Below are 103913 nucleotides of genomic sequence, written 5' to 3' on the forward strand. Positions count from 1 at the left end.
AGAAATTAAAACAAGTGAGCTTAAATTGGCATAATTCTTCTTTCGCGTTGGTTCATTAAGAAACTCCGTTAATTGACTCTCGTATTATAGGGAAGACACGGTTGAAGAATATGATTTTTGAAGATATCTTGGGATTCATCGTACGAAACGAGTTGAAGAATAACGATGATTGACATTTCTAAAACCTATTTTTGCAGACTCGTCACTACGGAGTGATTGTTCTTACTTCGATCTTATCAGCCTCGTCAAGATGAGACACATACGTAACCAACCCATACGCTAACACAAACGTTTGGATATAGCGGACGAGTAACGAATACAGCAGCAGAATTTATACATATTGCCATGCGAAGTTGATCTCTATGTCGAGGGGAAGGTGACGAAACAAGTTTGGCAGTCGATGATGCAACTGTCAAGTTGGGATATAATTGCGTTGCATTCATGTTTGATGAATTCGTTACTTGAACTGGATGGTGTAGAGATAGATCCGTAATCGAAACGTGGGAATACACATTCAACAAAACTCAAAACCCCAACCCCACCACCAACACAAACCCCACCACACAACACAACCTACCCACCCAACCACTAGACACCTACACAGCTAATCCCCCCGCCGACTATCCTCTCTCCGCCGCCCGCACACCACACCACTCCGCACTCACCCGCACTCACCCATCCCCCCCGTCCGATTTATTTCCGCTTCTTTGGGGGTAGAGGGGTTCGTCATTGGTTAGTAAAACACACACACTACGGAGTTTTGGGAAAAGGGCTTATCCTCACACATATACACTCATCGGTTAACCTGTCGAAGCACAGCCGGTCGCATCTCTAACCGTTTAGGAGATATCGAAGGTTAAAGTTTTCTAACCTTTCTCCGTCGATATCCAGCCTTCATCCGTCGATATCTCCGCTTCTATTGGGAGTAGAGGGTCGTCATGTAGTCCAAAATGTAGGGTTTTGAAAGGGCTTTAATTTGGTACTGTCCGAAGCCTGTATCTCTAACCGTTTAGGAGATATCGAAGGTTAAAGTTTTCTAACCTTTCTCCGTCGATATCCAGCCTTCATCGTCGATATCTCCGCTTCTATTGGGAGTAGAGGGTCGTCCATGTAGTCCAAAATGTAGGGTTTTGAAAGGGCTTTAATTTGGTACCTGTCCGAAGCCTGTATCTCTAACCGTTTAGGAGATATCGAAGGTTAAAGTTTTCTAACCTTTCTCCGTCGATATCCAGCCTTCATCCGTCGATATCTCCGCTTCTTATGGGAGTAGAGGGTCGTCATTGTAGTCCAAAATGTAGGGTTTTGAAAGGGCTTTAATTTGGTACCTGTCCGAAGCCTGTATCTCTAACCGTTTAGGAGATATCGAAGGTTAAAGTTTTCTAACCTTTCTCCGTCGATATCCAGCCTTCATCCGTCGATATCTCCGCTTCTATTGGGAGTAGAGGTCGTCCATGTAGTCCAAAATGTAGGGTTTTGAAAGGGCTTTAATTTGGTACCTGTCCGAAGCCTGTATCTCTAACCGTTTAGGAGATATCGAAGGTTAAAGTTTTCTAACCTTTCTCCGTCGATATCCAGCCTTCATCCGTCGATATCTCCGCTTCTATTGGGAGTAGAGGTCGTCATGTAGTCCAAAATGTAGGGTTTTGAAAGGGCTTTAATTTGGTACCTGTCCGAAGCCTGTATCTCTAACCGTTTAGGAGATATCGAAGGTTAAAGTTTTCTAACCTTTCTCCGTCGATATCCAGCCTTCATCCGTCGATATCTCCGCTTCTATTGGGAGTAGAGGGTCGTCATTGTAGTCCAAAATGTAGGGTTTTGAAAGGGCTTTAATTTGGTACCTGTCCGAAGCCTGTATCTCTAACCGTTTAGGAGATATCGAAGGTTAAAGTTTTCTAACCTTTCTCCGTCGATATCCAGCCTTCATCCGTCGATATCTCCGCTTCTATTGGGAGTAGAGGGTCGTCATTGTAGTCCAAAATGTAGGGTTTTGAAAGGGCTTTAATTTGGTACCTGTCCGAAGCCTGTATCTCTAACCGTTTAGGAGATATCGATGGTTAAAGTTTTCCAACCTTTCTCCGTCGATATCCAGCCTTCATCCGTCGATATCTCCGCTTCTATTGGGAGTAGAGGGTCGTCCATGTAGTCCAAAATGTAGGGTTTTGAAAGGGCTTTTAATTTGGTACCCTGTCCGAAGCCTGTATTCTTCTAAACCGTTAGGAGATATCGAAGGTTAAAGTTTCTAACCTTTCTCCGTCGATATCCAGCCTTCATTCGTCGATATCTCCGCTTCTATTGGGAGTAGAGGGTCGTCCATTGTAGTCCAAAATGTAGGGTTTTGAAAGGGCTTTAATTTGGTACCTGTCCGAAGCCTGTATCTCTAACCGTTTAGGAGATATCGAAGGTTAAAGTTTTTAACCTTTCTCCGTCGATATCCAGCCTTCATCCGTCGATATCTCCGCTTCTATTGGGAGTAGAGGGTCGTCATTGTAGTCCAAAATGTAGGGTTTTGAAAGGGCTTTAATTTGGTACCTGTCCGAAGCCTGTATCTCTAACCGTTTAGGAGATATCGAAGGTTAAAGTTTTCTAACCTTTCTCCGTCGATATCCAGCCTTCATCCGTCGATATCTCCGCTTCTATGGGAGTAGAGGTCGTCATTGTAGTCCAAAATGTAGGGTTTTGAAAGGGCTTTAATTTGGTACCTGTCCGAAGCCTGTATCTCTAACCGTTTAGGAGATATCGAAGGTTAAAGTTTTCTAACCTTTCTCCGTCGATATCCAGCCTTCATCCGTCGATATCTCCGCTTCTATTGGGAGTAGAGGGTCGTCATGTAGTCCAAAATGTAGGGTTTTGAAAAGGGCTTAAATTTGGTACCTGTCCGAAGCCTGTATCTCTAACCGTTTAGGAGATATCGAAGGTTAAATTTTCTTAACCTTTCTCCGTCGATATCCAGCCTTCATTCGTCGTATCTCCGCTTCTATTGGGAGTAGAGGGTCGTCCATGTAGTCCAAAATGTAGGGTTTTGAAAGGGCTTTAATTTGGTACCTGTCCGAAGCCTGTATCTCTAACCGTTTAGGAGATATCGAAGGTTAAAGTTTTCTAACCTTTCTCCGTCGATATCCAGCCTTCATCCGTCGATATCTCCGCTTCTATTGGGAGTAGAGGGTCGTCATTGTAGTCCAAAATGTAGGGTTTTGAAAGGGCTTTAATTTGGTACCTGTCCGAAGCCTGTATCTCTACCGTTTAGGAGATATCGAAGGTTAAAGTTTTCTAACCTTTCTCCGTCGATATCCAGCCTTCATTCCGTCGATATCTCCGCTTCTATTGGGAGTAGAGGGTCGTCCCTTGAGTCCAAAATGTAGGGTTTTTGAAAGGGCTTTAATTTGGTACCTGTCCGAAGCCTGATCTCTAACCGTTTAGGAGATATCGAAGGTTAAAGTTTTTCTAACCTTTCTCCGTCGATATCCAGCCTTCATTCGTCGATATCTCCGCTTCTATTGGGAGTAGAGGGTCGTCCATGTAGTCCAAAATGTAGGGTTTTGAAAGGGCTTTAATTTGGTACCTGTCCGAAGCCTGTATCTCTAACCGTTTAGGAGATATCGAAGGTTAAAGTTTTCTAATCTTTCTCCGTCGATATCCAGCCTTCATCCGTCGATATCTCCGCTTCTATTGGGAGTAGAGGGTCGTCCATTGTAGTCCAAAATGTAGGGTTTTGAAAGGGCTTTAATTTGGTACCTGTCCGAAGCCTGTATCTCTAACCGTTTAGGAGATATCGAAGGTTAAAGTTTTCTAACCTTTCTCCGTCGATATCCAGCCTTCATTCGTCGATATCTCCGCTTCTATTGGGAGTAGAGGGTCGTCCATGTAGTCCAAAATGTAGGGTTTTGAAAGGGCTTTAATTTGGTACCTGTCCGAAGCCTGTATCTCTAACCGTTTAGGAGATATCGAAGGTTAAAGTTTTCTAACCTTTCTCCGTCGATATCCAGCCTCATCCGTCGATATCTCCGCTTCTATTGGGAGTAGAGGGTCGTCCATGTAGTCCAAAATGTAGGTTTTGAAAGGGCTTTAATTTGGTACCTGTCCGAAGCCTGTATCTCTAACCGTTTAGGAGATATCGAAGGTTAAAGTTTTCTAACCTTTCTCCGTCGATATCCAGCCTTCATTCGTCGATATCTCCGCTTCTATTGGGAGTAGAGGGTCGTCCATGTAGTCCAAAATGTAGGGTTTTGAAAGGGCTTTAATTTGGTACCTGTCCGAAGCCTGATCTCTAACCGTTTAGGAGATATCGAAGGTTAAAGTTTTCTAACCTTTCTCCGTCGATATCCAGCCTTCATCCGTCGATATCTCCGCTTCTATTGGGAGTAGAGAGTCGTCCATGTAGTCCAAAATGTAGGGTTTTGAAAGGGCTTTAATTTGGTACCTGTCCGAAGCCTGTATCTCTAACCGTTTAGGAGATATCGAAGGTTAAAGTTTTCCAACCTTTCTCCGTAGATATCCAGCATTCATCCGTCGATATCTCCGCTTCTACTGGGAGTAGAGAGTCGTCCATGTAGTCCAAAATGTAGGGTTTTGAAAGGGCTTTAATTTGGTACCAGTCCGAAGCCTGTATCTCTAACCGTTTAGGAGATATCGAAGGTTAAAGTTTTCCAACCTTTCTCCGTCGATATCCAGCATTCATCCGTCGATATCTCCGCTTCTACTGGGAGTAGAGTCGTCCATGTAGTCCAAAATGTAGGGTTTTGAAAGGGCTTTAATTTGGTACCTGTCCGAAGCCTGTATCTCTAACCGTTTAGGAGATATCGAAGGTTAAATTTTCAACCTTTCTCCGTCGATATCCGATCGATATCTCCGCTTCACTGGGAGTAGAGAGTCGTCCATGTAGTCCAAATTGTAGGGTTTTGAAAGGGCTTTAATTTGGTACCTGTCCGAAGCCTGTATCTCTAACCGTTTAGGAGATATCGAAGGTTAAAGTTTTCCAACCTTTCTCCGTCGATATCCAGCCTTCATCCGTCGATATCTCCGCTTCTACTGGAGTAGAGAGTCGTCCATGTAGTCCAAAATGTAGGGTTTTGAAAGGGCTTTAATTTGGTACCTGTCCGAAGCCTGTATCTCTAACCGTTTAGGAGATATCGAAGGTTAAAGTTTTCCTACCTTTCTCCGTCGATATCCAGCCTTCATCCGTCGATATCTCCGCTTCTACTGGGAGTAGAGAGTCGTCCATGTAGTCCAAAATGTAGGGTTTTGAAAGGGCTTTAATTTGGTACCTGTCCGAAGCCTGTATCTCTAACCGTTTAGGAGATATCGAAGGTTAAAGTTTTCCAACCTTTCTCCGTCGATATCCAGCATTCATTCCGTCGATATCTCCGCTTCTAATAGGAGTAGAGAGTCGTCCATGTAGTCCAAAATGTAGGGTTTTGAAAGGGCTTTAATTTGGTACCTGTCCGAAGCCTGTATCTCCAACCGTTTAGGAGATATCGAAGGTTAAAGTTTTCCAACCTTTCTCCGTCGATATCCAGCCTTCATCCGTCGATATCTCCGCTTCTACTGTGAGTAGAGAGTCGTCCATGTAGTCCAAAATGTAGGGTTTTGAAAGGGCTTTAATTTGGTACCTGTCCGAAGCCTGTATCTCTAACCGTTTAGGAGATATCGAAGGTTAAAGTTTTCCAACCTTTCTCCGTCGATATCCAGCTTCATCGTCGATATCTCCGCTTCTACTGGGAGTAGAGAGTCGTCCATGTAGTCCAAAATGTAGGGTTTTGAAAGGGCTTTAATTTGGTACCTGTCCGAAGCCTGTATCTCCAACCGTTTAGGAGATATCGAAGGTTAAAGTTTTCCTAACCTTTCTCCGTCGATATCCAGCCTTCATCCGTCGATATCTCCGCTTCTATTGGGAGTAGAGGGTCGTCCATGTAGTCCAAAATGTAGGGTTTTGAAAGGGCTTTAATTTGGTACCTGTCCGAAGCCTGTATCTCTAACCGTTTAGGAGATATCGAAGGTTAAAGTTTTCTAACCTTTCTCCGTCGATATCCAGCCTTCATCCGTCGATATCTCCGCTTCTATTGGGAGTAGAGGGTCGTCATTGTAGTCCAAAATGTAGGGTTTTGAAAGGGCTTTAATTTGGTACCTGTCCGAAGCCTGTATCCCCAACCGTTTAGGAGATATCGAAGGTTAAAGTTTTCCAACCTTTCTCCGTCGATATCTCCGCTTCCACTGGGAGTAGAGAGTCGTCCATGTAGTCCAAAATGTAGGGTTTTGAAAGGACTTTAATTTGGTACCACTCCGAAGCCTGTATCTCTAACCGTTTAGGAGATATCGAAGGTTAAAGTTTCCCAACCTTTCTCCGTCGATATCTCCGCTTCTACTGGGAGTAGAGAGTCGTCCATGTAGTGCAAAATGTAGGGTTTTGAAAGGGCTTTAATTTGGTACCTGTCCGAAGCCTGTATCTCTAACCGTTTAGGAGATATCGAAGGTTAAAGTTTTCCAACCTTTCTCCGTTGATATCTCCGCTTCTACTGGGAGTAGAGAGTCGCCACTTACGGCAAAATGTAGGGTTTTGAGAGGACTTTAATTTGGTGCCAGAACCAGGCCTGTATCTCTAATCGTTTAGGAGATATCGAAGGTTAGAGTTTTCCAGACTTTCTCCGTCGATATCCAGCCTTCCTCCGTCGATATCTCCGCTTCTTCTGGGAGTAGAGAGTCGTCTATGTAGTGGAAAATGTAGTGTTTTGAGAGGACTTTATTTTAGTGCCAGACCGAGGCCTATATCTCTAACCGTTCAGGAGATATCGAAAATTAAATTTTTCCAACCTTTCTCCGTTGATATCTCCGCTTCTACTGGGAGTAGAGAGTCGCCATTTACGGCAAAATGTAGGGTTTTGAGAGGACTTTAATTTGGTGCCAGAACCAGCTCTGTATCTCTAATCGTTTAGGAGATATCGAAGGTTAAACTTTTCCAACCTTTCTCCGTTGATATCTCCGCTTCTGTTGGGAGTAGAGAGTCGTCAATGTAGTCGAAAATGTAGGGTTTTGAGAGATATCAATGTATCTCGTCGATCCTCGAGATACTCAATCGGCATCGCGTCGGCATCGCGTTGATTAACCGCACGGTCAAGTCGCGAGTATCGGCATTAGAAGTGTGAGCGAGTGAAATCCGAAGGACTCCTGCAGCCGGGAAGCAGCGACACCGGCAGCGATACGTCACGTTTCCAGGTATGTGGAATTAATTATTATTCGGGTGGTCTCTGATAACGTGAGTGGACGTTTAACGAATTTGTCGGGAATAAGAAGTCGGAATTTCGCACTCGGCATTCACGATCCGTCATTATCCGACTAATAATCATGGTTTTATGAATCTGCAATTACTCTCGTGAATCTCTGTCTGTGTACCTATTTATTGCGTTGTTGTATACAAGATATATTGATCCAGACAGAGACGGACCATGAACGCGGATCTCTAATTCATCATGTTCTCAATCAAACATTCTGAATAATTCTCAACTGTGTGAGTATACCGGTCTTGTGTAGAATAATCAACGTCTCATATTGCTTCTTAGACTGCGACCTTTTTTGTTTTCGGTCAGCGCTTCTTTCAAGTCTGTTTACTCTCGTTACGGGATCCAAATTTAAATGTCCATTCGTAAAAGAGTATTTTCGAGAGCACACAACTATTGTCTCCGCTTCTTGTTGTAATTTTTTTTCGTTAGCTCTTTCAAGAGCTCCTTCCTATCTAGACATTCAATGTCAATGAAGAAACAAAATCGTAGTGAATATTCTTCACTCATCCCGACCAAACATTCTTTCTCTACCGCAGCTTACCAACCAAGAACGCTAAATTTTTGTTCCAGACGTTGCGGGAAGCAAGTCCGGCGGACGCGGATGCCGCACTGGAGGATCCGGTTCGGGCAGAGCAGGGTCGGCCGGAAGGTAAAGTTTACAAGTTTCCTACACATCTGTGTTCAACTCTTTACGATTTTTGCCTTTGTAACTTGTTCCTCATCAGCTCTCTTGAAAACTTCAAGTCCCATTTAAATTTTCAATGTCGGAACAAAAATATAAAGATGAAATTCCATATCAAAATATATCCGTATTTTCGATTCATCCCGAGCAAAGATATTCTCTCTCTACCGCAGGTTATCAACCGAGAAAATTATTTTTCTGTTTCAGTTGTTGCGGAAAGCAACGGCAATCCGGTGGACGCGGATGCCGCACCGGAGGATCCGGTTCGGGCCAAGCAGAGTCGGCTTGAAGGTAAGTTTACAAATTTACTTATAGTCCTCTGTTTGACCCTTGGCGATCTAGAGCTGGGATATAATTTCCGGCTCGACTTGAATTAAGATCGCAGAGGGTAGATTACTCTTTTACTCGCCCGCACTCGTCGCAAATCTGATGAGCGAATGTAAATTTTTTGTTACAGATTTGAAGCGGAACGTGGCCGGCTCTGTCTGCAAGTCATTTCGGTGAGTAAATACAAAATGAAAAGATAAACAAAATTCCGCATGACGGATGTGGGACTACGGGAGATAAAATATCGTTCGAGTCAATGCGAATTGCAAATAGATTTTGCATGTGTATGTTTGTGACGTTGAAATACATTGCTCGAAACAATCAGGGGATTACTTTATCGACAGCCTGCATTACATACGAGATTTAAAATACCGAATGATTTTCTTTTGATGTTCAGTCATCTGAATAAGAGATATTCATATCTACAAACGCGATATCGTCATCAGCTGTTTTATTTTCATCTTTCAAGCGGGCCACAGAATTATTTAACGACAATTATTTGACAATATTCAATTGTCCGTGTAAAATATATTCATACGCATAAATGCCGATATCGTTAGCTACGTTTCTTTTATTTCCAAAACAGGCTGTAGAATTATTTGGCAATATCGTCCATTCATCACGATCCCTATTGTCTCGAGTAGCGTATAATGCACGCAGAAATTGCGCCAGCACACGCCGAGCTTGAGGTATCCTCGCTTGCGTGCCTTTGAATATCGCGACCGCGGTTATCAATATACGCGTTTTTACCCGCGCTGATAACAAAGAAAGCTTAAATTCTCATTTCGCCAAAGTATCGCGAACGTAAACTTCGTCGTGACGAAACTATCATGCGTGAAAACTTTGCCCCTTTCTCTCTCTTTGCGCTCCCTCGGAATGACCGGTTTCTAATTGTCTAATCTTTCCTCGCATGCATTCGCGAATATTTTCGTAGATATCGATACTCCCGCATTTTCGCGACTTTTCAGACGCGATCGCGAAGAGCGCCGTAAAAATCCGTTGGACGAATCGATAAATTTTCACACGGTTCTTGCTCCTCGCTGATCGAGTTTATTTAGAGTCCATTTCGCAGCGTGTAAAAAGTTTCCACCGATGCCGATGTAAATTGACGCTCGTTAATTGACGCAAATATCGCCGCTCTAATACAAGTATCTACCGTGTCGCGGAAGTGTGGTGAAAGTGTAGCAATCAACGTGGGACGCGTTGCAAGATGGATGCTGCGCGACATAGAGAGCGGCAGCGGACATGGGCGAACATTGGTGGATCTGATTGGATACAACAGGATATAATCAATATCATCATCGGTGAGCGTTTGACTCAATGCTCGCAGAGAGCTTTTATTATTACATTGTGCATGCCGCAAATTTGCATTGACTTTTGTAACGGAAAATATATTCTATGAATTATTGCCATATATTATGGCCATATATTATTACCATATATTGTTGCCATATATTGTTGCCATATATTATTGCCATATATTGTTGCCGTATATTGTTGCCATATATTATTGCCACATATTGCCATGTATTATCGCCATATATTATGGCCACTTGAAATCGCGCGAGCAATCGAGAAAACTATGAATTTGCCGATAATCGCAAAGGCGCGCGGCAGACGTCACGGACGGATGCCAACAGCCTGTCTCAGGGCTGCCCGATAACAATGCTGTTGCTGCAATTTAACTTTAAACCACAACGGCCTCCGGTCGCAGGAAACTTTCTATCGCGGACTAATTCCTCGAGCGAAATGTTCCCGAGAAACGCTCTTAACATAAACGCTGGTTATAAGCGAACTTGCTTCGTTAGGGCCTCGTCGCGGTGTCGTTGTCGCGGAAAATAAGGAAGAAAGGAGTTAAATTCCACCGGACGGCTGCGAACGTCCCTAGCTAGTTTCTTCGTGGAAACTGAATCTTCACAACTCGCGCTTGATCATGCGTTGAGACTCTATCGAGGGTGGGAGATTGAAGTGGGAGTTGATGATATAAGCGTGACAAAGTAGTCGCACATGTTATGATCGCTCTTTAAAATGGGCGCTTCTTTCGTCGGTGATAAAGACGAGAAAAAATCAGAGCCTGCTGCCGGTGAAGTCGTAAAAACCGCATGAATTTTCCTTCGGCAGCTGCTCCCGCGGCTGTTTAATCCGCATTACGATCATTTTTTGATAAGTATGAGGAAAGTCATACCCGCGGATAGCCTTTGTCCTCTGAACGATACGTCTCATAAAATTTTCCAGCTCTTTTACGCAAGTTCATCGCTCGTGCTTGATAAAAAATGTCCCGAGACGTGCTTACGAAAAATGTTGCACGTGGAGAATACTCAGCGCACGTACCATCTTGAAATGAAATACCGCGAAGGAAACTATTCTCGTTCCGCAACTTGCGCTTTACAAGTTTCAGAATCCATGAAAATTTCAAGATCAGATACTGCTTGTTTGAGGGAGATTTTTAGACATTCTCTGTGAGAACCTGAAGAGCAAGTATCGATTTTTTTCGACAGATTCGAGATGCAAATCCAAATGTGTTATTTATACGCATACGAGCGTGCGATTGGCTGAGGCTTTTTTTGAGGGCGAGTTTTATCGTTTCAAATCTCGCAAGAATCGTATGAAGAAGGCTTGAGCTAATTACACGCTCACGCGCGTGAAAACAACACACTCGAATTTGCAGCGACGACATAGCGGGGATATTTAGCGAGTACTACCTTGAAATTTCCGATTAAATTATATTTCTCGTCAGCCGTCGTTCTGTCGCCTAGCCCTGTCTCTTTCGCCCGGGTGCCTCACCAGGGAAATTTCTCTGGTACGCTAAATCCCGTAGGCCACCAGTCTTTATAGTATCTCGTCGGTACATAAGGTTTATATTATCCGCACATATATATTTTGAAACATTTTGTTTGGATATTATATCAAATAGATTTTGCATGTCACGTAATATCCTTCAGACTACACGGACATCATTATTTCGATCATTTTGATTTCTTTGATATTCATTAAGAATTATCCAGAACGCAACTGCCATGTTGAGCGACTCAATTGTCGTGTGAAATGTTTCGATTTTCACAAATTCATATAAAATTTTTCATTTTTCACTAATTCACAAAAGTCTTTCACTTTTCACTAGTTCACGCTAGGGAAAAGATTCATGATCGCTGCCCTGAGCAGCTGCAACACTTCTCCAATCATCTATGTCGGCGCGCTCCTACTCCTCAGATTTCTGTCATTAATAACTCGATAATTATTGCGAATCTCGCAAAACGGTATGGGACTTTTGTGTTTGTCTCAACCCAGTCTACCCTCACACTTCGGGTTGGCAATTAATTACCGGACACTTCGTATGATCTTCATGATATTAATCATACACAATGTCAATTCTTTTTTCTTCTGCACATGTTAACATGTTAATTCATATTATAAACGCGTAATAATGTGCGAGACCGTGCTTGTCAAGTATGCTATTATGGTTGTAATACGGACATAAACCGCCTGAAAGTGGATGTAGCACGGACTGCCATCACATGCAGGTTTTACCGCCGAAACCTCGTAGTTCCCCTCTCAAAATAGATGCTAATGGCGCTCTTTCCCAGTGCGGAATGTCGGTGTCGCCGAAAATCCCGTGTTGGCCGCTTTCATGTTCCTCCCTGGTGGTCACACAAATGGCGGCGCGCGCCGAATTTGACGAGCTGTTTTATTTCTTTGCAATTTCGAACAGAAGCCTTGGCGGGAATCAGTGTCAGGAGCTGTTGGGAGCATTTATTCCCTCCGCAACCTCTTGTGCAACTACGTCACAAGTTTGAATAGGCTAGTGCTTAGATATACAATAGAGCGCTCTTGGGGCGAAACCATTATAATAATGTAAGATTATGGCTGCGTTCCGATATTCAATGTCAATATTGAAAATACGTCATTTATGTCACGTATCTCACACAGCACACTTTATCTCAGGGACGTCCGACGTTCTGGGATACTGCAATATCTTGGGGATATACAAATGTCTACTGTTTTAGATCCTACAGATATCCTACGGATATCCTTTTTAGTAACTTTAGTTCCTTTTCAGAAACTTTTAGTTTTCAAAAATTATTACTAAAAGAGATATCCGTAGGATATCTGTGGGATCTAAAACAACGGACATTTGTATATCCCCAGGATATTAATGTAGGACGTCTTTAAGATAACGTGTGTTATATAGGACGTCCTTAAGATAACGTGTGTTGTGTGGGATACTATAGATTTTTAGTATTGGCAATGAATATCGGAACGCAGCCTATATAGAAAAGAAAAATAAATGAAAAAAGATATGGTCCGGGCTCCCCAAAAACCCGCGACATTGCATTTAAGCATGAGTATGTTAAGCAGCATACATACGTGACGTAATTGACGCATGCGTAGGAGGTTGCGGAGAGAATAAATGTCCCCAACACTGGCGGGAATCATCATCGGAGCAGAACGTCACTTGTAAGATTCGCCCGTTTGTTGTAACGAAACGTCGACGAATTACTAAGAGCGAACGTATCATGAAATGGCCCTCATCAGGAGCGTTGAGCTAAGGTGCGCATCTTACATTTGCCGTTCATGTTTCCCACCCACCGAATATGAAAATTTTGCACGCAAATCGTTATCGTAGAAAGTGTCGAACGTAAATCTCACGTTGTGTTCATCGCAACAAAGGATCGAAATGACGCAGGAACGAGTGCTCCGAGGAGCGGCGTCGCAAGTACCGAGTGAATTACGCGCGCGTCGGTATTTCGAGAATCGCAACATACATCGCCATTGATGGCTGTGTTCCGAAATTCACTGTCAGTACTGAAAATCTAAAGTATACGTGACACAAACTATGTATTTTCAGTACTAGCAGTGAATTTCGGAACGTAGCCATCTGGTCTGTTCTTTTTAGCTGCATTACTGAACTGGTGCAATAAGTTGAAGTGATAAAAAATATAGTTGTCTCATTCTAACTTATTGCACCAGTTCAGTAGTGCAGTTAAAAAGAACAGACCATCAGTTATGTAGTAGGGATGCCGAATTTTTTTCAAACAGATCGATTTAAAGATCGATTCGAATCACGGAGAAAAAAGATCGATCTTTAAAAAATCAGTTTATAAAGAATCGATTTCAGAAAATCGATTTTGATCGGTATGCATATAAAGTGAACCACTCATTAAAGTATACTATCTGTCAAATTTCTACACTCTAAAGTAGACCTCGTGTAATTCATATAAAGTTTAATATGAATGAAAGAAATTAAATAGATGGTACTCTTTTGGTTGTGTTGTGTGTGTGTGTGTGTGTGTGTGTGGCCAGAACAAGATAAAAAAAGATCTTTAAATCTTTATGTTAAGGATTTAATTAGTTTGATTAAACGTCAATCAAGAGTTTTAACGTTTTAAACGTTATTAAATAAGAAATCACGTTTACTGTTATATACATATGCATATGTATATAACAGTATATGTATATAACATTGTATACTATTATATAGAGTAGCTGTAATTGGTTGGCGCATTCTGTTCCGCTGAAAATTTTCACCCATAGGACATCGGCTTAAAGGCAACGTAATGTGCATTGTGCAGCCATTGAGTGAGCTCAAATGTTACAACTAAAAGAATTAAAAAAAAACTATATTATTAGTAGAAACTGAAAAAATCGTGTTGGCGATTTTCAGAATTTACAGATCGAACTTTGAATCGATTCAGTTCCAGAAAATCGATTTGAAATCGATCTTTTAGGCTCCAATTAATCGATCTTCGATTAAATGGATTTAAAATCGGCATCCCTATTATGTAGCGACTCGCGGCCGTTGTCGGTTCGGCTTCGAAAGAGCGTCGTGCGATTCTGGCGAATTCTGTTCGCTGTACGCAAGTTTCGCGCTCTGGGGACGTCGAAAATAAGTATCGTGAGTTCATCGTGGCAAAATATCGTCCAATCATCGCCGGGAATATATCATTTGACAAAACGGACCAGGAGTGCCGAGCAAAGTGTCGTGCGTCCGTCGATTGTTATTTGACCGTCAGGAGACTATATTGTTCTCGACTTGCTGAAGAAGTCTTGTGGGCGAATCACTCATTCACTCATTGTCGAAAGTGAAATACATCGTTGAACGACCACTGGAAACTGGAATCTTGCGAAATGAATAGCCGAGAAAGTGTCGCACAAAGTTTCATGGGTTATGGCAGTTTAGAGCTGAAATCGTAAGTAAAATTTACGAGAGATATTTTCTTCTTTTTCTTATTCTACGTTCGAAGTATTCAAGATTTCTGTGAACATTAGAAAATACATCTCCGGATCTATCCGTGATCATGTCAATTCGAACTTATCGAGAATTCCGAGCGATAAAAGGTCTTTCGTTCACTTGTTCAACTACAGATGGCGCCGCAGTTCAGAATAATGTCGAAGACGAAGTAATCGATTATACAATCACGAAATTTTTCATTTCTAATCGACAATGCTTCCGTATTTCTTCTCAGATTTTATGTAATTTTCCGTTTTATATTCATTACAAAACTTCTTTTTTAAAATACATTTTTAAAAAGCAGTCAATAAGAAGACAATATATTTTTAGTATAAAGTAAACATTTACAAGAAATTTTTGTAAGATTTAGATTCGTCTCCGTAATATTCTTTCTCGTGAGGCAAATACATGTAAATGACGAGCGCGATTGTATACGCGAAACGAACAACAATATAGTTCACTTACGACGTCAGAATATCACGGTCACGAACTTAATTTCGATGGTCCTCCGAGGAACCTGCCTGATCCTTCCCAATGTTGCTTTCACGAGGACTATTGTAGCGGCTGCTCAAGTTCGAATGCGAATATTTATCCGGAGTGTGCTTAGACTTTGCCTTCGATTTACCTTTAGTACTTCGTACTACGCGCTGTGCAATCTCCTCGATGTATCTTTGATCCTTCTCACTAATGCCAAAGTTAACATCGCCGCCTGCGCTCTCCTTGATTTCTCTGAAATTGTAATGAACTTTCTGAAAAATGCCCGATAATGTCTGAACGCGCATCTACAGGAGTAACAAGATTTTTTATACAATAAGACTAATGCTCGAGATTCTTTCGCAAGATGACATCACGGGATATTATGCAAATAAGCTAAACATGAGGAAAATAACAAGCAAAAGTAACGTAATACGAATTAATAATTGTGCTCGTCTCAGACGTGACTCGATATAAAGAAAGTATACTCGCCGTTTTGACGACTTTACGATCGACATCGTAAACTGCAATGTACCGTGTTACATAACGAGCATCGATATCGTGTCTCTTGATAGAGAATTGTGATGATACGTGATTCTTGGAAACGAGATAAATATAAGAGAAAGCAGAGCTCACATCAGATGTCGGTGCAATTTCGCGATCAACTTGTTTGAGTACTGCGTCTCCTTCTGCATCGCCTTCAGTTCCAACTCCTTTTCCTAAAAGTAAAAGATTGATGCGCCACTGATGTTCTCTCTCGTTCGTCGTGCGTCGTGCGATTAAGGTTTCTTCAAGCAAGAGATGCTCCGAAGAGAACCTTTTCTCTTTGAGCTCTCGTGCGTATCATGCGCGCCTCGACTTTTGATATATGCGATGTATATTACAGCAACATATGTCGTAACTTTTTCATAAGTTTTCAAATATACTCGCTCCAAACCCGCACAGTGGAGTATAATCCCATGAATATTCGACGACCTCTCTTCGAGTACACGGAGAACATTTTCATTGAATAATGTGCCGTACTGTATCGCGTAACTCGGATGCAATCATATCGGAATCCAGATTTGTATCTTACAACAATTAGTCGACGGTTCGTTCGAATATAGTTTTAACTTTACAATATTTAAAAATTTTTACCATAGGTAAAACAATATCCCGTACTATTAAAATGTTTCTGATAATATAAATTATATCCTATCTAAATAGCATCGGTGTATGAATGTCAGTATTTTCCAGAAAAAGTCCCCTCCGTGTCTTAACGAATATTACATAAATGCCTTCTTAGACGCTACTCTCTAGAAAAATTCCCTCCACATTAATGAATATTGCATAAATGCCTTTTTAAATGATATGTAGGTAGAAAAAAACGCACATCGAGGTTTCAAGTCGCACGATTTACGATGAATATTAATTACGTAATTATCGATATGTTATATCATTGCACTTCAGTCTGTGTTTCCGCAAAAAGGATCTCAGAAGGCCACGTTACAACGCAAGACTACATCGCACCAAGGTGTGTGCTCTAAGTTTCTTATATTTACACCAAACTCGGTTGCCGGCATTACCGTCAAGGTCTTGGTGACCATACGGAGTTCATCCTGGCGAGTTTCGCAAAGATGATGCGCGGTGATAGCTTCCGCGGTCAACCTTGCTAATTGCCGCCGGCAATTCTGCTCGCGCTCCATCGCTTTATCCCAGGCTTCCTCTCGGGCGATCACGGCGTCCCTCAAAGTCCGCATGTCTCTCTCTAGTAACTCGAGCTCCGATCTAATCGCACGGGTGAAGGATGGGATAACCGGATAGAAGAAATATGAACAGCCGAGGGGGGCAATCGCGGAGGGATTTTCTCGTCCAAACCGACATCGACACGATATTGCCCGAGCATCATGTTAGTTAATTGATCCTTAATTGACTGCTGTTGCATTAACGTATTGTTTGATACGACGAGAGCTATCTGGCAGACGAATGTATCTCGTCCCACAGACCGATGTAATATAAGCCTTCGATTAATGATTTGTCAGCTGTATACAGGGTTGGGAAGTAACTCGTTACTTGTAACGAAGTTACAGTTACAGTTGTTTTCTTTTTGGTAACTATAACTTAACTTCGTTCCGTTTTTTCCATCTGTAACTTAACTGTAACTTAACTTAGTTACATTTGTTTTATAACTAGTAACTAATTTAATAGTTACTTTAATAGTTACTTTATATATTTCAAACTTAAGTTTCTGGCAGATCAGCACGATAACGCAACGTGCGATGCTTGATATCCAATAAGCATACAGTTTTTCTGGCTGCATTTGGAAAACGCGCTATTGCCTGTCATCTATCTTTATCATTCATTAGATGTAAAAAAAGAAGGATAAAATGATGCAATAGCGCTGACAGTCTCCTCTCCAATAGCACAACCTATATTTCTTTCAAAAAAATTGTACGCCTATTAGGCATTTCCGTCGCGCGCGTCGTCAGTCCTTATTTGTTAACATAACTTCACATTGCGTTCAACGTAAAGTGCGCTGCGTAGTTTCAGTTATATGAAAAATTCAAGCAATGGATAAAACATCTCAATCTTCGGAGAAAGATTGTAAAATTCCACGGCCAGCACATGCAGAAGTAATATTCGAGTTACAGCAAAAATTTGAAAATAAAAACAACTGGACATTTCTCTGCAAAATATGCGCTGGCAAAAAAATTATTCATGCAAATAGAATTTCAACTGTAAATTTAAGAAAATATATGAGTGTAAGTTTTTATTTATAAAATATTTATAAAATATATTTATAAAATATATTTTTTAGTGAAAAAATCTAATTCGTAACGTTGAGATTACTTTTAGATTATTTTTTAAATATTTATTGTCCTCATCAAATTCATTCACTGTTTTTAATTGTTATTAATAATCTTAATGAATAAATATAAGTTGCTTATTTAAACTAATGAATCTAATTTGTAAAAATGATATACAATATGAGAAATATAATAATCAACAAACTACTTTTATATAAAATTGAAGAAATCTACACAATTGCGAAATTTAAAATAATAGTGCAATTATTGTAAAAAAGTAACTGAAAAGTAACGACTCGTTACTTTCTAAATAATTTTAAATAAATAATTATAATTGTAATATGTTATTTTTGACGGTCAGTAACTTGTAACTATAATTAGTTATTTTTTCAGTGAAAAAAACTGTAACTATAACTAGATACTTTTACAAAACAAGTTTCCCAACCCTGGTTGTATACATGTATGATATATAGTTTTTTTTAATCTCGGATTCAAAGACACAATTACTTGAAGCGAATCATATGCAAGCATATTATAAAAATAATTTAACGATCTTATGTCGTTAGTAATTAACGTTGTGCTGATCGCGGGTGATACGCGGTCGAATACACATAAAAAAAATGTCGGATATTCGCGTATCCCTAGTGACAAGTCCAATTCTAGTCTCGATATCTCGGTCTAAATGTCTCGGTAGTAGCGCTTGCGCATGCCGATTATTGGAATATTAAGACAGGAGTTTGAGCCACGGGAGATCTCGTTTAATCTTGAGTCAGTTTCTCGCGCAATTGAGGCGTGTAGCCGATCTAACTAGCCGCGATTCCGTCGGGAAACTCACTTCGTGATAGTGACCGTAGGTGCTTCTCTCTGGCATCCCTCCAATTCTCTGCGGCAATCTTTGCAGGCTTCCCAAATTTGTATCCCGCGATCGGTCTTCGGCACGATACCCGTCGACGAGGTGCATTTGTCTGCCAAACAGCTCCCGTCGTTTTCCTGAAGTTTGCATAGAAGATCCTGAATTCGCATATCTCATCGCACTTTGAGCCACGTATATTCCATTGATCCGGCGAGCCGTCGGTTCTCACCGTTTGCTTTTCCGACAGTTCGCTCAACTTGTCCTTCTCATTGTTAAGATCCTGCCGCAGCAGCAACACGTTCCTTTGCAAATTCTCCATTTTGACAGCATCCTCCTCGTGCCTGCGCGAGATTATTTACGTAGAAGCAGATATTCGTCAAACGTGATTGTTAAACCGTACTCTTAGCCAGCATTGAGCTGGCGATAGTCTTACCGTCTAGCCAAGTTCCTGTTCTCCGCGACGAGATCCCGGTTCCTGAGATGCATCGTCGCGTTGTTGTCCTCCAGGAATCTCAGGCGCATTTGCATCTTCTCGGGCGAGATCAGCGTATTCCGATATTCTGTCGCCTCGTACGTGCGTACGCTCGCGATTCTCCCCGTGTTTGGAAACGCCTCGGGCGGGTCGCCTCGGCCAGCGGCTAAAATGTTCCATGCGGATAATATCGGTTCAACATCGTCGTCTTAATTTCGTAATATCGTCTTAATATCGTAATACTTAAAATAGACTTCGAAATATATATGAGTCTCGGGTCGCCGTAGACCCGAGTGCGGTTAGGTTAGGTTCCTTGAGGAGCAACGGATTACCATTGCTGCAGACTTCAAAAGAGGGATTCCCCGTGATAGATGTACGGCAGACCGCGGTATAACAAGTGTGAGGATACTTGAGATCCGAGTGCAATCGATCTCGCCGGGGGTCCATTGTTGGATAATGAGCGCACGACATAGTCCTCTCGTTCTCGTCTCGACAGACGAGACCGACGGATACAACCGTCTCTCGCGAGCCACCCAATAGCCGTCAATGCCGATATCGAGCCACTCGCTACCCTGGAAGGGAAATTCTCGCCTGTCGCCCCGTATTTTCAGCGAGCGTACGCGTCATCGCCTCTTCGGCGCGAAAGTGCGCGCCGTTTTTCATACGCGTGCGGGCCGAGAAAGGTCGGAGCTCGCTCCTCGCGATGATCCACGTCGGCGACTCTTCCGCGCTCGTGCTCCTTCAAATTTAATCCGCCCCAACCTAGACTCCGGTCACACTCTCGTCCCCGTCTCTTCCGCCGGAATGCTGACGCCTCTCTTCTCTCCTGGCCCTCGTCCTCCCTCGGACGGTAAATAACGGCTACTGCGAGCCGCTGATCATGGGATCGGCAGGTCCCTCGCCGATCAAAACGACGGAAAACCCTTTCCCTCGGGCCTTCGCGTGTCCCTCGGTCAAAGGGTGAGAGCGAAATGAATGTTCGTTTCGTGAGCCACATGCGTCGCTCACTTCGCTCACAGCGCGTGAGATTTCGTCAAATCTCTCGTCGTAGGGACACCGGCAACAGTTGCTGAATCAATTGGACCGCGCTGTGGCCCGAGCGGCTGCGATGCTCCTCTAATCATCCATCTCGATGCGCGCTCACTCCTCAGATTTCTCTCATTAATAACTCAATAATTATTGTGAATGTCGCGAAACGCTATGAGACTTTTGTTTGTCTTAACCTGCTCTATGTCTCCACGAGCTCTCACGATAATTGTCATGAAATTCCTCGTATGTATTGTATACAGGGTGTCCCATAATTGTAACACACTAACTTCATAGGGAGGCGGGCGTAGAGCTAAGCGAGAGGAACGGAAAAGTCCTCTTCCATCTAATGATATCTCGCATCGTTTTTTATTAGGTAAATCGGAAAGTTCCGTCCATCTAGCGGCAAGCAGCTATAGCTAGTACTGTCGTTAACCTCTAATGTCTAAACGAAGCTTAATGGTTCGTTTTGACATCTGCCAATAATATTCACTACATAAAGATATACGTTTGCATCAATAACATTGTGTTTTACTGCATCGTAAATGTCGAAATTTGAGTTATATAAGCGTCATTCGCGCGAAATGTTAATCTTTTGCTTCAATTGGAATTAAACTGCAGCTGAAGCTCATCGAATGCTTGTAGAAGTTTATGCTGATAATGCTCTTTCCGATAAAACATGCAGAGAATGGTTTCGACGCTTTAAAAGTGGAGATTTTGATATAGACGACAAAGAGCGTTCTGGACGGCCGAGAGTATTCGAAGACGAAGAATTGCAAGCATTGATGCACGAAGACCCGTGTCAAACGCACAAGCAACTTGCAGAAGCATTAAATTGTGCTCAATCTGTCATTTCCGATCGTTTGAAAGCCTTAGGAAAGGTTTACAAGAAAGGAAAATGGGTCCTATATGAACTGAAGCCAAGAGACATTGAAAGGCGAAAGACCACCTGCGAAATTCTGCTTGCTAGGCAACAAAGAAAAGGGTTTTTTACATTGTATCACCATTGGGGATGAAAAATGGATTTACTTCGATAACCTTAAACTCGATCGAAAAACTATTTGCGATCCCGGCCAACCCTCAACATCGACGTCAAAGCGGAATATCCACGGAAAGAAGGCAATGCTCTGTGTATTTGGTGGGATCAGAAGGGTGTGCTGTATCATGAACTGTTGAAAAGTGGTCAAACAGTCACAGGTGATCTCTACAGAGAACAAATGATCCGTTTGAGCCGAGCATTGCACGAAAAATCACTAGAATACGAAACGAGACAGCATAAAGTGATTTTGCTTCATGACGACGCTCGGCCTCACAAAATCTGTCAAGGAAAACGTTAAAAGCACTTCGCTGGGAAGTGTTACCCCATGCGGCTTATTCACCAGACTGTGCCCCTTCCGACTACCACGGTGTTTCACGGTCGATGGCACACGCACTTGCTGACGAATGCTTCAATTCTTGTGAAGACGTCGAAAAAATGGGTCTCTGACTGGATAGCCTCCAAAGATGAGTCATTCTTTCGCCGCGGAATTCGCTTGCTGACCTCAAGATGGAAAAGAGTCATCGCTAACGATGATGGACAATATTTTGATTGATATACTTTTTTATTTTGCTTCTTAAATAAAGCCGTACATTTTGCACAAAAATGGACGGAACTTTCCGATTGACCTAATAGTAATATTTGTTTCCAATTTTTTATAGTTATTTTTAATGTCGAAATATAAAAAAATCTGTTATCATTTTTAGCTTAAATTAATTTCTTCAATTTTTTCGAAATTCCTCGAGTTTTTTATTCATTATTTTTTTGTTCATTTCTTGTTCATTTTTATCAGATTTTGACGTTAAAATGAGCTTGTTTGCTGGATAGTGAGTCGAAAAATTATCCAACGTCGAATGTAGCCTAAAACTGAATACTTTTTCAACAATGGCGCCAGCTATATTAGATCCGCCATTTTGAATTTTACAAAATGGTTCTGATTCATAATCGGCGACATGTGTGTGCAAGTTTCAACAGATCAGATATATATATATATATTTTTTTAAGAAATACTGTTTTAAATATGTATAAAATAGTGTACTTGTGCAAAACTTCAGAAATTTCGAAAAAATTGAAAAAATTAATTTAAGCTAAAAATGATAACAGATTTCTTCATATTTTGACATAAAAAATAACTATAAAAAATTGGAAACAAATCGGCGTTTGACGTTCTCCGAGGTTTACTTGTGAGCGATAACGTGGCTCGCGCTGACCGTCGCGCAGCGTCAAAATGCCAAAACGCCATCGCGCGACAGTCACGGCTTCGCGAAAACGACGGAAATATTCCGTTGCGACGAGAGAGAGAGAGGAAGCGGCGAACGAAGCGACGAACGTCAAACGATTATTCCGGCCACATTTGACTTATCATGGCGCCGTTGGACTTTACAGCTATGATTACGCGAGCCGTAAAAAGAAATGAAGACATCGAGAGAAATTTTATTTCGGCACCGGTAGTACGCACCGCGCGCGTTTCTTCCGTGCGATTTCACGTTACCGTGTACTACGTATCCGTAAATTTTTTACATGTACATAAATTTGTGCGTTCACACAGACGTGCGTTACGCACAACGGATACGCGAAATTCAAACAAAAGATCCGCGATATTTTTTAACGAAAAAACTATTTTTGTTTCTCGTTTTTGCTGGAAATATGAATGTTACGCGCTCGCGCGCTCGATATGCGCACACAATATCTGGAAGCGAAATATTTTCGGGAATTTGGGAAACCCTCCAATGTAATTTCCTTTAATTTTCAGAGAATATGAAATTTAATTGATCAGTACGTGCGGCAGTCCATCGTAATAATTAATATTATCGTGACGAAGCATATATTATTAAATTATTGACAACGCGGTTCTCTCGTACCTTATTAACGAGGATGCCATATTAAAGTACTTCCATAATTAAAGTCAGGGAAGAAGATAAAGCAAAATTGGAACGTCGGTGTACGGAAGATAATTAAAAGCCGGAATTAAAGAGCTTGCATTAAATAATTTATAGGTTTATTCATTTTTATCTACAAATAGTACTCGTTAACGATGAACGTAACGTTACATCACGCAATCTCAGAATAACTTAGATCATTTCGTTTTACACGGTACGTTACGATAGCGATAGAATTATAAATACGTACTAGTCTACATTCTACATTCTGCACGCCTTGAAATTACATATACCTCGTTGTACTTATTGTACGTATCATTTGCGCGTCAATACGAAAGTCTTTGTTGTCAAGTATGACGAATGACCAAGGAAACCTATCGTTTGCAAATCAACGATAAAACAAAGCGAGATGTATGTACAACAAACGCTTGCGCGATAAGTCTTACGCGACATGTATTATCGCGCGTGTAAATAAAAAGCCTTGTAGACGCGACAAGAAGGTGCGGTGAGCGCCGTTTCGTCGAGAAGATCACAATCTCCGTGGGAAATGCAAAAGTAAATTGTTTGCTAGGCAAATGTTTACCGCATACATCTTGATAAAAAAAAGGAACCGAACGAGATAACGCTCTCGTGATTATCTAAATTATCGGATAAACATGAACGCGTATAAAATTACACTCGTCAACTTTACAGTGCGAACAAACTGCGGTCCCTTCGGTTCAGTCGCGAAATCGTCCACAGTGATTCTGACACTCGCGGACTGCGCCACATGTTCCTCGGTTTCGTCGAAATGTTTTTTTTTTTTTTTCTTAATTCACCCTGAATGCATTATTAAGACACTGACGATCGAACAGGCATATTACACTCGTACATACGCGACCCTTTACGACGGATCGACTAGCAGGAATATAATTTGAGGAGGGACGATGTTCTTACGTATCCGGACACTCGCGTAGTCCTCTTTTCCTTCTCTTCATCTCGTTCTCGCTTATTTACACGTTCATCATATCATAAATATGTTACTTATACAAATATTTTCTTATCTTGCGCTATTTACTAGACGAGATCCGATGACGTTATCGGGAGATCGATCAAATCCGCCGTGTAAATCACAACGCAGACAGGTAACACAGGGCATATAGAGCATCGCGACGTTTGACAGTCACATCACTCGCGAGAGTGCACGAGTGGAATATATTACTCATTAATATGTTACATGATCGTTAACGCACGTATTATTACGGTTGTATGTACACTCGCGGCAGAGATTTTTTATTTTGTCTCTTTGTTATTATGCACTGGTACGCATACGTATATGAATCTGTTGAGCGTATTATTTTCCACATAGGCTGTTCGATAGCTGTAGTTGGATACCTCTTGTCCCGGTTACTTAGGCAGATACACGAAAAATATTTTACGAAGAAACAAGTTGATTGTGCGACGCACATGCAAGGGATGCGTTACTATCGGAAGAAAGTCGCGTGCACAACACGCGATCCAAAATTATCATATTCGACAGCTTACTTATGCAAGAATTCAATGAACATCAAGTGAGCTAACGACGCATCCGCGCAAGCTGCTATTCCGTAATGCTGAAAGATTCTAAGATACCCTGTATATAAAAATACCCCGGCAAGTAATGTAGAGATTGAGGATGAAAATCGTGGATAAAAGGTATCTTTAACGATCGATCGAGCCCAAAATACCGACTAATAAATATCGCGCGAAACATAACAGAAGACATATATATTATCATCGTATTTCAAATTACCCTTTTAATACTGATAATATCAGTGCGCACACAATCATTTCAGATTAACTACAATCTTGTGACTGTCTTGTTTAACATACGCAGTCCTCTTACGTCTAATTTCTATATCTGAGCAGTAAAAGGGAATAACTGCTTGAAAACTCGCATTGATATATTTATATTGAGATGAAGGAAAATTTAAATTCCTCCTCAGATTTGGTTGTTTCAAGCAAGCAAATAAATGCAAAAATAATCACTAACACAATAACTTCGTAAGTTTTATTACACTTTTAATCTACTTCGAAATTATATATTTAAAATGTTTTAGATTATAACAGATTTTTTCGGAAAAAAATAATATTTTCAATTCGTACCCTTTCGCTTCTCAGATACAGACACACATATATGTCCAAGTGGAAAAGGAGTAGTAAAGAAAGATGAGTGGTGCGCGCGCTATGTACAAAAGTTTTAGGGTATTAAATGGCAATACCAACGAAACAATGACGATCAGCTTGCTTCTTGTCTCTCTCGCTGGTATATAAAATCATCAGCATTCCTCATGTCATTGTTTCGTGGTGAGAAAATATCTTTCGAGCAGTTCGTATATGGTACCGAGATCGTTGCACGAAGATGAGCTTACGACGACGACGACGAATAGGATAGTGTGCGCTGTACAGTAGCTCATTAATTAACTTATAATATAGTAAGAAAGGACCTAGCGATAACAGTACATTGTCTTGGACGGTGTGAGGAAGTCGTACGAAATCCATTGTGGATAACGTCGCGATGAAGTTAAAAAAATCATACTAATTCGTATCAATATAGGAAAGTGTTGAAACATTGACCACTGACAACGCTTCTAATTAATTAGACGACAGTGTCATATAATTATATGCCTTCAACCTGTTTTATTTATTTTCGTGGATATTCTCGCTATAAGGAACTACCGAATAAAGTTATAAGAAACTTCGCATTATGAGATCGTATCTACGTCATGGTCATTGTACTTCGAGTATAGACACGAAAGATTGCAAGTATTCGAGCGAAACAGAGAGAGAGAGAGAGAGAGAGAGAGAGAGAGAGAGAGAGAGAGAGAGAGAGGGAGAGAGAGAAACATAAACTCAAGACCATTGGATAAGAATTATCGGTCTCAACTCGATCTTCAGGATACAGATCTGCAAGAAAGTCTACGTTTATTTCCTCGCTCCATTTTCCGGAGAGCACGGCCTCTAGACTAGAGAAACCATGACGCGTTTCCGCGACGTAGTATGTAACATCGTGAAGTGGCCGCTCCTGCGGGAAGAATGAGCTGTCAGAGAAGTCGTCACGGTCGTCCTCGTGCTGTTACCCGTGGTTCCGGTACCGAAGCAGTGGTGCGGATTCGCAGAGCACCATCCCGAAATCCAGGAGATCGCCTGCATGTTCCTACCGAGCAACAGTTGTTGTTTAACGGAGAAATCCCATGACGAGGATTTATTACCGTCCCTTCTCCATCCCGAGAATATTACTGTCTTTATGATTAATCGTAGCTCGTCATTCTGAACGTGCGATAGGAAGCATGAGAAAAACATCTCCCAGATTCTACAGTTATTCGGAGAGTTTTTAAACTCTTCGTTATATGTTTTATCAATCGTTAAATGATTTATCAACATTTTATTGTTGAAATCTTAACGTTAGACTTAAATTAAGAGATTCCCCTTAAACGTTTCGTACATCTCTTGTATAAAATTAAATCGCACGCTATATCGATGTTGTAGTATTAACTTTCGGTTCATTTCCCGCGCGTACGTACAATGTTTTTGCGCTCGATTGTTTGCGAATATTTATAATGCGTTAATACGATTTTAATTGAAATACATATTCGTTTCTTTCTTGCGCGTGTCGCGATATAAAGATGCATGTTCACAAGTGAAAAATTTCAACGGAAGCATCTCATAAATACATGTAAATAATAAATCGAGCTGAAGAAAACAGCAGAGCAAATGCAGCACATGAAGCAATCAGATGGCAATTAAAGTTTAATAAGCGTACTCACCGTACGGTTTTACAGAACGACGTGCTGAAGAGGCAATAGATAATCGGATTAGCGGCCGAATTGAGCGGTGTCAAACTCTGTATGAAGGTGGCAACCGCGATATTTGTCTGCGTTTTCGGCACGTGTCCATAAACCTGAAGGAGATCGAAGACTATGTACGGACTCCAGCAAAGGATGAACACTGAAACATCGTCGTGAGTAAATCTGCAATTAATCTCTGTGATCTCGCTTACGGTGCAAAGGTAATTGTAAGACCCGTAAAAATATGCATGCGTTCTTGAATAGAAAGCTTTGTTCTATTCTAATTATATTGCCTAAAAATTCTACATATTGCTCGTTCAAGTTTGATCGAGCTCGTAAGATTGCAGAACTAAAATTTCGATTTGGGTTAGCATTAAAATATATGAAGCAATTTTTGTGACCATACTTCTCAAGCGATCACAAAATATTAAATTACGAAAAAATATGAAAATGAACACCAGAGAGCAAGTGAAAATTATCATCACTTACTTTTACAAATAAATCGAATTATTGTACTGATTTTATAATGGGATGACATTTATAATTTCTAAACGATTTTCAAAAGGTCATAATAAAACTGTAAAGTATGTCGAATATTAATAATGTCTATTGATTAATATTATATTATTGATTAATATTATATTAATAATAATATTAGTATAAATTGTGCAATTCAAAATCATACAATAGATGTTAAAAAATGATTGATCGAGAGAAAATAAGCTGCTCCGCTTTGTAAAGTGATTTATCCTGTATGTCACTTTATTTTTTATTTCTACGTATCATATAATAAAAGGTAAAATTTAATAGCAATTAAATTCGCGCAAATATGAGTAAAACGATAATCATGAGCGAAATGAATTATGTCGTTCTATGTAATAAATCGATTTGACAGGATGAAGTGATAATCGTAGCGTTATTCTCAGTAAATTCGTCGCGGATAGAACGCGATTATTCTGTTGACTTCAATTAAGAGTTATCGTTGCTATCTTAAATTGAGAACGTTTCGAAAGTCCTGACAGAGCGAGCTCCGAGTTTGCACCAGTTCCATTCCAGATAATGTAACGTAACGAATCTAAAATAGCGAAACGCTCCATTTGTCTCTTCGCATCTCGTTGATTTATGTAACAGCTTCCATTTTAGAGATAGCGCGGAGTCGTCGATTCTTTTCTTACCTTTTGCTAAGGACAATAAGATCTCGAAATGATGGGTGGACGTCAAAGATTAGAAAGAATTGTTTTTCTCGACATAAATCTGCACGGTGAAACGTAACACGTATAGTTGAGACGTGCGTAATATCAGTGTGAACAATTTTAATTCTAATTACAAGAACATTGATAAGCACATTCGTCTGACACGCTTGATAGTTCCGCAAACTTTTCCACCTCAACGTAGCGTCGAATGCATTCACGTAAAAATTCGCGTTTCTAGTTCGCTTCACTTTGTTGTTCATTTTGCTCCTGTCTCAAAGCTGTCGCGTGGATTTAACGAAAGTTATTGGCGAGAACTCGGGAAGTCGAAAACATCTCCGTCGTGTGTGTGTCTGTCAGGAACAATTTATTTACTATCGTTCTACGGACGATGCTAGCTCGCATGGTAACGCTGTAGTTTTTTTCTCTTTATATTCTTCTGCGACAGTGCAGCATTGATAGTCTGGTGTCTCGAGAATAAGGAAGTTATTACGCGACTGAAAGTTCGCGTTGCTCGATACACTTCCATGAATCCAACAATAAAAGTGCAATAGTTTTGGTTTCGAAATGGAATGCTCGTGTACTTCGTTTCAACATTCGTTACTCTGTCGCTTATTATATTCCTGAGATTATTTATTTTCAAAAACCTTTGCATTTTCTTGCAATCTCGTATTTCCGCATGTTGACATTTTTACGAAAGAAAATTAATTTAGCATTTTTCCGAAGCTTCTTTCTTGCCCGAGACGACATAAGTATATTACTTTTTTCGGAAATCCGAAGCTCGTTCGCGAGAAACATAGCTATCAAAAACCGCACGAAGACGTTTTCTAAATGCAAGAAAAAAAGGTTACCAGGTTCGTGCATCTTGCCGCTACAGCAAGCAGATCGATACAAAATGATCAGTACGGTGCTGCGCCGTCTGCAAATCCGTGACTATAAAAGTTTATTCCCGACCTTTTCTCTCTCTCTCTCTCTCTCTCTCTCTCTCTTTCTCTCTTTCTCTTTCTCGAACATCGGCTGACATTTCGAGTGACATTTCGTCGAGTCTAACGCATTTGCACGCGGAATAATCGCTCCATAATGAATCTCAAAACAAATTGTCGAGCGCAACATGTGCCGCGTTTGAATATGATTTATCCGTCTTGCTAAAGTCGCTTTCCCGAGGAAACTTCCTTCCTCGGTCGTTCATAACGCGGAAACTACCGATACTTCGATACATTCGCCGAGGAAAAATAGACTGGAAATTCATCGCGAAATCTGTCATGGAAATTTAGGTCGTATACCGGTTGCATACCGATGACTATCGTGCGAGGCGGGATGTATAGCCTTTTCCCTTCATCTTTCAACATATCCACGACAAAAAAGAAATCGAAAACTACCACCCGAACGACGGCAGCACGCCGATAATAGAAAAAGCTGCGGGCAGGGAACGGTTAAGCGCGAAAATCGCCCAGCATCTGTCGCGGCTGTGAGATAACTTTCTTTCTCTCCCTCCCCCCTTCTCCTCTTCCTTAATTAAAGCGGGATCTCTCAAACTGCTCTCGCGGCTAATCTGTTTCTCGTTTAACATTCTCAACGATCTCTCCTCCATTTCCCCAACGGCATCCCTGTAAATGCATTAGCGATCTGTAAATAGAACGACGCCGGGGAGAATCACGAAATCCATCCGGTGCGCGTAATTTCGAGAAAGTCGTCGCACCTGCGCCGATTAAATGACGAGGGATATTTTTACTGATTTGGAAAAAGTAACGATCGGGCCGATGGTGGTGCAGTGATATGAAAAGACTCGTTGAGAGAAACTTTCCATGTGCGGGATGAAAGACGCGGAAATTCGGCTCTCTCTCTTACGATAATGCTCTCGCAAGCTCGGTCGTAGGAACTCTCGCATGCGTCAGCGTGTTAGATTTCTTAAAGCGAAGGAAATTACACGATGCTGGGAAAATCGATTATTCCCAGCGCGCACGCGCGCCAATTTAAAACGTTTACAATATTCCAGTTTTAATATTTTGCATTTTCCCCGCGAGCGCGAGGCAATTTGTTGTGGAGCATTAATAACGCATTGTTAACAGCGAAATTCCCGGTGTTTCTTTTTACCGGTGTTAAATTTATCGATAAAATCGTCGCGCGCCAGTGACTTTAGTAATAATCCGATACGCGCTCATCCGTGCGATTCGCCATGGAAAATTCTTACTGCGACCACCTGTGTTATTCGACGATATCGTTACGGATTATTGAATTGGAAATTGAGTAGTGTGTCTCACGCTGCGGCCGATGAATTCATAATTGAAAAACGCGATCGATTAAACATGAACCGCCCGGTTGGTTGGTTTCGCGATGAGCTACCTGTGTTCTAACGGCCAATCGAAATGTACGAACATTTCGAACGATCGGAACCAATGACTGCATTGTCTTCTTCGTAAATGATGGATGAACCACGTGTCTCTGTTATCTCTGAGTATCTTTTGGCGAAACAAGCACAGGATATTAGTAAGTTCGTTGCACATTTCGGTATCAGCGATTTCGGTATCGCGATGAGAAATCGTTAGAAAAAAGTTCGCTTCGGTGTACGAAAATGTTATGCTCGGCGAAACTCGTAAGCTTAAAAATAAAAACAATTTAAGAGAAAAACAGTCTTCTCATGTTAAATGTGAAGTTTTAATCAGAGATGATTTTCCACTTGATCGGTTCTGTCAATAAAGGGAGAGCGACATTTTCTCGGGTTTTAACATTATTAAAGTTGAATCTTCGATTCTTTGATTTTTCTTCATAATTTTCTTCCCACGAGATTGTGTAATCTTGAAAAGTTCGTATCTACGAGGCCACATAAACGTACGCTTCTTGCTGCCAATTGACGTTTGTCTGCCAGTAACGAAAAAGTACTTTAATAACGCGCGAGTTTCACAGAACGAATAGCCGGGAGAAGATTCCTGGATGTGTAAAAATGCGTTGTCTTTTGACTTCGAAACGCGAATTCGCGACGAGCGCGATTGTAATCCGCGATACATTATGGTAATTTCGAATCACGAAACAAGAACGTGGCTGTCGTTGTAGCCACGGTACTCGCGTTACGCGCGAAATTTATGCCGCATGCGTAACTTTCCTCGTTTCAAGCTTCCCGGCTTTCGGAGATTTTACATACCCCCTAGTTTCGGAAAATGCCGGGAGGATTCGACCGGTCCCGAGTCCATCGAGTCGCCCGCGCCGGGACGGTCGCCGTCAGCTAAAAGAGAAGGAATTTCGCCACTGTTTCCAATTGTCGGGAACGAATCTGATTAGCTTTGGTGATTCCTTGCTCACGTAAGATCAGCCCCTCGTAAGACGAAGGGACGGGCACGCTGCTTACACGAAAAGGGCTCCTGGAAGTTCTACACCGTGACTATCGACGTGCGGGAAATAATGAGACCGAGTAATCGAAGCAATTGCTTGTGCTTTTCGAAATTTCGCAAAAAAAAAAAAAAAACTAAAACTGGAGACAGAAATGCACTTAAATTTTTCTTGTACCGCGGTTTACTAAAATACTACTTACCGCTATGTGAAAAGTCCGAAGAAAGAAGATTCTCTCTGGAGATATATATTTCTTTAGCACTAGTGCCCTTCTTATACGGGGAATTTCTATCATTTGATCGACTCGAACTGATTGAATCGAGAACAGTCCGATCGTTATAAAATCATCGAGTAGACCCCATTTGTTCGTCGTTCGTAATCTAGGAATTATTATATATTCGTCTCGGCGCAGCGTTCTTCTCGAACACACTGTATACACAATCCCTCTCGTCTCTTGCGCGCTTCTCGTACTCGTATGAGGATATCGAATAGCGAGTATACCAGCTTATCTTCTTGTGGCGCGTCCTCTAGGCCGCGCAAATAAAACGGTTCACCGATCTCATATGAGAGACATAAGAGTAGTTAGATAAGAGCTTATTACATTTTACTATCGCGAAGCAGACACGCTACGGACGTTTTCAAGAGCGTCGCGCGGCCGTCTCCGTTATTGTCGTCCACGATGAATTTAGCAAAGTACTCATTTGTACGTCAACAGCACGAAAAAGCATTCGATTTTTGTGGAGAGAGGGGGAGGGGTGGAACACGCCGTGCAGTTCCTCGAGAGCTGAGGGTTTTCCTTCCTATCTGCACGAATCGACGGAGAGATGAAAGCCAATGGTGAAATCACGCACCAGACGTTGAGATATAACTTCACAAAGCCAAAGCAGCTTATGTAAATCCCAGAACAGGTGGATTCTCTAAAAAACATCTGGCCCCTTTCAAAAGTGAATCGCTCGATGGAGCGATAGAATTCAACAAAAGAGAGAGAGCAAAAAGAGGGAAAAATGAAATCTACGGCGCTTTTCCGCCGCGCGCTTTGATCCGGGCGGAGCTAACGCGGACTTTCGCGGACGAGTTGGTTTACACGCGAAATAAATAAACTCCGACGAGACAGGAGGACCTACGCTCGATCGGGCTTACCGAACACTATGACGAAAGTCATCTTCACTGTTTTGATTTTCGCCCTGGGAATAAGACCCCTCGAGGACGCCCTCCGAGTGTCCCTGGTAGGTCCCTGACGTAGCGCTCCTCCTTGCGACCATATCGTCGCCACGATGACCGTGTAGCACCCTCCTATTATCAAAGTCGGTGCTATAAAAAGGCTGAAGCTCACCAAGCTCATGTAAACCCTCCATTGGGTCGGTGAGCCCAGGTCGATCCAGCACTGCGTCATGCCCTGCAAAACAAACACAGTGATTAAGCTCTTTGCTCTTTGGATCTTCTCAAGTCGATTTTTCAAGGCGCTTCAACATCTTCTTCACTTTCAAATTTCAATACCGCCGTTCGGCGCTATCACGTAACGACCGCGCGCGATATCGTCGACTCCATTCTATTAGTCCTGCGTTTTTCAGGAGTTCGTTTGATACGCTACGTTTGATATGTTCTAAGGATGGGCTTCGTCAAAAAAATGCATCGTCTTCGATTTAATCGATTAATCAAAAAAATCGTTTTTGCATGATCGATATTTTCTTAAAAATATCGATAAATAATCGATGTTTTCCTAGTTTATTTTAAATTAATGTGAAGAGTTATATGTTGCAACAACAAATTAATATATTATTAAAACCTTAAAGACCCTTTTACAATGGCTGCAAGCATAAGCTTATATAAGAATAAGGCTATGAGCGTAAGCTACAAGAAATAAACCAATTAAAGTCGGTTGTTCTTATAATAGTCGACTGTTGTTGTTAGTTTATTTTTTTTACTGTTTACTGTTACAGCTTTATTTTTGCAGCTATTGTAGATGGGCCTTAATAGTAGTAAACAAATTCCCTAGTGATAAAAATTTAGTAACAATTTAGTAATATAATCTAGTAATATAATCGACGAAAAAAATAATCGATCTAGGGAATAATCGGCCCCAAAAATATCGGTCTGATAATCGATTTTTCAAGGAAATAAGAATCGATGCTTGTTTCATCGATCGATATTTGCTCATCGCTAATATGTTCGTCATTTGCGTTTAGAACGAATTGTCAGCTTATCGATTTATCTCCGCGATTGTTTCGGGCAGAAACAAATAGTCTGTCCTTTTTAGCTGCACTGCGGAACTAGTGCAATAAGTTAGAATGAGACAACTAAATTTTTTCTCACTTTAACTTATCGCACCAGTTCAGTAGTGCAACTAAAAGGAACAGACCAAGTAATTCGTCATTTCTTTTGTCGAAAGTTACTTAATATCCAAAGCGACGCAATATATTTATACGCGATGTATTTTTTCGACGGGATCTACCGAAAATAGAGGCTTTGGAAATTCGCGTTTTCTTTAGCAATTTAAAGCAGGTCCTCTTCTTTCTCATAAAGGGAGAATGTGTCTGTACCTGTATCCGTTTCTCCTCGTATAGAAATATAATCGGCATGCTGAATAATACCGACAGACCCCAAGCAGCAGCCACCAGGGCTCGTGCTCTCCACCCTACGGTGAGAATGAAGCCATCAGTGAAGCGACGGAAAAAAATCGTGCGTAACAAACGGCGCGGAAATTCGACGCGGAACTTTCGGCCGGGTCTCGATTGTTGACTTAAACGAGAGTTCCCCGCTGATGGATAGACCTCGAACTTTGCATACCGCGGAGTATGAAGGAAGTTTGACCATTTTCGTAAACGTTGAGTTTCATACGACAGCTGGCGGCTCGGTGGGGCATGAGCGAAAAACGAATAACGATAGAAGACGCTCCGTCGCGGGGAAATTTTTTGCGCGTGGCCCGCTTGAAAATTCGTAAAGACAGGCGCGTCTACGAGCTGATATAGTAACACAAAGAGCACGTAGCAGCCGGTGGGATATAAGCCGACGTGTCCTTCGACACGACACGATTAAACCGCGTACCGGTTCACCCGTTCTTACATAAAGCAACACGAAGAATGATGTACACGCCATGACTCGATATTTCGACATGTTGTCGTTATCCTCGTGCGCATCATTTATTTTTCGGCGATGTGCAATTTAGTCGGGCCGTCGATAATATCGTGACGTCGTCGGACCGACATAGAAAGATGTTACCCCACGTGACAGTCGACGTGCTCCCATTAATTTCGCCGTCGTAATTACGACGTACGCGATTGATAATTGTGATCAGCCGGTAGCCGAAGGATAATTCGTGAGAATTCATACGACGGTTGTACGTTGCAGAGCGGTCGGCTTAATACTTTAAGAGCCTCGCGATTCAATAAAGCCCACTCGTATCTCCGAGAGAGAGAGAGAGAGAGAGAGAGAGAGAGAGAGAGAGAAAGAGAGAGAGAGAGAGAGAGAGAGAGAGAGAGAGAGAGAGAGAGAGAGAGAGAGAGCGAGCGAGCGAGACACTTTCATTTCTATTCAATAACGTCGAGTGAGAAATGGCCGTCGATAGAATTAATTAAATACCACTTGCCTCCAGACGCAATCGGAGCCGTAAATTCATTTAAAAGCTGCGCCCGGATCAGCCCGCCGTGCGTGTATTTTAAGGGCGCTTCGAGATTCAGCACGACGGTGCTTTTCCTCGACGGACGAAAACTCGGTTTTCACTCTTCTTGCGGTCGCAACGTATTTTCGGTACGAGCTTTAGTTCACTGAGATATAGTTCGAGTTACGATCGCAAACGGTTAATCCGTAACGGTCTGTGACATCGACGGTTGGTCTGAGGGCAAGAGTAATTCTCTCGTATTAATCCATCGGCGACCGAGGCATCGAGCGACGGCTCGCGCGGCTCGGAGCAGCGCATTTACCAATTTCTGCAATTCTCCGGTCGGAAAACAACGAACGAAACACGGAAGATAAATTTTATTCCGCTGCGGTGCACGCACCGCAACGATCCGGCAGCCTTCGTGAGATGCCTTCGTGTGATAAACGATACGGCTATCTCGAGCGGAAAGATAAAGGAACCCCCTGCGACACTACGACTCGATCCTTTATCTTGTCGAGTCGTAAAAGTAGAGACTGATAAAAAAAGCACCTGCCGATGAGAATGCCCGCTCATTAAAACAGCGAGAGAGAGAGAGAGAGAGAGAGAGAGAGACGCGCAATTGCTTTCTTATGCAACTCACGCGTCGCATTGCGTCACATCATGCGAATGCGAGACGCGTTACGCTATGAATGCAAAGGTACTTTTGCAGCCAAATTCCTGACGGTGCCAGAAATTCGTCCTTCACTACTTAGTTTCCTCCTTTGCGATGATAACTCATCGCGGACGAGAGATATGCGCAAACATATAAGTATATACCGGACAATTGAATAATGGAGTATTCCACCGCTCGATCTCAAACTCTGCAAGGAAACACAACATTATCTACCTTTCGCCGCCATTTCACCCGGTTCGCGTAGGCTTTTAGGACGAAGCTTACTTTTTGCGGAGAGAAATTTTCTCTACGCTTTTCGCGGAGCTCGTGCAACTCTCTGCAGCGCTTAATTCACCATTAAGCTTTCAAAGTATTCTCCTCTACTTATTATAATTAAAGAATTATGCAGAACAAGGCACGATAAAAGAAAGATGAGAGAGAGAGAGAGAGAGAGAGGGAGGGAGGGAGGAGAGAGGGAGGGAGGAGAGAAGGAGAGGAGGAAAGAGAAGGCACCCTTTGGCTTTGAGATCAGACGTCATTCACGCCTCGAAGCGCGTTATATGTATATTCCACGGAACTTCAGTTGAATTAATGAGTTTAGCTCGGCTCGGGCCGTTCCTCTTTGAGGGGATTCGCAACACTAAAGAGCGAGATCACGTGCGCTAATGTACTCACAGCTGCCGGAGAAGTTCATCGGACGCGTAATAGCGTCGTATCTGTCGATTGACAACGCCACGAGGACGTAGGTCGAGCTGTATGTCACCACGGCCTGCATGAATCTTATCAGCTTGCAGGCCACGTTGCCCGCGTGCCAGGTGACCGTCGTTCTCCAGACTATGTCCGTCAGTACGGATATCAGGCCGACCAGTAAATCTGAAACAAGATACGCGAATTGTGTGAGGCGGGCGGCGATCGCCGCCAATGAGCTCGACTAATTATCGGTGCCTGTTAATACCGCTGGACATTAGCCATTCCGGTGCCATTTTCCGGTGTCCTGGTCTAACCGAAATCACGGTTAATGCCGAGCCGCAGATCCGTAGTAATACCCCAATTATATCCGCATTAATGCCGCGCGCTCGCATTATACGGAAGAAGCGGTCGTATACCCGCTCCTCTCGTTTTGCGATCCGTTTTCAGAATCGCGCAACCGAGACCGCTCGACTCGCTCGATGAATCGAGATTTTTCGGCTTACGCCGCGATTTTTCCATCGCCGGTCGGCGAGAAATGCGAGTGTTGTACGCGCGAAATGAGGATTTTATGATATCCCGAGCGAGCGAGAGAGAGTGCGCGTAATTTCCGCGATTACAGAGACGCCGGTCGACTGCTAATTAACGCCGGGCATAAAATTAAATCTGTCTCGACTGTCGGACGAGACTCCGAGTGCGCAACGATCGGCTTCTAGCTCGGCCGCGATTACGTTATTTCGCTTCGCTCTGTGTACTCGCGTGATGTAGCCACTTAAAACTTTTCGGTAACGGTGCAAAATACTGCGAACGGGATAATGTGTCGATAATTTCGACGTTTCTGTTTGTTGGTCATGATGAATGCTGTAATAATCAAGAGCCGTTTCTAGGCCGGCGTTAATTTTCTCGCAGAGGTGCGTAATGACATGCACGTTTTACCATGATTTATAACGGGGAGAGATTACAAAAAAGTGTGCAGGAAACAGAGAGATTATATTTCTTTCGAAAAATGTAAACAAAACTGATGCAAAATGCTCATTGATTTTTGAGAGACAGAGACAGAGAGAGAGAGAGAGAGAGAGAGAGAGAGAGAGAGAGAGAGAGAGAGAGAGAGAGAGAGAGAGAGAGAGAGAGAGAGAGAGAAAGAGTAATATATTAAACAAACGCGTATATGATTTCTGTTTACATTTATTTTTATTCAAATATCAGTATTTCGTATTTGTTTTGCGGTGGATTGGTGAAATTTAGGTGGATTTATAAACGGTGTTTGTCATAAAAGCACATCTCTCACGCTTAAACGGTGTCCCTAACTTTCGTCGTAAAGGAGAAAGAAGGCGATATCGCTTCTTCTTTCTTCATCTCGTGGACATTTTATATTGTGCCGGGCGCTAACCAACGCGATATCGACTCGATCCTCAAAACGTGATCGGAAAAGAGACGGCGCGGCCTCATCCCCGCGCTGCTTCACCGAATAAAACAAGTTTGTCCCCCCACTTTTATCGCTCGTATTTTATCGACGAAATAGAAATTCGATTCCGCACCCTCTCGTGACTCGATAACACCGGTCGCAATATTAATGTCGGACGAAAGGAGCAAGGTGGAGAATAATTGCGTCGAATATAATAGGAACATGCACCGTGCGTTAATTAAACTAGTAGAGATGTGCGAACTATTCGAATTCGAATCCGAATAATTCGAAAATTTCGAATCGCGAAGATTCGAATATGAATTAAATACATTAGCGTTTGAGCGCATCAGCTGTAAAACGGGCCATCTGGGCCTGTGTGTTTGAACGCTTGACTTGTAATTAACTTAACTTATAATTGATAACTTAATTATAAATTACTTTAAATATTTAAATATATATTTTACCTTAAGATGATATTACAATATCAATATTCCCTTTCATATTAAAATCTTCCATAATTATTTGCATGTTTAATAGTCATGTTAAATTTTTTAATGATTCGATTCAATTCGAATTCGAATGAAATTTCATAGATTCGATTCGATTCGAATTCGAATTTAAAAAGTGAGATTTGATTCGATTTTATTTGACATAAAAATTCTTGATTCGCACATCTCTATAAACTAGAAATCAATTCACTGCCATTATTACAATACCGAGGTGTGCATGATAAATCTATTTGTGCATAGCGTGTCATACACATACAGTCTGTAAAGTAAGAGCGTGCACGGGTTAATGTGTAGAAAAATTCATTTTTAATGATTTTTAAGTACATGGATTTGTTGTACTCCATGAGAAGGAAAATGCTGTACCATTAATAATGAGTCCAGTCACCACCGGCATTGATAATTGCCTGGCATCTCCGAGGCATATTTTCCACTAAGTTGACTGCGTATTCGTTCGGTAAAGACCTCCAAATGAGACGAATTTGTCGTATCAGCTGCTTCAAAGTGCACACTCTTTTTCCTCGAAGCTTGTGCTTGAGATATGCCAACACATTTTCAATAGGATTTGCATCTGGCGACTGCGATGGCCAATCAAGTGTGACGATGCCAAACTGCTCTTTCCACTCGGTGCAAAGCTTACTTCGGTGTTTTGGGTCGTTGTCTTCCTATAAGATCCAGTCCTCGTTTTTTTTTTTATGAAGCATCGTTCAGCAGTCGGCAACAAACACTTGTCATAAATTTTAAGCATTAAGGTCGGGTTCCGCTTAAACAAATTCACAATTTTTCTTTCCATATTCGGCGTCACTTTGCCTATCGAGCCACGTTCTGGCAAGTCATCGACGTTTTTGATCTTCTTATATTGCTGAACCCACTTAGCGACGAACGATTTTGACTTTCCCATGTACTTAGCAGTCACTGCATATGACATTTGTGATCCTTTGGGGTGGGAACAAAGGAACACAGCCTCGTAGCGCGATGCGTATGCGGCACTCATGGCGGTTAACGTGTTTCTCAGGTTAGAGTTCGACGCCAACTGAATCTTTTGTGACAAAGCATTCACGACAAAGATTTCATCTATCGGCTCACAAAAAAACTAGGACGATATTTGAAGCCAACTGCCATTTATGTCGTGCACGCTCTTACTTTACAGACTGTACTAGATCGCTGACATTATTATTTTTAGGATGTCGGAAGTTTGGTCTCTTTACTCTACGATGCGCGAGTTTTACGAATTTACACATTTTCGTTCGTTCGAAAGCACACACTCTAAATTGAAGATTTTTATCCTGCAACCACTATTCTTTATTCCAGTGTGTTTTAAGCGCTATTTTGGATATGGTGTCTGCCGTTTAGTTTAGGATTATTACAGCATATAAACGGACTTAGTTTCCGGCAGAGACAGCTAAAGCTCGCGAATAATCTGAAGAAGAGCAGATTTTGTAGCATGTGAAACATGAGGATGAAAAAGTAAAAGCAAGGAACTGAAGTTCTCCAAGAAGAAATATCACTGAATAGAGAGAGACAGAAGGAGAAAAGAAAGAGAATAGACTTGAATTTTGCAGAAAGCACGCTGCAGAACTTAAAACAGGGATTGCAGGATTACGGAAATAGCTTTCGCATTATTAATATGAACTCCGCTTTCTACATACGTTCTATTACTCTACAATATGCATACAATGATGATGATGTACGATGAAATGTCGCATTGAGATTGTTTTCTTAACGGACGAAAATATCCAAACTTATGAAAGTCGCGTATCGTTAAATTCCAAGCGAAAGGGTTAGATTTCTCTGGCGTCCTAAAAATGCAATCTAAAGTAGGCGTATAATTCGGAGTACATTGGTAACATTGTTATTACGGTAACGGAAATAATATGCTTCTTACACACATATTACTCCCCGTGCACGTGTATATAGAACACGTGGATTTAATACAACTCACTACACCACGATGAGGAGACAGCGTTGTAAAGAGACATTTTTTGGAGTGAAGAGAAATTTTCTAAAGTGACACGGCAAACATCCACGTGCATTGTTACGTTTCAATAGAAAGAAATATCTTTTCGAAGAGCATGCGGGGGAAGAATATATCTCGGAGAGCAAATAATTTCTCTCTCACATTCTTATCGCGACGTTGCCGTTGGATGTGCAATGTCGTTATTTATAAGCTGCTTGCTTCATTCGAACGATTGTATCGCGAAGTACGACTTTGTGCGGCAACAATCACTATCGAAAACGTCTCAATAGATATTCTTACGTCCCGTCTGATTGCGAATGTTCATTTTCTACACTCGACGTCGCACAATGGGTCGAAGTATAGCAAAACCCGGACATAGGCCTCTAAATGTAATAAGTCCGCGCATTCTTTCTCAATTTGCAACTTTTCAATATTTGTATTATATTTTTATTGTTATTTTAATTGTTTTTGTATTTTTTCATTATTTTATTATATATATATATATATATACTAATTTATTGATTCCCCTTAGGGTTACAATTTTTTTACATCATTATTTTATTATCTTTTTGCAATTTTTATTTATTATTTTTTTATAATTTTTGCTAGTTTTATTGTTCTTTTTGGTATTTTTTATTTTTTTTTGTTGTTATGTTGTTGTTATTATTATTATTATTATTATTTCGTTATATAATTATTATTAATATATTATATATTTTTATAAATCAAAATTATTCTCTAAGTCACTATCAATATCGAATTCTATGGGAATATCGCCATCTCTGGAGGATATTAACAAATCAGTGACTTCAGGAAAGAAAGTTTTTTTCCTCTGAAGTCCCTGATTTGTTAGTATCCTCCAGAGATAACGATATTCCTATAAAATTCGATATTGATAGTGACTGAGGACATAATTTCGATTTATAAAAAATATATAATATATTAATAATAATTATATAACAAAATAATAATAATAAAAACGTAATAACAAAAAATAATAAAAAATACAAAATAGCAATAAAACTAGCAAAAATTAAAAATAATAAATAAAAATTACAAGAAAAATAATAAAATAATGAAAAAATACAAAAACAATTAAAATAACTATAAAAATACAGTAAAAATATTGAAAAGTTGCAAATTGAGAGAGAATGCGTGGACTTATCACGATTAGAGGCCTATGTCCTACTATTGCTATCCATTTGTCATCTCTGATTGAAGTCTAATTGAGTTTCGTTTATATAAAATTTCGTTTTTTTCGAAAAGGAGCAAAAAGGTGCAAACATAAATGAACCTATTACGTTAAGGGAAGGTTCCAGGTATATTTTCCAAAAAGAAATTTTTTGCAATCTTTTAAAACTTTTTCTATACATCTTGGAGAATTTTTAATTCTCGTGCTTCAAAGGTGCTTTTAAAGTATATCAAATTTTTTATTTGACAAAAACAAATTTTGAATTTTAATAATTGATTCTAACAGCTCTAACTAAGAACAAAAGCAGTAGAAACGCAAATAATATTAACGTTTACATATGGCATTACTTCAAATAGATAACCTTACATATGATTCAATTCTCTATAAATATTACATCTATACATATTTGATGTTCGTATCAATAACAAATACTTTTGTTTCAACCTTTTACTTCATATTCAGTTAGATAAACCTTTGAACGATAATTAGAGTCACTTTCAAAATCTTTATAGCCAAAAAAGAATTTCAGTCTATGTCCGGGTTTTCTAGTGAATCGGCTCACTGTCGGCGTCATGTACCTTCTACCTTGATTTCTGATGCCGTGCTTCCCGACGTTGTATCAACACATCGAGGTTCTTCGTCGTTATTTCTCGTATCCGTCGAACGATCGGCGGTCATTCCATAATTGATCGGACACTCGCGCTCCGAACCGTACTGAAACCGTCCGAATTCTCCGAAAGGGATGGAAATTCTCAAGGACCGTTCCTTCGATCGTCGGCCGACGAACACCTTCGTAATATTTAGAGAGTTTTAAAATGGACTTTTTTTCCACGTGCTGTTCGTTCCTCGATACTCGCGGAATATCTAACTCTGTACTGTAAAAGGCATTTTTCTTCCTCCATCTCGCGCAGACATTAACCCCGCGGTAAGTGCATCCGTGCTTTTACTGTCGCGAGTTATTACGCGAGTAACGCGAGAAAGATTTACTAGGCCAGATTAACTCTCACTTAGCGCCGGGAGTATTTCCTAATGAGAGTACCGGAGATTTTTCACTTTATCGTAAATATTAAAAATTTTCTTCAATCAGACGTCCCTGGCGCAACGTAGTCTTATTTTCTTGCTCCTCGCTTCACCAATATTTCATTGTGCCGATTAAATCTCCGCTGTATTTAAATAGTTTTCACGTGGAAGCCATATGCCGCTTGAAGAAGAAACTTTTGTACGATATGCACGGCGAACATAAACGATACGATTGAAAGCGAAAGAATAATAAGTAAAGAAACAATACCGGGTATTTTTTTATCTCAGCACGTTGCACGTATTCCAGCGCAAATACGAAAATATGGACACCTACAGTAGATTCGATATCTTTTTACGGGTGAACATATAACGGAACATTAAGCTCCGTTATTGATTCTCCAAGTCGGCTTGTGTTATATCAATTCCCCGGTGTGATATTACGAATAACAGATACCGCCGAGATTCCGTGTGCCCAATCGCTTTTCTTATGATGAAAACATAAATGCGCGGGCAAGACTTGTGCGCGACACCGTCTGAAAAGGAGGAGAGAGAAAGAAAAGAAAAAGGAAAATGTACGCGACACTTGTGTAAACGTCAGGAGGAGTCGACATGGTTGGTATTTAATCAACGATCGATAAAATGAAGTATCTCTCGCGCGCTCGTTTGTGTCTGCGATGTCTGTCGTGCATAAAGACGCGTCAGCGAAAGGAGGAAGACAAATGTTTATCCATAAAACACGTACACGAAAGAGGATGTGCCGTGGTTTTCCCCCTCAGGTCTGAATGTCACATGTATCGCGGGCGAAGATTTCGGGGGCAGATTGATACAAGGAGGAAGCGACGGTTATTCTTACGATATATCGGCGATATGCCCGAATATGAGTCTCACGATGTAACTGTCCGTCAATGTATTCGACAGGTTGCTTATCTCCGACCGCTAATACACGTCGAGAAATTGGTAAAACTCTGTCCGCCTCGATGCGAGATGGAGAGAGAGAGAGAGAGAGAGAGAGAGAGAGAGAGAGAGAGAGAGAGAGAGAGAGAAAGATCTTTAGATGCCAGCTACTTACCCGCAAACGCTAGTTGCTTGATGAAAAAATCCATCCGGGACTTTCTGCGCTTTCCCAGCAGCAGACCGGCGAGGACGGCGGTATTACCGGCGACTATCACGGCAAATAGTAACCACAGTACCGTAAACTGCTCCGTCTGTAAGGAAGAAAACGTTTCCGCTTCAATTTTACCGCGACAATGAGAGAAATGTTTTAAACAAAGGTAAAGAATACACGCCGATGAGAGCCAAAGGCTGCGCTGCGCGCGATAAATTGGATCACGATGATTCGTTCGTGAGTAAGAGAAGCGACCGAAACTCCTCGCACCTCGTTAAGAGCGATGTGCGAGAAATATTTTAAACATTTATGCAGAAAGCTGATGCGTGTATAAATGTAATTGCATCGTTTCGCGGCGTGACGGAACGTCGCTGATCGTAATGATCGATACGTAAATTGCGATATTTACATGATAATGACAAAATTTACGCGAGAATTTAGTTTATTAATCCTTTGTCACTCTCCCTCTTTCTCTCTCTCTCTCTCTCTCTCTCTCTCTCTCTCTCTCTCTCTCTGTCTCTCTCCCTTCCCCTTTTTCTCTCGCGAAAAAGCGACCGATAGTATGCAAAATGGGTGCTCCGCAAGTTTCCCAAACGGCAATACGCTTGTGAATCGTTCGGATTAGTACGCACGACTCTCCCGCCTCAAATTGCACTTCGTTTTATCCAAATTTATATTACACAAATTACTCGAGTGATTAAAATACCCTGTAACTGCAAGCCGACCGGTGACACATCGGAATCTGCCGGGACGCGCGAATCGGGATGTATATATTGCTGTACGTTTCCGGCGTAACGCGTGTTCGTTACGAATTATGTAATGATAGATTTACACGACAGTGACCGAGCGTACGTGTTATTGGATTATTTCGTAATCTCGACACGCCGCGTGACGGAATGTCAAGCAGCTATTTACTGATCATCCGCGTGACATAGGCCGAACTGTCGGATCGATTGTTAGGTTCGATAGGTGATACCTTGCGGTCTCGCGCCGTGCACGAGTCGGGTATATGTAACGAGAGAGTAACGCGTGGGCGTTAATTTCAACATCGTTTGCATGATGCAGTTCCGCACGAACAGTACGGAATAGCAACCTAATTTAACGGCTCGAGTGTACACGCGTTGCCGATAGACGCGGCAACATCAGCTCCACGTGCTCAGCTGAACAGTTAATCGATCGCACTTGCGCGATCTTAAAAAGATACATAACAACGAGGCGATCCGAGGGATTTCGATAATCCGATCCGAGTAACCGAGTATGAGACAACACGTGAGATTTTTCGGCATGGAACTCAATCAACTCCGTTCTCGTCCGATTAAGAGATCACTTTAGAGTCGTCTAAAGCTTCTCACATACAAGCTTCTCACTTCGCGCGCAATAACTGTTCTCTTCGTTTAATTAACGTTTAATTTAAATTTAATTTAATTTAATTTAAATTATCACCGCCAGCTTGCTGTTGTGTGCGACGCGAGCGAGCGGGGAATATTTATGTTGGGCGATCGTTCTTACTATACGTTCCTACTTTCCGGGTAACGCGAAAACTATTTCGCGGATAAAATTTGCGCACACGAGGCGGGCGCGCGCAAGAGAGAGAGAGAGAGAGAGAGAGAAAGAGAGAGAGAGAGAAAGGAAGATATCCTGCTGCTTCTGCTTCTAGAGTCCATCCCGTCACGAACGCGGATTATGCCTTCGGGCTCGAGAGGGCTTACCGACACTGGTATCTCTTCCCAAATGGGCGAATTACTTTCGTATCCACCCATCGGTGGGAAAATATCGCCGAATCGACGAAAACCGTGAACCACGGAACTACGGAATCCCATTCGTCTCGCTCGCGCGCTCTCTTGGTCTCTCTCTCTCTCTCTCTCTCTCTCTCTCTCTCTCTCTCTCTCTCTCTCTCTCTCTCTCTCTCTCTCTCTCTCTCTCTCTATGTCCGTCTCTACTTCTCTTTTTTCCCTGCACTCAGCAGTAAATTTATGTTTCTGTTCCGCAAATGCGAACTACGAAAGCGAGTTATATGACAGCCGATTTAGGTCATCCAGTCTCGCCGGAAATCGCATATCGAATGTGATGGTAAAGTGCGTCGCAGGCTCACGCGCATAGATTATTATCCATTTGGCCGTGACTAGTACAAAATTCTCTTGCGAGCTTCAGAATTACGAATCGCCGCAGCGTGTGTAATACTCGCAACACTGCGCGATTTGTAGTTTAGCGAGCGAGCGGGTTTTCACGCTTCGATCGGACTCTGAGCTCGAATTTCTCCGACTCGTTCTTTCCGCATGAAAGATTTATCAAGATATCGGGTAAAACTTAATTTTCATGGAACTGGTCTTAAGAGCGATTTTATTGGATGACTTTATCGGGAGAAAAAGAAGCACGGCCGAGCAAAAAGTTAATAACATTTCGCAATAAAACTGCTGCGACAAGAAACGAACGCTCGTCGGGGAGAGCGTTCGTTTCATATAAAATAGATGCCGTATCTTTTAAGTGCGCGTCAAAAAACGGCGTGACTCGACGTATGTGCGCATGCATACTAAATAACGCATATCCCTTCCGAACGCCAAAGTTGCGTAACATTAGTCGAACATTTAAATGAGCGGGAAATATACTCGCCGGTCGCGCGGAATGCAGTTATCGAAACATCAAGGACTGTCGGAGAATCTCCGAGTTCGCAGCTAAAGCGCAAAGGAGACTGTGTAATGTGCATTAAACTCGACTTCGCTTTAGTTTCTGATTTTGACACTCTGTCACACAGCGAACGCCGTGGAATCTACGGCTAATGGCGACGCGTCGGAGTATCTGAGGCGCTTTCGCGAACGTGCACCTGTGTGTACATTAAATGCCACGTACCCGATGCCGCTGAAATTTCGATAACCGCAACGACGATTCAACCGAACAATGCCGATTCGATATTCGCTACGGCCGAGAGAAAGTAGCGCGGCGTCTGGGATACCCCATACATCGCGGAACACGATCTTCCATTCGTATCCGGTCCGCACTGCTTTCCGCTTCCGCACAGAATGCAATTACTCATGTCGCCGGCAAGCTCACTCGCCCGATCGATCGTTCGATAAAGTTGATGCCGAGTTTATCGAGTGCGAGATTCGTATGTAAAGTTTCGGGACGCGACTATATGCACTGTGTCCACAACTTCGCGTCCCTGTCACTTTCTATAGACGCGCGTTACTAGACTGGAAGTGTCGAGCGAAAATGTAAAAACAGGAAAAGTAATTTCCAGCGAATCGGAGAAGAAAAGTTCGCGTCGTTAACAAAAATATCGAATTTAATCCGTCGGTTCGCGACGGTGCGGCTCGGTTGCGGTTGGATTTAGCGAAATCGCCGAAAACCGAACAGTTGCCGCAAATGGAGTAAAATCGCGCGACGCAATTCTCTCGTAAACACAAACTTTTGGACCCATCTTTCACATTCGGTTTCGACAACGGTGCTAGAAAATAATTCTATATTGTTTTATCGAGCTATTAATCTCTAATTTATTTGTGCCTCCGAACACACACCGATAGAAAAATATGAGAGTTGAATTAACTATAATCTCACTATATTTTATAGTTCAATTCGGCGTCAACCATATTTTTATAGTTTGTGGAATCTGCAAAATATAGTAAAATAAACACAAATATATAGTCAATGATTGTTTTAAATACGTAATTGTTTAGTTACTTTTACCACATATATGGTAATTTCTCATTCCCAAATATAGTGAGATTTAATATTCATATAGTTACATCTGTCATCATTTAGCAAATATTCTGATAATATTGACTTTACAAAAGAGTTACTTTACCTACCACTTTACATTTATATCCATACAATAATTTTAGTTTAACTTACTAAATTCTTAGCAATACTTAATTCTTAGCAAAAATATTATATGGTTGGTTATATCATGCCTATATATATCGTAATTATTACCGATATTACGGTAATACTTACTATAAATATGATATTTCGGATTATAATTTAGTTACTGTATCATTATAGTTCCAAATATTATATACTTTTCTCTCAGTGCACGGACCTGCTGTCACTTCGAAGCTCATCGTTCATTCTGCAGTATGGATGAGGTTGAAAGCTTCAAAAAAATGCGCTTCATTTCGACAGCCGCGTTTATGTTAATTATGTTTGGACGCGCATTGTAACGTGCGAGCTCGGAAAGGGAGGACTCGCGGCGCGCAATATACACGCGAGCGAGTAAATTTATTTGCATTTTATCCCGGGGCTACTGAAAGAGCACAATAAGCACGACGAAATATTCTCAGAGAGAGACTTACGTCGCTTTACATTCCCGTTCGCACTTATCATCGCGGGTCGCACGCGTGAGGTCGTTTAAGTCGCGCGCATTTGCATGCTCGCCGAGCTCGAGTGAAAGGTTCTGCCGCCGATTGCCGAATGATTGTTTATTGCCACGTAACCGGAGCGCGAATAGGATCGCGTGGACTGCGCGAGACGGCGCTTGTCGGAAACGTCGAGACGTCCGTTCCGAGCAAGAAGCGCGGAAGTTTGATGATCGATGGAAATTGATAGCGCGCGCGCGAGAGAGAGAGAGGTGCAAACCGCGGCCCGGGAGTCCCGTAATTCCGCCTCGACCGGCGAAATTAACGCGATAAATGTTCCGAACGTGTCTGTGAGAACATTCTTGAGGGACAGGCGACAAATTTACCGCGCGTCAAATACAAAATACCGCAAAAATCGTATTACGACGGGCAGACGATACGTTTGCCGTTCCTCCCGCGTGAGAGATGTCGTCCGATTGAACGTTCGACAGGCTTTCGTCGTCGAAGACATCGTATTGTAATGTTTTACACTTCCGTCAATTTAGATCCGCTAAATTGCCGCAGGCAATTTCGTGTGTCTCCGAGAGCTTCCTACTTGGAGCAAAGTAGTCGGATCAGTTCCGTCGACTTCTACGTCGACAATATCCGAATCTGCGTCACATTAAAAACGGTGCTAATTAACGCCTTCCGTCATCCCCCCTTCGCGCAATTCTCGCATAGCGGAAGACGTGTCGAAAGATATCTCAGATTAAGCGTGTTCCACGCCGACCGACTGAGATATTTCCCGGCTTAATCAAACGGAACAAATGGCTACGGCGCGGCATTACCATCTCACTCCGCGCGAATCAACGCGACTCGTCGTCGCGGCGGGCGAAGGGAACAAACGACGATAATCGGGACGATAAAGGGGCTCGGCGAGCGGTCGCCCAGCGAGATATAAGTGCTTTATAAAGTACTTAGCCGTATTACAGCGTAATTTTGGTGATCGTAAAAAATCGCCTTGATTTACGGTCTCGTTTGCGCCGCGATTACGTGCCAACGAGGTGCGCTCGCAGCTAAAAGAAAGCCCGTACAAGCGGCGGCGACGTTAACCCATTTAATCCACCATAAACGGACCGAGCGGTGCTCCCCGTAAAAATCTGTTGCGCGTAATTGAGCGACGACGCGACCTGTCGTCGAGTAACGGAGCGCTAAGCGGATCCGCGCCGGTTTTGATCCGCAGCTTGCTCTCGTAATTCGCTCGCGAAATGTCGGAAATATCGACGAAATACAACAGCCGACATTGTCGCGTTATTTCCTGCTGTTATTAATGACAGTCGGATGAATATTCGCGTTTTTTATCGCACACCGTCCCGAAGCAAACTTGTTCGTTTGTAATCGGGGATGAATAAAATCGTTGCTAGGGGGAATCAGGCAGTCGCACTGGCAGCATCGAGCGCGAGATATAAATATTGGCTGACGTAATGCAGCATGAAATCCAAAGCGGAAAAAAGTTAAATATCACAATGATAAGGTAACTTTTGCTTCTGCGTGCAAAAAAAAAGTATCGGATATTTAGTAATAAAAAATAATAAATTAAAAATATCGGATACCTAATAATTAATAGTTGCCTGAGCAAAAACTTGTTTGTCGATGGTAATCAAACGATGGCGGCGATTAAAACGTAGGCGATTAAAAATTAGCGTGCCGTGCTGTGCACACCTTTCGCGCATAGATTTTATGGATGGTAATAATAATAAGTCGAGCGGCTGCAATAACGAGCGAAAATTATTCTTAAAGAAGGAAGTTTAACAATGTGTGGTAAACGACGGCGCGTTACGAGCCGTCGAGACGACCGCGACATGACGTTGTACTTTTTCTCGCGGCACGTGCGCTTTTCTCTCTCTCTCCGTCTCCTCCTCCCCCTCTTGGCTACTCACTCATAATTCAGCGCGCATAATTTTTAAATAGTGCCAGGTCGCTTGTTTAAATCGAAGACGTTTGCTCGTCCGTGAGATAACGGACGGAAATTGGAAATATCGAAAATTTTCGTTTCCATCGATTCTCGAGAATTACATCCCTGTTCGTATCTTAAATAATGAAAATCTACTCTCGCAAAATTATTAACGATCCGCCGCTCTGCTGCAAAGAAGTTTCTCATGAAGCTCCTCCTGCGACGCTTATAAATTATAAAGCGTACATCGTTGCGCTCGCGACACAGGAGTATCCAATTTAGGGCTGTTTCATCAACGCTTGAATATTTCCCTAGGAAAGCTCTAGGATAGCTGTTTGTCTTTTAATATATCAAAACCCTTTCTCATCCACAAGCGACTTTAGATTTTGCCGCGTGGGCGCAAAAATAAACAGTCACGTTATCGTTGTTGCGCCCGGCTCGAGAGAAGCGCCGGTAACGAGCCGTAGTGGCGTCGTATAATCGTAACGAGCCGCGGTAAATCGTCGTTGAGCGACGGCGATACCTCTCCTCGAGAAAAATCTGTGACCGCCGCAGACGCGTGGTTACGCGAACGAGATTAACGAGTCGCTCGTAATTCGTAATTCGTAACGACCGGGCGCGATGACGAGGAGTGCGCGGCGCTTAACGACGCCGCTCTCTCTCTCTCTCTCTCTCTCTCTCTCTCACGGTAATAACGAGAGTGCACTCTTGGATATGCGCCAGTTTCCCGCATAAGTAGGCTGCTGATACCTCGAGTACAGAACGTTAACTTTACGATCGTTGCGGTCGCGTCGCGATTTTTCCCAAATGCGAGATACGTTATGTTATGTTATGTCAAGTCATGTTATGTTAATGTACTGGTGGTACGTGTCCCTCTCTCTCTCTCTCTCTCTCTCTCTCTCTCTCTCTCTCTCTCTCTCTCTCTCTCTCTCTCTTTCTCTCTTCTCTCTCTCTGGTAAATGTAGAATGAAATAGTAGTAGATGTGAGGGGAGCAACGGAGAGAAGTTGGGAATAAAATTGGACAATTCTCGATGGAACAACAGACCAAACATCATTACTTTAAGTGTCTGAGAAAATTAATTCGGGCGACGAGAGGGAAAATCCCGAGGACTCGAGATTAAATGCCCGAAATTCTTAAAAAATTCTTGAAAGAAAGTAAATATAATCGTCATTACATCGAAATCCTTCAATTGACGCATCGACTGAGAAATTTACACGTTGATTTCCTATTTGATTTTCATACTTTTTAAGAGAAGACATACTTCTTAAGAGAAAGAAGAAGAAGAAGAAGAAGAAGGAGAAGAAGAGAAGAGAAAAGAGAAGAAAAAATTAGAAAACGTGACATTGACACAGTAGATTTTAAGTATAATGAAGACGGTAGTGTGTATATTTCATATCTGAGTAAAAATATATCCGAGTCGATATTCGAATTCCTCGCCGAGTCGAGGTTCGCATTGAACCTGCAAATTGTTACTTGTCTTTATTTCTATATGTTTAATTTTTCAGAATAATTTAATATTCGATTATTTTCCTTTATATTCTGAATATTCCGTTTGTATTTAATTTCCACGTTTAATTTCAATGGGCAATATGTTATCATCAATTAATCAATCAATTATATAATTTATATAATTGCGGATAAAGCGTGTGTAATAAGCAAATGTAGAATTCGCCGAACTCTCGTGTAAATTGATCGACGATAATTATATTTATTAAGCGGCCAACAAAAATCCACTATCTCTTCAATATCAACAGTAGTAGAATTTAAGTTTGTCTTCAGTGGACGGTAAACTCTCGTGAGCTTAACTAGTTACTCCGCGTTTGCGTTTGCTTCCGCGATGAAACTTGTATGTAATTACAGTGCAAATAACAGTGAAAGAATAAGCGGATAGACCCTCGCAAATAGACGACGCTACATCGGTAAGAGCTGTTGCGTTTAAAATAACAATGATCCGATTCTTTCTGATCGCAGATTCGTACGCTTCGCTTGCGCTCTCGCGAGCGAATCAAATAATTCCGCATCACGCGCAGGTGTTTGCGCTGCGAATTACCGTTGCGACGATTTCGATTTGCAATTTACGATCTCTGTTTGCGATTACATTTCTTTCTCCTTTTAATCAAATGCAATACACGCGTGCTGAGAGCGCGGTATCGCCTCTGTTTAATTTACAACGATTTCAGATCGTTAATTCCAATGAGGTTCCCCGTGTTATTAACTTATTAACACTCCAGACGCAGTTTCGTGATCACATGATAATTATATTTCTGCAAAACACGTCTTTTGGAAATAGCTAGCGTGAACAGATTCTCAAATGGAATTCGATGCATGAGAATAAGCTCTCGATACAGAGTGCTCTGTAACCTTTTCGCGACACGTACGCCTCTTATCTCGACTCTTTCTCCTCGTTTGCGACACGATAACGTAGCAGCGTGTCTCGTGTCGAATTGCGGTTTAGAATTTCGTAAGGGTGATCGTCCTTATGTACGTAGAATTATAATAAGCCACATGGAAAAGAAAAGAAAATCGCCGACTTAGGATTTTCCGAAATTAAATAATTAATTATAATATTATGATAATTTATTTTATCTATTCTATCTACGATAATCTATCTAATGAGGGGATACTGGTCATCATTATTAAAAATTAATTATCGATTGATACATTTTCATACGTAAAATTTAATACATTAAGAGAAGAGAGAAATAATTCACTCGAAGAAAGAAAAGATCGCGATAAAAAACGAATTAGATTTGTGACGGGTATTCAGAAAGAAAACGGTACTTTGCTAAAAAAAATTTTGGTATTTCTTGTTTAAAGAGCTTTTCCTAGAAGTTGGAAGATTATTATAGCGCTATAGGAATGATTTGTGGCACAAAATTCTTCGGGTAAGATTTTTTCTCGATCCTTGATAACACAAGTGATGCCTCTCTCGGAGAGCGTAATCCTTGAATACAGCCGAGGACTCGCCGGTATCTCTCCAAGAGGCAAAAGAAAAAAAGTGGCATAATCGTGAAATACGTGTGTCCGCGTCGGAGAACTCGCCGAAACTATGCTCATTCGTATTCTTCACGGACGAGATCTTCGTAGTACTCTCGTATTTAGGAGACGCCAGATCCGAGCCACCGACGTGGATCTAATTCAATTCGCAAGAGAGAGAGAGAGAGAGAGAGAGAGAGAGAGAGAGAGAGAGAGCGAGAGCGAGAGAGACCGCGGCTGGATGAAATCCACCATCCACCGTTGTTTTGTGCTCCGGCGCCTTCGCGACTTGATATACCACATATCGATTATTCGTACGAAAACATTGTCTCCCGCATATTTATCGTATTTCTTTCACCGGTGCACTTTCATCGGTATATACCTGCTGAAAATAATCGCTTTCAATAACAAGCAGACTCGTTGTATAACACGTAAGTTTACATCTTAAGTCTTAAATTTGCTCGTTAAACTGTTCAGTCGAATTGTTCGCACGTATCATAGTTTACGTTCTATTGAATTTCTCATGTTTGTTATATCGTTGCCAGGTTTGCGGGAAGTTAACCGCGCGTTGTCGAGTCAGCTAGATTTGCAATGGATATATTCGTAAAATTTGTGCCTCTACATTAGTTACCAGAATTACTCAAATAGAATTTTACTCAATAGGAACATGAGACTCGCAAACAGAAGCAAGAACGCAAATTGCTTCGTTTGCAATCGCTTGCATTCTAACACTTGCCACTTTAGAAGAAAAGAAACTGATATAGATTTGCACCAAAATTAATAAGCACCGACCGCTTTTACTGCGTCGTAGAACGCCAAGTTTCGAAATGTCTGTCGATTTCTCGCGACAGCTTTCGAGCCAAAGTAACGAGATAAAAGAGGAAAAACCTCACGAGAAAAATTCGGCGTGCGTAGAACCTTCTTCGTAATTCGCACGACGAGATCTTTGCAATGAGTCCGCGATCGTCTTCCTACGACCATCTCGAATCCTTTGGCACTTCACGCGACGCACATCCCCTCCTGATCCTCCTATCGCTCCCGGTTAATTGTTCACCATGATAATAATTTTATAAGGAGATCAAGTTATCTCGCGTGGAACGGGCACGAAGGACCTGCGAAATGAAGAATCGGTGGAATGTTCGTGAAGCGGGTCGACGACTGACTTCTCATCTCAATCTCGACGGCAATGAGGCGGCAACCAACACCCTCGTTTCATCAGATCCTTCGGGATGATGAGCTAGCTGTAGAACGGGCCGTTTCCTCGCTAAGGTCGACGACACGCGCTCTCTCTCTCTCCCTCCCTCCCCCCTCTCTCTCCCTCCCTCCCCCTCTCCCCCCTCTCACTCTCTCTCTCTCTCTCTCTCTCTCTCTCTCTCTCTCTCTCTCTCTCTCTCTGTCTCTGTCTCTGTCTCTGTCTCTGTCTCTGTCTCTGTCTCTGTCTCTGTCTCTCTCGTCCCCTCTGCTCCGTCACCGTCACCCTCTTTCACCCTCTGCCTCTCTCTCAAAATGCCGGAATAATAATGGGCTCGCCTTCGCCCATGCAAATTTTCGCGCCCTCCGCGATGCATTCGCGTCTTTATTCCGCGTTGCATCGGACTCGCATTATTTACCGGCTGCATTTAAAAGCATGCAGCCACCCTCATGTTCGCTCATTTATCTCGCTCTCGCGTGCCGTAATCTCGTTGCACCGGTATTGTTTCCCGCCGCGACTTTGCGCAGAACGTTTCCTTTTCCTCGGACTGTTTTCAATACGCTCTCGATTATTATTCTTCCGACATCGGTCATCGGAAATTGCGTTACATTATATCGAGGCCTGTAGTCAATGAGATACGACGAGACGGCTCCATAATGTCCATTATGCGATTAACCTTTCAAGTAAACCTCGTAAATGGAAATAGTGTGAACTACTTTGTACGAAGTGTAAAAAATTTCTTTTTATCTCTTTTCTTGTCTCTCTCTCTCTCTCTCTCTCTCTCTCTCTCTCTCTTTTTTCTATCTCGTTCAGCGCACACTCTCGGCCGATGCAGCATTCTCGAGTTAGCTGGTAATCTCAATCCTTAAGCAAACAGTAGGTAACTTTTATTAGCGTTCCTCGAAGAGATACCGTTATTTTTCAATCAAGTCAGCGGGAAAATTGCGTTTGTTCTGTTTCTACGATTATGTTCGAAATGCTCGGTCGTGCATCCGCGAGAACGTCACGGTACGGATCGAGCCAATACGGCGGAGGGAGGGAGGGAGGGAGGGGGAGGAACGTGCGCGGAATAATCAAGCACACGCTCTCACATATTCCGCGGAATAAGATTTCCTCCCCCGGGAAGACTCGCTACGCGCGAATTGTCATTGTCGAAGAACACGCGAGAGTCAACGTTCGTCGAAGCGAGCCGGCACGCCGGGCTGTTCGGAAAGAAATATCGTTGGGAAAAATCGCGCGTCGAAAACGCGGAGTGTACCGCGCTTACCGTTTCGTCGAGATAGGAAATCCCGGGCGAAGAAAAGAAAGAGAGGAAAAAGGAAGAGCAGGAAGGAAAGGAAAGGAAAGGACTGCGCGATAGAAACGCGATGGAATGCAATGCGTATCGTTAAGGTAGAAATTGCGAGAGCCACGTCGAATTAGACCGAACCGGCCGGCGCGGCGGCGCGCGAGCCACCCTTAATGCCAAATTGCGCGCGCGCTCTTACGCTTCGCAAATTATTATTTCGCGTTATTACGATACTCCGCACTGATAAAAAAGTTTTTCATGCATACGTAATGCGCGGCTCGTGTCTCGCGAGAGGCGCGCGCGCGCAAACGTGAGTCGGCGGTTTTGTAACGGGATACATGCCGCGCGCTTCTCTTCGGCGAATGAAACGTTAACGCGTACGAATTCTCATGAGCGTACCTCTCTCCGTTTAGCGGGGATGCCCGATACGTGGGAATTTTAATTTATTTCGATTACGCAATTGTGCCGCGCTGTAAGTGGTGAATTACACGCCCGGGGGCAAGACCTTATGACGAAATATGAAGCACCGCAGTTCGCGGAAATTATGAGATTTATGCGTGCAACGGCGAAATTGCCTTTTTGCAGGTTTCCGACGAAGCTGGTACATGTATTTTTTTTTTCTTTCGAGCTAAATTTCACCGCGTCGTTTGTAAAGAGCTTTCATTTCAACGTCAATTCTTCTTTGTCCCGACGGCACCCGCCCCGCTTTGTCCCGAGAATTTTTGCGCCTTGCGACGGAAACAATGTGACGGAACTCCATTCGAATATCATAAGCGAGTGAATTTTCATAATTACGTTCCGTAACTCAGTAGAATGTGAATTAGCATGTTACCGGCCATACGTTTATTTTACCGTACGTTTTCCCGCGGAAACTTTAACGATTAACGCTCCTTACGGCGTATTAATGCAACTCACGCGTGCGCGAGAGTACGGATTATTCTGAGAGCAACGACTCGCTTGCAGATCTTATTTTCGGAACAAGCGTGTCGCGCGCGTACGAGTAATTCACCGCCGCGGCATATGGCATGGTGGTCCGGTGTTTCCTTCATTGCCAATGCCGCGACGCTTGAGATATATTTTCGCCTGGGAATCTCTATTTGCGGCCGAAGAAGTTAGAAGAAACCTGCGAGGAATCTCATTTAGGTACTGCGCCGGGCCGAGACTGCTCGTAAAAGTTTAAGGGTCCTTCTTGCACCGCGAATTGCTTCGCCTCTTTCTCGTAATAAACGAGGCGGCGAGACAGTTCGACATCTCGACCACTTGTCGACTATCTCGACTCGCGGCACCACATACGAGTTTTGGCAAGAGCATCGCCGACATCGGACTTGCAGACGCTTTCCCGTTGCCGGGCGACAAAATATGTCAGTCTCTTCTTTCATACAAAAAATATTCGATACAGGAGGCACTTAACTCGAGAATTTATTTCTACGTTACGTCGCGCGTTAACCGCTCATTAAAAATAATACGACTTATAAATGGGAGCTGGCTCCCATAATTTTTGCGCATTGTTTCGGTGATATTTCAAGAAACTCCGCTCTAGAGAGTAATGCAAATTGGGTAACAAATTGAAGATAGAGGCTGAAAACTCGACTTGTTATTCGTCTGCTTGACTGTTGTTATCATTTACGATCCCAAAAACAGGGCCGAATATCGAATCGACGAATAACGCGTCTCGTGTATTTATGTAATTTATGTAATTTAATACTGGGTAGCGAATAAATATCAGAGAGACGTTAAGATGCAGATCGTAAAGAAGCGGAGAACGGGCGGGAGAAATTTTTTTATGCAAAATGCGTGCTGTTGATAATTCGCATTTCTCCGTGCGGACTGTAAATGACGCGATTTCACGCTACAAATTTTACGGTCCTTCTTCAGTCCCGCCGTCGCCGCCGGAATCGTAATCAAGATATCAAGACATAAAAATCTGCGGAAGCCGCAGTCTCGGGATATCAGAAGGTATAAAAATCTGCGGTATCCGTATCGCGAATGGCGGGGCTATTTCGCTGCACGAAGCCGAGCCGGATTATGTCATTATCGCGCCGGTATACGGTTGCGTTATCGTCTCCTCGGCGGGACGTCTTTGCGGAAACAAAAAGCAGCGGTTTAAGGCCATTATGCGAGAAATATTACGCTTATACGTCGCTCTCGCGACTCGGTGCTCGGTGCTCGGCTTAATATCTCACCGGGACGTCCGGGAAGAGAATGTATACACCGCTTCGAGAGATTCCGTTCGATTATTCATACGATATTCGCTTCTTTGACGGTCTTCTCTCGCTGTCTCTCGCGCGATCCGACAAAGTTCCATCGTTCCCCGGAACTCTGCCGGGGCAGAGCTTCGGCGAAGAACTTCCCGAGCAACTTTCCTACGCGCAACTTACATATCTGCGCGCTCTTTATTTCGCCGCTACGTCAAGGCTGCTAATATTTCCATGGCCCATTATGCGGAGCACCACGATGGTGCGCGCACGTAGTTGTTACCCAGGGGCACGCACGTGCGTGGAATCTCGCGTCTGTGCGGAACGGAAGACGTTCTCCAGCGTCCAATTATAGGGGGGCAGTTACATCGTGCCGGTAGATACTTTATGCACCGCGGCGTTGCGTAAATGGGGTTGAGCGGTGAGTAAGTGAGCGGCGCCTTGTGAAAATCGAAACGTGCCGCGAATCGTTAACAAAGTCTCAATTCCGCATGCCCATGCTCCGCGGGGGGAGCACGTTCTGCCGTTTCGACGGATTGTTACTCCGGACGATTAATTCTTTCGCGCGACAACGACGACAACTCAGTTCTCGTGGATTTTTAAATAAAGGGAAGTCTCCCGGTTTCAATCGCCGCTGCGAAAGCAGATGGCTACCACCGTCAACGATGCCGCCTGATGATGATTTCTTCGTTAAATATATATATTATTTCATAAATAGCAGGCTGTTGCTTCCATAAACTCGCGTAGGAACTTTCGCGAGGCTTATACTTTTGTAGTTCGGCATAATTTTGTTCAATAACGTATCGATGGCTTTAACGAAAATTCTCCGTTACATTGAAAAGAAAACAACAAAATTATGTTATTAACTGTGTGAGGCTTGGACTTTTTCGTAAAACTCTACCAACTTGGTCGATATTATCAAATTAGGGGAGATCTAAGATTAGCAAACATTCCTGCTGGAGAATATCTGAATCGCGTCAGTAGCTGACGCTCTCACTTTTATCTTACGAGATGAAGTAGCGAATCGCGTGAGTGGAAAAATTTGGAGCGTGTCATGTCCAGTCGTCGCGACCGCTCGTTAACGTGGAGATCGCGACCCCCGCGAGAGAGAGAAAATTGCGATGAACTCCCCAAGAGGTGAGTCCGGCTTTAGTTCGGCACGAGCGTTCGATCCTTGACAGCAGCCTTTTCGCGTTACGTGAGCGTGGGGGAACGATAAAATGGTACACGGTAGTAAAATAAGGCACGGTAAAGCAAGTGGGAGTCTATAAAGACAGAACGAACTTAAATGCTCGCCTTAAAGCTGCTCTAACATAATGTACGTGAAGGAGGATGCTGGGGAACAGTGGCGTAATTGTGGAATGTCACGGCCGTCAGAATCCGTGGTATTCATCGCGGGGATGCGGTCGAGCTTCCCGTTTCTTTCTTTTTTTTTTTCTTTCTTTAAGGGAGAGTTTTTCGGAAAACAACCGATCGTCCTCGTCTTGCCTTGTTTCCTTGTTGAGTCACACCGCTTTATCATTCGAGGGACCAGGGAGCGTTGAAACTCGCACTTCGGGCAATTCGGGAAACCGCGTTACACCGAAGAGTATTCGGAGAACCGTTTCTATCGTACGACACTCTCGAGAGGCGAGGCGGTGCACTTTGGTCCAAAATCCTTTAATTATTCTGTTCTCTTCGATGGTGGGAGACGGGGCTCACTCTCGAAGAAACGTGTAAAACTGTTCCACCTCGATGACGGTAATTAAACTTATCCCATGGAAATGGCGCGGTCTTTGAGGCGATTCTAGATTCTATCGGTCCCCAGATTCTATCGGGGCTACGCTGCTGTTGAGCTGCCACCCCACGTGGAGCGCGCTCTCGGTGCTCCTAGGATTAAGGATAAGATTTTACGTTTCGGCAGTTCAGTGAAAGCTCGCGAGGCCTTTCTCCCGCTGTTTTACGAACTCCGACAAACTCGCTTATCCTCAGATTCTGCATCTCGTTGCATTCTCGCGAACGCCAAACATCTCGGAGCGGCAACGTACCGTGACATTAAATCCCGTTTGCATAACACGATCTTGCCTGGGTTACTGGATGTCGCGTCGGTAGCGCCCGTTGATGACAGGTTGTTTAAGAAATTTTTGGCCGATTTCTCCTTGCCAAAACTGAACGACAGACCGTCGCTTCCGGCGACGTTTTCGTATTCGGCACATTAAGAGCGTATCTTGATAACAAGGCCTCAAGTTGAACGCCTATCACGATTTACGCAAAAAACGGGAGAGACCAGGAAATAAAGATAATATACCGAAAGAAAAGTATACTATTTGTAAAGTGATTTTTCCCACAGTCTTATATTCTAAGCGCAGTCTTTTATAGAAAAATGATTTCTCTTTCGATAAAGCGATTACAGTGAACCATTCATCTAAAATTTATTAAATATTATTCTAATCGTTTTCCTCCTATTTCAAGAGGATCTCCTCTTATATCAATTAATTTCCCTCTTGATGTGAAGAGGAATACGTTGATTTGAATGTCGGCTTCTTTTGTTCTACCTCCAGACATGAACGAAAAAATAACCATATGCTCATGGGTCGGAATATTTGGAATGCCTTTTAAAAAAGGTATGCGTATTGCTGTAGCATATAACGAAGATAACTTACCCGTATTTGATCAAATTCAGTTTACGATCTGTTGCAAGAAGTTGAATAATATATTCTTTCTTTTAACTATGCTTCATACAATTGGTTATGACGGACATCTTTGTAGCTATGAGGTACATAACAAAACTGACTGGAAATTTATTTGTTATGATGATCTTGTTTCATTCGTGCCTACTTATTGTAGAACTGGAGCCAGAGGTGTATATATATGTTACTTTTTGCTATACATTATAATAATTTTTTCAAATTAATTAGTATAACCAGTAAGAATAAAGTATAATAAGAATAAATAATAATCCTCTTAAAAGATTTTTAAAAGAGATTAAATAAACCGTGTATAAGAGGAAATTTGTATTAAAATCAATAAGATTTTCGTTATATGTATATATATATATATGTAACATATAATCCCTCTAACTTTAAGAATAATGTGTTTATAATATTATCCTCTTAATCTTAGAGAAATCCTCTCGAGGCCATATATAAGAATAAAATCCTCTAAAATTTAAATGATTCCGCTTGTTCTGAAATTACATTTTTCTTTGGGTGTAGAGTTAAGCTCGGTCGGGTAATTAATTAACGTATTATTCAGTTTCCGATTTCGTTGTTAATTAACCATGTAATTAGCTTCCCCGTCAGTTTCTCGACGAGGGAAAATTGCCTTGAAATTCGACAAAGAGTGTCAAAGAATCTGTCTTTGCAAGCGAAAATAGCGCGATGGTATTCGCAAAATGTGAGCGTGCGCATATTTCTGCATAATTCAAAAATCGCGACGCCCCCCCACGTCGCAATTACTCCGATTACATCGCGCTCGGCTGCGCATGCATCCCATTGTACGGCGGATCGATGATTTTTCCAAGTAATAAACTTTTTAATTACGCCTGTGATAATAATCATCCGGCGAAATTAATTTACAGGAAACCGTTCAACTCCAATCAGACGTGAGCCCGTCGCGGCGGTCGCCGTCGTCGGCAGCTCGAAATTTCCGCCAACGTGGGGCCGAAACAAAAGCATACTTGCTAATTACATTTTTATAATTAATTGCTTCCCGTCCCCCCGGGGCTTTCCTCCCTGCGTGCGAATTCTGCGCGGGACTAAACGGTCACTTCTCCCGTGATATCTGCATACGAACGAGAATCTAATCACAGAAAGTGCCGGCATTCACGGCAAGAGTACCTCTCTGGACGGAGGAAGGAAGAGAGATAGAGATAAAGAGAGAGAGAGAGAGAGAGAGAGAGAGAGAGAGAGAGAGGAGGGGGGCGGAGAGAACTCTGGCGGAGACATGGTAGAAGGGGGGAAGGGAGAGCGAAAAATCTTCGATCCTCCAGGGTAAACGTCGATGGCCCCGGGGTAATAACGCGGCTTAGGGGCGGGCTCACATGTAAATTACGTTATCGCTGTGCCAACGACAACACCGGGGTCGTTCGCACGAACTGCTCGGAAAGCGTACACGCTTATTAAAGTACGGTAATAAAGTTGGCGCGATGGCCGCCAATTAAGAGGGCGGCGTGTCTATAGTGTACAACGCAGAAAATCGCTCTTTATCGCGCGATCTCGCATTCTCTCCCCCGTCCGATAAATCGCAAAGTGATTTTCCGCGTTTCCAAATTACACCCTTCCAAGCGCGCGGCGCGGCGCGGCACGGCGCAGCGAGGCGCTTCGGGGCGACTCGACGGCGACCGAAGGGAGCAAACGGGGATCAGAAGCGGGAAAGATCGGATATTCAGTTACACCGTAATATAGCTTATTGCGCCGCGAGGTAGAAACGCTTTAACCTCATAAACGGCCGGCGTGCGGCTTCGGATTTCGGCTGAGGCCAGCCGGGGAGGGGGGCAGGGAGGGGGGGGCCGCTGTGATAACCTTTCATTGAAAATCAACCCGGGCGAGAGATCGCGACGCGAGAATTATTACAAATTTATTGCCGCCGTGCACACGCGCGCGCAATCATCGCTCGCGAGAGTCAGTTGTGAAATGCACAAATTAAAATACGCAAAATTTTATAAAATATACGAGTTACGCGAAGCACGTCATAGATATAAAACTACATTATAGACATGAATGTGAGCCAGAAAGGTAAATTTAGAAGCGGCTGTGCAACAAAAAGATACGTTCGCTAAAACACACATCAGAGAGAAAAATAGGGAGAGGGAGAGAAAGAGGGAGAAAAAACTTTTCGGACGGCAATTTCGTTATATTTCGCGATATGCTACACGTGGCAATAAGCTAACGATAAAGCAGTTGGATCTTGGCTCGTAAAGCGATCTTGGCCGCTTGACATTTCAAAGTTATCATCGAGATACACCTACGGCGCGAGAATGCCTTTTCAGTTTGTAAATAAGTTCTTGTGTAAAGAACTTCAACTTCGTACGAGAGCTTCCTGCAAATGTGTCGCGGACTTCGTTACGTGTAACTCCGCGAAGTCGCGGCTCTCTTGTTAAAAACAAAGAGCACGGGAGACAGAGACACTCGGCTAACGATGGAATTTCATTAGGAGTGCGCCGGCCGCGGAGGAAAGTTCGGTTGATGTAGCGAATTTAATCGCGTCTCGCCGCAACCTGCGCAGTCTGTTTTCGCCGCAAATTGTTTTAAGGACCTCCTCCCGCCGGATCTCTCGCCGGTGAGAGATATTCTCTTTAAACGCGTGCGGCGCCGGCTCTTTGAGATTTATCCAACAAATTTCCGCGTTACGTAAGCACATCGCGCGCGCGCGCGACTTCCGTTCGTCGTGCGGAAAATAATCGATTTATTCCGCACATGGGTGGACCGTCCGTTCGTTCAATCCGCTCTCATGAGACCATAAAAATTAATTCCGCTTTAAAGCCGACGTGCCGGCTTTAGGACACTTAAGCAACGCGCCGCATCCCGGGGATTGCGCGAAATTATTTATTGATGCAAATTGCACACCGCAGATGCTTCGAACAAACGCGAGAGACCCAAGAGCGTAGTATCTCACGAACGTAATTATTTACGTGCGATGTTGAATAAAGAGAGAAAAACGAACAGTACGAAACAGAATTCTCGGCAGCAGGCTGTACGATATTTTACTAACTAAATGTTGAATTCGCGTTTTTTCCTCAGTCAAACATAAAATGGAGCATTTCCCGTTGTGTTTATCGTGATAAATTGAAGTTGAACTTTTATCACGTGTACGACCCGTTTAATTCCATAAAGTTTGGCCACGAGATTTTTCGGGCCAGGTGTGATTTATATCGCCGTGTGTGTACATGCGACTAGGACAATATAAATCATACATAGTCTGAGAAACAGCGCTGGCTAATTTTGCGGAATTAAACGGTTCGTTAGACGGTTTTACCACGCAAGCATGTTTGAATGTGAGGCCGCCTCGTGATTGATTCGAAATCGATATTTGTTTAATATCGGGGTTGATATCGGCGCCATTGCCTGGCGCAACTAACGTGTATAAGAAGGAAAATTATTCTCCCGAGCCGCACAAGACGTTTAAAGCGACGTCAAACTCCTGTGACGAAAGGAAAAAATATATATGCATATCAAGAGAGAGAATTTTTCTCTCGAACCGGCCGGCCGACCCCCGGCTCTACCGAACCGTGTATTTTTTTCTTTTTTGACCACCCCCGACGTGGTAGGGTGGGCACGAGAAAGGGGACAAGAAGCGAGCGTGACGCAATATCAGAGGAACGCGGAGATTTTTCTCGCGGAGCGACAAAAAGCGCGCCGCCGCGCCGCGAGTACGCGGTGAAATATGACGTTTCCCCCGCACTTGCCGCCTATTCTACGAGAGACATTCTTTTTTATTTACGATAGATACCGCTTGAATAGCGTATAACCGGCATATCATCGATAGCTGATCGGATGAAAGGACGGGGAATCGCTTCTCAGGGCCTGGAGCCGCGCGAGATAAGAACGTCCCTCGAAAATCGCGTCTAATCTGAGTCGCGAACCGTTCCTCTCAGAACGAGTTCAAGTGAGTCGACGATCCTTGGGGATGCCTTTAACAAGCGAAACGCCTAAGAATGCCTCGGTTGGGTCGCGCGATTTGTAAGGCTCGGCGACATCCACTGGAAAGGCGTGTGAAATCGACGACGACGACGACGACGACGAATCGCCCCGCCCGTGCAGAGTCAAACCTCTGGAAAATATCTGTGCAACAGCTTCGCTCGCCATCGAGTCTCATTAGAGCCGGTCGGACGGCGCCGTTAAACGTATGTCGTCGAAACGTAATCCGATGGGTGTCCAAGTGTCGCGAGGAATCAGACGCGCGGCGCGCGACGCGCAAAAAGCACCTGACGCGCTGCAAATCGATATCCGCGCGATTCCTCGAGGGGGCAATAAATCGCGACCGGGATTCCTCGCGATCTGTCGCTCGACCGCTTGCGATAGACGCTACGTGCCTTACTGACAGCCGGCCGGTGACCTCCGGGAAAAAGCCGGTGGAATTTTATTAGACGATGTCCGGGAGAAATCAAAGAACTCGCTCTCTCTCTCTCTCTCTCTCTTTCTCTCACGCGTCATAAATTTTCATTATTTCCCTTTGTCATACCGCCCCTCGTCGCACATTCTCGCTCGCTGGGCGTCGATCGGCGTGGCGACGAAAGTAACGCGCTTTCCTTTCTCTCCTCTTTTGTTCTTCCTTTTCCTTCTTAAGAGGCCCGTAAAAGTCGCCTCACGCTGCCTCCGCGGCGGCGTTTGCAATTCACACGGGAGCGGAGGGCGATGGAAGATGGTTTCCTCGCTGCGGCGATAACCGAGAACGGTGCCAAACGGCGGGTTAATCGAGGCCGGTGTAAAAATTCTGCGCGTTCTCTTTTTCACTTTCATATTTTGGGACGGTGGGTTTTGCAGAGGCGATTCCGCGAAATTCTGTCCGCGTTATGTCTGGTTACACGAAGTTACTAGGGCGAGGAGACGCGCAAGTTGCTGCGGGCTAGCCTGCAAGCCATAGGATCTTCGGAATAATCGCGCCGACTCAGCGAGGCTGGTTGCTTATGTAGCAGCAAATAACTTTCGAATTAGTTGGAAATAAGTGTAACTCGCGCGGCGGGAGAAGACGAGGAAGTAACGGAGTTACCGAAGTAATGGAGAATTTCCCTTTTTCTTTATTTTGCTCGTCTAGCGCGGTTCGACAATATCGTTGTTTCCTCAATGCCAAACGCATTCGTAAGATTCTCAAGTCGCTCAACAGACAAGCTCGACATTTCACAAGAGGTCTATTCGTACCCGTAAGATTCGCCGTACAGAGGGTGATTTTTCGGAAGTCCAGTGCTCCTTCACTGAGAGAGAAGGAGAATCTTCTCGATAAAAATACAATTAACCGGCCGTTACATAACTTCATAACTTAAGTCCTAACGACTCAATTATAGTATCCGCTTGCGTTAAGAATATTAAGCACTTGAAAACGCACGACTCGATAATGCACGACTACATCTAAAGAAAAGTAATTTCCGAATAAGCGGAATCATCTAAATTTTAGAAGATTTTACTCTTATAAAGGGTGTCCCAAAATTCACGCAAGAAGTAATTTTGATAGAAAACACAGGTTTATAATTAGAAATTGTAAATTTTTTATTGATTCATAAAGTATACAGTATAGGGTTATGTATGGGATAGCATATCGGGTAAATGGCCTCCACGGCTTTGCTGGCACATATGCACTCTTTTGTTGAAATTTTCCATGACCGTTTTGCACAAATGTGGCTGAATTTCGTTGATACAGCGCTCAATTTCCTTCTTCAAAGCGTGGGTGGGTGGTCGTGGGGTATAAACCCCACGTGTTGGCATAAACCTTAGACTTCAAAAAACCTCAAAGAAAAAAGTCCAACGGCGTTAAATCGCATGATCTGATCAGTAAAACGGGAAATTACACGACCAGGAAATGACTTATGCAGTAATTGAATTGTTTCTCGGGCTGTATGGCATGTGGCACCACTTCTTATTGAAACCACATGTCGTCCACATCCATATCTTGCAATTTAAATACAAAAAACTGATTTATCATGTCGCGATAGCGAGCACCATTAACTGTTATTGCCTGACCAGCCGCATTTTCTTCCGAAGAATGGTCCGATGATGCCTCCAGCCTAAAATCCACACCAAACAGTGACACGTTGTGGATGCATTTGTTTCTCAACAATCACTCGTGGATTTTCTGAACCCCAAATGCGACAATTTTATCGATTAACCAAGCCATCAAGCCATGAAAATGAGCCTCATCGCTGAAGATGATTTTGTTCGAAAAATCAGCATCCACTTGTTGTTGTTGAAATGAACAATGAAAACGCGTTGTTCTTTCGTGTAGCACTCCATTTTAAAAACCCTAAACTGTCAGCTGTCACGCTGTCTTTTTTTTTCGTTGGCAACACTTTACCGCACAAATGGCGCAAAATTCAAATCTTGCGTGAATTTTGGGACACCCTTTATATGGCCTCAAGAGGATTCCTCTAAAATTAAGAGGAAAATATTATAAACACACTATTCTTAAAGTTAGACAAATTATATGTTATATATATAATGCAAATCTTATTGATTTTAATATAAATTTCCTCTTATACACAAATTATTTAACCTTTCTTTAAAAGGATTATTATTTATTTTTATAGTACTTTATTCTTATACTGGTTATACTACGTTCCTTTATAGGGAGAGGAGAGACAATTATTATGAAACTGTCCGGAAAAAATTCTAGTTAAATTTTTTTAACTTTCTGCCGAAAAAGTAGGAGAAACATAAATTTGTAATTTTAAGTATTCTAAACGGCATTTAATGTGGAGTGCAACATGATATGCTAAATGGACATATGTATGTATTTACGCTGAAATGTGGGCCAGTATGTCTTTAAGTTAATTTTCTTTAAAAAATTCTTGAATTTCGTTTATGATGAAACAACCGGGAAAAACAATATAAACTGAATAACGATCTCTTTTCTTTTCTCCTTTGGTTTGGACGTTGTCCATAAAACAAATGCGGTGACAATTGTCATATGCACAGAGAGAATGTCTGTGTGAGTAAATAGAAGAGGAAAAACACCGAAGAGCATTCTTCTTGATATAAAACGAAAATTGATTGATATAAGAGGAAATCCTCTTATATCAATAATGGGAAAACAGAATAACATCTAATAAATTTTAGATAAATAGCTCGTTTTAATCTTTCTTTAAGCTTTATCGAAAGAGGAATCCTTTTCCTGTAAAAGGCTTCTCTTAGAATATGAGACTACAGAAAAAATCACTTTACAAATAGAATATTTTTTTGGGGTGTATTATCGCGCCTGCGGGAGAAAACTTGTCGCGCATGCGATTCCGTTTAACCGCTCATTTCTGTGTCGGTCAAATGCATCGGAAATTGCATCGGAATCTCGCGGAATATTATTTCCTTTATTCGCGCGAACGTCGCTCCTCAAGGGAGATGCGACTCGCCCCGCGTAAGTCACATTTCCGATTCGCGGCTCGACCCGAAACTCGAGCGACAAGTTGACTGAAATATGCCTGTCTCGAGCGAAGGTTTATTAACTCGGTATCACGTCGGCGGTCTGGCGAGACGCTCTTTCGTGAGATTCGCCCTCCGGGATTGCCACCGGAAATCGCCGACTCCCGGAAGTTTCGCCGAAATCGACTCGCGACGGAAAATTGGATTTTCCTCCTCTGTTTCGTTCGATCGTGTGCCTCACTTCCTGCCCGATCCTCGCTCCACACCCCACCCCCCTCCTCCATTGTTTTGAAATCCCGAATTTCACGGTCATATTTCCAGTCGCATAATCGTATGTCCATCCTTGGACGAGCGTAACGTGCACTCTGCTCATCATGCGTCGCGAAAGTGACGCGTGCTCGACGTAGCGTCGACACGCGCGAATCGTCTCGTAAATTAGTCCGCGCTAAGTAGACTAAGACATTTGCTTGGGTGTAGTTTCTCGAGGCATAATTCTTGCCCGGCGTATCTCCGGATTATCTGCCTCTTTATCTCGCACCGCCGTCGGTGGATTTATAGTGGATTTTCGCTCGACGTCAACGAGAAATATGACTGCGCTTTCGGTTAAAAAGGCTGCGCGCCCGGAGAGCGTTATACATCATAGATTACAAAATCGTCGTGCGCGCGCGCGTGCATCCACGGTTAAGAGCTCGTGAAATCGTTCGATTTTCCGATCTTTCACATACGAAGCGGACGACACTTATTTCCCTCTTCTCGCGTTTGCAACGTCCGACGCGCATGTCGCAAATATTATCCGGCGATTTCCACTCGAGCGCGAATCGCATCGTTACGTATCGTAAGGTTTTTATTGCGTACGTCGACTTGAGCGCAGTTCACGCCACACGGTGTTTTTTATGCGGCATCTATTGCAGCAAATAAAACACAAAGTTTCTTGCTTCTTCGCGTACGTATAAGACAGATTTTATATCTCGCATATATATTAGCCGACGAGACGTCGGTTGAAACTGCGTCTTACTTGGAAACGTGCAGTTTTTTTCTTTTCATGTAAACTTTACACACTGTTAACGTAAAAACTAGTGTAAGATCATATATAGTGTGAGATCGTAAATAAGATCATCAAAAAAGACGAGAGAAATATAAATATCGCGATTCAGTATTTTGTAAAGCACACTTCTTCGCCTTCACTTTTACAAAAGAGATCTGTTCATATCTGCGTGAACCTCTACGTTTAATTAAATAGTAATTCAACAAAAGAACCTCAAAGGACCTCGTACGCATCTTCGATTATGCGGATCAAAGTAGCAGCTCGTATCAGAGCTCGTCAGTTAAATGTCAAACATAATTACTTGAAGAGAAGGAGAAACGGCAAGAAGATATCTCTCTCGGGAGGGAATTTATAGCGATTTAATGCGATTCGCTCGTTTCTTTGCGATTATTTCACCGGGATAAAGTCTCGCCGAGAAAAGTCGCAACTTGCGCGAGTTTACGAGTTCGAAGCGATGCACGATAAGCCGCTTATCACGTAATATTCACGTGACCGCTCGTAAGTCTCCTCACGTGTGACCACCCACGGCGAGGAGGTGGGGGGCGCGGTGGGGAGGGGAAGGGGGAGGTGGAGGTGGAGGAATAAAACGTCACGAGACGGCGAACAGCGTTCGCCGTCGACTTTATCAGCGGACTCTACCTGAAATTGAAGAAAGATCGGGAATCGAGGGACCAGGAGGAATTACTCGAGACGCGGAGATATCATCTTCATTTCCAGCGGACTCCACACTCCACCCTCGCTACAGCCGGTCATCAATCTTGTACACGAAGGGGTTGCCTGGCCCCTCGCAAACGGTCGACCTCTCCGAAAGATTGGGGCAATGTCGTCTCGCAAGCCCGGGCGGTCTCTTTGATAGCGGCCCCGTGTTTACAACTTATTTAACCAGGTTCCAGCGCGCAGTCCAACCCGCTTTCGCGGAATTATAACCGAGGGCGAGCGATATCTCTGCGCTTACCGTCCGCACTTACGTTCAAATCCGACGCGCGTTCCGCGCTGCGCGCTGATAACACGCGTCATAAACAAAAGATTGTTCGCGCACTGTCAAAATTAATGAGGTTACGCGCTGTGCTGGGTCAGCGAGAAATGGACAAAAGGGTGAGGGCGCGTGTCCGGGTTCGCGGGTCGTCGTCGCGGGAATTGTTTGCTGAAACTGCACGTTAACGACGAAATCTATGCGCGCCATAAAGCACACGGACGAAATGTACGAGCGAATTAATAATTACCAGGCGCGATTTTAACTCCACGGTCATGATTGAGTTAATACGTAGCGAGCGGCGGCCGCGATGAATAACAGAGAATTATCGTAATCGAATGCTACTAAAGATGTAATGCCGAAACGAGATATAGAGTATGATTTAGTAAATAACGAAATCAAAATGTGCCCGTTTCCGTGCGTTAATACCTGTGGAGATAGTTCGAGCTTCTTGACTCAATAATATTCCCATTAATATAATAATATAAATGTATATATAATTAATTAATTGTAATAATAAAATTATAATAATAAAATTAAATTAATAATAATAATAACATAATAATATAATAACATAAATAATTAATAAATATATCAATCGGAATAACGATTGAGTAATTGTTAATTCGATAAGTGCACTTATCACGAATTTTAATCCCGCTAAGAGAATAAGGGTATTACTCTCCTCTGAAACTTCTTGCTTTGAAACACAGCGTTATCTCACCAATCCCGAAACACCGCGGATTTTTTTATCGGAAAGTTTTAATCAAGTTTAACCGAGTTTAACCGAGCAGATTTTACGATAAATTTAGATCACGCTACGGTCTATCATCGCGGTTTTATCATCGAGATGTGTCTTGCGAGTTGTGTTGGCTGTAGGCGTAGTGTCTTCGACTACACCTAGGGAGAAGGAGGGGAGGGGAGAAGGTGGGGGGATGAAAAGTAGCTAACAATTGGTCGTGCTCAATACAAGTCATTACATTCGCACTTATCATTATCTTCGCATTCCGCACTTGAAGTCGCGTCCGTTATGCACGCTGAGAAAGCAAAAACTATTTTTATCGTGAGTCATCGTGAATCTCCGCGCGAATCCAGCATCCCGAAGAATCCCAGAGAGTAGTCGTGGACGTAATTCTATTTCGCGAAATAAAGCAACTAGAGATCGGTGCGCGAGCCGTTTATGGGGAAACCGGCGCGGCGACGGGATTGTTATAACGCGAAATAATGGTCGGGCCATATTCGGCCGTACCGCTAAATCGCGGCTGTACGGTGTGTTCCGTAATCACCGACTGTCCCACTCGCGTTGCTCCCTTCGCCGAACTTTCCTCCACGAAAATGCCGTAATTCGTAATGCGTCGCGCGTATCCTCGCGAGGTCTAGACATCGAGATTCTAAAGCCCGCTTGAGACCAACTCGAGAACACGCAGTCTGGCTCGAAGAATTTCTATTAGAACGGCCGTCCGGCTGTTTTCGGTCACCCCGTATACAGCCTATCGTCGTAATCGCTGTCGGACTCGTCGTTGTTGCAACGTGTCAACGCTAGGCACAATATAACGCAGCCCTGAATGCTGCTCGCTCTTTCCAGGCCGCGCGATCGTGTCATACGCGACACACTTTGATTGAGATTTCATCCTAACGAGTGACTCCTGCCACGAGCTTTGACATTTTAATTACACCGGCGGCTCGCCGTGCGACACGGTTCCTGAACGGTACATAATCGGTAACAATCGCCCGCAACAATGGCCGCGTAACCGCGTAACAAGAATGTAAAGCGCGCTGAAACTAACCGACTGGAAAAGACCGACTGAAAATTTTCGATAACGGCTGCTGCAATCGGGAATTGGGAATGATTAACACATTGAGTTAATTTTCGCTGATTATTTTAATGCTCAATTTCGCAACAAGTTTGCATATCACTAAAAATATGGTAAATTAATTAATGCGACTCGCGGTGCATACATTCGTCGGTTCGTTCCATTGGCTCGCTGTCGGCTATATATTTAATTTTTCATATGTGGTAAATTTAGGTCACTGCATAAAGAAAAATAGCATTCTACTGTTACGAAAAACTATTACTACTACCGTTTATTTTTTCTTCTTTTAAGTAACAATATTTTCAACACGATGATACTTTCCTGATAATGATCTAACCCTTTAAAGCCCGACTTTTTTTGTAAGTGTTTTAAGAATAAAATTTGAGTTTCTTCGAACTGAGACTGTAAGTAGTGATAACCAAAAAAAATATCAGAATTTTATATTGGTTTTTTTTATCGTTCGTTTTTTGTTTATTGGTAAATATGAAATAGGATCCTAAAAGCAAAAGTACGAAATGAGCAACCTATACGGAGAAAAGTGAAGGGTAATCTATACGACATAACTCTGACAGTCAGCTTGACATTTTTCAGCTGAAACTTTATTATATTTGTGAGTGAAGTTTATCATTCAGAGCGTCAAGCTTACTATCTCAGAAGAATATCTTCTAGATCACCATTTAGATAGTCAATCGTCCCTTCATTTTTCGCCGCATAAAAAGCGCTGTAGGTCACCAGGTTTCACGAAAATAGGTCGATTTCTTGATTTCCGTGCCCACCATATTGGATTCGCCATTTTTAATTTCTGTATTCTTTTAATTTCACATTTTGCATCTGAGAAAGCTTCCAAATGTATAAAATTATAACAGATACTATTCTATTCATTTACAGTGCACTTCTAGATGTCAGTAACAATGCTAACTATGCCTACTTGGAATTTGACAAAACATGTTATCATTAAAACTGAGCTAAAAACAGACTACACCGAATCTACATGCCATCTATATACCATTTTTTAGAAGAAGAACTCACCTTTACAATGGTGCGAAGAAAACGAAAACATCTCCTTTTTTGACTAAGATTCTTAAATGCGTTTCTTGTAACTATAGTTACCAGAAGGCGTTAAAGAGTTAAAATGTAATCATCAGACGTTTTAAAAGAGCTCATCATTACGTGCTCGAAGAGGATGAATTGATTCCCTTCTCTCTCTGAAGAAGAGATTTCTAAGAATATACAATTTATATTCTACGCAGGAAGAAAAAGAAATCGAATTTTTGTTTTAATTTATTAGGTGTACAAATGAATAATCCAATTTTTTCAGCTACATTCAAGGTTTATTTTAAAAGAAAGTAAATTAAATTGTTCGATCAAAGTATTCGCCGTTGCTTTCTATAACTTTAAGCCATCTTTCAGACAGCTGATGAATTCCATCTCGGAAAAATGTTACGTCTTTGGACACGATAAAGTCGTCAAGCCATTTTCGGATCTCATTCACTGATTGGAAGTGCATATCGGACAAGGCGTGTGCATCGACCGGAACAAGTGATAATCGGATGGAGCAATGTCTGGTGAATACGCCGGCCGTGCTGCAAGACGTCCCAGCCAAGACTCATTATGGTGTCTTTTGCATTGGAAGCAATGTGTGGCCTGGCGTTGTCATGCAACAATTTCACTGGACGTTCTCCCAGTTTGCCAGTATACAGGCGTTTTCGTTCCAATTCTTGACTCAAGCAGATTAATTGACGTTGGTAGCAGTCCGCAGTAACTGTTTCACCCGGTTCCAACAACTCATAATAAAGCACGCCCTTGATATCCCACCAAATGCAGAGAAGTACCTTCTTCCCGAAGCGATTGGGTTTTGCAACCGATTTTGATGATTCGCCGGGACTTTCTGCGTTTCGGATTGTCATAGAGTATCCATTTCTCATCGCCCGTAACGATTTTCCACAAGAAAGACTTTCGACGCTGCTTATTGAGAAGAGAGAGACACGATGCCACTCGTTGATTTTTGTTGGTTTCAGTGAATTCATGCGGAACCCATTTTCCTTCTTTCTGGATCTTTCCCATCTCATGTAGACGTTTGGAAATCGTTTGCTGCGTTACTCCCAATTGTTCTGCAAGCTCTTGTTGTGTTTGTGCCGAATTCTCAGCGAGCAGTTGTTCCAAATCTTCATTAGAGCACTTCGGAGGGCCTCCAGGGCGTTGTTTGTCGATTAGACTGAAATTACCGCTTTTGAACCGCTTGAACCAAAATGCGCACACATCGTACGATACAACACCTTCGCCGAGAAAAGAACAAATTGATTCGCACGCTCTTGCAGCATTTTTTCCTTGTTGGAATTCGTAAAGAATGCAGTGTCGGATATGCACTTTATCTGTTGCCATTTTCGACTGTACTGAACTGAATACTTTTGAAGGTTATGTTGGGCCTTTCGCCAAACTATATGTTCTTTTTAATAGCTATATGTCAACATTGCATAATCACAAAAGAGCGGGAAAGTCTATTCAATTTAAAATTGATTTCGCAACTGCTCAAAATAATTTGGATTATTCATTTGTACACCTAATAATATTCTTGATGTCAAAGAGTGCTAAACTTTTTGAGATTCGGAATGTATTAGGTGCGCAACTATGTTTCCGGGTTTCACACATGGATGACGCTAACGACACATGTAGTCGACATACATGTCTGAAGTTGTGTTTTTTTTATAGCTTGGACATCTGTTAACAATAACCAGTCGTAATACCAACACATATCGCAACGCAAAAATATTTTCTCTAACAACGAAGATGTCGAGTTTTGTGGCAAATAAACAGCATTTGCGGGAAGCTTTGCTTTTCTGCTTTAACTTGAAAAAAAGTGCAGCTGAAGCACGTCGTTTGCTTGAGGAGGCCTACGGTGAACAAGCACCATCGAAAACTACCCGTGAAGATTAGTTTAAACGCTTCAGAAGTGGCGATTTCGACACTGAGGACAAGGAGCGCTCCGGAAGACCAAAAACAAGCCGGAGGCAAGCGTTATTGGATGAAGATGATACGCAAACACAAGATCAACAACTTGCGGAGGCATTAAACATGACTCGCCAAGATATTTCCAAACGTTTACCATTTGCCATGGGAAAAATTCAAAAGGAAGGAAAATGGGTGCCGCATGAGTTGACTGAGAGACAGATGGAAAATCGAAGAGCCACTTCCGAAATTTTGCTTTTGCGGCATGAAAGAAAGAGTTTCCTGCATCGAATTGTTACTGGCGATGAGAAGTGGATATATTTCGAGAATCCTAAACGCAAAAAATCGTGGCTTTCACCTGGCGAAGCATCAACATCGACGGCACGGCCAAATCGTTTCGTAAAGAAGACAGTGCTCTGCGTTTGGTGGGACCAGAAAGGAATCGTGTACTATGAGCTGCTGAAAAGAAGCCGGGCGAAACTGTCAATGGGCATCGCTACCGACAACAACTGATCAATTTGAATCATGCATTGCTCGAAAAACAGCCTTGCATCAAAACGCTGAAATGGAATCTGCTACCGCACCCGCCGTATTCGCCAGACCTGGCCCGTTCCGATTATCACTTGTTCCGGTCGATGGCGCATGGCTCGGCTGGGCAACACTTGGCCAATTTCGAAGAAGTGCAAAATTGGTTGGATGAATGGTTTCGGTCGGCCAAAGACGCGTCGTTTTATCGTCGCGGTATTCATGTATTGCCAGAGAGATGGCAAAAATGTGTAGCTAGCGAGGGACGATACTTTGAACAAACCATTCTTTGTATCTCTCTTGAAATTTTCCATTTTTCATTGATCACAAAAACCCGGAAACTTAGTTGCGCACCTAGTATGTAGACTTCATTTCTAGTTTAGCAAAGATACTTCGCACTTCGTGAGAACTGAACGCTGAAGATGTTCATGTTCACGTATATAGGAGCCGATCGCACGATGGGAAATAAGCGGAAAGCTAGCGGTTAAATATTGGCGCGAGGTTATGCTTGAGATCATCGAGCGAATCGATTTCTCGTCTCATTAGGCTGTTCGAAAAATGTTGAGTTGACTCGGTTGTTTGGAGTCAGGAGGATCTCTCGTCCACGGGATTTCGTATTCACCGTGCAAACGCCGATCGCATGTCGCGGGTTAACGGCTGGGAGAACTTTTAACTCTCGCTTGCAGTTCAGCCGTTTTCAGTGCCCTTATCCTCGAGATTGTCGAGACTCCCACAGGGAATATTTTCCCGCCAGGCGCTTCCGAGCTCGCCTTTGCCGGAATGTTCCTCCCCGGAGGCTCGCTCGCAGTTGCTCGTGTCGGAAGAAAAGTGGAAAGTCGTCGTCGTCGTCGTCATCGTCCGACTTGCGGGGTCCTTATTGTGCGCGTATTTTTGACCGCGCGCTGTCCGAGTAATGGCTTCCTCAAACTTCCCGGAAAAACGTCCATCATGCGCTCCAACGCATAAAGGCGTAGACGTTAAATGGCGATGACATCGACGGTACAGCCGCCTACGACTCGAACGTCACGGTTATTGCCGACCTGAACGCGATCATGCCGCGGCATGATGCCGTGTGAACGCCGCAATGGAGGTTCGTGGGTTCGACGATGCGTAGTATAAGCCACCGTTCGTGACAGGATAACGCGGAAGAGCGGCGTATTTAACGATAACGTGCGTCCGCCGAGAAGATACGATACCGTTAAAAAGTCCTCTTCCTCCTGCCCCGTCGCAAGTTTCTCGCCGTCGGGACTTTTATTTGGCTCTATATTGTCTGTGTGTGCGCGCGGCCTCGTCATCCATTAATCTTCAATTGCTGCTCAATATTCGGCCGAATGTTCCAACGGGCGGTTTCCCTCATCATATTCGCATGCGCGGGAAATATTTCACGATGAAAGTCGATCTAAGAAATGCTCGTCGTTAATTCGAGATTATTCGTGTTGCGGATTAATACGCAGCTTCCGATCGGGAGAGAGAGAGAGAGAGAGAGAGAGAGAGAGAGAGAGAGAGAGAGAGAGAGAGAGAGAGAGAGAGAGAGAGAGAGAGAGAGCCACCTATTACTCGGATAGACGCGGAATGTTTAGGGAAAATAAATATTCGCTATCTCCGGCGGGGAAGTTATTTATGACTCGACACGATATATAAATTTTATGGGACTGTTGCGAGTTTTATACGCCGGGATCGATCATGAAAGTTCGCGATTGGATACGAGCGTCTCCGGCGCGACTCCCGCCCGCTATTTCTCCCGTGCTCTCTCTCTCTCTCTCTCTCGTGCGCGCGCGCGCGCGCGCGATCGATTCGTCAGCTCGCTTGATTTACGTGGGAGTTCGCGAAAATTATCGGCGGCCAATTTCCATTTAGATGCGTAACAACGCGCGCCGGCCTCGGTAATGCACGGAATCGGTGATTAAACGGCTAAAGAGCCATGAATTATGACAGCGCGATAGAATTAGATTATTTCGAGCGGCGTTACGCGTCGCGCCGTGGTGGCCATAAATGACTTCGATTAGCCCCGACGTGGGAAATTATTGCACAAACATCACGCTAAGTTGACAAATACTATGCCGCGACTATGGCGGCATTCGTTTCAATGCCAATTAGGCGACGATAGCATCACTTATCAGCACGGGGCAATTAATAGCGCGTCAATTACCATTAAATACACTTTCTTTGTGTACTTGCGTATCGATCGACGTGATCGCGGGCTGCGCGGATCATCTCTAAACGCGATGTGGTTTAACGAGGAGGCGCGCCCTGCGCGCAGATTTAATTGTAATTTTCAGATCAGACAGTAATTGCCGCTCGAGCGCCGCGCCGATTACCGTCCCTACGTGCGTGTGCCGATCATTAAAATCAGATAATTAAATGTCGACGACTGGACCCGCCGAAGCGATGAGAGAATTGTTCGCAGTCGTATTATAACGCGGCCAGTTCAGAAGAAGATAAACACGTCTTTAATTACGCGTGTATCGCCGTAACAGGCGGGAACTGAAAACTGAAATTTCGCGCGAACGTAACGCGCGTCGCAACAAGTGGCTTTTGATCTGGATTTACGGTCGCCGGAAAATATGCGTCATGGTGTAATGGGGGTGGGGGGGGGGCGGGAGGGAAGGAGGTTTTTTTCCCCCTTCTCGGTCTGGAAACAGTTGCGCGACAGGATCAGTTAATAACTTACGGACGATAACCCCGCGCCGCGCGTGGCTCGCATTTACGCGATGAGGAGAGGAGGAACTCGATGCATCCGCTCTCTCGCTCTTTTTGTCGCGTCGCGCTGAGGATCGCGCTTGAAACTGCGCGAACCCGATGCCTTTTCGCTGACGTCAAAGGCGCGACGGCATCAACGTGCCCATTTGTATTAATGAGCGCATTAATTTCTCAACCGAATTAATCTCGGTCGAATTAACTGCTCTCGGGCTGCGACCTGATACCAATTGTTTCATTAATCCTTTAATATCAGTAATAATATTACGTGGATTAACGTGGACAATTACGAAGAGCAGGCATGTAAGGGCAATCGCGAGGATGCGATTGACGTGGACAATTGCGAAATTGCACGCGCTCTTCGCTTTGTCTCTCTCTCTCTCTCTCGCCTGACGTTTGTCGAGATTTTCCCTTACGTCGCCGCACGAAACGACGCTCGGTGACTCTTAGTGACCTCCGAAGGCACATGTATATAGACTACTGTTATAGTTGTCAAGAGAATACTTACTAGCTTACCTTGAACATTAAAATTGTTGTTGCATTTGTAGCGCTATCCGATATAAGGGTGATTCAAAACAACCTTCCATTATTAAAAGTATAAAATCCTGATAAAATTCTAAAACAACTTTTCCTCTTGCAAAATTTTGGCAAAAGCTTAGATTTTAAATCATTAACAAAAATATTGTAGACCTAGTAGACCAATAGTAGACCTAGTAGTAGTAGACTGCGGGTACTCCGCGTTAGCGCCCATGTCTGACGGTGAGTTGCGCCGCACCTGTCTACCTCCCGTACCCGACTCGCAATAGGTCTACTATTTTTGTTAATAATTTAAAATCTAAGCTTTTGCCAAAATTTTGCAAGAGGAAAAGTTGTTTTAGAATTTTATCAGGATTTTATACTTTTAATAATGGAAGGTTGTTTTGAATCACCCTGTATATGATAATTGCAGTGAAGCGGGCAGTCTTATCGCGTCAACGGAGTCAATTATGCGCGTAAGTTAAACGCCTGCGAAATAAGAAACTATACGTTTTGTAACATGCAAGTGAGTAGGCGAGCCGCACGTGGCGCGACGGCAGATCTCTCGAAAAACCGGAGGAGAAAAAGTTGATCGCGCCTCAAGTATCGCGAGCCAAACGCGTCCCGACACTTTCGCTACGCCGACGAATGCCACGGCGAAAAATCAAACTTTCCTCACGGACTGGCCCATATTCGTGTGCAAGCGTGTAAAACAAACAAGCCTCGTTTAGATGGACATAAGAAGGGAAATACGTCGCGCGTGTGTGAAACTGACCTCTCGCGAGAAGGATCGGTGCGCACACATCGGTCACACCGGGAGAAGAGATGCCATTTCCGATTGGTCCGATTATCTCCGAGCCGAGCACAGCTCGAATGGTCACAGACGGATGTTTCCGCTCGCGTTAACAGAGATACACCGTTCCCAGTTGGCGAATTTTCGCTTATTCGGTCCCGATCCACTTATTCGATTGCACAAGCAGAGATTTTCTCTCCGTGCGTATAACGTCGGTAGCGAACGCGTTAAAGTGTCCGCGACACAAAGGATCGAAGAATCGACGTGTGTGATTCAGCCAAAAGAAAAGTAATTTCACAGAACAAGCGGAATCACTTAAATTTTAGAGGATTTTATTCTTATACATGACCTCAAAAGGATTGCTCTAAGATTAAGAGGAAAATATTATAAACACATTATTTTTAAAGTTAGCAGGATTATATGTTATACATATAATCCTGCTAACTTTAAGAATAATGTGTTTCTAATATTTTCATATAATAATGTACATATAATGTTATACGTATGTATAATGCAAATCTTATTTTAATACTATAAATTTCCTCTTATACACAGATTATTTAATCCCTTTTTTTAAGAGGATTATTATTTAATTTTATTGTATTTTATTCTTACTGGTTATACTAGTTAATTTCAAAAAAATTATTATAATGTATAGCGAAAAGTAATATATATATAAATAACATAAGAGGGAATCCTCTTGAAATAAGAGGAAAACAGTTAGAATAATATCTAATAAATTTTAGATGAGTGGTTCACTTTAATCGCTTTATCGAAAGAGAAATTCTTTTTCTGTAAAACGCTTCGCTTAGGATACGAGACTATGAAAGATGGGAAAAATCACTCTACAAATAGAGTACTTTTTTTTGAGTCCACCTAAGATCAAAGGAGCCGGAGTCGACCCGCAGTTACTCTGCGTTCGTTTCATCGTGTCACCTCGCGCTCCACTTGCCGCATTTTGCTTGGGGTACCACTTTAGCTCGTTCTCTCTTTACCTCAAGTTCGCATCACTTGTACGCCAAGTATCGAGTCGTTCTGTCGAAAGGCAGCAGTATGTTGCCCTCGGGGAGGGAGGTGAAATCGCGTGTAAGCGGGTGTTTCAATAAGAGCTCCGACGACGAGCAGACAGTTCAAGAGGCAGACAGACCAACTGAAATCGTAATGACTCGCGTCGCTTCGTGACACTTAATTAAAAGGCACAGCGTCCGCGTAGTAATTAATCTCTCCCTCCCCGCTCGGTGAACCGCCTGTCGAACAGAACGGAGAACGGAGACGAGAGAGAGAGAGAGAGAGAGAGAGAGAGAGAGAGAGAGAGAGAGAGAGAGAGTCGGGCATTGTCGGAATAGAATCGTCGATGTGTAATCGCGGCTTAAATCGCTCGGCAAATCGTGTAAACTGCGGGATTCGCCGAGCAAGCGTACACGGCGCGAGGCCGTCGTTAACTCCGGACAAGAATTCCGCTGGTATTTCCCTATCGCTCATCGCGATAAACGTCTTTTGATTACCCGGCAGACCCGGCGCGGGCAAAATCTGCCGCCAGAGTCGGCCGAACTATTTTGCCGGAAACGTTTGCGTCTCTGCCCAGACTCGCCCAGGATCGAACGAAACCAAAGCGCAATTCTCAGGAGCGTGCGATGGACTCTTCAATCGACATAACGTTCTCGGCGATGAAAGGCTCCTCGAGACAGCGGCCAATAGCAGTCCACCGCGATTGAAATTGGACGCGTGCAAATTAAATCGTGGCGAGCGCGATGAACATCGTTGCATCTGCGATTCGCCAACGAGCGCCCCGACTCGCGGACATCCCTCTTCGGCATCGGAGGAGGCTGAAACTCGCCACTCGCCCGTTCCTTCGAGTGCGCCTCTACTTCCCAATGCGCGTTTGTGCGCATTGGGAAACGCGACGGAGCTGCGGCCTGCCGCTAAATCAGCAAACCACCGGCGGCGGCGTCCGCGCTAATGCTCGCCGCGCGCGCCCCTTCGCGAAATATATCTTTCTCGCGGGCGGTATTCGCGACGAACCGCAGTCGCGTCGCGGTAACGACAACGACGACGCGCGCCGCTAAAATTCGGTCGATCAGGTTTATCGAACGGCCGACGGAACACCGCGGACTCGCGGACGGGAAGGCGCGGAGGGCCGGGGGGAGCGTCACCCCGTGCTGAAATACGAGCGTGGAAATAACTTTCTTTTCGCGGGGCGAGATACCAGTGCCAAGTCGTACATCTACCGTAAAATTTATCAAGAGAACGAGCCGGCTCTAATGGGAACATGATTTTTACGAGGCTCTTTCTCACGACGGCGCGCGCGCGTAACTTGTTACGCGCCCGTTCGCCCGCAATTATGAGCCCAACCGTGGAATGTCACGCACCGGAGGGTGCTTTTTCTCCGCGCATCGATTAAGACGAAATTTCACTCTCTTTCTCTCTCTCTCTCTCTCTCTCTCTCTCTCTCTCTCACGCGCGCGCGCGCACGTCGAAAGCACGCATCATCGGATAATTGCGCTCGTTCGTGCGAATGTCCGCCGACGTCGGAGGAGCAACCTGGATTTTAAGCGCGCGCGCGCGCCGCCGACGCGACGCGGCGGAGGAGAAACTTCGGCGCTTAAGTGTGCGCTCCTCCCGGAAGCGGAGAGGGTTCGGTTTTATCTCCTACGACGATAACATCGAGTAATTGCCAAATGATTAGCATCAACCCCACCTACGTGCGCGGTCCGTACGCGGCAGCGCGGTAAAAAACGTCGCCTTCCTCGCGCCGAATATCCGCCGCTCTTCGGTACGTCCGCGTCGTTTTTGCGCCCGCTCAAGTGGTCCCGCGCGAGAGAAAGGACGAGCGAGAGCAAGCCGCGTGCGTTACGAGATTAAGACAATCCGTCTCGAATATGACGAGAGAGCCATCCCACGGTTTTCGGTGGGCGCGCGCATCGCCCCGAGAAAGAAAAGGGCATAGCGGCATTTAGAAAGCGGCATGCTTTTCTGAAAAGTCATTACACCGTGTCTCATTAGTATCTCATTAGTATTTCAGTGCAAAAAGACTGCGTTAAAAATTTTGAGTGTATTTAAACGAACAAAAATGTTGATATATACCTTCATTGTTCTCTCGGAATTTTATCAGAATTTGTTTTCCGTTTCTTTTCCAGGACAAGGCGCGTGTTCGTCACATTTTCATAACGTCGCTTCCGAGCGCACATTGAAATCAATTGATCGCGAAAGTCGCACGAATTCTTCCGCTTATCCGCGACTTCGTACTCGCGGACGTCGATTAATTCTTTGCTGCATAATGGTTCTCCCAGAGTGCCACCTATCATCCAAGCTTGTTTTTCCAATAATTAAAATTTTTCACATATTTCTTTAATATATTTGATATTGGTTGGACTACTAAAATGTTCCTCCAATTAATACATCAACTTTTAGAGTCACTTGAAATAAGTAATTTGTTATTAACAAGCATATACTGAACACACAAAACTGTCGTTTTTAGAGAATAAATTCGTTTACATGAAATTTTAAGTAATAATGTATACTTTAAAATCATTAGCTGGGGGTTTTTGGGGCCGCTGAATACAAATCCGATGTAGAAAACACAAAATTCAAAATGGCGGACCCAATATGACGGACGGAGTTTTCAATATCAGTCGAATTCGCTTGAAACTTGTTACTCGAGAGTTTTTGAAACCCCTGAATATACGAATCCGGTGTGAAAAATACAAAATTCAAAATGCCGGATCTCAACATGGCGAATATAATTATAGAAATGAAACAAGCAGACTGCGCTTGAGAATCGGACAACCTGATCGGTTGTCAACCGAATCTTGCCGTATATATCCATTCCAGCATTGGTATTTCGAATTTCCGATAACGAATTTGCAATCAGCGAGCTCGAAAACCCTCAAATTTTCGAATAACAAATTTTAAGCGAATTCAGCTGATTTTGAAAATTTCATCCACCATATTGGACTCGTTTTGAACTTCGTATTTTGAATTTCGTATTTTCCATACCGGATTTGTATAGGTGAATCAATTTGGTCCGTTTTTTTCTTCCAAAAAAAGACTTCAGTATGAAAAAACATGAAAAAGTACACTAATCAAAGTAAAGTAAGCCATCGCTTGCTATTTTTTCCCATCTGTCTGACAGTTGCATTCCGTGACGGAAAAACCGTGACTCGTCCTTCGAAGCGATCCATACATTGAGCCATTTCTCTATTTCTTCATAATTGTTGAAATGCTGGTCCGAAAGCCCGTGTGCCATCGATCGGAACAAGTGATAATCGGATGGAGCAGTGTCTGGTGAATACGACGGATGAGGTAAAACGTCCCAGCCAGGTGCTTCACAATCTTTCCAACATGTGGCCGAGCGTTATCGTGCTGGAAGATCACTTTGTCGTGTCTCTTTGCATATTCCGGCCGCTTATTCTTCAATGCGTTGTTTAAACGGATCAATTGTTGTTGATAAAGTTCGGCAGTGATGGTTTGCCTCTGTTTTAATAGTTCATGATACACTACACCCTTCTGGTCCCACCATATACAGAGCGTTACTTTCTTGCCGTGAATATTCCGCTTTGGTATCGATATGCATGATTTTTCTGGGTCCCTAATGGATTTCCGTCGTTTGGGATTATCGAAATATATCCACTTTTCGTCTCCAGTCACAATACGATGCAAAAAACCTTTTCTTTTTTGCCTGGCAAGCAAGATTTCAGACATGGCTTTTCGCCTCTCGATGTCTCTTTCGTTTCAGTTCGAATGGCACCCATCTTCCTTCTTTGTAAGCCTTTCCAAACTGCCAAACGCACAGAAATTGTTGATCGATCAACATTCAACAATTGCGCGAGCTCATGTTGCGACTGACACGGAACTTCATCGATTAGCGCCTGCAATTCCTCGTCCTTGAACTTCTTCGGCTGACCTGGACGAGGTTTGTCATCGACACTGAAATCATCACTTTTGAAACGTCGAAACCATTCTCTGCATGATTTATCGGTGGGAGCACTTTCACCATAAGCTTCTACGAGCAGCTTCGATGAGCTACAGCGGCTGTTTTCTTCAAATGAAAATAGAAAATGAGAATTTCCCGGAAATTATGCTTTTTTGGCTCGAATTTCGAATCAGATAAACATGATGTTATTGTTACAAACCCAAACGTTTCAATCAACTGAATATTATTGCCAGATATCAAAACTAAAAAATAAAGCCTTTTGCAGACATTAGAGGTTTAGAAAATTACATAGTACAGCAATTGACCGCCAGATGGACCGCATAAGTTCACACACCTAAAACTTAGCGACCCTAAAAACCCCGAGTAACAAGTTCCACAAAATTATATTCATTAGAAAAAAAAAACAAAGTGCAACAAAGGATTAACCGGCGGCGGCGATCGCGACGGCCACTTGCTGCCGCCGACGTGGAGACCGCGTCTGCCGTTACATCGCCGGCGAGAAAAGTGTCGCCGGGGACGAGACTTTCTCGCGGAATTCCTCCGCCTTTCTTCCCCGCAACCGCTCGCCGCTTTTATATCGCTCGGGAGTATTTTTCTCCGCGAGCGCGTAATCGCGCTCGCCGAGGGCTGACTCTCGTCTCATACGCGAAGCATCGCTTTCTCCCGCGTTCGCGCGGCGAAACCGGCGAGCCGAGCCTTCGCAACGCTTCGCGCCGCACGATTAAATTGTATTCGCCGTTATTACATATTTTTACGTGCTCTCCCTTCCCCCCCCCCGTCTTGCACTTTTCGTTCACCATCGCCGTCGCCGTCACGGCGAGACGGCTGGCCGTCCGCGATCGCAAGGAAGAGTCATTATGATGGCTCGTAACGTCCAATCAGACTCGCGGCGGACGGCGGCTTTTACGAGCGCGAGTTACGTGCTTCTGAACGAGAAAACTTTCGCGATGTTTTATCCTCGGACGCGAGAGCGGAAAATCGCGGCGACCGCGGCGCGCGCGCGCAGAGCGAGCTTTTCCGTTACGCCAGCGCGAAGCATCATTGCGTTGCTCTTGCGGCTTCGTCGCGTCCGATATGTCGTTGATTTGAAAGGATACCGTCATAGTCCGTTGTCCATTAATCCATTAGTCCGCCGTCGTCGGGGGGAGACGCGGGGAAAATCACGTGCAACGGAGTTACACGCGCACGAGAGACCTTACGAACCCGTTGCCCTCAAGAATATCGAAAAATTCGCGCGCGCTCCCGCGATCGGATCAAGCGCGATTAATCAATCGGACAGTCAATTTCCGCGATTGATTTTAACTTCATTCCACGTATCCGGGAGACACGAATTCAAACTAGTGCCCTCAGGATCGATACCTCGAAAACCGTGGAATAATCCTCTCGTTGTGTTCGAGAGGCGCGTCGAACCCGGTCTTGGTCCCGTAAAACGCTTGGCTTTTTGATCCTCCTTTCTCTTGTAGGGAATTATTTAAATGAAAATCTTGACCTCGACTGCCCGGTAATAGGTACACCGCGTTTCTCCCTTGCCCTCGAGCAAGTGCCGCCTTCGGCACGATGTTAATCTGCAACTCGCTCGTGCAAAAGACTCGTCGGAAAGATTGAAGATCGAGGGCCGATCGATTCCTCAAAACTGCCAAGTCTTCGCCGACTCGCGCTAATTAACATTCCGCTTCCGCGCTTGGCGCGCTCGTCGCTCAAACTCGCGGAGCGCAATCAGTAGCAGATACAATAATAACAACAACGTTCGAGACACTTTGACGAGGGCCGTGTTCGGCGAGCCTTTGAGGCTACAAAACGCTCGCTCGTGACACCGACGAGGAGCCGTGCGCGTATTGTTCCGCAACGTGGTGCAGATGCGCCGAATAAGCTTAACCGACCTGCAGCCCTGTGTATATATATACAATGCAGCTTATACCGGCGGTAATGCAGTTAAATTCGTACACGTTCGCGAGAGAAACCGGATAGGCGTAAATTGAATGACCACCGAGATGGCGTTGCGAGAACATAGCCAGGTGCTATGGAATTGTTCTGGCGGCGCTTCCGACTGATCGATTTATGTCCAACAAGAATTGGATCCTCGCGCGCGCGCATATTGGCCGCTCTTAAATATCCCGACAGGATCTTCGTTTCAGACTGCAATTTTTTCCCCGCTAAAGATAAATCGAGTCTGGAGATTCATCGCGCAGATTCCGATGCCTCTCTCTCTTTCTTTCTCTCTCTCTCTCTCTCTCTCTCTCTCTCTCTCTCTCTCTCTCTCTCTCTCTCTCTCTCTCTCTCTCTTTCTCTCTCTCTCTCTGTCGCGACGCTCAATTCGCCAAAAATCATCGTCGACTTCACAAAGCAGTCTCGTGATCTCGCGAAAGTTTCGATCGGAGATTGTGCGCGGATAAGTTTCACGCGATCGATTATGATGCGATTGTTCCTGTCATTGCATTCATTACTCCGGCAATCGGCGGAGTTGATGTCGCGGGCAGTTCCGTAGGTACGAAATAATAAAAAGAACAGGAAAGAGGAAGACAGAAGAAAAATAGAAGAGAATCGTTTGCTCTGTCCCGGCCGTTGCGTGGCAGCTTAATTTTATCGGACGCCTGTTTCCAGCATCGCGTCAATGACCCCCTCTCTCCCTCTCTCTCTCTCTCTCTCTCTCTCTCTCTCTCTCTCTCTCTCTCTCTCTCTCTCTCTTTCTCTCTCTCTCGTTCTTTTTTCTCAGCTCTTTTTCTCTCGCCGTCTCGAGACGCATTCCTAGTAAAAATAAGCGAGTTCCTCCGACGTGGTTCTGCAATCGCGAGAGGCGAACACGAGAGGAGGAAACCTGCGTCTTCGTCGTCGTCGTCTTCTTCGTCGTCGTCGTCATCGTCGTCATCTTCGTCGTCGTCGTCGTCGTGGTTTTAATGCGCGATGCAACCGTCTAGACTTCAGGGTACGCGCGGCTGCTAAGAAAACGCGAGCAACGAGATACCAAGACGCGAGAAAGATCCTCCGGGCGAGGACCACCGTGATTATAGACAGAGTGGACAATTTTCAACAAGGAGAAACCATTATTGAAGAGAGAGAGAGAGAGAGAGAACTCTGAATCTCTCTCTCTCTCTCTCTCTCTCTCTCTCTTGTCTTTTATTATTAAAATTATTCTCACGAATGATCCTATCGAATTATTTGCAAAACATATCGCCCAAAACATACGCTAACGTATTTTATTGCTTATCCGAGTAAAATGCGGCGAAATTAATTATTTCGAACGAGCGAAATTCTGAGTGTACCAATTTCACATAACAACGCGTCCCACGTGTTTCGCAAATATGACGTTTAAATTAATAGATTATTAATATTAATTAATAATTAGCAATATGCGGCAATATATTACTCGGCGAGAGACCTGTCTGAAAATATTCCCGCTTTTAACCGGTCGCGAAAATATAATATTCTTATGAAAGCCCGCAAGTGTCCACGCGCGATTCGCGAACTGTGGTCGACCCGGAGTCAAATTGATTATAATTCTAAAGTCTGTTTGCACGTTTCTCTCTCTCTCTTTCTCTCTCTCTCTCTCTCTCTCTCTCTCTCTCTCTCTCTCTTTTAGCGGACTTGGACGATCCCCGAGAGCAATAGCGCGGATATAGAATAAGTTCTCTCAAATTGCGGCTGAAAGTCGAGCAGTGACTATCGACCGGTGCGTCGCAAGAGCGCGAGTTCTATGACTTTCCCCCGCATCTAAATTTATCGCATCGACGTTAGAGAGAAGGCGATCTGCGCACGATGATGACGGCGAGGCTGCGCGTAATAAGTTATCGTAGATTGGGGTTACTTTGATCCGCGACGCGCGATCGCTCCTGATGAGATTTATCGGCAATTTTGTGTACTGCTGCTGTCGGCTGCTGTTGCTCGAGAGCGACAACGCGCGTTGCGCTGCGAGCGGTCCTTCGTTGTAAATTGACGCGAGCTCGAGGCGAATTACGAATATAATTACAGGCGTCGTAAATTGAAGGACTTTATTCCGAGCTGCGTCGAATTTCATCGATATTTCGCGAGACGAAGCGCGTGCGACAATTTGCGGATAAACACGCTCGATTTCAAATGGTCGTCGCGCCGAGAAAAATATCATTCTGCCGCTGAGAAAAGCGAATACTCAGTTTACTCTTTCTCTTTCTCTCTCTCTCTCTCTCTCTCTCTCTCTCTCTCTCTCTCTCTCTTATTCAAGTAACGGTTATTCTCAACAAACATCTTCTTGATGATAGTCTTAAAATACACTCGTCGCAAGTTTTAGAGAAGCTCGTTATCGTCGATTCGAATGAAAAATTTGTCCTCTCTTTTCGACAACATCATAACTTGTACTCTATATAGGAAACAAGCCGAATTTATGTTCTAATTCAATATTTTTGATTAAAGTATTAAATTTACTAAGCTTCAGAGTGTATTTCGAATAAATTTGCTGCTTGAGACAGCTCATGATAAATTTGCAAATGTATAAACTCATGAAACACTTGAAACAAGCAACATTCACCTTTAATACACCCGAATACAAAAATTAATAGGGCTCTGGTTAGGGCCTGATTATTTTTCCCTAATATTAATCGGGCCCTAGTAGGGATAGAGAGACAAGGACCCTACGAGATGTGTAACAAATGATTTAACGGGTTCTTATAAGATAATATTATAAGGGCTTTATAAGGCAGTATCAACAGGATCTTATAAGGCAATATTAACAGGACCTAGAAATGTGCGAATCAAGAATTTTTATGTCGAATCGAATCGAATCTCATTTTTTAAATTCGAATTCGAATCGAATCGCATCTATGAAATTTCATTCGAATTCGAATCGAATCGAATGAAATCGAATCGAATCATTAAAAAATTCATCATGATTATTAAACATGCAAATAATGATGGAAGATTTTAATATGAAAGGGAATATTGATATTGTAATATCATCTGAAAGTAAAATATATATTTAAATAACTAAAGTAATATATAATTAAGTTATTAATTATAAGTTAAATTAATTACAAGTTAAAGGTGCATATAGGCCCAGATGGGCCGTTTTGTAACTGATGCGCGTAAACGTGCGAAATGTACGAGGGTAGTGTCAAAAGTACCTGACCTGACATATAGATAGCGGTTGTGGTTTGAAAAGAATGACTATGGTAGAAAGTACCAAGCTTATAAAGCTTAAGTTTAAAGTTTGACGACGCTACGTTGTTTAGTATTTGTTTGGCAGCCGTCAATAGTGAACGCTCTCGGTGAATTCGTAAACATGGAAAAAATTGGTCATGGTTATGTGATACAATACTTTCATTTAAAGGCCTCAGTCCAACCAATATCAAAGCGGAGCTAGATTCTACTCGGGGCGAGCCTGCTCCTTCGTTTACAACAGTAAAATATTGGGTGGCAGAGTTTAAACGAGGCCGACGTACGAGCTGCCAAGACGAACATCGCAGTAGTCGACCGAATGAGGTGACCACGCCAGAAATGGTGAAGAAAATCCACAAAATGTTATTGGATGACCGTCGACTGAAAGTGCGCGAGTTAGCAGACATGGTAGGCATTTCAAAAAGTGCCGTACATCGCATATTAACTGAAAATTTGGACATGAGAAAGCTGTGCGCAAGATGGGTGCAGCGATTGGAGCAAAAACAGCGTCGTGTGGATGTTTCAATCGAGTGTTTGGCGAAGTTTCGCAGCAATAAAACCGAGTTTTTGCGTCGATTCATAACCATGGATGAAACATGGGTCCATCACTTCACACCTGAGACGAAGGAATTTTGAGGAGCCCGACGATTCCCACTATAAACAGGGTATCGAAGCTATTGAACATCGCTGGGAAAAGTGTATTGAGCTAAAAGGAGACTATGTAGAGAAATAAAGATATTTTTTCCCAAATTTTTTGTGTTTTCTTTGGTAGGTCAGGTACTTCTGGAACTATCCTCGTATTTGATTCCTATTCGAATTATTCGGATTCGGATTCGAATAGTTCGCACATCTCTAGGGCCTTATAAAGAAATATTTTTATTATTGTTTGAGTAAAAATATTCGTTCTTTTCATTCCAAGAAATTTAGAGTGCAATTTCTTTATTTCTTTATAACCTTGTTAGTATAGATGTTAGTACAGTATGCAAGAATTTTTTATTTTAAAAACAGCATACTTTACGATAAAATGTAATATTCTTTACAGATAAAAATTTTGCTATTGTTTTTATTAAAGTTTCCTGTATTTCAAAACGAAGGCGATATTAGAGAAATCCTTGGAAGAGACTAATAAATATGGCAACGAATAAAATTAATAAAATTTGTTTTTAATTGAAAGCAGTATAATTAAAAAATCTTTAAAAGAATCAGATGGAGCGTACCTACTGAAACAATACTAAACTATGACAATTTTATTACACGCTTCAGATGTTATTAATTTTCTAGAATAAAACTTGATTTTATATATCTAAAGCGTCCTCTCTTAAAAGATCCTTCTAAGGCCCTTCTCAGCTTTCCCTATCAAAGCCTTCTGTAAAATCTAAGCATCCCCTGAAAGACCCATCTCGAGGCCTGATGTGATAATAATGAGGCATCCCTTTTTAGGGCATCTTACTTTCAACCTTATCGGGGCCTTACGAGGATGGCCCTAATCATTTTTTGCTCGGGCAGCACGTATTTTTCGCGCGCTTGCGCACGACACCAATTTAATTTTATCCGTGCACTTGAATTAATTCGCAATTCGCAAAAGAATGCAGGGGGAGAACCCATGTATTTATAAAGCAATTTCTGCTAACATCGCCGAAAGAAAGAAAGGTTAAATGTTGGATTTCCCGCAGGAGGTGGGCGTGTACAGCAATTCGATATATTCATCATTGTTGTTACTGCCGCTCCCTCGGCTGCTTCTCCTCCCTCCGAGAAATACAAACGGCCGTGGATTGCGTAAGATTTGAATATCGCGGCGGTATGTCGCGTTATCGTCCGTGCACGCGCGGTTTCGCCCGATAATAAAAACGACACACTCTCCGATATTCTAAGCGCGAGCGCGGAACGTACGCTCGCGGATAGTTTTATCCAGGAAGCCTTCCAACGGAGGAAGGAAGAAGGGAAAAAGGAAACGGGACCGTTCGCGCGCGATCGCGCTGCGAGGACGCTCGAGAGAGAGAGAGAGAGAGAGAAATGAAAAGCCGCTCTAACGCGTTATCAGGATTTTCCATTACGCTTCTCTAAAAAGCGCCGTAAGTAAAGTCTTATCGCAACCCTTCCGCGCGCGCGAACGCGACCTCCCCCCGCGAGATCTTTCGCGCGGCGTGCGAGAGTCTTTAGCCGAATGCGGCTAAACAACGGGAAGTAGACGCAATGTGACGTCCGCAGAATTCAATTTGGACAGGTAGACTATCGCCCGGATTATCTCAGCATCGTTTGCTCGTTCGAGTTTTAAAGCGGGGAGACACTTTCCAGCGGAATAACGTCGCGCCATTTGGACGCGCCTGGCTCTGAGGACGATATCGTACCGCGAGATGAAAACCCAACGATCTCGCGAATACGCCCGATCGTGCTTTATTGTGTGTCGCCGTTCTTTCAAGCGCTCCTGCCTTGAACGGTTTGAACCGCTCTCGGTGCTCGGAGCTTTTATTACGTTTCGCAGTTGTTTGCGTCGGTTTTAATAACCGACGTGCATTAAGTCCGTTAAAACATGTATCGCCAGCGAGCTGTTGTCCGAGCTTTTGCCGCAGTGAAACGGCAATGTTTGCGGTTTATGCAGCTTTGTTGCCCCGGCGAATGTTGCCGCGTGGAATTTTTTCCACACAAATCGCGCGCGCAGAAACTCGAATGCCGCGGTGTATTGCGTTGAGTATAGTGCTCTCGAATTGTGTCTCAAATCAATGAAAATTGCAAAATTTACCCGTGTATCGAGTAAACGATAGCCCGGCAAGCAAATCGTCCGTTGAAGCGGAACGCAGCCAAAGCTGCTGACCTGCGGGACTCACCTCGTAGAAGTAGAACGAGTCGATCTCCTCGGTCGCGTTAGTGTCCAGCAGCGTGACGTTGATGTAATCTGGCAAGGGGTAGAGCTCGTCGGTGAGGTTCCTCGTGCCGGCATCGCGCTCCGAGTCGACGAGGAGGAACGTGCGGTTGCGATCGTCGCTCGTCCGCGACTGGTCCGCGTCGATGCCGAACATGTTCGTTCCGAGCGACATCCGCGATAGCAATTAGCCGCTCAGCTTCTCGCTCCGCGAGCTCCCCACGGGAGACTCATGACCCCCACAACGACGAGCGCCGACTTCATGTCCGTGGGGGCGCGAGAATCCTCTTCTTCCGGGACTACTTCCGGGAACGGCTTCGATTTCGGCTGGACTTGGCTCGATTCGGCTTTTCCCTCTTCTTCTTCTTCTCTCAACGTTTCATCCCGACGACGACGAAGCAACGTGTGAGAAGCCCCGGCTTCTTCGGCAACGATGAAAGCTGCTTTTCGCTCGTCCGTCACTCGCTCGGCGCACTAGGAGCAACCGGAGAACGCAGGCCGTACGTGTCCGGAAGCAGAGAGAGGAATATACGCGCGCAGCCGCGCGGGTTCCGCCATTGCGACCTCACGGGAAATTCAGGGCATTACTTCTCACTTGTTTACAGTTACGTTCACTGCACGTTCGCGCTTCACAGTGCGGAAAATGGGCGACCCTCGCGCGCACGACAGACACGTCAAGTTTCGTTTCACCGGGAGAGATTATAGTAAGGTCAACGAGAAGAGCTGGGGAACCTGGCGATTCCGCGATCCAGCGATTTCCGGCTACAGCGCGAATGACATATCCTCCCCTTCGTCCGAGGAATAATCGTTACGGGCATCTAAGCTGAAACTTGAGCACAACGTGAAGATTAACACGTTCGCGACAATCAATAAATCCATTGGTTCACTCTAAAGGACGCACAATTTATTTTTTAATATATTGCTTCTTTGCGTTTGTTTTATAACAAAAGGCTTTGCTTTTATCTTATTCAATGAATTTTTAGCCATTTTACTGATTTTTGAAGGCGCACCACCGGTGGGTCATTTTCCCTTATAGCCGCGTGACCCATCGGTGGGCAATAACACCGTACAATTACATTTTTTGCAGGTAATTGAGATTTAATGCCCTGAAAATGAATTCCAGAACACAGGAAATATTGGCATTGGTCGCATCCCAAAGAATAGCGTCACCAGAGGAACCGGTTGCATCCACTTCCACTCTGCAAGATCGATCAACATCACCTCAGGAATCACCAATTGCTCAACAATCACCACTAATTGAGACACCATCACCCATGAAGGACACACCATCTAATCAGCAACCACCATCAATTCACACTTTATCATCCTCGCAGAAATCACCATCTTTTAAGCAGTCAGCAGTCATATCAGCCCAACAGTCGCCACCATCCCGAAGAAAACAAAGGAAGATATACTTTTCTAGTTCAGAATCTGAACCATTTGAAGATTCTGAAGATTCCTATAAGCCAAGTGAATCTGAAAGTGACACATCTTCTACAGAAGATGGAGACGAACCTTCGTTGAAGGAAGATGGCACCTGCGGAACAGTAAATATTGACAAGTGGGGACCTTGCACCGATTCAATTTTCAGTTTTCTGGACAAGGTGGGCTGCAAATAACGTGAATTTATCTGAACCCGTTGATATCTACAAACAATTTTTAACTGATGATATTTTAGATGTCATAGTACTTGAAACTAACAGGTATGCATCTCAGCTCATTCAGGCAAAACCACTTCGCCCCCGCTCTTTAATGCACAACTGGGTAGGCACAAACAGAAAAGAAATAAAACAATTTCTGGCTATTCTACTGATCATGGGCATCAATAACCTACCAAAAACGCGTCTCTATTGGTCTTCTAGTGAGATGTACAGTAATGACCGTATAAAAAAAGTAATGACCCCTAACAGACTTGACATGTTATTGAGATGCTTGCATTTTTCTGATAACAACGATCCTGAAGCCAATAATGATAGACTCTCAAAAATAAAACACACCTTGGAACTATTATGTCACCAATTTCAAGAAACACTTGTTTCAGAAGTGTACAAAGAAATTGTAATTGATGAGACGATGGTACCTTGGAGGGGCAGACTAGTCTTTAGACAATATCTTCCTGCTAAGTCACATAAGTATGGTGTAAAGATTTATAAGATATGCACATCTGAAGTATATACATATGACCTGAGAGTCTATGCAGGAAGAAACGATCCTACTGGAACTGCAGGAACAAATTCAACTGGGCATACATATAATATATGCATGGAATTACTAAGAGGACTCACACACACTGTGGTAGGACACTCTATTGATAATTTTTACACAAGTGTTAAACTATGTAAAGATCTGAAATGAACTCTGAAACGTATGTTTGTGAGACTTTGCGAAGTAATAGGAAGGGAAGTCCTAAAGATGTGTGCAAAAAGAAATTGAAGAAAGGAGAAGTATATGGTAAACAAAATGAAGAAGGAATTAGAGTGATGAAACGGCTAGATAAACGCTCAGTGCTAATGATTAGCTCTGTTCCAGACCATACTGATCTACTAGTGCCAAGTGGGACAAAAAGTCGCAAGGGAGAAGACGTAGTAAAACCTCCTGCCATTATTGCATATAACAAAGCTAAGAAAGGAATTGACGTGTCTGATCAAATGTTTTCATACCACACAAGTCTGAGAAAAAGCCTCACATGGTATAAAAAGGTTATTTTTGAAGTGATGCTAGGGACATGTATTGTCAAAGTATGGGTAATTTACAACAGCTTCGGTAACAACAGAAATAGGATGGATATGCTCAAATTTCGAGAAAATGTAATAAATGAGTTGTTGAAGGTAGAAAATGAGAATACAGATGTGGTCAATGAAGCTAGAGAAAATGGAGCTGCCGATGAAAACGTGGAATGGACAAGGAAGAGAAAACGCAGCAGGAGCAGTCATAGCATAGGAAAGTATGAAGGTTCAGCAAGAAGCAGTAGGAAGAAATGCACTGAGTGTTATAGAAGAATTCAGAAAGAACGAGGTAGCAAAGAAGCCAGGGTCGGGCATCAAAAGTTGTTACATTTTGTGAAGACTGTGAAGGAGAGCCTACAATGCGCATTGCTTGTTTTAAAAAATTTCATGAATAGTTCTGCTATGCTTGGTTACAAAATTTTGTATTAATCTTGTATTTTGATAATAATTTGTATCATTTGTACTTTTCTATATATCTATCTTTGTTTGAGCAAGTTGACAGTGTCCGTGTTCAGCTTCCCTTGAATAAACATGTTATTTTGCTATAATTGTCTGATCGACAAACCATGTTGCTAATACATAGATACATTTCTCATGTAGCCGTAGTTATGATATATAGAGCCCCCGATACACACAAAGACTTTCAGAAGCAGTGCAGTGCTTCGTAGTGTGTGACCCACCGGTGGACACGCACGTCTATTAATATAACCAGTGTGACCCACCAATGACCAGGGTTACGATGTCGCGAACGTGTTAAAGACTCTCGCGCGTGAATGCGGCGAACAAATGAAGCGGAATCCGTCGCAACGGCTGCGATAAATCGCGGCGTAAGGTCCAAATGCGCGTTCTTACTTCAGCCGCTCACGATAACGTTTGAAAGTCAGCGCGATCTCGAGACGCAGGAGCCGTTCTGTCTGAGTATAGCGAGGTCTTAATTACGGGCTGGCGCGAAAACCGGCGGCGGCGTCGAACGGCCAAGACGAATTCTAATTGCGCCGATCGTATCGCCAAGCTCGGCGGCCAAGAAAAATAGAAAAATAGAGGACTCGCGCGCCCCGTTGTCCTCCGGGATTTCCTCCGCTTTCGTCGTTTTCCGCCACTCCGCGAAGAGCAGCAGCCGCCAGCGGGACGAGAATTATGGCTCCGGCTTTTCACTTTTCGTTCCGGCTCGCCGACCACCGCTTCGCAGCACGGAGGAGCCGCACGGCGTCGCTCAGCCACCGTCGCGAGATTACCGCGAGTTCACGAGCGAGCAAACGTTGGCCTGTTTCGGCGTCCGGAAGATCTCTTGAGTCGACCGGATGATACATCTCGATCGCGTCGGCATGAGGTGTCTCGCGTATTAGTAGCAACTTTTTGCTACAACAAAGATTGTCGGCTGACAATCGGGTAAGCAGACGAGCTTTGTGCCGTTGGCGGTCCGTTAAGTGCTGTTTTGCGTCGTCCGGCATCGCTTTGACAGTTGAAACGTAAGAAAAGGATCGATTTTTTGCCTGTTTTTCGGTCCTCGATTTTGAAATCAGATTTTATGCCAAAAGATAATTCATGATGAGACATTAATTACAGAAAAGTTTTACATTGAGCATACGATCGGTTTCAAAGTTGTAGAAGGTCAAAGTGGTCACTACCTACCTACCTACTAAGAAAGGATGACACTAATAACGCTTTATCGCACGAATTTTTGCAAAATTCGGCATCTATGGGTTCTTTGAGTTGCTGATTATGAATTTGATGTCAGATTTCAAAAATTCAAGATGGCAGGTGCAACATGGCGGACACACATAGTGAAACAATCATTTACTTTTATTGGAATTGTTATGTTGTGGTTTTTTCGGCTAGCTGATTGCGAATTTTCGAAGTTAGATTTTCGAAAGTAATTTTTTCAACGACAATTTTTGAGTGGAGAAAGCATTTTTTTCATTGTTTTTTCATAGAAAAAATATCAAATTCAAACTGATACGTTACATGACGCATAAAGGATAACGTGACAGTTTTATTTGTTATATTTAGAAGCTTTTTCATTGCAGTTTCCGTGAGTCTTTATAATTACATATCGTTATATCCAATAATATAAAAGTTATCTAAAAACTTAGTTCTGAAGTTATCGGCTTTAAAGTATACCACATAAAGTATACAACATAACAGTTCTAATAAAAGCAAATAATTGTTTCACTATTTGTGTCCGCTATATTACATCCGCCATCTTGAAATTTTTAAATCTGACATCGAAATCGTAAGCAATTCAAAGAATCCATAGATGCTGAATTTCGCAAAAATTCGTGCGATAAAACGTTACTAATGTCAAACTTCCTTAGCAGGTAGTGACCACTTTGACCCTCTATATTTCTGAAACCAATCGTATGCTCAATGTAAAACTTTTTGCAGAATTTTTTTGCGATTAACCTTCTAAGTCCGTGAGATGACTATAGTCATCGCTACTCCTCAGAAAGCCGTGCGATGCTTTAAGGCATCGCGAAGTTATTGTGATTGAGCAGCCGTGTGGAAACGATCCAGGGACTTCCGTTGCGTAGTTCTTTAGTTATATTTTTTTTACTTGACTGTGCACATAAAATTTAAATGCCCTCGTTATAATTCCGTCCGGGTGTATTTACAGTCGGGTATTTAAATGAGTATTTAAAAGATTAATATCTTATCATGAACTATCATTTTGCATAAAATTGAATTTAAAAATCGGGGACTTTTTGCGGACTCTTTGTCTTGCTTGTCAGCCCTGAAATTTCGTTATCGCGCGAGCGAGTTACGAGCGAGTCGATCCGACTCTGTCCGACCGGAGTCGAGCGGACGACTCCGGTTCCGCTCGACGACGACGCGACCCACGGCCACGATGTTACCCCGTTTTCGGCAAGCGAGAAACAGCCGCTGCGTCGCGAGAAAGTGTCAAACTTGAAATTAGTCAGCGGCAAAAGAAATTCGATTAAAGTTTACGTCGCGGAAATTCGCGGGCGATCGTGCGGACGCAACTCCGTTCCCTCGCGCGAAACGCTGAATTTTCCCGCCGTTTTTTTCCCCCGAGGTTCTCGCGGGCGGGCAGGGGGGAAGGGAGATTGGGCTCCTCGGTGAAATTAATCGGACGAGTCGAAATCACGGGATCTGAACGCGGGCGAGCCTTGGCGCTCGGCCTGAAAGATCGGACGGCAATGTTTCCGGAGGGGTCGCCGACGACACCTGCTGAAAGTCGATATGTCGTCCGTTTGATTAAGTGGCCGAGTTTGTCCGACAAGCTGTTCCGTTTCGGCTACGAGAAAACTGTCGGACGGCACGGCGCGTGGTTGGCCGCGCCTAATTAATCACGAGGCCGCGCGCGACGTCTCTGTTTTACGTCCCGCGAGTGGGCCGCCCCGAAGGAGATTCGTTTATTTCCGTTTGCCGTTTGTTTCGATTATCCTCTAGCATCAAGCTACACGGCTCCGCCGAAAGTGCGATAGCCGCTCCCGGCCGTCGTATTTCCGACAAGAATTAATACGCGCGTCCGCATTGTTCCGGAAATAGTTTCAAGTGGAATCATGAAACGTCAAACACCGCGCTTCAATGTACGCCGCGCGCAGCTGTATTCTGCCTTGTTTTTTTTGTTTTCAACGAACGTTTTCGCACGAAATAGCTCACACAGTATCACCTCACGCGTTTCACGACCAAATATATTGCGTTTTACATGGGTTATCGCAACAACGGGCGGCCGCGTGTCTGTGCGTGTATGTTATCAGCGGCTTGTTCAAGGTTCAGGAGTAACTAGTCTTGCAACAAATTGTAAATCAATCGTGATAATTTATTGCGCTGTCATTGCGCGCATCAACACACAATGGCCGTCACACGCCACACGCAGGGTTCTGCGGATTTTCAAGATGTAATATCGAGAATCGTCGCTCTCGCCGGCCGAGCTTTTCCGAATGAAGGAGGAGTCATTTGCCCGTGACGCGGCTCACTACTTTAATTAATCTTCTCGGGGGCTGAAAATAATTTCTCGACCGGCCTCCCCATCGACTTCCTTTCTCTCTCTCTCTCTCTCTCTCTCTCTCTCTCCCTCCCCCCTCCCTTCCTCCCTTCCGCTCGCTCTTTCTTTCCATCACGTCGGTCTTTAACCGGAGGAGTCGCGCGCTTCTGAATGCGTGTGCGTGTGCGTGTGCGTGCGCGCACGCCCCACGGAAATAGAAGTTATTATTATTCCTTGGCACGAATATCTGCCGCTAATATGACTTTTATGCGCCTTAATAATTTGTGAGGACGCGTGGTACGATCGGAAGAACGCTCGCCGGTATATAGCCGAGATGCAGAAAGAGAGAAAAGGAGAGAATGAGCGAGTGAGTCAGAGCGAGCGAGAGAGAGAGAGAGAGAGAGAGAGAGGGAGGGAGGAAGGAGGAAGACGACAAGACGACGAGAAGCTTTTGTCGGCTCTCAAGTGAATCGAAACGGAAAACGCGTGTCGGAATGGGAATTCGTGAACCGACGGCACATATTCTGCCAGAACGAGCCAGCCGAAGAATAAATCTGCACACGCGCGTACGCTGGAAATTGCTGCCGAAGTCGCACATCGTCACCGAGCGCCCACGGTTGCAGCTAAATGCAACCAGCCCTTCCCCCCACCCCCCTCCTCCTCCTCCTCTCTCCGCGTCCATTGTTACGCTCCCCGCTCATAACTCGTGCGTAACGCTCATGCGATAACAGTAAACTCAAGCGAGCCGGTCACCGGATAGAAGCGGAACGCGGTTCACTCGAGAAAGGTGCGCGACGTCTCTCCACCGATATTCCCCGATTCCGTTGCCGGTGAGACGAGTTCGCTTCGAACAAACCGTCGCGTTTTCGCCGTTACGCGCGAACAATCCCGGGGATGGATTCTCGGGTATTTACAGTGGCGGTGGCGGTGGCGGCGGCAGTGGCGGCGAAGTCTTGGCTCCCTCGTATCGGAGATCGCGGTGGCTCCGCTTCCCACATTCTCTTCTCTTCCACGTGCGTGCTGAGAAGTGACATTAGCATGCAATCGTCCGGCGATTAGGTTATGATCGTTACGTTCGACGAGACACGTCAAGCCAATTTTGTCAAGGCATTTTGTCAAAGATTACTCCGTCCACCCACGTTTAATGTCAGCCCCGCGTAGGCGATAATAGCGAGATGACACGCCGACTTTTGGCACGCCGTGTCCGGCGCGGCGCTTCGACGCGAGAGCACCGTGGACGATGTTGCGTCACTGCGAGAGAAAAAAACGAGAGAAAGAGAGAAAAGTGACAAACAAAATTCCTTACGACGCGTCTTGCCCCGTGAAATTGCCCATTTCCAACAATCGCCGGCGTTTCAGATTCCTCACGCCTCATATCGGACATCTTCCGCGTCAACTTAATCTTCCGCGGAATTTCCCCCACCGTCGCCGTCTTTTGCATGAAAAATCTACGCGCGAATAATTGCATTCTAGGCTGCAATCAGCAGCTACGCGCGACTCTCGGCGCGCCGTCGTTACGTAAATCCCCGTACGCTGTCTCTCCTGGAAAAAATCACGAGCTCGTTGTTTGAAAGAAAAACAGAGAAAAGAATGTAACTTGGCAGAACTCGGCGCAACTCATTCACCGGGTAAATCGACGTCGATCGTCGCGCCTGCGGAACGCTTGCGGTAAGCTGAGCGGGTCCTTCTCGAGACGCGGCGCGCTCGAGAAAAATGGCGGACTCGCGACTAACGAGACGCGAGATTAACACTCGACGGCATTAATATATCGATTCTCGTCGACGCATCTGCCGACAAGACACGGGGTTAGCGTCCGCCGACGACGAGTCGATTCGCGTATTCGCGCCTCGTGCGGCCGCGAGGATCGATTCGCGTGCAACAGGATTAGCAGTTCATGCCGCGGGATTACCGGCACTCCACGAGGCTCCCGTCGGCGGTAACTTGCGCGCGCGGCTCCGCCTCGCGAAAAAGCGAAAGCACATGGAGGAAGGAACGGAGACGGCAGAGAGATATTTCTTTCGCGCAGAGAAGTGATTCTTATTTTTCAGCGGGATCGTCCGCTCGAGCGCGGCGGTGTTTCAGTCAGGAAAAAGAATGGAAATCCCGTGACGCGCCGCGCCGCGTATGCACCTGGACTGCGCCTGATACTGACATTTTTTAAATTTTCGAGAGACAATCGTAGAACATCCCTCGCAGAATCCACGGCCAATATTTTTCGCGGGCTTCGTTGAGACGGTCGCTGTATCCCGCTGCGTCGGAGTTATCGACATGTCGATTTATTTCGATTTATTTATTTATACACGGAAGCGCGATTTAGCAGCCCCGCGATGTAGTAACATATATATGAGTGCTGCGCGTCTCGTTTAGAGAGACGTCACCAAATCGACGAGAAAACAAATATTAACTTTCTCGGAAAAACGGGCCAATGTTTCCTCGTGTTACTCTTTCGAATATTAACGAAACAAAATAATTCGAGAAATAATTCGAGAAATTCGAGAAATTCGGGAACCTTGAGAAGAGTTAGTCCTTGCAGGGAGAAATTGTGTGAAATATAATACATCGCGTTCTTCCTCGATTAGGCAAAATAAAAGAAACGGATATCGGGTGATAAAGGAGCCTCCCGCTTTTTGCATTCTATCTTCTCTAGAGTGCCACCGATAGCATAATAGTGACACAACAACAGACTTCATCGTGTTACAGCTTTTAGCCGGACGATCTATTAGCGAGAAGTGGAAATTTCGGCCAAGCTTCTTTGAGATATCGGATATCGAAACGTAGCTTACGCCCGTTACACGCGCGTTGGCCTCTTCTATTTGCCGTAAGTAAAGGATGTTACGAGGTGTTACGAGCTGCTGATTCTAAAAAGATAATACCGCCGATGGATGGCTCCTCTTTGATCTTTCCCGTGTCGGTCGAGACATGGCGTATAACTTATAATACGCTGAACCTACACGCGCTCAAAGAAGAACACGATATCGATGCTGAGGACTAATTGCGCAACGCAGCCGTTAGTCGGAGCGATTTAAGTGAGATTATTATTGCATCGCGCGAAGACCCCTGCAAAACGCAGCGCAATCGCGTTTTACAAGAGAGAGAGAGAGAGAGAGAGAGCTTTCGCGTCTCTTTTCCTTCCTTCCTTTTTAATTTCACTCCTTCGTTGCGTTTCAATTTCCGTGTTTTTCGGTAAGATCTCGGGGAAGGCTATAAATTCGAGGAGGAAAGGGAGGGCGGGAGAGAGAGAGGGAGAGAGAGGGAGAGAGAGAGAGAGAGAGAGAGAGAGAGAGAGAGAGAGAGAGAGAGAGAGAGAGAGAGAGAGAGAGAGAGAGAGATAGACTGAGAAGGAACCGTTGCCGCTGTCGAGGAAAAATAAGAAAGTATTTCTATGAATAAACATAAAAGAATACAGAGAAATAAAAGGAAAGCATTTGTGTATTCGCGTTTTCATTCTATTGTCGAGGAAGAGAAAGAGAGAGAATGCGATTGTACGTGAAATTATCGTACAGACACAAGAGCATAGGCACAAAGGGGAAATACCGGTATACACGAATATCTGTTTTGTTCGGGAAAATAAACGCCAACAGAGAAAACTTGGGCACCACACAGACTTTAAAATCAAATTGTTCGCCATGGATTATTCGTCTTTTGTTTTGAATCTGGATTTACGATCGGCTTCCAAATGCCTCGAGATTTATCATCGATGTTCTGAGACCGATGATAAATTCAGATTAAAAGCAAAATAGGAACAAAACATACATACATATTTTCTCTCTCTCTCTCTCTCTCTCTCTCTCTCTCTCTATCTCTCACTCTCTCCCACTCTCTCTCTTTCTCTCTCGCTCGATGTCGTGTGCGGTTCCCGCGAATTTAATCGTGGCCATTGAATCGCGCATGTAAAATAACTCCTGGCAATTAATCAATTCCCGGTTTCTAGAATTTCTTTCAGATAAATGTGACGCAAAAAACCTCTCAGACATTAATAATCCATCGTTTTACGCAAAATCCGAGAGAAAGCGCAAAGCCCTCGCGGAGCAAAAGGCAAAGTGAACTAATGAAAAGCGAATTGAAAATTGCAAGTAATTAATCTCTCGGTCTCACTCTCTCTCTCTCTCTCTCTCTCTGTCTCTTTCTCTCGTCACTTCGAATACGCTGATGCATATTAATCTAATAATCTCTATCAGAGATCACCATCGCCGATGCGAACGACCGCGACGTATTAATTAATCACTCGGATTACAAGCTACCGCGATACGAGACAACGAGGCAAGACGAACGTGCGCTATTTTTGAGGTCCAGCCGCGGCTAATGAGTTCACGAGCGAATGAGTTAGAGTTTCTCTCGGGCGAGACAATTGAACATTACGCTCGAAGCAGTCGCGACAATAGCATTACACCTCGCCGTCACTGACGGCTTAATGCGCTTATTTTACTCGTTACACCCGGAGAATCGTGTTAGAAGGGCGTCCGCCGGCACGGGCGTTCGCTCGTGGACGAACGCGCACGAGGTGGTGGTGCAAGCCTTACGTGAAGCGACGGTGCCGAGGAATGTGATCTTTCTTTCTATCTCCCCCTCGCTCCCCCCTATCTCTCTCTCCCATGGGCATTAACACCCTCCCGATCCATCGCATTCCGCAACAGGTTACACTCGCCACCCTCCAAGTAGCGGGTCTATTTAAAAGCGAGAGACGTCCACATGGGGATCATCGGTGCTTTCGCGTGCGGCCTCCTCCGAGCGCGATTTCACGGCCGAATTCACCACGTCCGCGTCGCCGAGAGCGCGGGCCAGACGCGTTTACCCTCGAACACCACCGCGAGAACACTGTCCGTCGACGGAGCGAAGCGCGGATCGCGAAGCGACTGACCGGCCGATCGACGCGATCGAGAGTCCGCTTTTGCAATGAGCGACATCGACGAACACGTAGTCATCCCCCCCGTCGGCGATGAGGCCGGATCGCGAGGCCACTGGGCTGTGTCCCGGTGGTTCCTCCTGAAAATCGCCAATTCCGTCCTTCTCTGTGACGTTTCGACGATAGGCCGGCCTACCCGGCGGCGCGTCTCATGTTTTTATATCTCGCGTCTCGCTCGTCCTCCCTTCGCCCTCGAATTCTCATTTCACGCCGTCGACGGACGCTACGTGACACCGGGGCTGTGAAGATTGCGGACTGACGCTCGGGGGACCGGAGAAAGAAAGAAAGAGAGAGAGAGAGAGGGGGAGAGGGCGGAAGAGAGTGCACGGCGCAGCAGGAGGGTTCGACGGGTAGTAGATGCGAGCGGAAACACACACCCGCTCGTACGACGCGCGGAACGCGACTGAAGCCGCGTCGGAGTCCACGAAGGAATCGCCGGCACGACGCGAAGCGAAGCGACGCGACGCGCCGCGCTGCGGCGCGGCGCAGCACTCGCACGCGTCTACGTTCGCACGCACGTGTCAAAGGATTCGCGAATTTGAAGGTCATTACACAATGCCAGGCAACAGGCAATAGGAACAGGGAATAGAAATAAGAAATAAGAAATTATCGGCGCCGATGCACAATGATGCTATGGCGATAAAAACCATCCAATCAGAACGTCCGAATCATGTCGGCTGCTTCGTAGTATTCATAGTTGGGTTGCGTTCCGA

General features: G+C 43.8%; 2 protein-coding genes across 3 annotated transcripts; one reads left to right on the forward strand and one right to left on the reverse strand.

The window, feature by feature from the left end:
- Positions 1–25392: 25392 nt before the first annotated feature.
- On the reverse strand, positions 25393–103593 carry CCAP-R (Crustacean cardioactive peptide receptor). 2 transcript variants are annotated; one of them, XM_011139171.3, is made up of 8 exons: positions 102818–103593; positions 91588–92451; positions 43443–43578; positions 36282–36479; positions 33897–33991; positions 32497–32752; positions 26822–27002; positions 25393–26211 (listed from the first exon to the last, which is right to left on the reverse strand). In XM_011139171.3, exons 2-8 carry the CDS (start codon positions 91795–91797, stop codon positions 26016–26018), a joined length of 1272 nt encoding a protein of 423 aa, XP_011137473.1. In that variant the 5' UTR covers positions 91798–92451; positions 102818–103593; the 3' UTR covers positions 25393–26015. The 2 variants fall into 2 exon arrangements, with proteins under 2 accessions (XP_011137473.1, XP_025159141.1); XM_025303356.1 differs by lacking the exon at positions 102818–103593 and having other exon boundaries at positions 25937–26201; positions 91588–92747.
- On the forward strand, positions 26868–93255 carry LOC105182036 (lisH domain-containing protein C1711.05-like). Its single transcript, XM_011139170.3, has 2 exons — positions 26868–27015; positions 92746–93255. The coding sequence occupies exons 1-2, from the start codon at positions 26975–26977 to the stop codon at positions 93239–93241; spliced, it is 537 nt and encodes a 178-aa protein (XP_011137472.2). The 5' UTR covers positions 26868–26974; the 3' UTR covers positions 93242–93255.
- Positions 103594–103913: the final 320 nt, after the last annotated feature.

The sequence above is a fragment of the Harpegnathos saltator genome, unplaced genomic scaffold (genome assembly GCF_003227715.2).
Source record: "Harpegnathos saltator strain DR-91 unplaced genomic scaffold, Hsal_v8.6 scaffold54, whole genome shotgun sequence".
NCBI lineage: Eukaryota > Metazoa > Arthropoda > Insecta > Hymenoptera > Formicidae > Harpegnathos > Harpegnathos saltator.

Coding starts and splice junctions, on each gene's coding strand:
- LOC105182036 (XM_011139170.3), top strand. CDS start 26,975: ATGTACGGACTCCAGCAAAGGATGAACACTGAAACATCGTC. Junction 27,016..92,745: donor ATGAACACTGAAACATCGTC/GTGAGTAAATCT, acceptor AATGAATTCCAG/AACACAGGAAATATTGGCAT.
- CCAP-R (XM_011139171.3), bottom strand. CDS start 91,797: ATGTCGCTCGGAACGAACATGTTCGGCATCGACGCGGACCAGTCGCGG. Junction 43,579..91,587: donor ACTCGTTCTACTTCTACGAG/GTGAGTCCCGCA, acceptor TCTTCCTTACAG/ACGGAGCAGTTTACGGTACT. Junction 26,212..26,821: donor TCGTTCTGTAAAACCGTACG/GTGAGTACGCTT, acceptor GTTGCTCGGTAG/GAACATGCAGGCGATCTCCT.